This window comes from Pimephales promelas, chromosome 5, assembly GCF_988280905.1.
Source record: "Pimephales promelas chromosome 5, fPimPro1.hap1.1, whole genome shotgun sequence".
Lineage (NCBI taxonomy): Eukaryota > Metazoa > Chordata > Actinopteri > Cypriniformes > Leuciscidae > Pimephales > Pimephales promelas.
The window spans coordinates 31,408,174-31,552,352 of record NC_142773.1 but is presented as its reverse complement, the minus strand read 5'-3'; the positions used below and the strand labels follow the sequence as shown (position 1 = coordinate 31,552,352).

The following is a 144,179-nucleotide window of genomic DNA, read 5'->3' as shown; positions in this document are numbered from 1 at the left end:
ATGTCATCTATTCTATATAACCCAGATGAATCTGTGCATGTAAACCATTTATAAATCATGCTTAGTATTATGATATAAGTGGATATTTTATGTTGGTTACTATTTCTGATCTTTAGCTCAATACATAATATACAAGTCTTGATACAAAATTACCCTCTACTTTTGGAGGGTTTTCGAACTTTTGGAAGTTTCAGCTTCTTTGCATCAGTATGTGACATTTAGCCAGATCCCTGATAATACTGCCTTATCTTTGCTGAAGGATTGCTGTACGTCTGGGCTTTTATTTATGCACAGTGATAAACACAAAATTAGCTTTACCCTAGTTTATTTTGAATGGCTTTTGAGTTCATTCACTTGGCATGGTGCAGTAGATTGTTTGCCACAGTTAATCAAGTGTCTTTGTCAGGCCTGAGGCCAAAGACTGTCTAATGAAAAGGGTTAATGAGTTGGAAGGTTCAGTCTGTTGATGCAAAAATCATATTAATGTGAAACAGGCTGTTTTACCATGAAGTATTATCTAGTTTGATTTACTTGTATACCCCTTTCACACAGAGAGACGATCCCATAAATTTGCCATATAATTGCTAGAGTGCCTTCCTCGGGATGGGGACCTATAACATTGCCGGGATCAGTCCAATGCCTGAAGGGGTGTGTTGTAGTGATGACACTGTCGCAGAGATAGTTCGTCAACTTAGTGGAACGGTACACAATGTGCTAGTTTATGATCGAAAAAAAAATGCACAAGCATGGTTTCTTGAGAAATCACAGATCATAAGCAAACTTGGATGCTATAGTAGAGATATTACTGGTCTGTACACACTACGCACCAGACTGTAAAAAAAGATGGACGACACCCTCTCTCCCATTGGTGAAAATAGAGGCCGCTTAAGTCCTAATATGGCGCTGACATCTTGCACAGATTTGGGACCTGATTCTGCGCAGTTGTGAACGTGGGACCCGAGTCTGCCCAGTAGTGAGGGTGAACGACCTCATTACCGCAGAATTGGGTACTACAAAGTTTACTGTGTTAAATAAACCGTTATGAACATGTAGAAATTAAAGATGAAGCTCCAATCTCTTCCGAAGAAAATCCAAAAAGAAGTCTGTTGATGCCTCAGTGACTACTTCGTTTAGAGAAGCTGCCGATCATGATGTCACATTCCTGTTTTTATGGCATCAAATAACTAAGACCAAACTTAAAAAAACAACAGATAAAACTTATTCCAATATGATAAAAATTACTAAAATATTTAAAAAAAAATTTAGTAGTGAAGAGGGCGGTGTTTATGACCTATACTGGGACCAACCTGGAGAGTTGTGGGCACACTTGGGAACGCACGCACAGATTCTGGCAGTGTGAATGAGCCGAAATCCAAACTAACACATTATCAGTGTATTTTCTGGAATCTCTGCTTGAAAGAAGGCTTTAGGTTTTTCATCAGTTTTTGGCAGTTTGGGGAAAATTCAATCGTAGTTGGTAGATTAGGCTACAAAACAAGGTGTTTAAACTGACATAGCGAAACTCAAATAATTCTGACATTAGTTTCCATCATTGCACTTTATCAATCTCGAATTTTAACATCTGGTCATGTGGTTACACTAAATAATTCATATTTTAATTAAAAAAATCTATTCATTTCCAAAGTTAACAAATAAATATGCATAATGAGGTCAGGTGACAATATAGCATGCTAGTTTTTGAAATGTATATTTTTTTTCTTCTGAACTTTTAGAAAATAAACTCTCAATAAACACTTCTTACACTCTTTTTATTTAGTCTAATAACATTGTCCAGCAGTGAACACACATGATGCATCACAGGAGAACTCTGCTGTTGTCAGTCATGAATATTTTCACCAGTCATTTCCACCATTTTCATCTCAAGCAGTACATTGTGTGTAATAAAATACTGCGGCGGAAATGACAGTGATGGAAATGACATTGTAAATTTCATATTTCATCTCCTGTGGTAAACAAGTGCACCAACTCTTTAAAAAAAACATACACAGGGAAAAGTTGTTGATTATGGTGTCAAAAAACTAATGGATAGTCATAAATTGTTTTAAAACTGGTATGAAATTTACTAAATAAATATAGAAAAGGTAGCCTACTTGTTTATGTCACTTTATTTGGATTATCATAATAATACGTTGTTGTCATAATGGCTTTTATAATGAAGATAAAAAGTTGCCAGGGTAAAATATTGACATAAGAGTCATTTAAAAAGTTTAAATTATGATGAAGGCATGGTATACTTATAGCCATCATATAACAACCACTAATGACTGAACTGTACTTTATTTGTTTTATATTTTGGTTTTAAATTTTATATTCTACATATGTATGTACTGTGATGCTTTATGTGGTGTATATGTAATGTATGTTATTTTATTTGTCTTCCTGCCCAGGGACAGCAGATGTAAACTAGCTATTAGCTAATTCTGGTGCAATTACTTTTAATTGTGCATTGTCCCTGTAAAAATAAACAATAAAATGAAAAAAAAATAATAACAAACAAAAGAGGAAATCTGAATATTAGTTTTAACAAAGTTCAATACTGAATCATTAAATTGGCCATAGTCGAAGAACCCCCATTTGCAGTAACTGTGCTCCTCCCGTCAGCCGGGTGTCTGCAGCAGATCTGTGAGATTACAAATAATATCACCTGACATCTTTAGTTTGCCAACACACTGCTCTGACACGTCTACAGTACAGATATGTAATTATCTTCTCTGCTGATGTTACCCTCAAAACAGACGTGAATGGTCCGTTGTGTTCAGTGAAAGCATGTGATTGAAGCTTTTTTTAATGTGCAGTAGTTCTGAGAGTAAGACAGCTACATGCTGAGTCTCTCCTCCCTCTCCTTCAGTCTCCATTTTGAGAGCGCCTGCAGCGAGGCGGCCATGACTGCTGCTGCAGTGACACCAACACAAAAGCACTCTGCCTGTCCCATTCAACTGCATGTGACCAGTGTGCAGACTCACTACTGGGGACGAAAGTGCTTTTGTTGTTGATAATATTGCTGTCTGTGAAGGATTTAATGGTATTGTCTTCTGGTGAAACACATTTGCTAGCCTCTAGTGAAGCTCCCAGTGGATCGGTCTCATCAGTTATTACTGCAGTTTCTCACACATTCAGCTGCTGGTGTGTATGTGTGCGTGTAACCTTAGAGAATGCGAAATGTCTTTCTCAGTCTTCAGGACCTTCTCTTTTTCACAGTTAATGTGCATGTCTCTGCTGAACAAACCCTCCAGAATAAAAGCAGGAAGTCAGAACAATGTCACATCTCAAACAAAGTCACAGCTGTATTTACACAACCCACATAATGTAGTGAAGTGATTTTACGTCAAGTCTTCCTTTGTTTGTCAGGTTTGATGTGCATTATGTATTTTATTAGTTGTACCAGGGTAGGGATGGGACGGTATGAAAATTTCATATCACGATTATTATAGTGTCCAAAATAATCGTGATTATCAATATTATCACGGTTTTGTTAAAAATTTATGAAAGTGCTCAAAAAGAACTGCTCACACTGAAAACATTTCAACAAGTTTTATAATTGAAAATCAACAAACAACAAATAAAACAAGCCTCTCTATGCAGTTTTTTTAAGCAAGATTCTATTCTATGGCATTTGCTTCTTTATAATGCCCGTCGTCAATAGCAAAACACATTATTACACAGCGCACATCCATATCACAACGGACGTGCGCTCTTTCATTCAAATACAACTTGCCGTCTTGCGTCTCCGGTTTTTGATTGTATTGCAAAAATGAAATCAGAGTTGATTTATTGTTTACAGAGTTTGATAATATTGGTGTGATATATCTTGTCTGGACGATTGTTTTACAAAATGAATTCATAAACAGGTAAGATTTAAAACATTAGCTAATCTCATTATCAATTCAATATGTCCCCGTAATTATGTGGTAAAAATAAAATCGGTTTAATACGTGATGCATCTATACTTTACTATCCCTTAAAATATCACTCTTAATAATAGTCTTGTTTGAAGTTGGCTCAAAGCCACTTGCTACGAACTTTTCTTCGCGGAAGCTTGACGTCTACTTCAAGTGAGTGACATAAAATGTTTCAACTCAAAACAACATTTCGTGCCCAATTGTTTCCCAGACGTAGTTTTGGTATTGAGGTCAAAGTTAACTTGCCTTGCGTTCGGGTGATGATCACACAAGACGACTCGGCAGATTTGAAGTGTTTCTATTGCAGTGACTTTTTGTTCGGCAGACAGGGTGACCATCCTCGATCAAGTTTCCCTCAGGACTTTTGTAAAACCCAAAATATGACCACACCTCAGATTTGGTCCTCTTAAAAGGCTGAAAAATCTCCTGAGCACGGTCACTACCTTCCGCCATTCCTTCTCGAATAGTAATTAAAAAAATATTGTGTGCTGCGCGCCTGCATCAGGATTTAGGGAGTTATTAAAATCGCGATAATCAAACACGGTTTTAATGATAATTACATTTTAAACGATAATACTAACCGTCAGTACATTTTATCACGGTTTATAGTGAAACCGGTTATCGTCCCATCCCTATACCAGGGTTTGGTATATGGATGGTATCACCAAAGGATATCAAGATCATATCATATTATTATTATTTAGGCTTAAATGGCAAAACCATGCTGGCCATACCACAGGTAAATCCATGCTGGATAATCACTACCACAGTCGAATTGTATTATGGTTAAGTAGCCTAAACACACGTAAAAACTATACACGTGCACACACTATAAAAAATGCCATAATTTTATAATTTGGTAACTAATGTGCATATTATATTTAATTACCCACCTAATTAATTAAATGTAATATAAACAGGCCTTACTTTATTCTTAGTATCAGTGGTTAGAAGATAATGGAAATGTTTTTTTGTGATCCAGGGGTTTTCAAACTTTTTAGAGTCAGGGACTAGCCTGATCATTTGTACAGAGAGTCTGGCCACTCTCCATTGACAAACGTTAACTTCCTTAAAGGCGGGTTCTCTGTTGAAATTTAAAACTATTGGATCTGCCGAGAGTCACTCTAGATCTGCCAATCGCTAACGTTTGTCCCTGAGTGACATGTCTACAACTCAAACTAGTGCAGCTCAACCTCATCCTTCTTAGCCACTCCCTCTGTTCGCTGATTGGACCGGTAAAAAATTGACTGGAGAAAACCCAAGAATATACGGCAAACACAGACGTAGTACTGAAGGAAAATGAAAATTGAGTGGAAGTACGTGGGAGGGCAGAACCAGGCTAGTCAGAGACCCCTTACAGGGTTTACATTTTTTTCCAAGGACCCCCATATAATTATAACAATGATTAAACCCAATGTTACTGTGGGTGAGAGAGAGTAATGAACATATGCTTGATTTATTGGTGCAGTCCCTATAATAAATGTACTTAATAATAGGCTACAGCTCAATTTTATTATTTACTATATTTTCCAGGAAATAAGTTTCATCGCTGGATGTCACATTATATTATTAGATTAAAAAATAATGTAAAATACTGGAAGGCCTAAATAAAACGAAAACGTTAACAAACTATAAACACTGTAAACATGTATTTTACTTCTCCTCACTCTAAATCCTTTAAACCTAATGGATTTTAGACCTTTTAAAAGACTAACAAACGTATTTAAGGTGAAACGTACTCGGTTACTAACGTAACCTCGGTTCTCTCTAGAAGACGGAACGAGTACTGCGTAATATCTTGCACTAGAACTTCACTCCGGATCCAGCGATGCGTGAGCTTTGCTGAAGAGATGGAAAATCAGATTATATCAGCCCATCAAGCTATATTTATAGGCCCAGGCCACGCCCACCTTGGCAGGAAATGACGTTCAATCAAAATGAATCATGGGTCTTGTAATTTTCATAAAAAAAAAAAGGTGATAAAATATTGTGTATATTTTATTAAGAAAATTGTGGTTATGTGTGGTATAGAAAATATTGAGAACATTTCACTAATAAAACCAAGAGATATGTTTCCCTAATTTTTGTAAGGAAACATAGCCCTACACAATTTTGAGGCTTGAATTGAGGAACCGATTAAACTGATAAAATTAAGGAAAAAGGGCTACCGATTTATTTTAAGAGAATTAGCTCAGTTTAATTTAGAGACACCATTGTTAGTTTTCAGCATGCTCTGCACAGGGCTGGTAATGGAGAGGAAATATTGAAATTAAGTGTTATTTTATATGTTTTTGAGTAAAGGGAAACATCTGTTAATGTTTAATGTTCAGTTATGTTTGACATTTGAAAGAGTTTCTATTCTGTTGAAGTTTTGATTGTTACCATTGTGCAGAAGAGTAGGGCTTATAGTAAAGTTGTGAATAACTGCATGTATCGATTTTCTGTACATGTTTCTTTGTTCGTAGTGCAGTAACAAGTTTAGTCATGTGCTGTGTTAGTGGTATACAGTCTTTTAATAATGCAATATAATACATTTAAACAGCAGTGTACCAATCACTGTGTAAAATTAAAATAATGATTGCTGAGATATTTCTAAACACACTGAGCATGTTTTCTGCCTGTAAGTTTTTCCTCCTGCTGCTCTATAGTATTGTTTAGCAGACAGTCATAAAGGAAGTTTATAGCAAGCCCAGCGTTCAGGGTTAATCCTCTAGACTTCTCATCAGTGAAGTAAGATCCCTTATGATTAAGGGCTTCTCACGTCCCCTGGGTCAGTCATCTGCTGTTTTAAGCACCTTATCTCATTACTGTGCAGTATTGTGTCTGTGACTGTGAGTTTTAGATGTTACACAGAATTGCTGCTACAGACAGTGGTCCTTCATAGTTCCATAGTGCAGTTAAATACTTAAAAATGTATGAATGTCATTGGACATTATTATTAGACTTGCAACCAAGTGGCTTATGCAAACACATGATGCTAGACCTTTTCTCAGCAACTACACTCTAAAAAATACTGGGTTGTTTTAACCCTACTTTGGGTCAAATATGGACCAACCCAGCCATTGGTTTACATTTTTAACCCAACATTTGGGTATGTGCGTTAAAACAACCCAGCATTTTTTAGTGTAATTACCTTTTGAGCAAATTACATTTCATTATTATCAAATTGTTCAAATGTAATATCTATCCATCCATGAAATTTTGTGTTGAGCCAAGAAGTCACATGTTTTGGAAAAATGTGTTTATACTACATTTCATTACTATATAACTATTAAATATAAAAAAATAACACAAAAATCTGTTTCTAAAAAAATAAATGAATGCATTTTTTCAATGGTGGCCATTTTGGAACTGGCCCCCGACTGAGCTTGGGTTCTCCCAAGGTTTTTCTTTCTCCATTGGGTGATCTGATGGAGTTTTAGGACACCGTCGGGTCACTTGATGGAGTTTTTCGGTTCCTTGCCACTGTTGCCTTTGGCTTGCTCAGTTGGGGATATTCAAATTAAATGACTCATCATTGATCAGTTGTCTTGATTGATACTGTGAAGCAGATTTGATACAATCTGTATTGCGAAAAGCGCTATATAAATATATTTGACTTGACTTGACTTGGCATTGTATGAAGATATTATATGATTGTCTGTAATACAGTTAATATGTCTGGATTGGTTTTGTCTAGTAATATCTCAGACTGACACATTGAGCATGGTTATATAATAGTTAAGTGTACCATATTTGTTATTTGAAATAAAAATATCATTCACTGAAATAAAATTGAGAAACAAATATAATAATATCTCAATACTAAAATAACACTGATATTGAGCAAGCAGGGTTTTTCAACTCTAGCTGGTTCCTATTTTTGTCCATAGCTTTTCTGTTTCTGTCTGTCTGTGTGTGCTTAAGATTGCAATTCTTAAAAAGTCTTTCTGCTCAGCCATCATCCCCTCACCTGACATTCCTCTCCCGCAGGTGAAAGGCCTCTTTGTAGCGTACGTCTCAGAGCCGGTCGTGACGGTGGCTTGTCTCGACAAAGCCCTTTTGTTAACATTGACTGCACTCGGCTGGTTATGTGCAGACTAAGGCTTTTACTTAATCATGTTCCCTATGTTCTGTATGCAATGGGCTCTTTCGGCCAAGACGGGGTCTTGGAATATGTGTGATTTAAGGAGAGCAGATGGAATTACAGATTGTGGTGAACAACTCAACAGTGAACTCAAGCTGCTGCCTTACACAGATCTGGTTTCATTATTGTGTTTTGTCATGTACTGTAGTTCTCTACCTCTGTAAGGCAGAAAGTCTAGTCTAGGCAAACGCATCATCAGTTTGGACGGAAATACTAGTGCTTTTTGCAACTGCACCTTTTACGTGTATAACCTCAAAATCATGCACTGTCATTATTTTGTTTTTGTCCTTCTGCAGGACAGATGGGAATTTTAGTAATCATGAAAATGAGTGTAATTTCTGTGCCACTAACAAACAACAGTGCAAATAATCTGTTTTAGTATAATTTTTTGAAATGCCTACATTAGCGTACATTTAGTTTTTATTATTATGTCTGGTAATGGTGGATCAACAAGAGTCTTTCACGTAGTTTAAGTTGATGAGGACAACTAAAAAGCCTTAATGTGTGATTGTACAGCTTTGAAGAAATCCTCATTTCTCTTCAGAGACATCTGTTTCTGTAACCTAGAATGTCATTTCACCCTCTTATTCTGCCCTGTGTCACATTAAGAGGCGATCAGTTTAGCCTGTACACCAGTCTCCCATCAGCCTCCATTGATTTACTCTTAATAGGGTTTCTGCCCTTGGCCGAATGGAGGGAGAGTCATAGAGCTAATGCCTTCATATTTTGAACGTGGCTGTGATGTCTAGATTTCATAGTGCCCTGCTAAAGCATTTGTTCTTTCATGAAAAATTAATGTTTATTAAAGTTACCATGAAACCCCATTTTACTGTGATGTAAAAGTTTAGCAGTATACCACATTTTTCAAAAATGAAAATATAAAACGGTGTCATCAAAGTCTGAAAAGGGTCCATATTAATCCAGATGTTTTTTGGGGCACAACTCTGCTGATGTGGGCTTCATCCCAATATGTTTTTTAAGAGCTGATGTTTTTATTCCAGTGCATTCTGGCTAGTACATCTGACAAGTACAGCTTCTTGATCGTTTAACAGCTGTCTGATACTGCACAAAAAAGCTGCTCAATAAATCAAGCAATACATGAATAGGTAAATATATGTCTTTTTCTTTTCTAACTGTATAATGTAAACATGTGCAGGTCTCTATATATAGATTTTGTGCTTTTCTAATATGATACAACATTTTATTGTTATTTATTTATTTTATTATAATAATTTAAGTAATTTTTTACAAATTAAGTAATAATTTTGAACATTTTCAAAATTATTTTGTTAATGTCCCAATTTTTCTTTAATTGCATCAGGATTGAAACTGCCTCTGGGCTATTTTGGGCATCCAAGACTATTTGAATAGGGAAATCCTTAAATCTCAAAAACTGCTTGCAGAACTCACAATAGAATAACATATTTAAATTAGCAACAAAATCTGACATGAAGCACCCTATAAATGTAACTTGTGTTCAAATGACTACTAGGGTGTGAAGACTGCGAGTCCTGAATATGGAAAAAATCGGTTCGTGGCCGTTGAGAATCGATTTTAAATCGACCACATTTTAGAAAACGATTAATCAAAAAATAGATTTTTTTGCCCAGCCCTATTTCTTTGTATCTGAAGTCTTTGGTATCACACACAGGATGCACGTGGTGCGATGTTCCAACACAGTCTCATGAAGATGCGTATCTATACCACGACTGTCATTTCTCGTGGCATTTATAAAAATGGTTTTTGCGTGCATATGCTACGCACTAAAAAAAACCCTTGGGTAGGTTTCAGGGGGAGGGGGGTGGGGAGTTTGTGCGTATTACACGCCATAAAGTGCGTATCATGCATGTGAAAAACGCGTACCATATACACGCGAAAACTGTTTTTGCCGTATAAATGGCATGAGAAATGAGATCATGAGATCGGGCTCGATGTTCACATTTTAAGCCTTTATCGGCCGATTCCGACAATGTTCCGATAATCTTGTGCATTTCTACTTTTGATTTGCCTATAGTGACCTAGAAATTGTGCAGAATTATAAATGCCTCTTTTTCATTTTAGCTCTCAGATCCCAGATTTGTAATGTGGTTTCAGTGCTGTATAGTGTAACCACATTAACTAGTGTTTTGCTGTGGTCTTTTGAAACTGGCCAGTCTTCTCATGCAGTGCAGCCTTGATGTACAGCTGTATAATTTATACATTTCATGCATTCACTGTGAAAAGCCCTAGAACTCACGTCCTTGTGTGATCCACCTCTTCAAAGACTGTTGTAAGAGTGTTTGCTCGGAGTGACTGAATGAACTTCTCTCTCTGGGTGCATTACATTTAAGTTGACTAAGTGGATGTTATTTAATTAAAAAATGCCCCCTTGTATAATCTGAAAGTAATTCTTCCTGAATCTGTCGATATTTGTGAAAGAACACACAATGTCTCTCACATGTGTGTGTGTCGTTTGTGGCTGCTGGATTAATAGCTTCGTTGTGTGTGTGTGTGTGTGTGTGTGTGCACGTGCACACGCACATGTGTGAGAGGTTTAGTAGTAGTAGTTGCCAGCGATGTGAACGTGCTCCACGCATGCGCGTGTTGCTTTTACTGTAAAACACTTAACATGCATGACATGTATTCCAGAAGGCAGGCATTACCATGGCAACCCTTGTAGGTCATAAGCTGCAGGTTTGATGTGATTGGCTGAATGAAACAAGCGCACACGGGAGAGATCAGTCAGTGGCAAGGACTGTTTATCTACAGGATGTCCTTTTGGATCTACTCAACCAATCTTATTTCTTTTTTAAAACTATTTTATCTTGAGAAGCAATAAGAATTGTTCTGGCTTTCCGTATTAAAACATTCTCCAAGTTTCATATTTATTTTGAGAATTGGGATTGGCTTTGATGCGTCTGAACTTCAGTACTGGATGCTGTTTTAGTTTGTGTAAAGTCAGATAAGATCATCTTCCGATTTTTCATATGTGTTACTTGCAGTTTTCAACCTAATCACAATAGGTGTGGGTGCCCATGACCAATGTTATATCACGGTATGACGAGTCATTTATTTCACAGTAACAGTATATGACAATATCACAGTTTGTTTGATTATTTATTTAATTTATTTATGATACTCCAGGTACTTTCTTTTTATGTATATGCTGTAATGATGAGTAATGATGCTAAAAATTCAGCTTTGCCATTACATAGGAATAAATGACATTTTAAAACAAATAAAAAACAGTTGAATTGTAATAATATTTTACAATATTACTAGGGTTTGCTGTATTGGTGATCAAATAACTATAGCCTTGTGTGAACTTCTTTCAAAAAACAAAAAACAAAAAAAAAAACACGTTTTATTAATATATTATGCATTACCAGCAGACTCTGTTGCAGGGCCTTTGACACTGCATGCTTGTTTTCTTTTTGCATGCAGCCCAGAAGGACAACTCGATAGAAACTTAGACTTCACATTTAATATTTTACAACTTGGGTAAAATAGGATTTCTTTTGTGCTGTAGATTTAGCAGTGGTGGTCTCGAGAACAATGAAAAAACTGTAATTATTGAGTTACAACTAAAAGACTGTTAAGCTAGTATTGTAAAATGAATAGTGTGTCAGACGCCATACATTTGAACAATTAATGCAGCAAGTATGAATGACGTTGATTTATTGGCAACTGTAAACAACCTTGTGCAATGTGCTTAACAAACACCCCTCATTCATAAATGTGTACCTGTTGACACATTTCTACTGTCACATGGCAGCACACATTTACACCCACTAAAATGCTTTTTATATCACAGTATAAAAATGGAAAATTAGTGTCTTGTAGCATTTTGCTGAATACAATTGAATAAAAGAAGTCATGAACAATGTCTCTTCTTGATGAAAAACGTGTCTTTTGTAATTCAGTGGATAAATCTGACATGATCGCAGCATGCAACATTTATTCAGTCACATTATTCATTTTACATCTTGGTCTGTTGAATGACTATAAGACATCACTGCAAATAATGAATCCTTGCGGAGTAAGACAATGTCACATAATGTTACATTTTACAGTGGCCCATATCTGCCACATACATATAAATTCCACTTCATTATGTCACAATAAGGAGAGATAGTAGGCTATGTCATTAAAACAATATATGTTCTCGTAATAATGCAATGCTATATCGTTATAATGATATATTATATAATTTTAAAAACTACGTGACGTGACAATGCGGGAAATAGTCACATGCGGCTTCAATTGCGTAATCGAGTTTCTGCCTGCATTACTGTCAATGGATAGTTGCCAATTTTGAAAAGTAAACTAATTTGGTTGAACTTGACAAAAAACATTAGTATTTCTACACAATACCCTACCATGTGTGTAATCTTCCATTTTTATAGTGCAACGTGTACGAGGCGATTGCCGGCACTGCCGGTGTTGAGTCATAAGATAAATGAGGATCATTCTGCACACTGCCAGAAGAATAATTGGAATACACTCTTATAGTTTATGATTATAGTTATGATTTTAGTATGATTCATCTTCAATCTGTGTACAATATAATGCTATCCAATCATTGCTCTCAAAGCCTGAGGTTTTAAATCGTTTAAGATGATCAACCCAGTTATTTTTGAATAATCGACTCTGGCCGTGCTTCTTTATTCGAAACACTTCAAGTGTTTCATTTTAACACTTGATTATTGTATCAGAAAGTACCATTATTTTTGTTTAATTTGTACTTATAATAATTGTGTTTTTTGACTTGAAATATCTTTTAAGGTCTAATGTAATTATGTCTCAATTTAACTGTACAAAATCCTAACGCGTTGTCTAAACACAAACCATTTATGTTAAGTAAAAAATTCTTACATCCACAGGGTGGCATGTACTCTGCCTCAAACTGCCATTTTTCTCGAATTTAATTTGATTGTGTTAAATCTGCTTAAATGTATGTACAATTTAAGTTTACTTAACCCATTTGTGTTGGATTTGGTTTAATAATTCCAATGTAACTGATTTGTGTTCCATTAACTGAAACTGGGTGGTGCTTGACTGATTTGTGCAGCCCGTTCTCATCCTTTAGCGTCACATAGAACGCTATATGACAAAACGGCGCTGTGCTACGCACATGTCACCCTTTATCTTTAATATAACACGCGAACCCGAGGCGTCATAAATCCTTCAGCGTAATATGAGACTACCCTACCCCACACCTAAACCCACCCATCACAGTGTTATATTAACGATAACGGGTGCCATGTGCGTAGTATAGCGCCGTTTTGTCAACATATTTAATGATGCACAGATATCATTGATAAACCCTTTTCATTTTATGGAGTCAGATGAAACGAGTTAATACATAAGATTAAATGTGTTGCATTTAATTAAAAAACACTTTGCTTGGAAAAGACGGAACGCGCTTGAAACCTTCACCACGAATCGAATTCCTCAATTTGGGTCGATTTCGTGGCCCTTTTTACATATAGCGCCGTTTTGTCATATAGCGCAACGTTCTATATGACGCTAAAGGATGAGAATGCTTTGGATTTGTGTTGAATTAACTGAAACTGGACGGTGCTTTTAGTTCATATATAATTGTTGGGTCTGGTAACAGTTATAAATGGGCTGTTAATTTATCTCCAAAAGAATATAGATAACTTGTGAATAAGTATAAAGGCTTCATTCCACATTCATGCTGTTTAAGCATGGCTTAATGCAAAGTACTCTAGTTTCACTTTATTTTAACATTCATATATTTTTGGCTGTTACAGGGTTGAGCTGCATGGAAGTGTGAATAATGTTGGACACAAAAACATTATTGCATAATGTATTTATATTTATTTATTTATTTATATGATATTACATTATATTATATATTTATTTATATAATATACCGGTAATGTAATATCATTATATACATTATTTTTATACATTGAAAGTGGACTAAGGCTATGAAGAGGATCAAAATCAATCATTATTTGAAATGTTATCTATTTATTTATTTATTTTTTTTTAGTTTATTTCAGAATAAAATATTTAAAATATTCTCTATATTTTCCCTGTAAAATATTGGTTTCATGTGAATTAATGTAGGTGTATGTTTTAATGCTGATGCTTTCAGTTTTCAGTTGTCTAAATGTGTACGCATTATTTTGATGGCTTGAGCTGAACTCTGGCAGTGATAAAAAGTGATAAATTTTAAGTGCTGCTTGACTTCACAGCTGGATGGTTCCTGTTAATGAAACAAGTGTGCGGCTCGGAAAGAGACGATATTGAAATAGCTTGTGGAAATTTAGCATCTTGAAAAAACAGCATCTGTGAACAGCGAACATGTTCCCAACTCTTAAAATCAGACCGCTAGGAATGCATTGGTGTTAGTGGTTATTACATAATGTCGTTATATTTAATATTTGTCATTACGGTTGGTGCTTAAACATGCTGCTTAATGTGTCCACTGCTAGTTTTGCACTGGTTTTCAAATCATTGTCCTTCAAAACCATCTGAAAGGAGAAAATGATAAGAAGAGGAAGACGATTTTATTTAAATCTTGATGTATTATAGCTCTAATTACTGCTTTGTTATGCCGTCTGCATAACATCTTTGTCAGACTTTTTTAAACAGATCCAATTTCTAGAGACGTTCTCAGGTTGTGCAGATTTATTGGAGACCAGCCCAGCCCGAAACAGTTGTTTCACTCAAACACACTGTTTTACTGCTCGACGTGTCTTCAGAGGCTTGTTTTGGGCGAGTGCATTTGTTACAGGCCATTATGGATTAAATTGCAGCCGATGGTCAATAATATTGTCTCGGCTCAGCTTGGCAGCCGTCCTGGGTTGGCAGCCGGTGACTGATTAGCAAACAGTAACACGCTGCAAAACTCTGACATAGTTTATTTGCATCCCTTTGAGAATGTTGCACAATTTCTGCTCTGCCCTCAAACCACCAGTGTAATTTAATAATAATCTGTGTGAGTTATAAGCAATTATGATGTGCCCTGGCAAGACTTACTTAACGGTTCAAATGCTTACAGATCAAAAATAGCTCTGAAGAGAGATTCACCAACTTCACTACAAAAAAAAAAAAAAAAAAGAAGAAAATTCTTGAAAAGGATATTGTCTGGTTTTCCACTAAAAATGTGAGACATTTTTAAAACAACAGAAGTGCTTAATTAACTAGTTTGTAGAGAATATTTCTTACATTTATTTTTCTTTCTCCATTGCCAGCAGGGTAAAGGCTCGATCACAGGTCCATTGTCTGTTGTCAAAAGTACAGCAATCCAAGTAGCTCTCTGTTGTCTGTCAAATTTATGTGACCAGCTTCGGAAATCTGTGTGGGAACTATTTTACACTCACGCCTCGCATGAAAATGAAATAACTGGATTTGTCCCTCAAAAATTCACCAAACAATAGTAAATGTGACAGCATCTTAAGCAAAATCAACTTAAATTTAGAATATTTTCTCTGGAATTATATTTTAAGTTAATTGATCTTGTTTAAGGACTTTTTTTGTCAATATTTTATTTTATAGTTTTTTCCTTTATCTTTCAAATATTAAATTTGAAAATGTATTATGTTAAGTCAGTATGAGGAACACGTCTGAATTTGTAACTTACTTAGCGAAATATTAGCAAACCATAGTATATCACACATCTTTATTTAGAGCAGTTTGCTTCGATTCAAACGAGCCAAATAACGTGTATTGTGTGTGTATATCTTGAGAAAATCATCATGGATTATCATGATATGCTGTGTAGCTAAATCATTTTAAACTTCAACCAATGGAAACTGGATCTTGGGAATGGTGTTGGGACGATGTGTCAAGACCAAGCGGCAATCTTCCGGTCTCTCTCCTGAATCCAACACGGAAGTGGCTGGCCGCTGGAGACCGACTGGCCGCTAGAGACAGGCTCCAAAAAAGAGTCAATCTTAAATACTCCCTATGTTAATATGCCCAACTTTACAGCAGAAAAAAAAACCATGTTTAACAGCCTGGTACAAAAAGTGGTTTTGGGCTAATTTTGTCCTTCATGACAACTGTGAAGGGGGTGAACTGTTTTATAGCTCCTTTTTTAACTTTATAAATCCATTAAAATTATATTAAGCCTTAAAGTTCTGCATAATTAAGGGCGTGGCCATTTGAGTGACAGATGGATTGTCGCTGCTGTCTCTACTAGCCGTTTGTCTACTGTCTGTTTGTCGTCATGTCACCTCAGCTTATCCCACCTCTGCCCATTTTTGATTATCCGGACCTGACACACTTTGAAGTGCCCACTTTAATCTTCAAAAGTGCTATTCAGAAACCTATGGGTGATGTCACATGATGTCTCAAACTTAATCTTATGACCTGTCATATATACTTTGTAATAGTCATCATGTCAAGCATTAGCCTGGTTAAAACCAGACCATTCTCAGTTGTAACTGTTATGGTCTGGCAAAGCATCATAGACAAATCATTTCCAGAGGGGCGTCACCAACGGACGTCACGGGTAGACCTAAAACCAATCAGATCGATGAAGGAGATGGCGTATTGCAGAGTGGCGGCCGGCGGAGACACATCTCCGAGTGTTGTTCTTTGCTCGGTTTTTAACAAAAATGAAACGTTCAAATCGCTTAAAACAGACGCGATAGCTGATTCGAATGAGTGATGTTCGACGGCGGCATCCATCTTTGTAATCTAGGCTACAAAATCTGCTTCAAAATCCCAGCGCTGTCGTCATCGTGTAAAGCCCGCCCCAACGTTTCTGATTGGTGCTGTGATTTCGGCGGATTGGAAATGGGCTTGAATGAGCTCTTGCCAGACTAACTTTCAGAGCAAATCTAAATTTGCTGGAAGTTGTCTGGGTTTTCCCAGGCTAGTCAAGCATGGATAACAACAAAATAAATAAATAAATTGCATCCCTGTTTTCTGGTGTTTTATCAGTAGTGTTGTAACATAATAACCTCCAAACATGATCTATACTTTATGATGCCTTGTTTTTTTGTTACTAAAACTGAGCCATTACTTTTACTGATGCCACTCATTAAAAGAGTTTGCCAATCATTTAAAATACATTTAGGGTATAAAAGTGGCAGCCAACAGAGGGTCACTTTATGTCCACTTCTTTATAAAGCTTGAATGACCAGGATCGGTATTGCCGATCATTATGAAAAGAAATAGGTAGTCGGTATTTTCGGTTTGTTTTTGGTTAATTTAGTGTCCGTATATTTGACCAACTTATCAGTCTGTTTCATCGAAGCCTGCAGCTCAAGTTTACCACTCTTCTAAACTATCGGGGTAGAAGGTTGAGATTTTTTTTAAATGTATGTATTTCATGGTTTATTAGGTTGAGGGTGGAAGGGAAGGGTTGCTCTGAAGGTCTGTGAGAGCTGTGAAACAAAGGTGATTATATCAGAGAAGACAGATCTTGTAAAAAAAAAAAAAAAGCACTATTTTTCCACACAGTAGTGCTCATTAATCATATCTCCACAGCACTGGAGAATAAGAGAGAGAGAAAGAGAAACTGTAGAAGCAAACGACATTACCTGCTTTTTTAGAAGAATCTTCACGCTTTATGCCAAAAAAGGCATTAGCTAATTCTCAAAAACCCTTTAAAATATTCTTCCACTGAAACACATTACAGTGAATAAATAAGCACACAATGCTCAATGACTTTTGAAAAATGAAAAAAAAAGGCATTGTTGATGTACAGTATATTTAGAGATTCAGATTTCCGTCTGTTAATCACTATATATTTATGTCATATATTAATTTTGTCCATAACTGTTACTCATTTGTGTTCTCTGCTTCTCTTGCTCTGTTGTTCTATTTTCTGTTGTTTTGGCAATAGGAAGCAATTTTGTTATGCCAATAAAACACTTGCGCGAAGGAGAGAATGAAGGTCGGTCACGACTGCATTAGCTGTTTCAATTCTTTTCCAATGAGGAACGGATGAAGGTTGTCTGTTTACACCCACGTTATTAATGTTTTCATACTGTAACTTTTTGCTAGTTATTTATATATACAGTATATATATATATATATATGTTTGAATTCAGTAACACCTAATAAAATACAGAGACTCACTGAATCACATCCAGAAACAACACTGATAAGGTCCTAACACCTTTATTTAGACTTTGACTTAGACATCCCTCTGCACAGTGGACTCAAAGCAAAACCACAATCTGGAAAATAGCTGATCTGGCTGGTGCATTGCTCCTTTCTTTGTTTCTTTTGGATTAACTAAATTAGTTTTTAAAATATTTTTTAGGGAGTAGTGTTGGCCATTTTGGTAAATATGTCTCGAGTACAGATAGATCATCCTAGTTACTGAGTACATACATTTATAATCCCACAACAATTATGCGTAATCCAACAACATATAAACATTATTCGGGTGTTTAAATTGTAAATTTTTGCCCAGTTGCCCAGTTTTTCTCTGGAATTAAAGGCCTTTATTGGTTGTTTTGGCATTTTATTTAATGTGGACATCTTCCATCATGCCTCGTTTTTTTTCTGCGCTTTTTAAGATTTTAAGATGGCATTAAAAAAGTCTAAGATAGAGCTGCACGATTAATAATTGAAAGGTCGCAATTTCGAATCAGACAATCTAAATGTCAGCGATTTGGCTATGTCTATTAAACCTTTGATCACAGCTAACATTTTGATCAGTGTTGGCTGCTACTGAGCCAGAGAGACAGATTGTCACATTTTATTTCATTTTATTATTTTATCGCCGGCCTTCCCTACAGGCGAAGGTGCTTTCAGTATGTTAAGGGCCTGATGGTGCACTGTGCACAATCACATTCACATTATATTATATAGACTCTAAGGGTATGTTTGACTAAAACTTCTGTGTACAGATGACAACAGATGACAGTTTTCTGTGTACAGATGACAACAATGTCAAAATGATCCCTGTTCATACTGATCTGTGAAAACGACTAGAAACACTATATTGTGCATGGCCAGGCCAGTAGATGGTGATGTCACTTGGTAAAAAAAGACTATGTGGCTATAGAACTTATGTAGCCCCGCCCCTTTTCAGCGTTGTGCTCGTTGTCTTTTGTCTTCCGGTCTGTATTTTTACAGCGATCTTGCCTATTTATTAATGAACTCCACATTTTAAAATCTTTCCGGTCTACTGACATTTTGTTAAAGTCCCCGTGAACCGGAAGTTGCAAACGATTTTTCTCCACTGCTGTGACGTATTTCCAAGTGAAACGGAATATTGAACAGAGGGCAGGGGGTTACTCTAGCGCTCCTCCTCTCCATCTCTCGCTCATAGCAAACTAACGGTTTGAGGGGAGTGGTTAAGCGTTTCCCCACCCAAGCTGTGAAACCTACGTCATCAGAAAAAGAAACCATTCCAGACCGAAAGTAACTTTTCAGATTTTGATTAAAGATTACTAAGGTAAAACATTTTTTTAATATATATTTACTTGCACGGATTAATTGTTCACCACAAGACTAGTAATATGCGCTAACAAAGTAAATAGGTTCAATTTTGATTTCACTGGGACTTTAAGACATCTGCTTTAAACATTACAATCCTCATGATAACTTTACATTAAGTAAATCCACTTCAAAAGCTAATTACTCCTGGACAGCAATGCCATTGAGATGTACAGAGTGACCGCAAAAACGGAAGTTCAAAGACAATATTCTAAAGATGGCGGCGCCCTAGTTTCTCTGGTGGATAGACTGATGTAATAGACATGGGCATGACATCACTGTTTTCACAAATTTGTGTTTTGTAGTTTATATAGAGACAATAACGGTATTGTTTGAAAAAAATTGCACTTTGAAACCCGTTTTCAAATCTTTACATTTCCATCCTCTAAAACGCCATTGACAGGTAAATAGGGCTGTCAAACGATTAATCGCGATTAATCGCATCCAAAATAAAAGTTTGTGTTTACATAATATATGTGGGTGCGCTGTGTATAATTATATATATATATATATATATATATATATATAATATATATATATATATATTTAATTAATATTTTCATGTATATAGATTTATATATAATTTATATTATATATAAATATTTTATATATAAATAATATTTTTTTTCTTAAATATACATGCATGTGTGTGTATTTATATATACACAAAATAACTATACACAGTGCACCCACATATATTATGGAAAAAGACAAACTTTTATTTCGGATGCGATTAATCGTTTGACAGCCCTACATATAAATAAACAGCCAAAATGCATAAAAGGTTTTATATTTTTAGTCAAAAACAGTGTCATGTAGGTTAAACAGTCTCTAAAACAGAGGATTTTAACCAGGAGCCCGGGCTTACTATGGGGTCTTCCAAGAAGGGCTGCTGTCGTTCTTAAAACTATATACATTTAGTTCTATTAACACAATCTTAATTTAAATGCTAACAAAAAAACCCCACTAAAAATAAAAGCTGTATATTTTTGAGTTTGATTACTTTAATTTCCTCAGACAAGCTATTGTCTGTTTAACCATCTCTGAAAAATAACTAATGAAATGAAAACAAGAACATTAAAACTGTAGCATTTTTAGACATGAATTATTACTGTCCCTTTAAATTACAATATGCAATATACGTTCACCTTTATGGTGGCATGTGTTCTTCTGCAATATCTATAAAACCCATTACTAGATTGGCCTAGAATTGAATGAATACTGTGAAATATGTTACATAACAGGAATTATTAAGAATATTGGAATTCAAAAGTTAACTACAGGGTTTAAAAAACAGTGGCATTTTCACCTCAGTCCCTGATTATTTTCAGACACGTGTGTTGTAGTTGTCTCAGTGTTGCGGTGGTGTCAGTGAGTTGTAATGTGCCTGTGTGGTGTTTGAGCAGTGGGGGAGGGGAGGTCATATTTAGAGCGCTCCCATGTGTTCAGGACGCCACTGAGGACGACGTTACAGGGTCAAATATCAACCAGATAGTTTTCCTACACTCTTTTACCTACATCTATACTGCTTATTTCTTGCTAAAGCTCACTTTATGGATAGCTTTGCCTCTCTACACAAGAGTTTTTGTCCTTGTGTCCTGACAGTTACTCTCAGTTTAACTTCACTGCAGACTCGCACCTGTAAAACTGAGTTCTCAAGGACAACTACAGCGTACAGCCATCTAGTGGCAGTCAAAAGAGGATAATATTCACCTCATCTTTACACCACTTTACACTCACATCCCCATCCGGTAGTGCATGTTTCAATATGGTTTGTTTAAAGACATATCAAATAACGCTGGTCGGGATGAATAACTTGATTTATGCAATTTCACTTTCTTTTCAATTGTGACTTTTTTTCACCTTAGAGTACATATTTCTCTGGAAATCATTGGCACGGCCTGGTTTTCCTTTTGCATCACCGTGAGAGTTTACTGCATTAAAGGGGGAGAGATATGGCAAACTAAAGAGAGTATAATGGTGTGAATCAAACTCGTGTGCATTTCCTCATCTGAGCATTAGTGAAGAACATTTTAATGAAAACTTTCTTAGCCTGCCCCCTACTGTTGCCCAAGAAGTGCTTTATATCCTCTGGAGTTCAGCACTTTGTTAGTGAGAGAAAACTCAGTCTAAAAGCGTGTTTATGATCAGTACTGTTTCTTAGAGCCAACTGAACATTAATCAAAATTTTTATAAGTGTGGAAATTTTCCAAAAACACATTTTGTTATGCCAACAAAGAATCATTAAAGGTCAAGTACTTTATGGTTCATACTGCCCCTAGTGGTGATAGATAACTTTAGTCAGAACAACATCCACATTCTCACAAAAATGTAATCTTTTACTATTTAACTGATGTTTTAAATGAAATGCTTATCATTTTGCCCCTGTGTTATTTTAACAATCAGACAGACCTTTCTAGTCTTCTGTTCCTTTTGTGAGGCGAAAGCTTCATGCTAAATGTATCGGTTTAATTCACTTTTGGCCAGTCAGTGACCAATTCATTTAATATGTAACCATTTAAAAAATATCAAACTGTTTTAGTAGAAAATTTTGGCAAATTTTTGAAAAATTTTAGTAGAAAAGAGAATTATCTGAACTTGACAAAATAGATCACCTAGATATTTTGTCTCAATTTTATTTAATATGGATGTTATTATTATTTTTTTTATTTATTTATTAATTTAAGACAGAATACATGTGTGTGGATCTGTATTGCTCTTCCCTGTGACTATGTAGATTGACACCTCTGCTAATGATGTGCTGCTGCAGTTCATAAAATGACCAGTTGGTGTCGCTGTTTAGCCTTAATTTACTTCATGTCCATATTTCAACGTTTCAAAAGTTCTGCAAGGTTACAAACCCTGAACAATGTTTCAAGTTCATGTCTTTGACATCAATACAAAAAAGTGTTTAAGTAGCGTTAATCACAGTATTTTAGTTTTATGGAATATAAATCAATGACTCATTTTTAAATGGGACATATTTGCTTTGTATAAAGTCATGAATTATGGAATCTAGATCTTGTTGGTGAAATGATATTTTATAAATAAAGAGCATGTTTTTCTAGTGCCTAAAGACCTGCTTTAACAAACAAATGTTTGAGTCTTTTTTTTCTTCTGTCCCCTGCAGGCTCAGAGTTGCAGTGTTAATACTGTCATCAGGACCTAAAGCACACTGAAAGAGCTCATCTCAGCAGAGCACTACACACACGACTTGTAACACACCAGACCTGCCCCTCCATCATCATGATTACCTCAGAACTGCCAATGCTACAGTAAGTCCCCACTTCATTTACACTCATACTCTGTTCACTTCAGCTACAACTAAATTATATGTGCAACTACAATGTCATAATTTCTCTTACTCAAATGTGATTATAGTACATTTCTGAAAGATTTAGCCTAAAACATTGTGTCTGACCAGTGATAATAAATTGTGAAATGCCGTCTAAAACTGTATAAACAATATAATGAAATGATCACAGTAAAATATATTTGTTCTGTTTATTTTATGTGATTCAGTGAATATTTTATGCCTGACTTATCTTTACAAAGTATAATGGCCCAATTTTATAGAGAGGGTTTAGATTAAGACAGAATTAAGCCTTAGTTTAGTTAGGGCATTTAAGTAGCTTTTATAAACGTGCCTTATAAAAAACAACAATGGCACTGACATATTTTATGACATGACAATGCAATTTGCTTTCAGATAAAACTGCTCAAACATGCATTCTACTCTAGTCTGGGGGTATGAGAGCTAAATGAAAGTATAACTGGGTAACTTTTGAACTTGGCACCTCTAAAGACTCAAATTATGTAATTTCATCTTCATTAAGTGGTCTACAGGGACAGTTTGTTATGTAAATGAGTGGTGTGACAGGATCAAAACTCACAGACTAAAATGTATTATCTGGTTTTAATTCAAAATAATCACAACTGATCTTTTTGAATTGATTTCAATTTATATATATATACACATACATTTTAAATATAAATTTGCTGAATGTCTGTACTGACATGTAAAAATGCATTTATACTCTAATATAAAATATACCGCCATGAAGGGGTATTTAGAATTTATTTATATTGAAATAAATATTAAATTAATTATTAGAATTAAGCTAGCAAAACACTTAATAGCAGAATTTTGTGTTTAATTTACTTCATCAGATGGATAAGAACTATTTAATTTTATGACTCAGATGTTCAGAGTTCATGGTGTGTTTTTCTCACAGGGACTCCGGTGAGTCGGGACAGGACACAGTTAGTCTCAGTATGAGCATGAGTGAGCTGGACGACCTTGGAGATGGAAAGACCAAGAAGAAGAGAGGAAGGCCTGCCAGACCACCTGTATGCCTCACACAAAAGCTGTTTTCGTGACTTACCACAGAAATATGAATATATTTAGCATTTTATGCAACTTAGCATTTTTTATTCCCTCTGACTCCAGGCTCCCAACAAGAAGCCTCGGAAGTCACCATCAGAAAAGGGCTTAATGGGAGCCCCTCGGGGGCGGAAGGCCAATGGAATGGCTCCGCAGAATGGAGAGGGGGATCCTGTTACTCTGTTTGAAGTGGTCAAACAGGGAAAGAGCGCTATGCAGGTAGTAAAACTCAAATATAGAATAATTAAGAGAAAACTGATCAACATGCAAATGAGCTTAAACTGGTTTTAGGTGTCTCATGTATAATGAGTTATAATTACATTTCACCACACAATGAATTCAAATTACGTTTATTAAATATCCCATCTGGGTTTGATTTAAAAAATAAATTATGCACGATAAATGCCATTTTTTTCCTGAGTAAAGCGTACTCGATTAAAATATAGATTTGATCGGTTTTAGTCAGTTTATGGAAATTACACAGAACAGAATGAATTATACTGTCAAATTATATACATTTGTTTACAGTGTTAAGTAAAGACATTTGTAATGTTACAAGATTTATTTTTAAAATAAATGCTGTTCTTTTTGTATTTTCTATTCATCCAAAAACAAATGTATTATAGTTTCCACAAAATATTAAGCAGCACAACCATTTTAAAAATTCGTAATAATAATAAATGTTTTTATTACCAAATCAGCATATTAGAATGATTTATGAAGGATCATGTGACACTAAATACTGAAGTAAGAAATTTATTCACAGGAATAAATTACATTTTATAGTATATTTTCAATAGAAAACAGCTATTTAAAATTGTAATTATTTAAATGTGCATAAAACCTTTGAACAGTAGTGTATAATTAATTGCATACATTAATTAAGCTTAGCAAATTCATTTAACATCTATAACTATAAACTATTATGGTGTGTAATTTTTCACTGTTAAAGGAAGAGTGAAATGTATAGCTGGTCTCCAAATGTTTGAGATCAGGAGCAGATGCTGGATATGTAACAGCTGAAGGTGTGAGTTATTACAACCTCCATGTCAGACTCAGTTAAGCCAGATTGTTCTGCTAAATAAGCAAGTGTTTAGAAGCTCGTCCGCTGTGTTTATCTAAACAGTAACACAGCTGTCTCTAAATCTTTCAGTCAGTCGTTGATGACTGGATCGAGTCGTACAAGCAGGACAGAGATATAGCACTTTTGGACCTCATCAACTTCTTCATCCAGTGCTCTGGTTGTAAAGGTAACTTATGTTGTATTATGTTATATAATAATGATATATTATTCATTCATAATAGTGATTACTGATCATCCTTCATTTCAGGCACTGTCAGAATCGAAATGTTTCGCAACATGCAGAATGCTGAAATCATCCGCAAAATGACAGAAGAGTTTGACGAGGTACCCTTTCTGCTGGATTCACAAAAGTTAGTGTTGTCGAACGACCTTTGAACTCCAGTCTGAGTAGGTAATTGTTTGTGTTTTAATGCAGGACAGTGGCGATTACCCTTTGACCATTTCTGGCCCTTTGTGGAAGAAGTTTCGCTACAACTTCTGTGAGTTCATCTGCGTCCTGATCCGTCAGTGCCAGTACAGCATCATCTACGACGAGTACATGATGGACACGGTCATTTCTTTGCTCACGGGTCTGTCAGACTCACAGGTCCGAGCCTTCAGACACACAAGCACTCTAGCAGGTAAACCCACATTTATGTAATTAGAAGCTATTATAAATCTGTTTTCAACAAAATTCGGCCAAAATAAAAGTTCTATGATTTAAGAAACTATGAACAAGGAAATGAAGACAACCATGAATATTAGTATTTTACAAATTTATTGTTGCTCTGAAGGATAGATGATATTATTATTGTTATTATTATTATTAAATACTTTTTTTTATTTTAGTTCAACAGTATTAATACTATAGCTATATATTTCTTAATTGGTTTAATTTTTGTAAGATAATGAAATAAAAATATTTTAAGAATAATAAAGGTTAAATAGGTCTAGTTATATTTAATGTGTTCCAAAAAAAACAACAGTGTGAAAATGGCCAACTGAAGTAGAGAGAAATATTTTAAAACTCTGTTAAAAAAAATGAGTTTGCGTACCTGTCCTCAGCCATGAAGCTCATGACAGCTCTGGTGAACGTGGCTCTGAACCTGAGCATTAACCAGGACAACACACAGAGACAGTACGAAGCTGAACGCAACAAAATGGCGGGAAAGAGAGCCACCGAGAAGCTTGAACTCCTACTCCATAAGAGGAAAGAGGTATTACACCTTAAGCTCTCCTGTCTTTTCATTTATAAAACCTTATTATTATTTTTTTGTAGACTGTTAAGATTATAACCAGGTCCACATGAAATCCAACGCACAAAAAGATCTTCCACAGAATTGAAATACCTGGCTGTCACCAGATTTTCCCTCAAAATGAAGACAGAAAATGTGAAAAGTCAGATAGTGTCAATATACGGTCACTGCTGAGCATTTACTCACATGAACACAATTTTTCACCAGCTTCAAGAAAACCAAGACGAAATTGAAAACATGATGAACTCGATCTTCAAGGGAATCTTTGTTCATCGCTATAGGTGATCAAAGTTGTATCTTCTCACAATAACAGCATTCATGTAGCTGTGAGTGTCTGATCTCTTCTTCTGTGTGACTGACAGAGATGCAATTGCTGAAATCAGAGCGATTTGTATAGAGGAGATCGGTGTGTGGATGAAAATGTACAGTGATGCCTTCCTGAACGACAGCTACCTGAAGTACGTGGGCTGGACGTTACACGACCGGGTACGCCATATCCGAATACACCGAGAGCAGCAATTTTGCCCCTGTAATTCTTCATTTTCCGTGTATTAACATCAGCATTCTCCATTTCAAGCAAGGTGAAGTACGTTTGAAGTGTTTGAAAGCCTTACAAAACCTCTACACAAACCGTGAACTGTTCCCAAAACTCGAGCTCTTCACAAACCGCTTCAAGGTAAGAACGCAGTTCAGGAGAGGTATTTCAATACTCTGAATGTCTTTATGACGATACAATCTCTTCACAGGATCGTATCGTGTCCATGACGCTGGATAAAGAGTATGATGTGGCTGTGGAAGCCATTAAACTGGTCACACTTATACTTCAGTGAGTGAAGCACAAGATGATATCAAATGCTGAACATGACTCCATTCTGGATGCTTTCCTCCATCCAATGTTCTTCATTTGTTCAGGGGTAGCGAGGACGCGCTGTCTAATGAAGACTGTGAGAATGTCTATCATCTGGTGTACTCCGCTCACAGGCCTGTGGCTGTGGCTGCTGGGGATTTTCTACATCGAAAGTGAGCCAGCTTGCATACTTTCTCTGTTAAATAATTTAGTTAATAGTTTTAAATTTAATTTTTATGTATTTTATTTTCAAAGTAATTTGAATGAGTCCTCTTTCAATGCTACGTCATGTGTAGGTTGTTCAGCAGACATGATCCTCAGGCAGAGGAGGCTCTGGCTAAACGCAGGGGCAGGAGCAGCCCAAACGGAAACCTCATTCGCATGCTAGTGCTCTTCTTTCTGGAGAGTGAGGTAAGGCCGCACCTGATGATTAGCTGCTTATGATGAATTACGATAGGTTAACACAATATTTGTCTCCTGAGGTTTCACTAGAATCCAGCTAGTTTAGTTTATATTGGTCAGAAACTGTTGTGTTTGTGTCAGAGCTCACATGGTGTACGTGTGTTTTGTGTTTTCAGCTGCATGAACATGCTGCCTATCTAGTGGACAGTTTGTGGGATAGCTCTCAGGAGCTGTTGAAGGACTGGGAGTGCATGACCGAACTTCTGCTGGAGGAGCCAGTGCAGGGCGAGGAGGGTACGGTCACCCTGAGAGGGGTTTCACTGCCGCACATAATAGATCATAGTAGATTGCAAGCATAGTAGAGAGTGGGGCTAGTTGTCATAAAAGGCTTCATCCAAAAAATCTTTGTGTTTATGTTGGTTTTGAAGACAGTTCAAAACTTGTCATTATTTGTTTTATTTTACATAATTGGTTCACTGTTTAAATTTAAACAACCTATAAATTATAGGCTTTACAGATAATGACACGTTTCATTGTGACGACTTAAACTATGTAGTGTGAAAACATGCTACGCTACATGTTTCACGAACTGTATCTTTTTTTAAGTAGACAGAAAATGTTCTCTGCTTGGTAGCCTTTTTTAAAAAATAATTTACTTTTATTCAGTAGTTATGTATTCAATTGAACTTTCTATTCATAATAGAATCCTTAAAAAAGTGTCAAAAAAATTATAGCAGCACAAATGTTTTTGACATTGATAATAATAGAAGGATTTCTGAAGGATCATGTGACACTGATGACTGAAGCTGGAAATTCAGCTTGGCCATCACAATATTTTGAAATAGAATATAAAAAGTTATTTTAAATTGTAGTAATATTTTACAATATTACTGTATTTTATCTTTGGTGAGCAATGAGCATAAGAGACTTCTTTTAAAATATTAAAACATTTTACAGATCCTAATTATTTGAACGGTAGTGTATGCTGATGCAAAATATTACTTTCAAAAATAAACTCACTCACCCTGAGAAATATTCACTGGTGTTTAAAGTGTCAATCATCCATATTATCTCTCCTATTTCTGAGCCATTTTTCGTGTCTGTGTAAAATGCACATATCTAACCATATATTCTCTTAAATGGCCAAAGATGTGCATGTGCACCATAAGCACGGCTCTATCTCTCTGATTCTCTGTTTGTCTTCAGTGTTGTCAGACAGGCAGGAGGGTTCTCTGATCGAGCTGACTGTCTGTACTATTCGCCAGGCTGCTGAGGCCCATCCTCCGGTCGGGAGAGGGACTGGGAAAAGGGTAAGACCTTTATCTCACAAGCATTTTATTATAAAACCATTTTTGCCATCAGTGTTTAGTTTAGTCTGTCTTGTTGTACAGGTCTTGACTGCGAAGGAAAGGAAGATGCAGATTGATGACAGAAACAAATTAACGGAGCACTTCATCATGGCTTTTCCCATGTTACTCTCAAAAGTAGGATGAATAGTCTTCTGTTTTCATGCTCTCATAAATCATAAATGGCTCATTCGTATGCTGAGAAACACGTTTCCCACTTACAGTACCAGACGGATGCAGAGAAAGTAGCCAACCTCCTACAGATCCCGCAATATTTTGACTTGGATGTGTACAGTGCTGGGAGAATGGAGAAGGTAAGCAGTTTCTCCAGCTGGATCTCAATGAACGCTGGTATTTAATTTCCCGTTAGCGAATTCTACAAAATATTAATAATCAAGAATAATTAGTTTTAATTACGAATATTTGGATCAGTTAATATAATTAACTTAATGTAGTAAAATTAATATTACAATCAACCCACCTGTTCGTCCCGTGAACACTCAGCGTCAATTGTTTATTAATTCCAGGGGAAGAGAAATGTCTTTCTTACTTACAGTACTAAGAGCCTTTAGTTCAAATATAAATCGTTAAGTAAACTTAGTTGCAAGCAGAGAATCAGAAGCAAATACGTATTGTGCGCAAGTTTTATTAACTAAATCACAAACATAACTAATCTAAACATATGCATACATGGGTAAAATGGCGAATGAAAGAATGGAAACGGAAGCAGGAAATGGAACTATGGGAAAGATCCATTTAACAATGAAAAGAATCAAGCTTATCATTTTCAGAGCATATCATTAAATTGATACTTGCATGGCATTTGCAGTGGAAACAATTCTTGAAGTTCTTGGAAAAGGATGTTGATGGCTCCGACTGAAGTAACATTGAAGTTGCAATCATTTTCTACTCCGTTGAATGAAGAAGATATGATGAACTTGCCTGGTTAGTTTGACTCTGTTCTGGTTCAAAGTTCTCTCTCTTTCCATGAGCACATGGCTGTGCACATGCAGCTTGTGACCTGCCGGTCCTGGGCCGGAGAAGGCAACCAAGGAGTGAAGAATTCGGAAGTGTTGATGGTTGCCCATTCAGTAATGGCAAAGTTACAGTTTTCCTCTGAGTTGGATTGAAGAAATTACAGTCTGACACTTTTGGGAAAGTGAAAGCATATATGCTTTCAGGCTGGGGTCCCCACAGCAGACTGGGGTCCCCACAGACATCAACCAGCAGTCGAGAAGCAGGAAACAAGATGGAAGGGCTTGTGGAGGTGCAATTTAAAGACTGAGAAAGGTCCCAGTCTCTCATAGCTGGCTTGACCAATAAGAAAGTTGGAGTTTCCAAGGGGGAGAATATGATTCATGGATATTTTGATTCAAGCATGCTCATTTGTATGTGCAGCTGGATTGGTTGCTGATTGAACACTATAAAAGATTCTCATAATACTAATATGTTGGTTTCATCGACATACAGTATGTACACAGTCATTTCGATCTTCAAAGTACCAATTTATAGACACCAAGGATGGTGTAGGTGAGGTTACAATGACCGTTGGTTGTATAATAATACAGTATCAGTATCAAATACTTAATATACATAAAATACAAGACAGTAAATCGTTCAAAAAAAGTAAATCTTTCATCAATAAATGAATGCCGGGAAGTCTGTTTTAAAGGCTTTTTCTGTCTTCTCCATCGTCTCTGTCTTGAACTTGTGACCACATTTTTAACAACAATAAAACCAACTTATCTGATCGTAGTCATGGTAACTAAGATCCTTCTTGCCCTTGTTGGGGAATGGGACCACAGATCACAGAGTGAGCTCCAAACATAACTTGCCAACTATAACAAACAATTGTCTGATTTATCTCAGTCGTTACAGCTGATAGACTGACTTTGAATGTTCCAGCACTTGGACGCATTGCTCAAGCAGATCAAGTTTGTGGTGGAGAAGCACACGGACACGGAGGTGCTGGAGGCCTGCAGTAAGACCTACAGCATCCTGTGCAGTGAGGAGTACACCATCATGAACCGCGTTGACATCGCCCACAGTCAGCTCATCGATGAACTAACCGACCGCTTCAACCACTCGGTGGAGGAGCTGCTGCAGGCGGTGAGGGCTCTGTGGAGGTGATGGACAGATTTAGAGAGATTGTTAAAGTATTAATTCAATTACAAAAGTTAATCAGAAAAATGACACATCTGACATTATTTAATCAGCCTCATGTCATTCAAATTGCATCTCTTTTTCATACAACAGTGGTTCATAGTGTAATGATGACAGCGTTAAAGTGCAAAAATGTGTCATAAATAATATGATAGCTTTGTGTGAGGAACGGACTGAATTTCTTCCATTATTCACTGCAACCAAATGAGTAATTCAGGGAGTTACTGGTTATGATCCAGTTCACAAATTTGTTCAACTCGAATTTCAACATGTATGGCTACAGAAAACTTGGCAACAGATTTTTTAATGTTTATTTGTGCCGTTTTTGGTGGTTAAAGGATTAGTTCACCCAAAAATGACATTTCGAATTACTTACCCTCATGTCATTCCAAACCCGCACAAAAAGTATTCTTGTTGCTTCGTAACTTCAAGGTTGAACCACTGTAGTCACAAGGACTATTTTAACAATGTCTTTATTATCTTTCTGGGCTTTGAAAGTGGTAATAACGGTGCAGTGCAGTCTATGGGGGGTCCGAAAGCTCTCGGATATCATCAAAAATATCTTAGTTTGTGTTCAGGAGATGATCAAAGGTTTTACGGGTTTGGAGTGACATGAGGGTGAGTAATTAATGAACTAACACTTTAACGGCACAGTTTTGGTGTTTGTTTTAAAAAGAAATTTAAAAACTTTTTTAAAAACTGAGGCTGTTTTTTTAGCTGAAGTAGATTTGGTGAATGAACGTGTATGATTGTGAGTTTTTGTGTCAGGGTCGCTGATCGAACATTTCTGAATGTCTGCCTCTTTTACAGGGGGAAGAGGCGGATGACGACGACATCTACAACGTTCTCTCCACTCTTAAGAGACTCACAGCCTTTCACAAGTACGCTGCTGTATTGTTGAATTACTGTGCAAAAGAAAGTTACTTCTGTCCACTTGGAGTCATTGAGTGCTAATGAACAATGTGTCCTTCTCATCTCTCCATCAGTGCTCATGACTTGACCAGATGGGATTTGTTTGGGAACTGCTACAGGTTGCTAAGGACGGGAATAGAGCAGGGCTCTATGCCAGAGCAGGTGCGTCTGTTGCAGATATGAGATGGAGGAATCTCATAAAGCCTGTCAAGAACATGTTACATTTCAACACAGTTAATTGCATTGTGACATTAGTTTCATAACAGTTCTCAGTTTACTGTAATAAAAAAAGCAGCATTAATTTATTTGATTAAGTATTTATACATTGTGTTTAGTATTTATACATTGTGGAAGTTACAAAGTAATTTATAAAACAATCTTAAAAATGTATGCTTTTATTAGAGTATGGAGAACTGCACATTAAATATTGACTTATTTCATAAGATAGATCTATTTATCTATCTATCTATCATCCATTTTCTGTTTTTTTCCCATTGATATTAGATTTTTTTACTCTCTCAGTGAGATTCACCCAGTTATTGAAGATTTACAGGTGACTAATGCAGATTTCATGTAAATCACGTTGTGTCCTAAAGTGTGTTTAATTGTGTGGTTTGTAGATAGCAGTGCAGGCTCTTCAGTGTTCTCATTACTCTATGCTGTGGCAGTTGGTGAAAATCACAGAGGGATCTCCATCCAAGGTCTGTGAGGCATATATTTAATGCCTTATTATTTAGCAGGTGGTTTTAAATACAAACTGGTTATTGCAACTTTCAACCAAAAGACAATTCATCTGTTTGATTTCAGGATGATCTTCTAGCATTACGGCGAGTTGTTAAATCTTTTCTAGCTGTGTGCCAGCAGTGTTTATCAAATGTTAACACACCGGTTAAAGAGCAGGTAAGCTAAAGACCCTCATCCTTTCATTCAGGACCGATGTGCCTGTGCAAGAGTCATTCACCTTCCCATTTCTTCCTTCCAGGCGTTCATGCTGTTATGCGACCTACTGATGATCTTCAGTCACCAGCTCACCACAGGGTCCAGAGAGGGTCTGCAACCTCTGGTCTTCAATCCAGACAGCACCCTACAGAACGAGCTGCTCAACTTCGTCCTAGACAATGTGTTTATTGACCAGGATGATGAGAATCAGAGCATAGGTGAGCCTACAGACAGTATTAATGATGTGGTGAATGAGATCCAGTGAATGAGATGGATGTATCCAATATGATATCCGTCAGATACTGTGCAGATGTAAGAGACTTTTCAATAATGTTTTGACGTCTAGCTGATGTGTTTTCATGTTTTTTACATAGAGGGTGATGAGGAGGATGAAGCTAACAAGATTGAGGCCTTACACAAGAGGAGGAACCTTCTAGCTGCCTTCAGCAAGCTCATCATTTATGATATAGTAGACATGCCAGCTGCTGCAGATATCTTCAAACACTACATGAAGGTAAGACAGCCAGTCATCACCTTACCTGACGTGTCCACTGGAGTGGAAGAAATCTTGTTGGGTTGTCTTTTATACATATACTTTTGTCCAACCACAATGAAAGCATTCACAATTTTAATTCAACTTATTGTACTGATTGTCTAGTGTTAAGTTGAACATCTATTAACATCTGTTCTGTTAACCCCAATCCCCCCACGCTGCTCACCTCCTGTAGAAAAGGAAGTGAAAGTGCCTGCTGTTCTCTGCTCCAGCGAACAGATATATTACTTAAACTGTTACGCCAACATACATTCTGCTTTTACTACTTGTAAACTACTTGCAGTACTACAACGATTATGGAGACATCATCAAGGAGACTCTAAGTAAGACCAGACAGACGGACAAAATACTGTGTGCCAAGACACTCATCCTGAGCTTACAGCAGGTGAGATGACAGCCTCCATTTTGAGGGATGTTCTGGCATAAGATGAACATGATATTCACATTATCATTTTAATCAAATTATAATTGTAATAATCCTGTTGTTATTTCTGTTCTTCAGCTCTTCAATGAGCTGATCCAGGATCAGGGGCCTAACTTAGACAGGACCTCATCTCATGTGAGCGGCATTAAGGAATTGGCTCGTCGCTTTGCCCTCACCTTTGGATTGGACCAGATCAAAACCAGAGAAGCTGTGGCCACACTGCATAAGTAACTTCTGTTTCATGTTTGAATTATTACTCATCAAATACCAAATGAATCATACTTCTCACAAATATTTTTGCTGTATTCAGAGATGGGATTGAGTTCGCCTTTAAGTATCAGAATCCTAAAGGATCGGAGTATCCCCCTCCGAATCTGGCCTTCCTTGAGGTTCTCTGTGAATTTTCCTCCAAACTACTTCGCCAAGACAAGAAAACAGTGTAAGTTGGTCTAAAGAGCACTTTGTTTAATGTTTTCTTTTTATTCTTATATGCTTGAGCGCTGCCTTGTTTTAGTAATAGAGACTGACTGTGCATAAGAACAATTTGTAAAAATTTGTAAAATCAGTAAAATTTGTTTTCATTGGATGGAACCTTGGAGAACCTGAATAGAAACATTTGTATGATAATGTATTAAAAAAAGAAAAACTTAGAATTGTCTGTTTAAAATTTTAAGTAATAAAATTATTATTTTAATTATATGTCAGGGTTTTTTGTGTTCTCTCTTTGCCTGTACAGGCACTCATTAATTTTATAAATAATAAAAGAGAAATTTGTGTGTATTTTTGACTGCACTACAGTATATGATCATGCTACCATTCATTCAAGTGCTATTGAACCATTCAAGTGTTTTGTAATCGATTGACAGCACTAAAATATACAGTATATACTAGAACAAGACTGAACAAAACTTTTTTTTATTAATGCTTTTATTAACCTTAACCTAGCTTTATTAATTTCAACATTTACTAATACATTATTAAAATCAATGGTTGTATTTGTTAACATTAGTTAATGCACCGTGAACTAACATGAACAAACAATAAACAGCTGTATTTTTATTAACTAACATTAAGAAAGATTAATAAATACTCTAACAAATGTATTGCTCATTGTTAATTCATGCTAGTTAATACATTAACTAATGTTAACTAATAAACCTTATTATAAAGTGTTACAGATAATAGTTTTTTAAATTATATGAATATATTATTTATGTTGGTGCCATTGTGTTTTTCCTTTGACTATACAGGCACTCGTATCTTGAAAAGTTCATGACAGAGCAGATGATGGAGAGACGGGAGGACATCTGGCTGCCGCTTATCTCCTACAGGAACTCTCTGTTGACGGGCGGAGATGAAGATCGCATGTCCATCACCAGCGGCAGCAGCAGCAGCAAAGCCGGATCCATACGAAGCAAGAAGGGCCGTGTGCCCCTGCACAAGAAACGCATCGAGGGTGAGGATGCCAGTAGATGTAATCATACTAATATAAGAAGGGAGAACAGTGGGTTGGTTCAGTTGACTAAGATGCCTAAAAGTAAGCAGTCATGGGCTGTTTTGTGTGTGTTGCCGTGGTTCTGCAGAGGAGAGTGTGGAGGGCTCTTGGATGATGAGGAATGACACCCTACAGACCCCTGGAGCCCTGCAGACACCCCAGCTCACATCCACCGTGCTCCGAGAGAACCCTCGGCAAGCTGCTGAGATCCTCCCTGACCAGGATTCTGAGCCCGGGTCTGAATCCGACTATATTCATAAGTGAGTGACCAATCTTATAATCCATTTCATTTCAAAACCATGAGCACCATTTTGGCCATGCTGTGAATTTAATGTTGTTATTTAACTTTTATTTAGATTTTTTTTTTAGTTTGAAGAGTTTTACATTTTAGTGCAAGTTAATGTTTGTTATGTGCCTTTTTATTAATATTTCTATTTAGCTTTATTTTTATTCAAGGTTTAGTCATTTTAGTACTCTAAGTTAGCTGCCAAAGCAATGTTTCTCATTTTTGTTTGTTTTCCTTTAATATTAATATTTTATTTCAATTAATAGTTTTAGTTTACAGTAACAACACTGGTTGATTTATGTCAACTAGTATGTGCACAGTATTATGTTGGTTCCTCTCGATTAGTCCTCAGATGCAGATGTCCTGGCTTGGCCAGCAGAAGATGGAGGAGGTCAACAGGAAGGAACGCACAGCCATGAACTACATGAAGGCCCGTAGCGGAGGAGTACGACAGACTGTGTACGTGATGAAACGTGTGTGGGGTGTAAAAAAAGGAGGAACGTGCTGTAGTAAATGCTACTTTGATTTCTCGACTCTAGACGTGGTCTCATGGAGGACGACGCAGAGCCCATCTTTGAGGACGTCATGATGTCGTCTCGAGGACAGCTGGAAGACATGAGTGAGGAATTTGAGGACACCATGGTCATTGATCTGGTAAGGTTCACACCACTATGACACACACAGACTGTCCTGAGGAACATTTTTAAGTCCGCTTCACACTTCTAAGAGCCCTCCAAAAATTAGGCACCGGTAAATCTACTATATCATGAGAAAGTAGCTATTTGTATTTTGCTTACAAATGACCGTCGGTGGATAAAGACACTCTTTCCACCATAATGGTGTAGTTACAACATTGCCCAGCACTTATAGATGATACTACTAAGTGTTTCAGAATATCTAAAATATTCTTAATCACATTATCTTAAATCCTGTGTAGCCTCCATCCAGGAACAGGCGGGAGAGAGCCGAGCTGAGACCGGACTTCTTTGACTCGGCAGCCATGATTGAGGACGAGTCGGTGAGAATCGCTATTCGCTAAAGCTTTCAAATCATTATATACATGTATTATTATTCAAGATAAAACTAAACCATTATGACTTAATGTGATTATCAAATCGCAAAGGCTTTAATTCAATTAAATAAATATATATGATGCATGTTTCAGCATGGCACAGAACGTTTCCCATGATCCGATGTTTTCTATGCTTATTATATTTTTCCACACTTATTATATTTTACAGCAAAATATTATAATGGTATATTCATTTTAGTATTATTTAGTAATAATAATATTTATTAGAATTATAATATAGTCATACTGATATAATCACACAATGCAGCCCCACAGACAATCACAATTTATCTCAGGAAAAAGCACAATGAAAATGATTATATATTTTTTCTCAGGGTTTCACGATGCCCATGTTCTGAGATGCCACAACAACTGGAAAAAAGAGCTTCTGAATTGATTAAAGCAAGGGCTGAAGAGATGTTCACAAAGGAGCAGAAGCTCTGTTTTTGATAAGGTTGAGGAATTCTGGAGCAAACTCTCCACAAACCCTCTTTTATCAGATGCCACAGAGAAGCTTTTATTCATCCACAGATTATTTTAGTCCAGTCCAATCAGGTCACATATGGTGAATTGTTCTGTCAAACAGGTTCTTCATCAGCTCATCTGAATCGCACTGGATGGGATTAACATCATGGTACAGATCAATCATGTAAGAATGTACGGTCCCATATTCAAGATGTACATATTTGTGTTTATCCATCCTACTATGTAGATGCCCTGTACAGTTAGATTATGAAGTGGCTTTTAATATCAGGTCAACGAACAGATTGTTCCATCAAAAAAAAAAAAAGTTTTAAACATTGGTCAATCTTCAATCAGTCTAATTTACATATAAATAAATAACACTTAACAGTCATAATTATGCTAAATGACAAAGGAAGGTAAGAAAAGAGTGTTAAAAATGCAGTAAATATTGTCAGAGCCAAAACATCTCCGTGTGACACAGTTGTCCTGAAGGGGGCGTTACATGTTGTGTATTTTGGCTTTCAGAAACATTTGAATGGTCAGTATTTTCTTTCTAGTAGATTTAGGTGAGGTTTATTTGTGTGAAATATCTATACGGCAGGGTTTTCATCAGTTACTCTTGTCCGGATCAAACAGAAGATGCTGCTGTGCCGTGTGTTGAGCGAGGCCCGTTCAACTATTGCCTCCGTCTAAGTGCTCTATGGTCCTGTGCTCTCATAAAGTGAAAAGTTATTCTGACAAGAACACGAGTTTCCCATGATCGTCATTACTCCCCACCCTGAGCCCCGGTTAGTTTTGCTAGTGTGCGTGTAAATTGTACATTTTCAATATAAAATGGTTTTCTTTTGTACAACTTAGAAATGATGTACCACTTTCCCTTTTAATGGAAAACCGTTCTAAAACTTTTCTTCAGTGAACTTATGGAAAACTCACTTTTTCAGAAAATAAATATGTAATCATGAACCGTGGGAGTGTTTTATTGACCTTGAGAATGTTTAAATAACGACATAATGCATAAGAGTGGGAATAAGGCACATGGAACCATGTGTAAAAACATGATACTCTCTCCAGTCTACCACAGTTGTGAAATGCTATAAAATTAGTGTTGAGAAGAAGTTTATAAAGGTATGTTAGCATGTTTCTTCCAGGGGTTGGTCTGTTTCTTGCTGGCGAGCACCTCCAGATCTCTACAGATCCTCTTGCGTGTGGTTGAGGGCTGAATGATATCATCCACGAAGCCTGTGAAACACATTCAATGTTATACACGCGTAGCTGCAGAACCAAGCACATCTGTATTGCAGTCAGTGTAAGGTAAGAGCTGTGATGACAAGCCTCACTGCCACTGAAGATGAATGTATATTGTGTCTGTTTATATATATGACATATATAGATGTCCTGTGCACCTCTGACAGCAGCGGGGAAGGGATTGGCAAACTTCTCCACATATTCAGCTTCAGCCTCGGCCTGATTCTCCTTTCCTCTGAAGATGATCTGAACTGCACCCTTAAAAATGAAATGTAAGTATAGGGTTTCAGATGATATGATTTGTCCAGTTATTGCAAATCTTTAAAGAATTCAATTGTCAAATTTGGAGCCGAAGAAATACCTAAATTTATACTGACTGATTGATTTGTGTCATTTCATGACCAAAATCACTTTCAAATTTGTCTTATATTAAAACAAATGGTGTACACTGCATCAGGAATAAGGTTATTTTGTGGAAAAATTAACATCTTATACTCACCAAGGTGGCATTTCTCAAAAATATTTGATCAAAAACGCAGTAAAAACAAATGCTGAGAAAATTTACAATTTAAAACAACAGTTTTCTGTTGTAATATATTTCAAAAATATAATTTGGTCAAAACTGAATTTGTCAGTGTTACATGATCCTTCAGAAATTATTTTATATGCTGATTTGTTGCACAAAAACCATTTCTTATCAATTTCAAAAAACATTTTTGTGGATTTTTATGAATAGAAATGTTAATATTTCACAATTACTGTTTTATGATCAAATAAATGCAGTTGAGCATAAGATCATTTTTAAAAGCGTATAAAATCTGTATTGATGAAAATATTGATGAGATATCAATACCACTGATCATGTCAATTAATTATGATTTTTCAATTCATTTGAAATAGAAATATGTTGTAACATAGATATCTTTCCTTTCATTCTTTTTTTATCAGCATCCTGATAAAAAATGCTGATAATGCATCCTTAATCTTTATTAAAAAAATTATTACTGGCCCAAAACTATATATATACACTGTATATATATATGGCTAATTCATTATAGAAATATCAATGAGCATCATTGTTGCTTTGGAGTCACTAATGGACACCCAGCAGAAATATTTATAGTTTGTTAGTTTGTACTTTAAACAGTCAACATGTGATATGATCTGTACTATCCAAACTCCGAGTCAGCAGCACCTGTTACTCAACTCACAGCCTGAGCCTCTGGCTTAGAAATGAAAAGAGTAGAAGGGACAAGCAACTTATCACTGAAAAGAGCCAAGCATAGTGATCATTGCCGCTGTAAGTGTATATCTGGGCTGACGCTCTCTGGATGCTCTCATGTCCATCTGATACTCCTCTGAACTGGTTACCGGATAAAGAATTTCGTAAAACTGGCTTCTAACACAAATATATTTATTTGGGGCTAATTATATATATATATATATATATAGCCCACAAAATATTTAGCCATCCTGAGATTTAAATGCAGCTGGTAGGTTTGGCTTTAAGCTCATAAATGCCCTAGAAAGCCCCATAATTCACCCACAATGCATATTTATTATGCAAGTGCATTGGCCATATAACTTGTTTCAGCTCATTAGTCTTCAGTTTTACCTTTGCACCCATCACTGCGACCTCAGCGGATGGCCAGGCATAGTTGACGTCTCCTCTCAAATGTTTGGAACTCATCACATCATAAGCACCTCCATATGCCTGAAGACAGGACACATAGGATTCAGCAGACAAGCTAGTTAGAACCGTACACATGCACACTCATCATTCTGCCTCCTACCTTCCTAGTGATGACAGTGATTTTTGGAACTGTGGCCTCGGCAAAAGCATACAACAGTTTGGCTCCGTGTCTGATGATGCCTCCGTACTCTTGAGCTGTGCCTGTGGAAACACAGAACATTTCTGTCAGTATTCTATTTAAAAATTCTATTTAAAATGATTTTGAAAAAACCCCAGCAAAGTTAAGGTTAGGATAATAAAATGTCTCCAGACACCTGGCAGGAATCCAGGCACATCCACAAATGTGATGATGGGAATGTTGAAGGCGTCACAGAAACGAACAAAGCGGGCCGCTTTAACAGATGAATTTATGTCCAAACAGCCTAAAATACACAAGAAAAAAGGGACATAACAAAAAATGTGAAATCTATGTTTACATAATATGCAAGAATATTTTACATGTAATAACCGCTACTGTTCAGAAGTTTTTGAAGAAATCTCTAATGCTCACTAAGGCTGCATTTATTTGATTGAAAATGTAGTAAAACAGTAATATTGTGAAAAATTATTACAACTTCAATATAACTGCTTTCTCTTGTAATATAATTTTAAATGTAATTTATTCCTGTAATGGCAAAGCTGAATTTTAAGCATCATTACTCCAGTCTTCAGTGTCACATGATCCTTCAGAAATCATTCTAATATGCTGATTTGCTGCTCAAATTTGTTGAAAACAATTGTGCTACTTCATATTTTTGTGGAAACCATGGTCATTTTTTCAGGATTCTTTGTAAGTCTTTACTTTTGATCAATTTAAAGCTGCAGTCCGTAGTTTTTTTCTCTTTGTCGCCATCTCTGTTCGAAATCTGCATTTGCAGTCATTCGCGGAATTATCAACTTTACCGCTTTGAATCGAGTTAAGGCAAGCAGATAGTTTTGAACACTGGCTGGTTATGTACTTACTCAAACATTTATTTTGGATAATTTTTAACCCAAAAGTTACGGACTGAAGCTTTAATGTGTGAATAAAAGTATAAAATAAAATAATAACCCACCAGATGCCACTTTTGGCTGGTTTCCCACTATGCCTACAGTCCGACCATTCATCCTGGCAAATCCCACCACAATATTTTTGGCGTAGTTGGGCATAATCTCAAAGAATTCTCTCTCATCTACTATCTGTAAGAGTGAAATGACAATCATAAGCACTACCTGATGAGCTTTTGCATGACTTTTTGAATTGTTTGTTAACTAAAGATGTACATACACCATGAACGATGTCCAGCATGTCATAAGCTTTTGTGGTTTCAAAAGGAACAACAGTGTCCAAACCAGGAACCAGCCGGTCGCTGAAGAAAACAAATTGACATGATAGCAGCAGACTGGCCCAGCTGGTCAAGAGAAGTTGACTGATAAAGAAAGAAAAGAAAAAGTACGGTTCCTCACCGAGGATCATGGCACTCAATGACTGGAGCTGGATCTTTGTTGCTTAGTGGGAGAAAGTTGAAAAAGTCTCTCAAGTTCAGAAGGGCATCAATGTCATTCTCAAAGGCCCGATGAGCAACACCTGAAAGAAAGCAAAAAGCTCTTCATATTACAAGAAAGCAAAGATAATCTTCAGTCAGACGCACAGGTTAAATCGATCGACCTACCCGACACAGCGGTATGGGTTTTTGCTCCACCCAGCTCTTCCTGGGTAACATCCTCGTTTGTTACAGATTTCACCACATCTGGGCCTGTGATAAAAAGGTAGGAGGTGTCCTGCAAACACAGTTTCAAGTTTTTCATGACAAATTGGTGTACCAGCAGGGACCTGATTCTAAAATTAAAATATACACAAGAAATCTGAATTCAAATGTAATATGCATTTACACTCAAAAATGTACTTTTCTTACCTTTACCATGAAGGTAAAGTCTGTCAGAGCAGGCGAGTACACGGCACCACCTGCACACGGGCCCATGATGAGAGAGATCTGAGGAACTACACCTGAGGCCATCACATTCCGCTGAAGAACAAATACCATTGTGCAGTAAGTCCTGGAATATATGTCCGCTACCAGCGTTTGGGCTCAGTATGATTTTTAATTAATACTTTTATTCAGCAAGGATGCATTAAACTGATCAAAAGTAGCAGGAAATACATTTATGGTAAAAAAAAAAATCTATTTTAAATAAACACTTTAAATTGAACTTTCTATTCATCAAAAAAACCTGAAAAACTAAAATATTACGCAGCTGTTTTTGACATTGATAATAATAAGAAATGTTTCTTGAGCAGTAAAATCAGCATATTAGAACGATTTCTGAAGGATCATGTGACACTGAAGATAGGAAACTGGAAAAAAGACCAAAACTTTAAAGTACAAAATTTCGAGCTTTTTTCGAGGAAAGTGCTTTAAGGTTCAGTTAGTGATATAAATATATAATCAACAAAAAACTAAAATCTGCTTGTTCAAGAAGAGCGGGAAGTGCTACGCGTCGGTATCATTCAAATGGTTGTAAAGTGAAAAAAAAATGTTGGCAACAGTCCGTCTTACAATGTCTAAAATACATATATATGGCTGTTTTAATGTAGTTTTGATCAAATAAATGCAGCCTAGGTGAGCATAAGGGAACATTAAAAAAATAAAAATATGATCAAGCCCAAACTTTTGAATGTAGTGTATGTATCCAAAATTTTCCCCCAAGTTTACCAAGAATATGTCAGCATATCCTGCAAGGGACTCAACGCCTTCCTGAATGCGGGCTCCACCCGAGTCATTGAGACCGATTACTGGGGCTCCAACCATCATAGCTTGGTCCATGATCTAGGAATTAAATTGCAGTGATTTTACTGTTTGACAGAATTTTGCCTATGCATTTTTTTAAGTCAGATCCAAACCTGACCAGTCTCACCTTGCAGATCTTCTGAGCATGAGCTCCTGATAAACTACCTCCGAACACGGTGAAGTCCTGTGGACAAAGGAGCATTTCACTTATGACAAGAGAATGGAGATAGCCGGTATTCAAATAAAACATTTTAATGTTACAAACCTATGGTCAAAAGCTAGTATCATACCTGGCTGAAAACATAGACCAGTCTTCCATTGATTCTTCCCTGTCCGGTCACTACACTGTCTCCTGGGTACTGAAAACAAAGACAGGGTGAGGCAAATCATTAGTGTCCCTCGTCTACAAGTGTTAAAATAACAATGGGTGATGCTAACATTTACTGTGCTGTTATAGACCTCAAATCGTAACTAAAATTTCAGTATTATTTTCTTACGTCATGAAAATTGAGCTGTCACCAAATCTCTTCTCCTTACTCTATTATAATTATTAGAAATGCATTAACACCTTAACCCCACTTTGTCCAAGTCTACTCAGTGCAAGGCCCTCCTATCTCAGCAGATGTTGACATTGAGCGCTGTTTTTATTTTATAACTTATGACATGGAAAAATAGGAATATTTCTGCATTCATTGTAGTTTCTTTGACCTGCGAGGTGGCGGTGACATACCTTATTATGATCTGCCTCCATGCCGAAGTCAGAACAGCGATGCTCCACAAACATGTCATACTCCACGAACGAGTCCTGGTCCAGCAAGAGCTTCACTCTCTCTCTCGCTGTCAGTTTACCCTGCGCACAGGCATTACGCAGTTCTTCTCGGATTGTTGTGCTTTCACTTAACTTTATGTCAACTATGAAACTTTTCATAACTTACCCTTTTGTGCTGTGCAGCTATCCTCATCTGCCCTCCTCCTATTAGCGCTGCATTTCGCTTCTTCTCAATTCTCTCCTGCACAGACATATGACTGACAGAATAACATCTTGCATTTTGCAGTACTTTCGATTGGACGAATGCCCCAGCGACTGCGCCGTACGGAATCTGACCTACACTTTTAAAAGAACATTTTAGGCGATGTAATAGTCCCAGACTACTTCGAATTAACGTGTAGGTCGCCATCACTGCTACTGAGGACACAGAAGCTATCGGAAACCCCTATCGGTGTATTCAGCCAATCAGCAACAACCGCTTACTTTTCAGAGCCAATTACTGCTCGGTTAGCTAGGAGGGCGTGAGTGAATGAGCCAATCACTGCAGAGCCCTACGTTTTTAGACGAACATGATAGATGTAGTCAATATTAACGTCAACAATGATAAACTACAGTTCCCAACTGCTACCCAGTTGTTTTGAGAATGGCTTTTTGAACGTTAGACCAAGGAAAAATAAAAGCAAAATTCTGCTGTAAAACCATTAAAACCTTTGAAGAATTCCTCATTAAATACTACTGTTGAAGAAGATGTAAATCTGTTACATAAGATGTTAAAGAACAAATAAAGGAAATATACAACGTTTAATTATTGCTTTGCTCTACCTCCAGTTTCTTGTTTTTTTAGTGCTTTCTTTGTGATGTATTTATCTACTGCAATCTTTGTTCAATATATATATATATATATATATATATAATAAAAACAGAGCCTCGTAGTAGCGTGTGATTTATACAGTCTCACACTAGGGGGCAGTACTGACTGGAGGTCGTGTTTAATTCCAAGCGCTCTTTTACTCTTGTTTGGTATTGTTCCTCTCAGTCAGGAGGATGCAAAAGTTAACAGAGGAATAATAAGCAACTGGCTATAACACGGGCTAATGTATGGGAATATCTTGCAAAGTAGGGAATTCAGTTGAATATTATATAAACAAATTGCATTCGTTAGTGAGAGAAAAGCTCTCTTATTCACCAACCCGAAGAAAAGTGCAGCCAGTATTAGCTAGCTAGCGAACTAGCAAGCAAGCAAGCGAAGTGTGTGGTTTGTTCAGTTAAACTGTTAATAACCGCTTGGGTTGATCATTTCAAAGGATTATACTTTTTGTGCAACGGATTTTCTTCTTCTTTTTTCTATTTGTTATTTGTGGACGGATTATTCGCTGAGCTCGTGTCGCCGACTGTACACCTCTGGCCTGTTGTGCTTCTCTCTGAAATGCTGTTTATCGCCCAGTCCTTCATCTCTGTGTACTTTATCACTAACGTGCAGCGCCATTCATATTGAGGAAAAGTTAATCCGGATCTGACACTAATGGAAGGCAGACTATAGTCTGTGTAGACTTCGTTTACAGCATCTGGAGGATCATCGAAACACCGACATGTTAACAAGCAGACGACTCAAAGCCGCTCATCTGCTTGCGAGTCATGTCAAATTACACTCTTTGTTTGAGCCGTTGGGTCAAGCCTGGTTGATTGTGTTCTCCCCGTTATTCTGCTTCGGGAGTCAGTTTATCAGTCGCTCTCAGTAGTTGATCAGCCCGTTCCTCTTGTCCTGCTATTGACTGAAGTCGCTGAGATGAACCCGGTAAACGCCACCTCGCTGTACGTATCGGCGTGTCGCTCTCTTCTGCAGTGCGACCCGAAGGATTCGGAGTCATACGAAGGGCTGTTCAACGTCCTGCCTTTCTTTAGAGACTCCCTATCCTGTCTGGTGTGTGGTGAGTAACTTTCATTTAAAACTAAGCAAAAAAGCATGTTTTGAATGGGCAGCGAAGTAATGTTAGCCGTTAATAAGTTCAGAAAATACAGCACAGCCTCGAGTTTGTTATTGATTTTATTGTTATTGGATACTGCTTAATAAAAGTGTTTCAAACACGTTATGTTATTAAGGGCAAAATGAGTCTTGTTCTTGTATAGTCCGTGCCATAATCATAGATGTATATGGGCACAACAACGTTGTTACGCAATAAAAAGAGATCTTCTGTGGGTTCTGCGCAGTGATATGATGGAAAGCTGAATTCAGGGCTCTTCTGTTTCAGGGCTTTCACTGCAGAGCCATGGGTGGAGCGTGAAGTCCAGCTCCCCCTCTCTGGGTGTAATTTGGGATTAATGGGTGGTGCTAGAAGGTCAAACCACACCCTAACCCTACCCATAACTATCCCTCCACCCATTAGATCCACAGAGGTGGGGCTGGACTTGGTCAGGCTCCACCTATGACGTCAAGAGTGGGGCGCTGGACGTCATTTGGCTCTGCAGTGAGCACAACTTAGACTTCTTGGTTTATTATTTAAATGTCCCTTTTATTTATTTAACTCTAAAAAGTTATTTTAAGGAGTTATTGTAGGTCATGAATCAAACCAACCTGTGACAAAATGAATCACATTACAAACTTTGATTTAAAGCAAAAAAGTTTCAAGACTGTATATTTAACTTCTTTAATGAAGGAAAAAAATGTATATATCCCATGAATCACTGTGAATAATATAATCAAATTAAAAACAATGCAGAATAATTTAAAATAATAATTAGAATAATTTGTTATAATTATAAACCTTTCGTTTTCCTCTTTGAATCTATGAAAACAATTAATAAGAGCATGTGCAAAGTAAAATTGCTCCTGTAAAACACAGAAGATATAATTTCTTAATGATCTCCATGTGGCCTATACTGTGTATATAGAGTATATCTCCATTGTTTTTAAATCAATTATATCATTCACAGTGATTCATGGAATTATTTATAATATATATATATATATATAATATTCCATGAATCACTGTGAATTATATATATTTATTTTTATTATATATTATTATTTATATATATATATATATATATATATATATATATATATATATATATATATATATATATATATAAAAAAAATATTAGAGAGGGAGAGAGATTTTTATGAATTTTGCAAAAGATACATACAAATATTTACAAGTAGTTAACAAGTAGTTTCGGAGCATAGAGAGACTGACTGCCATGTCATTCATGGTGTTCATTGGTGTTGGATTGTGCTAAAGCGTCCTTTTGAAACAATTTACTTGTTTTGATTCCCTGATTGTTGGAGATTTCGATGCAGAATCATCATGGGCGATGTCGTTTTTCACAATGACTTCCAGTCATTAAATAAAATCCTTAAAATGTATGTTTGAAATAATGCAGTCTAATGATTTTAACTAGAGCATTTACCATCGATTAACAAATTTATAGCTCCCAGGTCTGTCTTTAATGCTTTATAAGTTGGGTGGCTGTGGCTCAGTGGTTCATGTAGGTTGTCTACAAATTGTCTACATTGGTTTAATCCCCTGTTCCACCTGGCCAAATGTCGAGGTGTCCATGAGCAAGAAACCCCAGCTGCTCCCGACGAGCTGGATGGCTGACACCGCCGTCGGTGAATGAATGAATGAGTGAGTGAATGGGTGAATGTGTGGCAAAAATGTAAAGCGCTTTGGTGGCCATTGGGTCTGTGAAAGGCAAGCACTATATAAATGCAGTCCATAAGTTATCATTAAAAGTCAATTTCCCTGTGTAGAAAATGAATGGGATTTTTACTTGCATAACCCATCCCACTCTATAGAACGTAATATTGCATAATGTTATTATGTATTGCTTAATTATTTTTTTTAATTAATCTATTGATTCTTTTCATCTAGGAAATTTGCTTCAGGAGCCGCTTGCTCCAAAAGACTCTTCCTGCCAGCACTGTGTTTGCAAGGCTTGCAAAGGCAAGAAAATGCTATTGAAGCCATCCTGCAGCTGGTGTAAAGACTATGAGCAATTTGAGGAGAATAAACAGCTCCAGATTCTGATCGACTGCTACAGGAGTCTCTGCGAGTGTGTCTCGGTGTGCGTCATGACAGAGCAGAGTGCCTTGGGGGTCAAAGGTTACACTGAGGTCAAGAAGATGCTGGAAGAGGTGTTGGGGGTGAAGCAGGAACAAGAAGAGTTTAGTTCCGTCAAAGACGCTGCATATGTTCCTCATCTCAAAATTGAGACAGACTCAGAAAACTCTGCTGACATCAAACCCTCTGAGCAGATCCCAGCTGAGCTAGAGGCCCCCGAGCCAGTCAGTGCAGACAAACCTCTGAGATCTAACTCAGAACTACTCATGAATTCTGTCACTGTTAACGCTGTAAAGTGCAAAGTTAGTCAAGACGAAAGCGCTGAATCCGTGCACCTCAGTGCGGAGAACATAAGGATCCTCGAGGACCTTGAATCTGACATTGCGAGCAAGGGGGTGTCTTGTGAACTGACTGAATCAGTAGCAGAGCTATGTCAGCACTCACAAACCAGCGACGCCCTTACGCCAGGACAGCCTCAGACGTGCCTCGCCGCAGCCCACAGAAAAGTGCGCCTGAGCCGAAAGCGCTCTCGCTCTGAGAGTGACCGTGAGATGCTCCAACCTTTGCCCATCACCAGCCTCATCCAGGGGCCATCGGTAGCGGCCACAGCTCCGTCGAAAACAGCATCTGAACTGAAAGCACCCTCCCCGCCGGTTGTCGTGGTCACTAATGGATGCGTTTTGAAGGTCAACAAGGCCGTGCTGGATTCAACTAAAAATATCCAGATAAACACAGACCTGGCTAATAAGAAGGTTCAGGTCAAGTCTAAAGTGGCCGTCCCGAAAGCGAAGGGCAAGCCGAAGGACAGACTGCTCTCGGCTAGCGTGTTGCCAGGCCAGCCTCCCAAAGTCGTATACAAAAAGACGCAAGAGAAAAAAGGCTGCAAGTGTGGACGAGCCACCCAGAATCCAAGTGTTCTTACCTGCAGGGGTCAAAGGTGCCCCTGCTACTCCAACCGTAAGGCCTGTTTGGACTGCATCTGCAGGGGCTGCCAGAACTCGTACATGGCCAACGGGGAGAAGAAGCTGGAGGCTTTTGCCGTGCCTGAAAAAGCCCTGGAGCAGACCAGGCTCACTCTCGGCATCAACCTCACCAGTATTTCGGTCAGAAACACTGGCACGAACGCTGCTGGGGTCCTCAGCCTGTCCGCGGGCTCGCCCATGGCCTCTTTTCTCACGTCCAGCGCCGATGAGGACCAGAGTTTTGAAGATGCTCTCGAGATGCATTTTGACTGTTGATAGCTGTCCTGCTACTGATATCTCTCACATAGTGGTTGATTCGAAACAGAAGTTGTTTGCCAAAACTCTTGTCCTGTGGTTTTTCATGTTCAACATCAACCACACACACACACTGCTGTAATAGAAAGTTACTGTGAAGCTGAGCTTTATGGCATATTTTGTTTTTATTTTGAAGGACCTGTATGCTTCTGCATGACTGTTGTAGTCACAATGAACTAAGGATCTGATAAACATCTGCTTTTTTTTTTTCTTTAAATGTTCGATGACCCAAACCTTAAAATGAATTCCACAGGTATTTGTGATACATTTGTCTGCTAACACGTGTGGCTCATTATAAACTCTCCCAAAGCTATTCAATGATTAACATTTGTTTACATTCTGTGGTGACTTTTTTTTTTCAAATATATTTATAAATATGAATATACTGCATCTAAACATTCATTGAAGGTAAAATTATACACCGCTATCTGTAATGTAAAATAATTTACTTATGGTGGAAAATGTAGCACTTAGTCCCAATAGTGTTAATGGATTTAGACACCAGTTCCTGTGTCATTTTGACTCTCATTTATAGGACCTTCAGGATATTGAATTATTTAATTTTTTTTGTTCTGTAGATGGTTCCTTATTTTTTTTAACAGGATGTAGTAGTGCTACGTCACTTTTTATTCGTCATGTTCGAGCTTTGAAAGAAAGATGTTGAAATTCCACGTTTGCCAGCGGTTTTATAAAGATGATGAAGCACAAATATGTCGTGACAGAAATGTTCCTCCAATTTTGAGAGTTGCTGATTCATTTTATGCTCACTATTGTTCATTGTTAGTTAAGACAGAGCTGGCTGTGTCATCAGTAAAATATCTACAAAGATTACTGAAACAAGTGAATGCAAGAGTGTTCAGTGTGTTAACCTGAGAATGTATTAATGGCAGTGATATTTTAAAAGCAATATGAGAATCAAAATGAGAGACAACCATCTTATAACCCCTTTCCGCACTCGAAGGCATCATATTTGTTTTGATGCAATCTGTAAACGAGTATTTCAAAATGTTCTGTTGTTTTAAATGTATGCCTGAGCACCTTTTAGCACCCATTGATGCCTCTTTACTCTGTTCCTGATTAGCTGTGTTTGTCTTGCAGTTGTGTTGTGATTCCTGTTTTAGGGACCAAAACTAGAAGTATGTGTTGAGAAAGGTCAGTGAACACATCTTTACTGTTACACTGCACCGTTTCATGTCTTATATAATGAAGCAGGGTAGGCAGTGCTTCATCTGTATCCTTAAATATGCTTGAAAACACTATCAGTAGGGCTTTGACCAAATATTGAAAATCTTCTTAGTTAAGTCTTGGATCTTAGTTGGATATTGTGTTGTATTTTCAAACCTTATAGTTTGGTAGCGTCGTTTTATTCCTCCCTTTTGCTTTTCAATGGTCATTACTTGAACTCTCAGATTTTAGTTTCTTGATTTTTTTTTTTTTTTTTTGAATTACTGGAGAACCTCTTATTTTTGCTGGTTTATTCACTGCCACAATGAAATAATGAAAATTGCAGAAAGCAACAAAAATAAATTATAGTTTTTTATTTCTTGTTTTTCAAAACGGTGTGTTGTGTCATGTGTTTTGCAAGTTTTGTCTAATGCAGCACAAATTATTTTCTATTTTGTTTACGCCTAGTTTTGATGTATGTCACCATCTCAGCCGCTAGAGGGCAACATTGTTACTATATATTAATAGCGTTCCAGTTTAAAGCTGCAGTCAGCCTTTTGGGGGTTTAAAATGATCCAAAATACATATTTGAGAAAATACATAACCAGCCAGTGTTCAAAACTATCTGCTTGCCTTTAAACGATAAGCTTGTAATAATGTTTTTAATACCAGACAGTGGTACTAGTGGATTTCCGCGTCTTTTATAGGCTATTTCATTATGTCGCATCTGTACATAAAGGAGTCTCGGCTAGTAAAAGCTATATTGAGTCATTACGTCACATCTGTACGCATAAAGAAGCGGAGTCTCAATAACGTGACAATATTTATAAATATTCCATAATGTGCTTTTATTTTATTGCAGCTTCAATACAATGTTCATACTTTTATTCACTCAATGTTTCACAGTAAAAATTTAACTCATTTAATTGCAGGTCTTTGGAGTGAAAGTCTAGCACAGATGTTATGAAATGTATGCTGATAATATGGCCTGTTTGGGGAGTGCAGTAGGTGGTAGTAAAGACGAAATGTAAGTATAATTTGAATACTTAAATATTCTGTGCACCTGATATTAATCATGTCAGTATGTATAGATATATCCAAGAGAAATTCCTTTGCCATTTGGTTCTTAGTACATTAGTTTTAAAAAAATGCTTAAATGTGTTAGTCGTTATTTGAAAGACGGTATCAGTTTCTTGATTTACAATATAAATCATCAGTCATGCTGCAAAATAATGCATCACAATCTGGAAATCTCTAATAATAGACGCATTTTAGATGTATGTCGTCTTACATGTCAGCTACTTACAAATGTTCGTCAAGCCAAGAAATATAATTGCGCACTGCCCTTATTCCCACAGAGAAGTGTAAGGGCCAGAAAGCAAAGCTCACACAGCCATGGAAACCATCTTCGTAATGGTCATTAGTGACAGAGACCCCTGCCAGCTCCAGTCTGCGGGCATACATCATCCCATCATCCCTCAAAACATCATGCTCACCGGTAAGAATGTAAGCACGTGGCACCATACGCAAAACCTCGTCGCTCGCCAGTAAGGGAGCAGCTCTGGAATCCAATAAGGCTGGTACATCCTTTAAGATACTAGGAGAGCCAGTCAGCGGAAAAACAGGCTTATAATGTTTTATCACTCGTTTGGGGAGGAGATTAGTCCAGTTCAGCTTTGTACGATGTAAGGACAGCATGCTTTGGTCTTGGGCGGTGTGTTTGTTCATCATAATGGAGTGCACGATGTCAGGGTCGGCGTCTAAGTACTCCAACCAAAAACGGGCCATTAGCCTGCGATAGAGGATTGGAACATTGTGGTTTTGCTGATAGGAAGCTGTGTTGAAGTCTAGCGCCTGGAGCACTGGGTAAATCAAGACCTGCAGTTTGAATTTCACAGAAGTACTGTTGTCTATTCCAATCTAGTGAGAGAAAACAAAAATAATTAGTTTTTATGTCATTCTTATGAAAAAAAAATATCTTGATCACGATCTGAATGAATCCGTTCTTTTGAGTCGGATCTTTTCAATAAATCTCTTGACTGAGTTGCCAAATGTTCTTTACTCAGTGAAGAGATTTATTTCACTAATCCGATTCTCAATGATCCGGTAACAGTAGTTATTAAAACATTAGATTTTTTCTTTTTTTAAATGAATTTTATGAGAAACAAAAATTGCAAAGCAGTCGTATGGCTTTGCACATCATGAAATAAAGCTCACAAGCATTATGGACAGTTATGATACAGTTATGATGCCTGTGTTTTTGTCAATTTACTCATCCAAGATGTCCATGTCTTTCTTTTTTCAGTCGAAAAGAAATTAAGGTTTTTGATGAAAATATTCCAGCATTTTCTCCATATAATGGACTTGCACTGGGAACCAAACGGTTCAAGATCCAAATGAGAGTTCCAATGCAAACTGCAAACTGTTCAAAGGGCTTTAAACGATTCCAAATGATGAATAAGGGTCTTATCTAGCGAAACGATCGCTCATTTCAAACATAAATAACAAAGTTTAAGTTTTATAAGCTCAAATGCTCGCCTTGCTCTGTTCTGTGATTTACGTTCGTGACTCTCCTGTTCGAACTCGTTCATCAAAATGAATGAATCTTTTTCTCGAGTCATTTGGTTCATTCAACGAACAAAATGAACAAATTGACTCAGAAAAAGATTCGTTCATTTTGATGAACGAGTTCGAACAGGAGAGTCACACAGAACAGAGCAAGGCGAGGCGTTTCGCTTGATAAGATCCTTATTCATCGCCTGGAATCGTTTAAAGCCCTTTGAACAGTTTGCAGTTTGCACTGAAACTGTCTTTTGGACCTTGAACCGTTTGGTTCCCACTGAAGTCCATTATATGAAGAACAATTCATCAAAAACCTTAATTTCTTTTCGACTGAAGAAAGAAAGACATGGATATCTTGGGGTGACATGGGGGTAAGTAAATTATCAGCAAAAGTTTTTTTTTTTAAAGTGAACTACTCCTTTAAAGCTCCAGTCCCCATTCATTCGATCAGAACAATTATTTACATTTCCTCCATACTTGTTTGGAACAACTTGAGGGTGAGTAAATAATGACAGAATTTTCATGTCTGTATAAACTATCCCTTTAACAGACAATATTACCTGAAATGAGGGCAATAAAAATGGAAGTGTACCCGCTGAGCCACTGCAGTGGCCAGGTTCCCTCCAGCACTGTCTCCACACACTGCCACTCTCTCAGGATCGACCGAGTACTTCGCCAGCACTTCAGGCTTCAGGAAGTGTTTAGCGGCCTGCACACACTCCTCATACTGCACTGGGAAGTGCACATCAGGAGCCATGCGATAACTGCACAAAATGAACACTCAGTGTGGCTGATCAGAACCGTAGATGATTGATCTCTTCCTATGAATGCGAGTATACTCACTCCACTGTCACAACCACTGCGTCCAGATCAGCCGCCATCTGTCTGCAGAGACTGTCATATGACCCCAACTCTGATGGCAGATATAAGCAGTCACATGAAAACACAACTCAAAATAGGACAGAGGGATTCCTGCTTCCTGATTTATCATGAAAAGTGTATAATGGTTTGGACATACTTGGAGCACCCAAGACCCATCCACCTCCGTGAATGAACATAACTGCTCTCCTCAGCTTTTCTTCCCGCCCAGGAGGGTGGTATACACGCACATGTACCCCATCAAACAGGATATCTTCAGCCTGGATCTCTTGGTTTGTGATCGGCACCAAACTCTCGAAATTGACTATGGCGGAGTTGATGACGTGGACACTATGGCTCAAGCCTAGTGAGTGAGCAACATCTCCCTACAAAACAACAAGGTCAGAAAACAATTAACTGAACTGACCGTTCCCCTCATTGTGGTTTTGAAATGCAGTCTGCATGATATTTTTGGTGCATTGAAAAAGAGAGAAAAGTTCATGAAGACAGAGAACATTTCATTCTGCTCTAGGGTATTATACAGTTTTGCCAAGTTGGTCAAAGTTCATCAGAACAGGCAAATCAAGGTCACGTCTCTTCAAAAACAAATGGTCCTTTATTAATATCAAATAGCCCACTGGATGTTGTCTAAGTTTTATGCTAATTATTTTGTATCGTGCAGTATGTTGTACTAAATATACTAAAAGCAAAAATCCTTAGAGGAATATGCTCTGCTTAAATGTAATGGCAAAGCAGGTGTACACTTTTATTGTTCTTTTGTTTCTGTTAAAAAGTCTTTTATCAAACTATTTTAGTTGAGAATGGAATATAGACATCTTTCCAGCCAATCAAAATCATTTCCTTAATTCACTTGGCAGACTGGTTAAATTGTGATACTTACCATACTCACAACTCCTCGAAATATGGCATCCAACACCATCAGTTTCCATTGTTCTGGGATTTCCTTGGGCAATGGGATGTAGATGTAATAGGCAGCAGCAACTGCTAGTAACAAGGTAAAACCGCAAAGCAACTTCATCATGAAGTGATGTCTCTCTGCCCTTCTCTTTGGAGCTATCAGGGGGTTAGACAATGTAACATTGAGCAATTCTACAAAGATTTTTTTGATGCTACTGTTACTTCCTGTGAATAATCCTAGAGCATTCTGGGAACTGTAGTTTTTATTCTTCAAAACATAATTATTGCATACTGTGCTTACAAAGTCAAGTCACATTTATTTATATAGCGCTTTTTACAAAATTTCAATGGGAACCAAACCTCAAGGTCCAAATGAGAGTTTCAGTGCAGCTTTAAACGACACCAGACGATGAATAAGGGTCTTACTTAGGACCCTTCGAGTCATGACTCAAAAAAAGATTTGTTCATTTTGATGAACGAGTTTGAACAGGAGAGTCACGAACGTGCATCACAGAACAGAGCAAGGCGAGCATTTGTGCTTTTTTTTTTTTAAATGACCGATCATTTCGTTAGATAAGACCCTTGTTCATCGTCTGGTGTCGTTTAAAGCCCTTTGAAGCTGCGCTGAAACTCTCATTTGGACCTTGAACCGTTTGGTTCTCATTGCAGTCCATTATATGGAGAAAATCCTGGAATGTTTTCATCAAAAACCTTAATTTCTTTTCGATTGAAGAAAGAAAGACATGGATATCTTGTATGGCATGGGGGTGAGTAAATTATCAGCAAAAGTTTTTTTAAAAGTGAAATACTCCTTTAAGTAAGTTCAATGATGTTTCACTTTTGTTGTGAAAAAGTTATCATTTATAGCTGTTCTGGAGAAAACTGTGATGTCATTGTCCAGCAGTTCAGTTCTCATAAAATGGCGTCAATGCAGGCATATAACAATATTATTGTTAAATATTAAATCAAATTGTATTAAATTAATTGTAATGTCCCCAACCAAGCAAGCCAAAAGCCAATGGCAACAAAGGTGGAAAAAGGCGACTATTTAGGGTAGTGACAAAGTCCCTGTTTCACAGACGGGGTTTAGATAAAGCTAGGATTAGGCTTTAGTTAAATTTTTAATTGGCCTTTTATAAATGTGCATTAGGGGGAAAAAAAAAGGTGTGTATCATGAGACAAAACAGTGAATTATTTTAAGATATGTCAGTGCAAGTTGCTTTCAGTTAAACCAGCTCAGACATGCATTTTAGTCTGGGTCTATATCAAGCCATGCCTGTGAAAGCGGGGGTATGCATTTATAATACCTTGTTTAATGCGTATTCATTTTCACTAAGGAGTTAATTTAAATATATTTTTGATGAGGTCTTTTGAGGGAAGAATTTAGGCAAAAATCTATAGCATTTTCATGTTTTTAATACAAATTTTATTTTTAAGATCAGCAATCCAGTTAAAACTATATATATATATATATATATATATATATATATATATATAATTTTAACTGGATTGCTGATCTTAAAAATAAAATTTGTATTAAAAACATGAAAAACTGCTGAAGTAAAAGAGTAAAACTACTGCCACTGAACATTATCAGCTTAAACATTTATATATATATATATATATATATATATAAATGTTTAAGCTGATAATGTTCAGTGGCAGTAGTTTTACTCTTTTACTTCAGCAGTCATGTCAAATATCCTCCACTAGGGGACATTATTGTTATGAGAAAATATTCGAACTGTATGACTACTTACATGTGATGTACATAACATACTGTATGACTACTACTTATGTGATGATGATAAAGTTTGGTTATAATATTTAGAAGATAATAAATAGATTATTTAGACATAATAAATAAATACATAAATAAAAATATAAAAATCAGATTAAAATGTGTGTGGGTGTATAAATATAGCACTTTAATCTATAATCAAGTCAATTCATTTTGATTGTTTTACATAATTTTGTGAATATTTTATAGAGAATTAACCAATGTAAAAGCATCATTGTTTATTATTTACCATGTCTTACCATGGTAAATAAATATCTTTATTGACAGCACAACGTTGATGCTTAGTTAAAAGTATCGTGTCCTGGAAAAGTGCTCTCACAAATGTATAGTATGTTGCATTTCATTACTGTTGACGAAATGGGTTGTGTCACAAAAATTACATATTTAGCATATACCAAGTGAGTAAGGTCTGTGTTGAGTGGAAAACCAGACAGGTTCTAATGGTAGGTTTGACGTTTACCATAATCTCTCCTCACCACAGTCTCAGCATGTAGTGCATGTGCAGAGCTTTTCTGTCGAAACCATCCCTAGCCATTCAGGATTTTTGTTACTTCTGTGCAGTGATTACTGTAATTGGAAAAAGACTGCGGCTAGCTCAGCGAGGACTGCCAATTCAGAGGGGGAAAGCAGCGAGGGTTTCTGTCATACATTTGGCTCTTTGGTCTTCAGAAATGTTGTTTCTGCATTACCTATCATTCCTCCTCTCTTATTATAAGACAATTGAGGCTAGCAACTGTTTGCTTTTGCTGAATGACTTTGGAAATATGATTCTGAAGACGTCAAGGATGGAGTGACGTTGAACCGAATAAGCTGTTGGTTACCAAATTCGGTAAAACTAAACCAGAAAAAGTGCAGACAAACAGCACTGCTATAGCTAACTCTGAGATCATTTAGACCAGGTTTCTTTGGGATAGCTAGCATATGGCTAGCACTGAGAGTACTGTTAGCTTGTGGCAGTAAATCAGAGAGAAATGAAACATTGCTAAATGAAACCATCTGTTGTGTGAAAATAATTATAATGAGACCAAAATTTTTATGACTACAGGATTATAGGAGGTTTTTAAAGCATAAAAAGCAGAATGATGCTAAACATGTGCTCACTGGGTTTCAGTGGTCTCCATGCCATGCTATCAAAACAAACATGCCATCTTTCTTTAACAGAGACATTTCATTTCTAAAACATGATGCTTAGTCAGAAAATTAGTTTGGTTTAACACTCAAAAGATCAGCTGGCTGCACTTATGTTGCCATTTACGATTATGAAAATGGGAATTTTAAATCGTCAAAGAAAACTGTTCTTACCTCTAACCTCTCAAACACAAAATGTCATGTGGAAATTTCTTGTTGTTTGAGGTCGTTTCAATGCTCATCTTTGTTTTTGAGATGACATTTAAGTTGTCCTCCACAAATGATCATGGGAGTCACTTCTCTGAAAGTGTGGAAACATACCTTTGTGACTATGATGTTTAACTTGCTTGAAAAACCGGGTTATAGCTTAATGTGGTCAGGCTGGTTTTTGAACATGGAAACTGGTTATGGGTCCCTCCCAGTTTAGCCAAAGTGGTCTACCACCACCTTTAACAAGGTTGAGCTTGTTTAGACCTGGTTATACTAGCTAATGATCATAAATAACAAGCTAGAAACCACACTGTGCAGTCGTTATCTTAAGAACTACCTGACCCAACCCTAAAAAGTTGTTTTGGTGTAACCTTAATTATTCAGTCATGTTCAGATCACATTCAAATCTATTTTAAACTTGGGAAAAAAGAGAAAAGTGTAGAGTTTTGTTTAAAACAGAAACACTTATGTAAAATGAGTAATAAATATTTCAGATTTATAATGCCATTATAAAAGAGATAGGTCACCCAAAAAGGGAAATTGTGTCATCATGTTGTTCCAAACCTGTATGAATTTCTCTCTTCTGCTGAACACAATATATATGAAGAGTTCAGATGCAAAAGCCTCTAAATGCCATTTGAAATTTTCTTCTAAAATGATCATTTTTATCAAGCTTGTATATTTAAGTTCAGTAATTTCACTTAAATGGCAATGAAGATTACCTATTATTTGTCATTTAAGTGAAATTACTGAACTTAAATACAAGCTTGATAAAAATGGTCATTTTAGAAGAAAATTTCAAATGGCATTTAGAGGCTTTTGCATCTGAACTCTTCATATATATTTTTTTTTTTGAAGAAGAAGAAGAAGAAGAATTTGGTTACCCCAAATTCCATATGTATACTTTTTTCACAGGTGAAGAGGAACATGCTGAAATTTGTTTAGACCCTTCTCTTATCGGGTGTTATCTCATTGTTTAGACATACTCTATGTGAGTCATGGGACTTTTTTTTAACCAAATCTCCACTGGTGTGGAGTATTATAGAGCTTGGGTCGAGGCTCCTCTTACCAGAGGTAAATGTTGGATGTCTGGAGGCTTCATTTCCCATTCATACCATTTCTGTCCTGTCCTTGGGCAGGGGTGGTGAAAGGTATAAAGCAAGGGGACCACAGTGACCTTTTCAGGCTGTTCTTTGGCTTCAAAATTTGCTCAGTGTTGACAGGTTGACTGATAGATTCAGATTTTGAGAGGTTAATGTCAGGATCACATAAACTGAAATGAGACATGACATCTTGATACACAGACATCTTACAATGAAACTTGCAATGAATTTAATTTTTTAAATTACTGATATAAGAGTAAAATTAATGAATAATTTTCCACAAATTACGTAAATCACATTTAAAGGTTTGAAAATCCTCTCTAATATCTTAAAAGCTTGGCAACATGGTTTTCATGAATATAAACCTAGGCTATATGTGTTTTGCTGTAGGTGGGATGCCACTTTAATGCAACAGTGCGGCTCAACAGCCTTAGTCAAACGCAGTGTCATGTTGCCAAACGGGTTGGCGCATATGGTTGGGTTGCGGAGAGATTGTGAGAAGATCTTAGCAGCAGGAGGGATGTAGAGGTCAGTAAGCTGGGCTGAGTTGAGAGGGGGACAGAGGGGCCTCTTGAGGTGTCGTCGGCTAGTCGACGAAACACTGAGGACGGAAGGTGCCCATGAAGAACCCTAGAGATGTCCCCTACTCGGCTCAATCCAGACGGTTGTCGTGCTGATCCACTGGGGAGACCACACTGTAGTTGCAGCCGTCGCGTGTGCTGACGCGCCAAGTACACTGCATCCGTTAACGCCGGACAGAAGGAGAGTAACACCACAATATGGAAAAAAGCGTAAATGGATGGAGAAGCATAGTTTAGTGTAAAGCTACGTCTTAGTTTGTGCTTATCTTGGCGAAAGCCGAGTACAAATCAGCATGGAGTTTAACATCTACTCTTGTGTATTAAAAAAGGTTGTTACACCCTTTATGGGAGCAACAGCTACACCCTGTACAACATTAGTAGAAGAAACAACTGTAAAAAGACTCACACTTGCTTTATAAGCTTTGATAATGGATACTGGCAAATCCATGGAAGACAAATCCAGGGAAACACCCATGAGAAGAGATGTGAGACAGCTAGAGAAAAAAAAAAAGAAGCTCTGAATAATTCCCTTCATGGTGTTACTTGGATCAGTAACACTCGGCCCTCTGAGCAGCTTGTGAAAAAAAAAACCAGGAGGCTTATTTCTCCATATGGGGCTTCTTTTATACAATCTAAACGAGAGATTCGTTTTACTCACAATGACATCATCTCTCATCATGTTCCACTGGGCTGGAGTTGCACTGCTGGCCCCAGTCAGCACAGAAACATCAGCCAACCTTCATTTACTGCTGCTCCATCTGAGAGAAGAGAGAGGACAGATGAAGTCAGAGAAAGTCCTTAGAAGTCAAAAGACTCTTTTGTCCAGGGCCCTTACTCTGCTAATCCAAAGCAGAGCGATTTTAATTAGTTTTTGAGATTAAAGTCCTTTGATACCCCTATCAGCTGCTTTGACAAAGTCACCAAGCTCTCGAGTCCCAAGAGGAATGAATATCTGAGCTCTGCACAGAGGACTATTTCTTAAGGCCCCACCACTGTATAAAGGAATAGTTGACCCCCAAAATTAAAATTCTGTCATCATTTACTCACTTCATGTTATTGCAAACATTAATTTTTTTTCCTCTGAAAAATTCCAAAGGAGACGTTGGACTGCTTTTCTTGCTCTAAAAGTTCACCAAAAGTATCATGATAAAAGCTAGTCCATATTTCCAAGTCATAAAATAATCACTGAAGACTTGGCTGAAGATACTAAAAAGAAAAATCTTGTTTACAGGGTCACCATTCCCTGTCATTGAATGAAAACAAGCAGGTTGGACAATCGGCTATATTATCTTCTTTTGTGTTCCACATAAGAAAGTCTTACCAGACACAACAATGGAAAGTAAATGATGACAGATTTTTTTCGTTGGCTAAAACTTTATTGTGTCATTTATTTTAGGAGCGTGAACACATTTAACAGCAGCACTGTGTTGATATCCATAACGGCAGTTTTCTTGTCACACATGCAGACAGCTAGTTTCCATAGCACCAGGATTCTAGTAATAATGTGCGGAAATGAAGGGATCATTGACTATTTGACTGGAAATGAATTAGAACTGTAAATTAATTCTGAAAATGAATTCTTAAAATACCACATTCGGTCACGGTTATGGATATTTAGCTCATTAAGAATGTACAAAATGTACCTGCAACCTTCATGTAGCAGCTTTAATTACAATTTCTAAAGATATAAATGAAGGAACAGAGCTCGGAGGTTCAGCTCAGAGAAATCCGAGCATGACACTGTCTTGAAAAATCGAAAAACATGTAGAAATAACCCTCAGGCGTCACAACCAAGCCACGCTAACCTGCACCTGTCTTCCGATTCATGTCATGACGAACTTGTACAAACAGGCACCAGAGACTTGATGTATCCCATTCCCGACTCTTAACAAAAAGCCTTAAATATAAAAAAATGCAAAGTTTTGCATTACATATGTTTTACATATATTATGTTTTGCACGCACCTACACACGTCTGTCATGGTGAAATAAAAGGAGAGTTCACGTTAAGATGAAAATTCATCACTCACCCTCATTTGGAAGCCAATTTCCGCCATATATATAGAAATGATTTGGTAAATCAAAATTATGACAGTAATGAGCTCCACACAGGACTCCTTTCTTTTTGGACCCCAAATCTGATCATATTTATGACAAATTATGAGATAAAAAGTCCAAGTAAATCATAATTATTACAATTATGAGATACAAAATAAATCATCATGACAAAAAAGCCATAATTATGACATCAAAATCAACATTAGACCCCTCTGACTTTCACTCTATGGACAAAAAACAGACATTTAAAAAAATATGTTCTGTTTCACAAAGTCATACTGGTTTGGGATGACAGAATCTTTGACTAATTATCTTTTTTATCACTCCAGTCAGCTAAACGACTTTCCTCACATCATTGTGGACTTTATTTTTGTTCTGTTTCACAATTTCATCTGAAAGTTCTGCAACTTTTTTTGCAGAAGACATTCTTTCTTCTTATGTAATACCATGGAAACATATTACACATTACAGAAGCTTTCCTGTGCACATCTGCTTTTAATTTTACCAGAGAAGGTGTTTCACCATCCCTACTACTTCCACAGTAGGCAGAGAACACACACACACACGATTTGCTTTTGTTTTTCGTCTCCGGCAAATATATTCCTGTCTCCGAAATCAACACGAGAAGAGTTACAACTTGCAGCTGTCGTCAAAATGTCTTACATATGCACACGCATGTATAGGCTACTGGTTGTAGTGTTTACATTAATTGCAGTATCCATTTTTCATTTATTTGAAGTTAAGGGGACTTGTATTATGTGTAAGTTAGCAAGCCAGGTTGTTAAAGCATAACATTTCTGTTTTAAAAGTCTGATTTGTCAAAGTCAGGGAGGGTTAAGTGACACGAGATAAGGAGGGTACACAATGCCCTCCCTTGCACTTGGGCCAGTGCCAGGCAGTGCCAGAGTTGTGCACAAAGGATTGTTTCATGGAAGTGAAGGTATACGCTTATACAGTCATCCATATCAGATTCCTGCAAATTCCACACTGACACTCCCCTCGGCAAGCTGCCCTTATTCCGCTCCAGATCTACATGTAATCAAAAGCCTGATGGAAGAAGATACAGTGTACTACAGAGAAGATATTTTACTTCAAAGCTGTTTTTGATGTCCTCTTGTTAAACATGACATATTGATGAAACGCTCCATCCAAAAACGAACTATATGGGGTTAGACATTTCACGAACGGCACTGATTTGCATTAGAATGATTCGCTATTAGAAACATCTTGACAGTTGTGTTGTGTATAAATGAACGGCTGTCGCAGGTTCTGACAGGATTGGAGCAGTTCTTTCTCTGCTATTGTTGTCATCTCCAAAGCGGGATCAGAGCGATAGAGTCGAGATGTGAGAGTGATATCAGAGGGAGAGGACAGTGATAGTGGAAGCTGATGGTAATGATAGTGTGGGCTGATGAAAATCAGACAGAGATTGTTGGAGAAATGGACCACCAGCCGGGAGCAGTCATGGTTTGTTCCCCACTGTTGATGCTTCAAAGGTACTGGGATCCCTTAAAGGTGTAGCGGAGGATTTTCTTTTTCCGGGTGGGTAGTCTATACTATTGGTCCACCTAAGTATCAATCATTCTGGTGATATGTTTACGTAAGGCCGTCGTAGGCTACGTGCTCATCCCTATGTAGTTTTCACTTTCAGGTGTATTATGTCGGAGTTGCGGTTTCAGCCATTCCTTTGAAAATGGCTGAGGGTCGAAAGAGAAAAAATGTATACGAAGTGTATGATAAGAAGAGAAAGGCCACAGAATATAGAAACAAGACCAGAGAGATTTTGGGTTAAATTAATATCATATGCTGGCGTGCGCTAAAAGCACAGGTTGGGCTTCTCACTGATGCCGCAGTCGCGAAGATTCTACTAGACAGGTAAAGTTTGTCATGCTATTTGGAGAAATCAATTTAAAATCACTAGTAAAAGTTAATGCAAGCTACTTAGCAATGCTAGCCCTGGCACAAGTCATGCCGCATAGACACGGTAAACATCTCAATTTGTCTAAAGTAGCCTTTTGACCAAATGATAAATGGTATCACCCTGAAATATTCTAAAACCTTGTGTGTTCATGTGTTCATATTCTAAAACCTTGTGTGTTTATTATTACACAAATGCAACAAGCTACTTCTCCATTACATATGCAACTATGTATAAAAATAACGTATTATTAACAATGAGACATATTAGGTTAAGGACCAACGTAATAGCACTGCTTATATGTTGCCATGTAACGTAATTGCGATTTGCAAAATAGTTTCCTCAGATCGTATTTCGTGTGATACAGGGTTGTACATACCATGTCTTGAGTCCTCGGTCACTCAATCGATCAGTATAATAAGTAAATAAAACACGGAAGGGCATTTGACATGTTGTCTTTTTTATGAATGTTTTTGAGTTAGTTTATAATTTGCAACATAATTGTGTAAGGCATAATAGACGTTCCCTCTCGGGAAGAAGAGTGTTGTGTTTGTCCATGTGCATTTTTTTTAAAAATTGGAGAGGGCGGGTCTTCTCTAAAATTCGGAAAGATCCTCCGCTATACCTTTAAGACATCTCATTTCCAGTTTGCCCCTAGAATCATAATAGCAGCAGTAGCCTTCGCTTTGAACCTCCTGTGAGACATACGTGACAATAATTCCATTGTACCAAGGCCTCGCTCTGGAGGGGAGAGGAGTGATGCAAGGAGAGGGAAGAGTGTAGTCATATGCTGTGTTTTGTAGGCAGAATGGTGACGCTGGTGGTGGCTGAGGACTGAACAGGCAGTCTGCACAGTATTTATGGGTGCTGGAGCAAGAAGGAGCCTGGCTCTGAGCCTCACACATATCACTGCAGACATTCATCAACAGCCGAGAAAACGTCGCACCCTTCCTTCAGCTGACAACCGTTAGCACTGCTAGATTTCACTGTCTCGCTTTCCCTTTTATTGCTTCTGCTCTTTCTTAGGCCATGGTCATTCTCTCTTGTTTGCTTTATATCTCACTTTCTTTAGGGTTTCCTGCATGTTTTTAATGGCATGTTTAAAAGACTGTTAATATTATCGATTTGACTGCACTGACGGTATTGGATGAGAACAAAACTTGAACTAGATTGAGCTAGATGAGGACACTCTTCATAGCTGATTTAACTTTGTTTCATAAGTTTGCACCATCAACACTGGAATTGAATTCAAATGAATCAACACTGAACTGACAATTGCTGAATAACAACACTTTTGTCGAATAGAACAGAATAGAAATCATTTCATAACGGATGAACTTTACACATTGAACGAAATCGAAATCATTTCATAACGGATGAACTTTCCACATTGAACGAAATCGAAATCATTTCATAACGGATGAACTTTACACATTGAACGAAATCGGATCAACACGGAACTTGTGTTTTGCTGCTTTAGGCATAATTTGATTTTGTCACACATGGTGAAGTTTGCAACAATCTGTTTTGTTTAAAGCGATATATAAATAAAGGTCACTTGACTTTATTGACTTTAAATATACAGTATGCACAGTCCAAAGGGTACCTCAAATGAAGCTTCACTGGAAGTTTATCAGTCATTGCATACAAGTTGACAAAACTAAATGCAAAAAATAAAAGATTTGATAAATCTTAAGGTTCTTCATTTTTGTCCTTATTTTTTTTTACACACAGTGTATGTATACGTTCGTAAATTAGCTACAAAAGTTAAAAGCCCACTGAAGTACCTTGAAATAAGCAGCTCCTCTCCGTTTTTTTTTTTGAAATAGCCAATAGCCAATAGTTTATTTTATAGCTTGGCTATGTGACATTCAACATAGAAAATAGTAATTGTGTGAACATGTGATCGATTTCAGCAGCAGCTTCAGTATCTATTTATTATGTAGGGGGCGGGACGCTTCAGATTCTAGAGAGCATTTGATTGGTCAGAAAATCTGATGAGAAGTTAAAGTGCATGATGTCATCAAAATTGTTGTTTTGAACGTTGGAAGTGAAAGACTGTAAGTTTTGAACATATATCTTACTGTATATCCACTAAATGTGACTTTTATCATTGTTTTTTTCGAGCACTAACTTATAGGCACCTTTAAGGCTAGGCTATAACGTTTTAATTTCATTGGGACTTAAGTTTAAGGCCCATTCACATCAAGAACAAATAATAACAACTATAACTACTAGTTTAGCGTCCACAAACTAAACTTTGTGGAGCGATACTAGAAAGCTAAAGGCTTCTGTGTTTTCTGAAATTCTTGCCATCACTGTTTACTCAGAGAACACTTTCTGTGTATTGGTATTTCCATGCTTTATTCTATGTCTCGTGGGATTTATTTACTTTGCAGCTCATTTAACATCTCACAGAAATACAGGGAGATGTGATTCATCAGTTGTAAATGATTCCTTTGAGGTTTGTTGGCTGAAGTATTGTCTGAGTTGCCAGCCCTTCTCTATAGCAGCAGCCCAAAACCATGAGATTTATGAGTTTGCACTCTAGTCTATAGCTCGGTCGCAGTGCACTTTATTTCAAATAAGTGTTTTAAAGACTTTTTAATGTCTGTCTGTGGTCAGAACTGAACAGAATAGCAGCCCGAGGCCATTTTAGGTAAACCAAAAGGAGTCATGCCGGAATGTCACATAACCCACTTCCTGAAACAAGGCTCCTTTTCAGTTCATTTGTAAAAAGAGAAAATACTTCATAAGCGTACGCAGAAAAGCATCAGTCAAACCAGGCAAAGGTGTGAAACTGACTGAGTGTAGACAGCAAGTGTTGATATGTGCTTCAGTTTTTGATGCTATTTGAACATATAATTATAAGACCCTTATATTTTGAGATATGATTGTTATTTTCAGTTCACGATTCTGTATATAGTTCTCAAAATGTCAGAGCAATTACGTATTACATAAATGTCATTTTGAAAAGGTCAAATAATGAAAATTGTAGTCACAGAAAGAATGTCTGTGCTCAGCTAAAGGGCCTTTCGCACCAAAACTGGAACTGCATCAGCATGACAGAGCGAACACATCACCCTGTGCCATTTCGCGTCCAGCTGCTTTGGTGCCATTAGTCTCGACAGTAGCGCATTCTATTTCAGCTGCATGTTAACACTTCGGATCATCAGCTTTTTATACTTGGGATTTGCAGATAGTTCTGAAGCATGTTGTGCAAGTATAGGATACCGTCCACCTTATGACTGCGACCCTTCAATGAGGCCAGACTTTCCAGTGTACACTTCATTACACTGATACTGCCATGACAGTTTGGGGGGAAAAAATGCTTGAATTAATGTCAACTTTTTATTAATGATATTCAAAGCCAGACTGTGGTAATGCAAGAGGGAGCTGCTGAAATTCAAACACTGGTACTTCACTCAACAGCAGTTTTCATATGGAAAAAATGTTGTGTGTCTCTTAATTTTTGGTTTGTCTACCAGGGCTCAATGTGGCTGTGGCTTTTAGGGCCACCAAGGCATTGGATCAAGAGTCTTTGATTAGGACTGTAGTTTCTGGACTCAGCAGCTGGAAATACAGGCTGCTGTCATTCTTCAGACAACTAAAGCAGACACTTAATAAGTTATTCTGTATCCAGCAGGCTTAAGTCACTGTTATTCTTGGCTCAGACAGAATGAGGTGTACTATATTTGATGCCGCAATGCCGTATTTACAAATTCAAACTCATTTTTTTAATTTCACTGAACTCAAAATTTTAAGGCACAGTAAAAATATATTGTTGGTTTAACTTAAAAAATGAAGTAGCCTGGTTGCCTTAAAATTTTAAGTTGATTGAACTGGAAAAAGTGAGTTAAATACAATGAAGGAGATTGATTTAATAATCAGAAACTCAAAATAATAAGTTATCTCAACTAAATAAATTATTTAAGTTGATTTGACAAAAGAAAAAATGTTGTGATAACAAATCTTGAAAATATTTTTTTACAGTGTACTTTTACTTTAAATTAAACCAACATCAATCCATCCATCCATCTATCCATCCATCTCATACCTTCATTAAGATATTACCTAGCAGAGAGTCTTCAAGATTTTCACTGGGTCTAATTAAATCTACTGTATGGGCATGGGGTGAATGCCACATGTAACGCTGTCATTCTGAGTGTGAAGTTTGCTCTGGAGAGTTTGGGAACACTTACAGTAAACACTAATTATAACATGCTTTCTGACACAACTATAAACCTAGTCTAAACAAGCAGCCTTTTCTCTTGGCATCTCCCTGCCCAGCCATTCCACTACACAAGCTCAGCTTATCTTCTTTGGTTGTTTTCAGTCATTGATTACACTCGATAGACTGGAACAAGCATAACAGCTGCCTTAATTGTGCTTCTTTAGGGCATGAATTTAAAATCATCCCTCACCTGACTACAAGTGACCAGAGAAGTTCTGTTTTACACCATTGACTAGGAGCGTAAGAGTGTAACCACAAATCTGTGCTCATTAACAGGCCTTGAGAAGAAAGCTCATGTTCATTAGAGTCCTTCTGTGTGGATCGCATCAGATTTTACTCATATAGCTTTGAGGCAGAGCAGCAGGGTCATCTTTCATGGCTGGGGTCCAGCTCTCTGATGTGGAGGCCTTCATGCCTCAGTGCTGACCCCTGACATGGGAACACAATGAGTACTGTGTTTCGGTTGCCAGTAGGCAACAGCAGCCCAGTGCCTGACTTTGACCATCTACCATAGTGAACAATGAAGAACGGGCAGCGCACCAGATTCTTGACATTTAGTCCTCTTCCTGAGTGAAAGAGCTCTTTACTTCCTTTCCGTCTCAGCAGCTGACTTCTCTGTCTTTCTCCACTCTATTTCCCACCGGCCCCTCTGGGATTTAATTGAATCCTGATGGTGGTTTTGCTCCTCTCTGTGGCCCGGCCAATTCTGATATATATTCCCCTCCCTTTGTTGTTGTCCCGTTCCAGCTGTAGGCTGACAGTAGACGTAGAGCACAGACAGCTGTGACTTAAGTCAGCTGTGGGGCCAGAGTAATTCAGTGAGCAGATCTAGGACAGAAGGACAGTCCCAGGAAAACAAATCGTCAATGGGAAAGTGGACATACATTTGTATAGAGGACAAATAAAGGGGTAGGGGGTGTAGATCCTGTCATGATCCCGGTGCTGTGTCTTGTGTTTGTTAAGGACTTTTATGTTGAAGTGTATTCTCAGTTCCTATCGTTTCTGTGTTCACTTCCTGTGTTTTACCTTGTACCTTGTTTGTTGCCCTCATTAGTTCCCATGACATCAATTCACCAACACCTGTCCCTTGTCAGCCCCTTGTTAACCTATTTATTTTAACCTCTGTGCTTCAGTTGTTGTTTATCGGCCGTTGTTCCTTTATGCGTGTTTCAAGTTGTTTCAATTCGTGGATTACTCTTGTCACTGGGATGGATTATGTTTGTGGGGTTTTTTTAACTAAACTTGTGCTCGCATTTGAATTCTCAATCCGTCTCATCCACGTTACAGCGTCCATTCATGCTATTTCAGTTAAAATTGTTGGCAGAATGAACTCCTAACTTCACCTGAGGAATCCAATGCAATAAAAAAAAGGTGCTTTTCTGGTATGGAAATTGCTTCTGTTTGTGTTATTCCAGCCCGTTCTCATCCCGAGGCATCCAATGCACTTGGCACCCTTTAGCTTCAATATGAGACGCAGATATATATGGGCCAGAAAGCGCCTCCTAGTGGTCTAATCCTAAACCTAACCCAGAAGTAAACCTACCATAACCGAACAAAGCTCTGTGCGTGTTATAGTGACGCTAAAGGGTGCTATGTGCGTTGGATTTAGATGAAATTTCAAAATTGTCACTATATGACGCCCTAGAACGCGCACATTTAGATTAAAGCACCTGCTAAAAAAGCAAATGCAATGCAAAATGTCTTATTAGTGTTGTTCGAATGGGGTTCTCAGAGTCAAAAGGCTCTAGGATTCTCATGTCCCCTGCTGCAAATGTTGATTTTGGGTGAGGGGCTGACCTTGTGGCTCTGCTTTCATACTGAGAGGAAACCTTTTCCAATAAGCTCAGCTTTTCTTTAAGCATTCTGTTATTTCATTTGCTTGCCATATGGATTCAAGGGAAATCAATGACTTGTTTTTGCAGTCTGATATATATTTCAAACATTCTAAATGTATCTGATTTATTTCAGAGGAACGCCAAGTATGATTTGTATGAATGCAATTTAATTATTGAAAGTCTGTCTTGGGGAATATTTTCAGAATATATAATGTACTATATCAAATCTTGATGAAACATTGATTTGGACATATTGTTGGCACAGCACAGTGTAAGCAATCAAATCCAGGAGTGTGCATTGGACTCAATTCTTAAATGGCTAAACATTGTGTCTGTTGTTTGACATATAGCAGGAAACCTAATGCAGTTTGGTTGGGTTTCAAAAAGCTACAATACCTTTTAGGAATTTGTTTGCTGGTTATATATAGAAAGAGCCAGGAAAATATACTTATGAATCAGTAACTATATTGCGTTTAGAAATGGCTTTCCTCCAGAATAGACTGTGCAACGTAATCTATTTGGGAGGTGGACAGTACTGTTTAACAAGCCTTGAAATATAGCATAAAGCAACAATTATGCACATTACTGGCTAAAGATTGTGCTAATCCTGTTTACACCAAAAATGGCCTTGCCCCACAATGAAGAGGGAATGAATACACAACACGTATGTTTTTTATCCTTTCGTCATAAAACATTTTTTAGATGTATTTCCCAAATTACACTTCAAAATGCATTTTCTCCTATTGATTCTTTTCTAAGTTGTATCTGACAGCATTTGACTCAAAGACTTTAGAAAGCTTGGGACTTTAAAAGCTAATCTCTTTGCAGTGACCTGTTTTTGGGATGTATCTTTGTTCATCTGAGTGTTTCCGAAATAGACACTCTGGATTCCTGCCACAATCATCCCTTAAGACAAATGAGTCCCTGTCTGGCGGTCTCTGAGGGTCATGACTTTGCCACATTTACTAGTCTATGACGTGTAGTGAAGCTGTATGGAGAAGCTCTTGCTTGGAGGTAGCTTTTAGGTTAGTGTCTGCCCTGGGGTGTGAAATTCGGCTGGTAGTGACTATATGTGACAGTTGAAGACTGAGAAAGGTAGAGGTGCTGAGAGATGAGGGGTCTCTACCGTCATCAAGACCATGGACCATAGAATTTCAGGCATGACTGGGACCAAAACCCCCCCCCCCATGCTCTCGTCTATTCACAAATGTCTTCTCCGGTAACTAATGCCTGAAGGCTAAGCAGACTCAGCTGAACCTAACAGGCCCATTAGCTTTAAATAGACCTGCTCACCTTGTCAGGTGCCAGAATACTGAATGTTCTTTGTCATCTGTCTGGAGAGACGAGAAAAGACAGCCAGGGGACACAGTCACAGAGATAAGTGCATAAGTGTGTATTCCTCATTAGTAAAGTGGTTTAATCTTCTATGTTTCATTAAAACGTCACAGCTAAGCAGCTAAACTGAGTTTAGATCCTCTTCAATAGATTGAATTAATACTTTATGGGAAAACGGCAAGCGATCAAAGAGTTTGTGATGAATTACAGGCAAACCCTATAATATCTTTCACATGCAGAATGATTGGTGAGTCATGCAGTGAGCCAATAAATAAATTGATTAAAACTATTTCCAACGGACATCCACCTCCATCTCTGTCACTATAGTCAGACAAGAAATAGGCTAAGTTACACTGACATAACCTAGGCTATAGGCCTATATTGGTATAGCTAAGCACATATCTGTGAAGCAGCCTAGTTTATTTTATTCTGTCATGTTCTTTCTTTAAAATATTATAAATCTATTCTATTCTATCAATCATTCTATCGTTCTGTCTGTATAGCGTCCTATCTAACCAGTTTATGGTAACGTTAATCGTTTATAGTGTCACTCACTGTCACCGTTTATATATTCCCGCCCCAGTGTGTCTGTGAGGAACTGCCCTGTCCGCGCGCGCTGTAGCTCTGCTCATTCTGCACTGGCTGCTGTCAGCACGCAGAGTCTGAACGGCAAGGCGGAACGCTGTTACTCCACCAAACCGTGTGTTGACACGCTAGTCATGAAACTATCTCTTTGGATATCGGACTGTCCTAAAACCCCAGATGACAAGCCTTAACCCGGAGCAAAACGGTAGGTGTTTGTTGATAAATCGAGTGCTTACCGCTTCCGATACTTATCCTGTGCATTTTAGTTGAAGTTAGGCTACAATGCGTGGTTGTCAAATAAAATGTCTCCGTGACTTCAAGGGAAAGACTGAAGTTCAAAAAGACTTTATTATCCAGGTTGGGCGTTGAGGAAAGTCACGGTATAGGTTGTTTTTGACATGATATTGCATGTGCTTTGAGTTTAATACATGTGTTGTGATCGTGTAGTGATTTTACCGCATCGGCTGTGTATCAAACTCACGCGCGCTGTAAACTGACTGCGGTACACGCCTGCATGTTTGTATTCAACAGACACATTAAATTAGTTCATTGCAGGTTCACTTTAGTCTTATGTTATGTCTGCCACTTTCACTTAACCAATGTGTTAATAATTTACCAGAAAGAGCGAATGTTTCTCCTCCTTGTTGCATTTCTTAGAGTTAGAAGATGAATATTGCATTCATTTCTTCCCCCACGCTACATAACATGAACACAATTGAACTCATAAATTGAATACAATTCATAGTTTGCTGTTGCTAGGTGGGTAAGCTTTTGTTTTTCCTTACAGACTGTTCAGACTTAATGGAGTTTGGCTGAGGTGCTGTTTAACTCATTCTTGAGCAGTAGGAACTGGCACAGACAGTGCTTATGTCCTGTGCATCTTGGAAAGATCAGATCTCTGTCATGCTGTCTTTATAAATATCCCGGTGGGGTCTCTCTGCTGTGGGTGTAATTGGGCATCCCGCCTGCACTAAATGCATGCCTGTCCTGCTCGAGTGCAACCTTGAGCTGTGCTCTGTTCTTTGTCACTAGCGCTGATAACTTGACAGATACTGAGAGACGGCTGGGCAGCCTCAGGATCGTTTCCTCTCTAATTAGCCCAAAATAGCTCTGGATCACACAGCTATGTGCTCCCTTGCATTAATCACTTCCTAAGTGCGGGAATTGATCGTCCTGGGTCAATCACAGCCTGTTGTCCTAACACAATATTTTTTTTCCTCACTCACAAGACTGAGCTATTCAGCGGCACAATATGCAGAAAATATGCTTTCTTACTGACATCCCGAGAGTGAAGTCATTTTGGCACCTGATTCGATTCCTCAGTCTCCACACATACAGCCGCTCCGAGACTGCACGGGCCTGGTTGGCTGCCAATGAGCCACTGCGATGGCCATTGGTGAGGTTTTGGTCAGCTGTGGTTTGCTGCTCTTCCCATTGTACCCCATCCCGGCTCTGTTCGCTGTTGACCAAAGCTCATTAAACTCCACATGAAGGCCACAGCTGAACCACTGACCCCTACAATGAGGCTTTTTTGGGCACCGCCTGCAGTACATGTGTGTGGTCTTGCGTCTTGCACAGAGGTCTGTCCTCAGGCTCACAAGGCTGCTCGTATCGAAAAATACAATTCTGCAATTCTGCATGTATGCACTGCAAAAGACCATAAGCAATATATATATATAGGTCATAGATATGTTAGTCAGTGGTCTTTTGCAGTGAACGCATGCAGAATTGCACGCACTCACAAAGGCTTGAACATAGCAATTTTCAAAGCATGCAATTATGTTGCTTGCATAGTCAATCCACTTCCTCTCATTTTTGTTTTTAGTAAAGCAAAGCCTCGTAATTTTTAGAAACATTTACAGGGCCATACAGTCTATTTTTACTCCCATTTATGCACTTTAAGAGCTCAAATTAGATAACATTTTTAAGTAGAGGGAGGTCAGGACTGTTAGATCTATTAAGGCCTTTTTGTATGTCAACAGCTTTGGTCACAGTGTGCCATGCAAGTAAACAGTTACTGAAGGATAGCTCAACTATACACTTGCATGCTGTAAATGTAAATGATTGTCCCATCATGTAGGACATGAAATGACAGATGGACTTGAGTAACTTGGAGGGCCACACCTAGAAGATCTTCAGGACGAACAGACAGCACTGACTATCTCATGAACCCCTCAAACTTAACAGCTTTTGTCTGCCATAGTCTGTTCGCTCTTACCATATAAAGAGAGAATCAAAGAAACAACAGTGAACAAAATAATTGGACGGGGATTGCACGTTTGTTTTTGATGGTCGGTAGATCAACTTTTTAATTTTTGCTTCTCCAAACGATAGCAATATTTGCATGAGATAATATTTAGATGCATTGTTTGAGTTGTTTTTCCAGTGTTAACAGGTGACATGTATTGCTCATTCATTATTTTTTCCAAACTCTCTATTAAACCACCACATACCCGCTCCATTCTGAGCATGACATCTATAATGACATGTTAGGATTACAACACAGCTTGTGTTTATAAACCAAGCTGGCTTGGTAAGCAGCAGTGAAAGACACCGTGTCAGGTTTGTCCCTTCTGTGAGCTTCTCTCAGCATAAACCCCTCATTGAATGTGCATTGTCTATGCTGATTAAAATGGATCACCTCTGGAAGGTTAATGTCGATACTGGCCACAATCTCAAGTGCTGCATTAAGAGAACCCTCAGGCAAGTCAACTCTCTATCAAGACTCTACATTTGCCCCCATCACGTGGTTACTTCCATTCAGAACGCAAGATTTTCCATGCCACAGCCATTAGACATATTATTCAGAAAACAAGTGTTCCTTGGGGGGACAGCTTCCCAAGAAGGCTCCTGATTCTGAATATAGTTCAATTTAGATGCAAAAAAAGCTCTAGCTGTGTGAGGCCCTGCTCCTTTTGCTGTTATTTCCATACAGCACAGACAAAACACTGTTGTCTGTGCCCTGAATAAAACTAGCGACTCAAACTCGCTGCTATTGGAGATCTGAGGTTTGTGGAATAAGATGTGACAGCTTTCTGGTGATGCCCGGTGGAATTGTGAGGTTATGATCAAAATGTTTCAGAAACCATAACAACAGATCTTAGAAAAGCTCTAACATTTATTGCAGTTTCTGTTGAGATCTGGCAATTTGTAGTGTGGAATGTAGGTAGAATGAATGTGGCAGATGGGGATTTGGGAAATGTATTCCCTGGTGTAAAAGGAGTGTTTCAGAGGGTCAAGGTCCTTTTCCCACAGTTCTTTATAGACTTGTGTCTTTTCACAGATGCATGAAGTGGCGCCATGCAGAAGAGAGAAAAATGCTGGTTAAGTTTGTGTACTGGTTGGTCAGAGGGCAGTGTGTTTAGACTGGATTTTTTCCATCATTTCAGCCTCTGCAAGGGAGGCTGAAAGGCCTGCTTGAGAAAATGCACAGTTCACCATGATCCTCAATCAATCATGTATTACACACATTGTGTGATTCCAACTCCTGATAGTAACCACAGAATACAGAGTTTTTTTTGGGGGGGGGGAGTAGGGGCTGCACTCTTGCAATGGTATTAGTCTCAAGCTGTGTTACAACAATATGATCTATTAATTATTTATGGCCCTTTTTTATTTAGAATGTAATCACTTAAGATTTTTGGCACACAAAGATTCCTCAGCTGCTTTTGCAGGATGTGGAAACTCCCTCTCATAACTCGTATCAGACCTTATCTATTCAATCAAAAGTGGTTTGGAAAGTGTGAGTGCAGAGTTTCACTGGAAGCATTCAAATTGCAGGTTAGGGAAAAATCTCAAAACTGCTCTCTGCAACTTATTTTAAAACTCCGTCATTGCCATAGTAACTGCCTATCTGTTCTAACACAGCGAACATCTATAAGCGGAGAGCGGTTTTCCTGTGAATCAGATGATCCTTTTGAGGTAATTCAGGATGCTCATGAGGCGTGAAGAACCTGAAATGCAAAAGCACGTGCCTCAGGTTTAAATACAGCTAATAAGGAGGTGAGTCTGTCATACTGAGAGAAGGCTTTCCTGAACTTTAATAGATATAATCTGAGTTGGTGAATGATTGACATCTATTTGGTGCTGCAGAATTTTACGACTAATGACTGTCTATCTAGATTACTAGCTTGATTACTGTTATGTACAAATCAGTACAAGACTAAGCTCCTTTCTCTTGGGAACATTTTGGCTGGTTTAGTAAGTTGCTGGTATATTTAATAATTTTAGCCCCCCTGTAAAACCAAGGCATAATGGAAGCACACCTGATGCTGATGCTGTGCCAAAAGCAGGCCTCCTAAAATAACTTTTGAACAAATTTTAAGGCAGCATTGCATGTATCTTTCATTAAAGGGATACTCCACTTTTTTGGAAATGGGCTCATTTTACAACTCCCCCAGAATTAAACAGTTGAGTTTTACCGTTTTTGAATCCATTCAGCTGATTTTCTGATATTTAGAAGAATATCAGTAACCAGACAGTTTCTGGTCTCATTGACTTCCATAGTATATTTTTTTCCTACTATGGAAGTCAATGAGACCAGAAACTGTCTGTTTACTGATATTCTTCTAAATATCAGATAATTGGCCGAATGGATTCGAAAACGGTAAAACTCAACTGTTTAACTTTGGGGGAGTTGTAAAATGAGTCTATTTCCAAAAAAAAGTGGAGTATCCCTTTAAGATCACTGAAGCAAGCTGAGCAAAAAATAAATCTAAGGCTGCGTAAAGTATATGGCATACTTTCATATTATATAGCAGGCGAAAAACAGAACAGCATGTGCACAGTATTTATATAAACAGGATGACGGGGTTTTTCTCACATCAAATTCAAAATACGTTTTTACGGATGTACTGGATGGATAATATTCGGTGGTGTGATGAACATCGCAATGCTGCGTTTGCTTACCCTGCCGTCGTGTTTTTCATGCCGCTTGGATGAAAATATATGGAGTAGAGACTGTGCTGTGAGTTGTGTTGACAGACTTTTGTGTTGACAGTGATTTAAAGAAGAAAAAACGTAGAATAATGTCATTGATTTCTTTTGTGAAGTTGTATGTCTTTGATCAGAGTGGTAAAATGCGATTAATGCCTGGTTCAGATTACACGATTTTTTTGTCTGTTACGATAGTCACTGTGTCAGATTAAGCGATTTTGACTCCTAAAATCTTTGACTCCTAAAAAACATGTCAGACTACATGTTGCTTCCTGACCAGTCATCGCATGTCGCCTTTAACGGCGCGCGTGATGCAGGGCTGTCAAACGATTAATCGCGATTAATCGCATCCAAAATAAAAGTTTGTGTTTACATAATATATGTGGGTGCACTGTGTATAATTATTTTGTATATATACAAAAAAACACTCATGCATGTATATTTAAGAAAAAATATTATTTATAGATAAAATATTTATATTTATATATAATATAAATTATATATAAATCTATATACAGTATATACATGAAAATATTTCTGAAATATATACAAGCATGTGTGTGTATTTATATATATAAAATAATTATACACAGTGCACCCACATATATTATGTAAACACAGACTTTTATTTTGGATGCGATTAATCGCGATTAATAGTTTGACAGCCCTAGCGTGATGTCATCGAGAAAGCGAAACTAGTAGCGAGTGACTTCCGGAAACGAAAGTAAACAAACAATGGATGAAGTGGTGAGTGTTGTATTGGCTCTCCTGTGTTCAGAAAAAAAGGACAATGGACACGTTTCTGGATTGCTCGAAGAGGACAGTATGGACTCTCAATCCTCCAAAGAGAACTTGAGGTAAAATATTGTTTTCTTATATATTTTTACTTTTAGTTTTAACGTTAGCGCCATCATCTCTCTTACGTTTCGCCATTTTTGAAAGTTGTGTACGGAAAAGCTTCTGTGCTCCTATTGGTCAACCTCATACATGTGACGGAACCGTCGTGGATGACCGTTATAAAAATTAAACATGCTAGTGTTTTTGTCTTGATGTCACGATTTCAGTATCGAGACAGGTTTGGAGGGTTATGATTTTTTAGTAGTATTACTTCACACCATGAGTGTATATTAGCACTTTAGTTTTTTGTTTCTGGCTTCTGATAGAGTTTTGGACCCTGAAACCCTGAAATTTGTGTGACATACAGAGTTGCTGCCCATTAAGTGTTTTCTAAAGTGGTCACTTTTGAGGTTCCATCTCTGAAAGGATATTGGTCGAAAGCAGCACAGTAGATTTTGGAATGGAACTATTATGCATCTTTGCTCAGAAATCTCAACCACAATAAATGATTATGACATAATGAATCAGGATTTGTCTTATCTCAGATTTACTCGATGGCCAATCAGACAGTGGAGATCACTGTTTTGTCAGTGTAGTTTCTGGGCTGTATTATCCCTCATGCTGCAATCAGGTTGCAAAGTGCAAGGCCATGCCACTAACCCGTGTTTGACGCAAATGACAAAATGGTAAATGGACAGCATTTATAGAGCGCTTTCACAGAATCAATGGCCACCAAAGTGCTTTACATTTTCCCTCATATTCACCCATTCATACATCGATGGCGGTGTCAGCAACTAACTCGTCTTACAGACATACTTTGACTTTACAAAGTTCGGAAACTGGTACGTTACACAAACAGCCACATAAGTGTAAACAACACCTGAATAATGTTATTATAAGCCACATAAATAATGCATTAACTCGCATTCGACGAAGTGATAACTGCACACACGCACAGGCATTTTCCCATTCGGCTCCTCCCGATTGCAGACATAGGTTTGCAAGGCATTTTTCCTGGTGTTTTTCTGTCAATTTTTCTTGTATTTTTCCCCTTTATGAACAACAACTTTTGGCACACGATAAAAATTCCTCGTGGTTTGATCGATTTGAGCAACCATAAAAGACGCAAAACATAGGCATTTTCAGTGTGTTAGTGCTTCCTAAATATAGAAAATCACTTCCTGCCCTCCATCTGCATTTCGCGCCATGGCAACGCAGTGGCGTGACTTCACGTGAAAACAAGCTATTGAACAACCTGCATGAACCACTGAGCCACTGTCGCCCCAGAGTTTCTGAGTTTCAAATTTGTATTCCTTTCAATGACTTTCACAGGAATCGTCATCGTCATCCTAGTTCTAAAACAATACCAAACAAGGGCTTGTGGCGTGTTTACAGGGTTCCCAGCGACAGGTCTTTCTCATAAACGCTACATTATGCACATTTCTGGAGCGGAGCCTATTGCCTGAGCTCCCTCACAGTTCACAGCGGGATGTGTTTCCTCGGGGCAGCTCTGGTGTCAACGCAGGCCTGTAGCGTGTGGAATGCAGCGGGATGAGTAAATGTCCATATGCCGAGCGGCCAATCACTGTCCGCCACTCTAACACTGCACTCTTGTGTGTGCTCCACTCAGCCATGGAGGCAAAGACATTCTTCCAGTGCCAGGAGCGCTGCCAAGAGTTCCACAGGAAAATTAGAAAGGAAGGAGGGCAAAATGGAAAGAGAACAAGAACAAAGCTATTGTGTGGCTTTAGTTACATGCCTCTCTTATTGCTCGACTTGAATGGCAGAGAACCTTATAGTTTTTTATTCATAAGGCTGTGTTAAATGTTTTATGGAAGGCGTTGCCTCTAACAGTGGGAATCATTCTCCTCTGGCACAATCTTGTTGTGGTTCGGATGCTAATTTGGGATTTTTGAACTTTACAATGACTTTGATAGAGTGCTAATAAATGTTGTTTTTTTTCTTCTTTTTATTTTATGGAAAAACCTGCTTTGGGGTGGATCCATGTAAACAGCAAGCATGTGGAATAGTAATAACAGAGGGTTGCTGTCCCATTTCCTTGTTTATTTTCTTAATGGTCGCAACCACAATAAAACACAATGACCGGTTGATACTGATCTTTTTAGCACATGGGTGAGATTGCAGGGTTAATATAGTTAACTAAAACATTTTATTTACTTGAAATAAATGTACTAAAACTAAAACTTATTTTATTTCACAGCTTATTTGATATTTGACTCGTATTCATTTAGTCAACATATTAAAATAACTAAAACTGAAAAAAAAAACAGCATTAAAAAAACATTGTTAGTAATACAATGGTACTAAAATATAAATAACAAGGAGATTGCTTGCTCATTCTGCAGAATATGATCTTTTCTATCACCTCGTTGACCACAATACTTTTGGAAGCAAATTTTATGATTTCTCAAATCCTATTGGATTTAATTTCTGTACATCCCCACAGTGTCATTGGCCCACCTGGAAAGAGGGGAAGACATGTGAAAGTGTTGTTGTTTAGAGCCTTCCAGCAGCTGTGGAATGGACATGGGTCGTAACAGTCCCCCCTCCTCATCATGTCAGTGGGAAAGTGCTCTCCATGAATTCGTTTGCTCGTTCTCCACCCTAATGGCTCCATCGCTCTGTGGGGGGAAACAGAGATCATAAATCAGATTTATCCCTAGGGGAAAGTGAGAGGACGGAAACCAGCATGAAAATGTTCATCACGTTCCATGAATGTGGGCCGTGTCGGCTGCTGATGTTCTTTATGAACGCTACCACCACCCTCAGACACTGATGGGTCTGATACCATGATGGATTCTAGTCAGTTGTGGTTTATGGATTGCTAAATAAGTATGTTAGCTCTCAGACTAAGGCCATTCTGAGGTGGTCTGTGGGCGTTGAGATGGAGCTCAGGGTGGCTGTTATCTGTTCTTGCTTTCAGGCTGGTACGCACAATTCCAGTGCATGTACAAGCAGTAATAACGCCCCTGTGGACTATAGGACAGTGACAGGTAAAATGAGAAAAATAATAAATGCTTGTAGCCTTGCTTTGCTTGCTCAAGTCTCAGAAGCTGGAATGTTATGGAAAAGTAATAATCAGGTTAAAAACATTACAAATGTCTTTGCAATTGGAATTGTGAATGTTAATTAGGCTGCTGGAAAGACTTTATGCTTAAGAAATCAGCCATACCTAGAGGACTGCCTTCGAATGCTGATTTGTTTCCTGTGAAAGTCAATGCTGTGTTTTCTTGAAATGTAAATTCAAAATACTAACTCATTACTGTGAGACGATTGAGTGGAAAGCTGACGTTTGTTTGTCTGCAGGCAATAAACTTTGCGCTTTGGCTTCTTTTTTTGGAAAGATCTTCATGATTGTTTCTTGGAAAACGCCCTGATTATGGGTGGGTTCCTGGGTAAGGAACACTGTAACAAAGCAAAGGTTGCAACATGTCGACATGACTGTAATCTCAATGCCTGGCTGCTGATGAGGGGAAAGTACTATGTTGTTAAACATGCCTGATTTCATATAAGGCTGTGTTACTGTTAACGTTACCTTATGTCTTGCACTAGGGGTGTGCGATATGACGATTTTTAATCGTGGACGATTAAAATGTCTCCACGATCTGCTTTTGAAGAAATATCGTAGTATCGTCTTACAGTGCATTCTATCAGTTCAGTTCTGGCGCCCCGTCTCAACTGTACAACGCGACGTAGCCTACACACCACACGTGAATGAATAGGTATGGGACACTGCAATTCACAAAAGTTCATTATTTGCATAAGCCTTGCCGGTTAAACATTTAATTCACGCGCTGATGCGCTGTTCTAACGTGCGCTTTCCTGACCGCATAACCCCCGACGCTCACAGGCACTAGCAGCCTGTCAACAGCGCCAGAACACTGGACTAAGTTATCTTTCGAGTCTTATTATGCTAATACTGTTAAATACACAAAATGTTTACAAAAACAGGCTGTGTCTAAAGTGAAAGCAAACATTTGAGAGAATATCTGGTGTAAAATGCGTCCATATTAAACGCGTCGCGTGCTGGTCTAAAAGCGACAGGAATAAATAGTACTGCCGCATGTCCTTAAAGGGATAGTTCACAAAAAAAAAAAAAAAAAAAAAATCTGTCATTATTTACTTACTCTAATGTTGTTCCAAACCTGTATTCATTTCTTTCTTGTGCTGAACACAAAAGACGATTTTTTTTAATGTGGGTAACCAAACAGTTGCTGGTCCCCATTAACTTCCAGGAGAGAACAGGGGGACCAGCAACTGTTCGGTTACCTACATTATTCAAAATAACTTTTATTTTCAACAGAAGAAAGAAACTAATTCATTTTTGAGGGAACTATCCCTTTAGTAAAAGAAAAAAAAACACAAGGAGAAAATCACTCACTGACTGAGAACTTTAATAGTAGCTTTAATAAGAATCAATGTATTCAGTGAAGTCTATTTTAATTTCATATTTGTTTAATTTAATTACTTTCTTCAATGTTACTGCTAAATACACCTAGTGCATCTGAAAAAATAATGCACTATTTATTTAATTTGAATATTAATTTGTGTAATGTTTATCTTGTCTTATTTTTTTAATAACAAAGAAAATAATGACAAAGATTTTTATCTTCGCCACTGGCCTAAATGTGTGGCTTTCTTTTTTCTTTTGTTACCTAAGGCTTTGTTTTTAACATAGGGACATTAGTTTGGCTGTAATGAACAGCCACTTGCAAAATATTAAAACCAACTTGAAAAAGAATCGTGATAAAAAATCGTGATCGTGATTTTCCTAAAAAAATCGTGATATGATATTTTTTCCATATCGCCCACCCCTATCTTGCACTATCAAATCCTAAGGCTTTTGTGCAAATGATTCAGAATGTGCATTTTTCAAAAGACCTTTGGGCTACATGTGGCCAAACCTGATTAGTATTTAGCTGCTTGTGTTCTTATTTTCACCCTATTTATTCTGGTGCATTACTAAAACACAATGGCACACTTCCTTCAGGCTGAGTTTAAGTAGTTTCCATGACTACAATTGCTCTTGCAGCTGGATGGGCAAAACGAGCAGAGAGCATGGACAGTTATGTTCTTCCAAACACCCCTCCTTCACTCTTTCTCCACTCTCTCCCTAAAGGTCTTGTTTTGGCTCAATAGGGAGGGATTTTCAGGAGGCTGTAGTAAAGAGTAGAGAAAGTTTAATTGCACAGATGTTGCACCCCATCACAGGTGTGGCCTAACTGGAGCAGAATGGAGGAGCTGATGTGAAGAGATGAATAGATCGAAAACACATCTACGGGCATAGGGAGCTATTGGGAGCCAGGTAGAGATGTTGGGAGAAAAGATCTAAGTTGTGAGATTCCCAGGTTGAGCTTTGGTCGGAAAGCCTTTGGTAAATACATCAAGAAGCGACTGTCGCATTCATTTGACAAGGCAAGGTATGTATTCGCTCCACATTTCATCTTTAAAGAATCGTCATGAAACAACAGAGACGTTCTTTTTGGCTGAACATTTGAGGATGTGAGGAGTGGAGAAAGTAATGGAGAGCCTGTACTGGTTTGAAATGTGAAGCTTACATTTTTAATACGTGAAAAGATAAAGAGAAGTGTGTAAGACTGACCTATTGTATCATTTTAGTAGATAGTACACACTAGACATTTTAAAATGAGCATTTTTTTCATAATTTTCCTTTCTTGTTCTAAACCCTTTAGTTTCTTATGAGGGACACAAAAGGAGATATTTTGATCTATAATAGTTTGAAAAACCTCTGAATCTGCTCTGAATCTCTTCTTTTTTAAAAGAAAAAAAAAATCTCAGAATTGCTTTTAATTAAATTCTTACATTAAATTAATAAAGTTTTTTTTCTCCAGGCCTGACAAATATGGAAAAGAGTAAAATCTTAAAGTCATACCGGTACATTTCTGCTCTTGTTCTGTTTGTAAACTACAAGATATAATCAAGTATGTTAATTCAAAAGATTGAAACCTCACATACAAATAAAAAACAGCCCAGGCCAGTAATCTCTCTAAAATGAAAAACATCTTATCTTGAAATGTCATGGGGAAAAATCATTGCAACCTCTCAGGTGCATTGGTGAAAAAAGGGGGTAAAACACTTTGCAGTCTCCAAAAACAACAAATTTGCAATATAAAAATATAGTCAATATGACTCATTCTGTTTTTGATGCTGCAAAACCCAATGGGCTTATTTCACCTCAGAGATCTAAATATGAAGTTTGTTATTGATTCACACCCAGTCTTTAAAATACACACCGATACAGTCAGTCCTCATATGGTTCCTCCCTGGGTGGGTCACTAAATGGCTGTAAATAGTAATTGTTGTTTTGTAACCATTCTTTCAGGACGTTAAAGGAACTTTCCTGTAAGTGCTTGTTTTGAAGGGTGTAAAAAGGATTGGGACTCATGATCCATTTTTTTAATTATTGAACATGGCAGGTCTCTAAATGTTATGATGACCTGTGTGTGAGTCAAGCTTGACATGGGCAAAATAACCTCTGGATTTGCTTCAGCATTTGCTTTTCTTCCTTGTTTTGACATGTTTCCCCCCCGCTAGTGTTACTGTTAGCTATAATATCACATGTATCTGCCAAACTAGGTCCTATCACACAGTGTTTAAAATGGGAAAGTATTATATTTGCATCTTTACCTTGAGGTCAGGTCAGCACTGAGCTCATCTGAAAGTTTCCAAAAATACAGACCTGAAATAGCCCTAACCTCTCTGAGGTTACAAGTTCAGTAACTGCTCATATAGATTGTTTATCAGAAACGTTTAGTAAACATTTGGGTGAATCTTATGAAACCTATCAAAAATATGTCAGGATTATATTTCACCCTCAAATCAAAGAAATTACATTTTTTTTTAAAAGGCTTAAGCCTATTTTCAGAACTTAAAAATGGACCATTATTGTCATTATTTTCATGACAATTAAGCACATGTAAAACCATCAAATTTTCATGCCCTTAATGTGAAAAAAAAGCTAAATGTTAAAGTAATTATAATGCGATTCCTCATAATTTACAGCCATAAATTTAGACAGATTGTTAAATATATATATATTTTGTTTTTACTTAACTGGACATAATTGAGAAATTGTGGTGAAATTTGTTTAATTGTCAATAATTATATACAAATATTTTTGTTAAATGTCTAGGAAAAGATGTAGATCTGGTCAGTCGGTTAACAGAGATAAACAAACCACAACCAAAGGACCAAAGGCCAAGAAAAATAATCCTTCACATTTCTGGCATTTATGGCCCTGACAAGAAAAATAAATCATGGTCCACAGAAGTTTGCACTCACTCAATCACCCCTTTTGTGGCACTGATTCAGGGGGTGAGCTGTGGCCTTTGGGGTTTCTACATACATATGTGATTGAAACTTACTCACATTGAAAGTTGCTAAGTTTGGGAAGTCAGTGTACGCAAACAGCTAAATATATCAGTGTGGCATTATAAGCAAGTGCTTATGTCACTCAGTTGAGTTCTGGAGAATGGAGTGAGTTCTTCCAAACGCCACTGATTACTTTTTTAAAAAACTATTTATATAAACACATCCACCCAGTGTGGGTGAGCAGAAAGAATGAATCAGCATATGTGATTTCATGTGACATGTGTCATAATGACGTAATGATTATTTTGTGAAGTGATTTATCCCTCAGTGTTACAGTGAGTGAGGTCACGTCAAAACCGCAGTTGAACTAATACAACATTGCTCAACATTTACGACTCCTCGGCCAATAGCATCTGAAATTGATTTTTAATTACATGGCCATTCGGAATCCCATTATTTGCTGAGTTAGAAAGGATGGCAGTGCTTTCTGGGCTTAGTAGGTCTCTTTTCCAGTGATTACATTGCAAACTGGTTTCGGCAATTCACTTAAGACTTTGATGCAATAGAGTGGTTTGTGCTCTGGCTTTTCATGGTGTCATGTAGCACTGCTCTCTGGGTTGAATTAGCCATTTTCAAGGGAAAAGTAGTCTTCACACGCTTTTAAGTGTAACATTTAATTATTCTCTTAAAATGGACCAGACAGTCAGGGGAGGGAAAAGTGGTGCACAGTATGTCTGTCTTTTTAAAAAAGCCTTTTTTAAATCGTGTGAAAATGTCAATGGTAGGTTAAACATTAAAAACACTTGTTGAACTTATTCAGTTTTGTGCTCTTTATTCCACAGGTAGGAGTATGAATCATCTCTGGACTACAAGAGCTGTGCTGAAGCTGGATTCAAAATAAAACAGGTAATGAATCCAGGAGCAGGTAGCTAAAACTAAACCCATTTGATTGTTGACAGATGGTGCTTGTTTGTTTTCCTGCCTAATATAACTCAGAAGTGTGTGGTACTTTTTTTATTTTCTTTATTTTACTAGAGTTCTGCAAACGTAATGCCTGGAGAAAGTGTAGCTATTACCTCTGCACCACTGAGCCCCAAAGGCACTGTACCAACCACCTGTGTGTCTGCTCGGACCGAGTATTTGTCTTTTTTTCTGTTTTATAAGTTGATAATTGTAACATTTCTGACAGGGGGCTTTTTACATGCCATTGAGTAAAATGAAATGGAAGCAATGATACAGCCTGTTGCTCTCACTCCAGGAAGCGTATTCCAGTCAGTTGAAAAGAGAAACTCTCCGAAGACGTTGAGTTGAAGCCATAACCTGTAAATCAAGGCGGCTTTGTAGAAACCTCTGCGTGGTCCATTTTAATGTAGACCATTGCTCAGAAACATACATGAGTCACACTTACTGCGGTGGTATAGCAACCTCACAATCTGGCTTCAGTCTCACGGGACATTCTTAAGGAGTGAGGTAAGACTGACCCAGGAAACCTCCCAGTATTTTATTCTTTGAATTTCTCTCTATGGGAAAATACTGTCACCATTCGCTTTTAGTGCTGTTCCCTTTTAAAAAAAAGATCCAGAGAAAAGTACTAAATAATATTCAGAGTAATGATATAGATGGATAGATGTATATAGATAAACGTGGGTATGAGATGGATGAACAGACAGACTGACAGATGGATGGAGTTAGAGATCGGATTTATAGACTGACTGTGTTGTCTTTTTGTAATGAACAGGAAAGACCTCAGGTTTGCTGACATGTTTTATTATTTATATATTTAAGATGTGTGATTCAAAGTAGAAATGTCTTTCCTCAGCATTTTTTGCATGAGTCAGTTGATGTGTGGAATCTTCATTATGTGGTCAGCAAGTATTTAAGCCAAGGGATCATCTTACTGACTGTCTTATCCTGCAATAACAGGCAGATTCTGCTTTAACTGATTTATAAATACATTTTTATTTTTTATGATTTGTCATCTGCCCTTGTCTATGTAAGTCTGTTCCTGCTTCAGAGTATATGAAAATACTATTGTGGCTCACAATGTGACTATTTTAAATATTAGCTCTTTACTATTACTGTTTTTTTTTCTCGGTGTAAGTCAAAAATGATCAATTATTCCCTGGTCAAATGATGGTCCCATCAAAAGATATTGAATGTCAGATAATGACCGAATTCATCCCTTTGCAAGCTAAGAAATGTCTTAATGGTATTTTATTGCAAAATGTAAACAATTTGTCTCAAATCATGACTAGCGGCTTTGATAAACCACATGGGGAGTTGTTTTCATCACACTGTAGTGCTTTCTTGTTGGGTAAGGGATAATTTTGTTGAAATATTGAGAATATGGATCATGTGAAAATAGTGCCAGCTGAAACACTTTCCTTTTAATGAAAGACTTTACCGATATTACATATTGTATTTACCCGTCAGAATCCGTGTTTTTTTTTTAACAAAAGTAAGTCCCATGGTCTCTGCTCTGTGTGATATATTGTGCAATCATGCATGATGGAAGTAAACCCAATGTAAGGATTGAGTTTGTGAAGCTTGAGTAAAAACACAAGCATGTGGTTGGAGACTGACGATGTCTGTCATTTGTGATTGAGTCGAGTTTGAGCAGCCCGCACTGTGCCTAAGGCACGTCTCCCTGTGGCCCCATGGGTTTTGTGGGATAGCAATGGTAGTATTTTCCCTGAAACATAGTTGGCGAACTATATTGTTTTTGCATTTAATGGTTTTATGTAACTATTGCATTAGCATTATTTTTGTTGCATTGAAAATGACACATGACACAAGCCCATTAATTTGTCTATTTAGATTTTTCCCACATTATTGCATTATGTTTTTAATTTATCAAGAGCATTCATGTAACTGAGGTGTTAAGGGGTGATTGGGGGCCGTCAGACTAATAAATCGCAGTCTACACAGAGTGTGCACGTCATTCTCTGCTTCATTTCCCCTCTTCCTAAATCAACCCCAGAACAAATATATTCTCGAACTCCAGATGCTGTTAGCCAGCCAAGTGCAGATTGACCCACTTCTCCAGATTTGACTGGTCCTCACTATTTTTGAGTCTTATTCATTGTTGGGAAACTACTAACTAAAAGTAGTGACATTTTTAGCTTGACTATATTTTTATAGTTGAATGACCTTAGTAGGGCTGCACGATGTCAAGTAGGGATTGTAGTTGTATTGATTGTTCGAATCGCACATGATTCTCTGGATTAATTACAACGTTTGACCATCATAGAGCTAAAGTTCATATATGTTTTAGGTCCTGTCAGTTTAAACATTCAAGTGATTTTAAACCATTCCAGCGCAAGAAGACGTAAAAGAAAACTCAATTTGTTTTAATGGGTAGATGGATCGATGAATAATATATAGATGGGATAACACACTGATCCGAAACCTGACAAAATTGTCTGTTGCAGTTGATTAGCAGCATCTGTCTGTGTAGTATGACATTTATTTGCTTTATTTGCTTTTAAAAAATTGCTTGAAATGGGTGGGATTGCAAATATAAAGCAGAAAGTACTTGAACATTATTCAAAGTTGCTTGCACATTTTACGTTGTAATGACACTAACTGTAGCTCTGCCAGGTCTTCATTTGACTTTGAGGTTTGAGCAGTGGCAGCTCTTGGATTTACTGAAAGCAAACCACACTTCTCTGTTACAAAGTGCACTTTAAAACCGAGCTGTCTTCTCCAAGAGTGGCTTGTGACGTTTGGGAAGTGGAGCCACCCTGTCTCTGTCAGACAGCTGAGGATGGATGGGTGAAGCCTGAGTGCTCTCTCCTTCATGGCATGACCTCGGTTCTCCAGACCTGATCTGAGGATCACATGCACCAAGACAAAACTAAGAATAGATTACAAACATTTCGCCTTTCATTAAGTAGTTTCATCAAGGGTGGAGCTAGTGGACCAAATTGGTGTGACATTGGTTAGTAAGTATCCCCAGTTTTTTCCTTTTCTCTGGTGGTTCATACTGAGACATCTGATTGGTAAAGTTGTTAAAATCTCTTCTAAAATTTAGAGGAAACAAATAGCTGAGCATAGTTTGTGATAATCTTGAGATCATGTCTGAAACTTTGAGACCACCGGAGTCTTTAGTTTAGGAGAAAAATCTGAACACGGTATGATGTTGTTGACATCTCTTCTAAAGTTTAGAGTACACCATTGTGAGAGATTTTGTTTCGGGAGATAAGTGTGAGGAGCAGGAGATTTAAGCAAAAGTCTCCATTTGATGTTAAAGTAACTTCATTTTTTGGTTAAATGAGAAGAAACATTTGAGATGTTAAAGAGATCTAATTTTTTATTTTTCTTTCCTCTGGACAGACCTGAGAAATAGTATATAACAGCCTTTTCAGATTTGGCTTCATAGTTAAAAAGTGGTTGTTCAACGAGCAGACAAGCTTGTAAAAAGAAGCTCCGCCCAATATCGTCAGCATTAGAGAACTGTTGGGCACACATTCCAGCAGTGTCGAGTTTCATAATAAAACATAACACCGACTCCACATCGCAGCACCTGTGTGAGAGTGCCGTGGCCCACATATGTTGCCATTTTTATATGATTATTTTCCTCACTTCATTAGGACCCTCAGCACACAGCAACCAAGGAGAACCCACCCAAGCCCATATTGAAAAAAAAATCATCCGTCTCACAGCACAACCTTACATTAACAAATTTTGTGTTTTATCACTGCTTCTGTTCAGTCTGATGATGAGGATGCAACTTTCTTTCAAAGGGCAAAAAATCTGATTAAATATACTATCTGTATATTTGAAAATGGCTAAATGGTTTAGATTTGTGGTTCTCAACGGAGGCGTTCAGAGAACAACGGGGGACGTTGGAAGCAAAATTTTCAGGTATTAATGGGGGGGAGGGGGCGTTCATGAATTTAAATATAATGTTATAAGTTTACATTTTTGTTCATTTACTTTTATTAATTTTAATCATTTAAGAATTTGTGTGAGCTGATAATAAGTGAGCTATTTAAAAAGTGTTAGGACTATTTATATGTTAAATTATGTTGTAAAACATATGCGCAGATGTTGTGTTCGCGTCTATGGTGCGGGTAGAAAACATTTGTCAGCAGCCTCGTCGCTCTGAGTCAGTGTTGTAGGTAGGCACTAAGCATGTTTTTTGTGTTCATTTCTAGCATTACGATTGAAAGCAGTCCAATAATGTCAAAATATGAAGTGCAATCAAGTTTGCGTGTGTATGCTGATTAAATGAGTGTTCTCACAGATACGTTTGTTGTTGTAACGATGAGGAGGCAAGGAGGAATCCAAATGCAGAAAACAGTTTTAATAATAATAATAAACAAACAAAAAGGGAAATCCACGGAAGACAAAGAAACTTCGAAACAGGAACTCAGAACACAACTCAGAAACAAGAACTCAAAACAACGCTACAGTGAAACATCGACCGACACCCAACAACTGAAACACAGGGGTTTAAATACACAGACAAACAAGCTAAACGAGGGAACAAGGGGGTGTGGTAAATCAGAAACACCTGGGGAAACTTATAAACAAGAAAAACTACAAAGGACTACAAAACATGGCACAGAAACAGGAAAAAACTAAAGTCCACACAAGACAAGGAAAACACAAGACAGGAATCGTGACAGTTGTGATTGGCGGAGTTTTGACGAGTTGTTGTAGTTTGACGACTAGAATCCAGCGCTGACTAGATCTCACGCAGTGGAGAAATGGAAAGTTGACAAGCCATTAAAAAGTATTGACTTAAGAAACACATATATTTTTCAATAAATCATGTTCCCAGTCACACTGAATTCTATTTATAAGGTAAAACTTTGTTTTAACATTTTTAGGCATTATCAATCCCAATGCCTAATGTTTATGATTAATCAGACTGTGGAGTATAGTTTAATTGTATTATCAAATTACAATTTTGTACTTATTTCATTTTATTTCATCATTTCAAACCACTGGTTTAGATGATGATATATTCTCATTAGGTGAAAGGAGCTTAACACAAGGACTTGACAGTAATGAGTCCTGTGATGAAGACATATGTCTCTCATAAAATCAGGGAAGTGCTTTCCAGGAATAGAACAGTTTATGGCGCCATCAGAATTAAAGTATCAGTGAATACTTGGGCACCCGAGATCTCTTCTGAGAACCCAAGAAGAAAATTATTATCAGACAGCTGCCTTCAACAGACATATGAGGTTTTTACTCTTTTCCAGTCCGATTGAGAGACTGTCACACAATTATGCCTGAATTAAAATGCGGATATTGTGATGGGTTTCTGAGTGCTCTTACAAGACACTTCACATATTGTCTGCTCACATCATAGTTGAATTTGAGTATAGGCCAGGGCTATTCAGTTGGCGGCCTGCGCCAGTTATCTCCCTCCCCCTTTTTCCTGGTGGTGTGGCTAAACTTGGTTAGATACGTGGCCTCAGTGGTGTCTGCAGCTTCACGGCTATACGCAATGTGTGCTCCGCCTGACCTGAGAAACGTTTTCCGTGCGAATATTTCAGCAGTTATTATGTGTGTTGTTCTAGTACTGAATACTATATTACAGTCATTTATATTGCATTAGATTTATAAGGTGGAAAGAAGAATATAATTCATTTTAGGTATGAAATTATGGCAGTTTCTTTGTGAAGGTGTTTGTAAAGTTTTTACCCGTGTTAAGGCGTTTAAAAAGAAGGGTAAAACATATCGATTCATAATATCATTTGACAGTGAGTAGCATGCATGGTTTTACCTGTGGTGACCCAGTCAGTCTCCCTGTCAGAATATTTTAATTTAAGCCTTTAATACTTATAAAATATTTCTAACCAATAGCTATGAGCTTGTATAATTCATATATTAGTTCAAATAAAAATAGTTGTACACAGCTGTAAATTATCAGGTTTATACTTTTGGGTATCACTTTCCAAGTAAATGCAATATGTTTTTTAAGTGTCTATAAATTCTATCCTGGATTGATTCCTGAACTTTTCACTCAAATTTTTTTACTAAATATGATTTGTAGTGGGGGAAATATAGATGTACTTCACTAGTGAAGTACTCATGATATTGTTAGTGCCATCCCGCTTACTATTTTAGCACACCCATTATCAGCACAGCCCTTCTTCTGTCACCCTTCCTGATTTGGTTTGCAGTGATAATTAGAGGTGCTAATGAAAGAAGTGTTTTAATCATAAGTGCTGCACATGGTAACCCCTCTATCTGTCATTATCTCATTAAATGGCCAACCTCACTGCACAGAATAGCAAAATGTATCCCATCCATAGCAGCTCTCTGCAAATACAGCTGTGGCTGTCAGATCACTGACGCTCAAATGGTTTATTCATTTTAGGGTGCACCATGGCCCTTAATGGTGCATCTTAGTACAGGACATCCTGTCTGGCATCGTTGTTTATACCGTATGTCTGGTCTGTTCCAGATGCAGACTGGACTAAAGACCCCACTTTCCCACATTTTAGAGACATTTTTCAACTGGATTTCTTTTGTTTACTTAATGCGAGTATGTGTTTTTGATAGATTAACAGAGATGCTGGGCCAATTTATGGCTGGTCTTGTCTTATGTCACCCCAGCTGTAGCGAAGCAGGGACTTTGGGGCCCCGTCTCAGGAGTCTGGAGCAAACACAGCTGTCTCGCACACCCTGCCTGGTCTTACACTCTCCCTGCAATCCGCTCATCTTAACCACAAGAGATGATTATCTGCTAATTACAGCTAGCAGCTTCTCAGTCATTGCAAAATAGGCAGATTAGATTAAGATGATTGCCATAAAGATGTTGTCCTCCTGAAAGTCTGCCTAAAGTATCATGATGTTTTGAGTTGCACCTGTGTTTTATTTATGAAAGTTTATGAATCATGAGCAGGGCTAATCGTATTGCTGAGGTTAGCAAAACAGACGCCTGTGGATCAGACACAAGACATATGAGAGAACCGTGTCTCATTTCTCACATTTGTAGCATCTGGGCTAAGCGTTTCTGGTTGGTGCAATAATATTTGGATTATGCAGTACGCCCATGACATATTCATCAGATGGCAGATGTAAGGAAATGACTAATGGTCTACAGAAGATGAATGGCTGTGAGACATAACATCTGTGGAAATGTACTAATTCGCTGTTTGCAGAGATCCTCCAAGGTCAGCAAGAGAAAATAAAGCAGATGTATGGGATGTCATGGCTGACCCATCAGTGTGTTTTAGAGCAGGTTCTTGCTGACTTCTATACCAGCCCCTCCTTCACATGGGCAAAATACTTGTGTGTTTTGCCCATAATGGATAGGAAACTTATTGCTCATAATCATACCTAGGGTTAGTGGCTTGTTTAGGAGAAGTGTTTGTGCCTAGTTGGCAATGAATGGGACCAGAGTACAACTGAGACATGACAGGTTTGGAACAACTTGAGGGCGAGTAAATGATGACAGAATTTTAATTTGCATGTTTTTCAATAAATCTTGAACTGTACTAAAAAATACATTACATATATGTTTTATTGTGGTAATAGCTGATCTATTATAAATACAGGGGTGTTTGTTAACTCTTTTTGCACATAACAATGGTGCTACAGAGGTTGAACGTTTTGTAGCGCAGGCCACACAATTGTAGCACAAGAATAAAGGGTCTGTTTACGTTACCATTACTGAAAACAACCACTAGAAGTGCAATCCATCACTAAAACAGGCACGTGACTGACAAAGGACATTCATGTTCCATTCATGGCACACACAATACAATTCAGACAAACATTTTCTATATTTTATAAATCTTATATGTCTCGTATATATCTTATATCTTCTTTATTTGCCAAAAATAGCAGGCCGCAGAAACATAGTTCACCCAGAAATTAAAAGTTTTTCAGTGTGGAATAATGACCGTCCAGCTTTTCCCAGAATTCCTTGGGCTGAGGTGATAATTGATCTCTAATAGCTCTCACAGTCACACACTTATGTTTCCATAAATAAACCAGTCTCTATGAGATTTTTTTAGAGCGTTGTCTCTGCACTTCCTGTAAATTTGCCCCTTTCCCTCAAGTTCTGGCGCGAAGGATGGATTTTATCGACATCACTCAAAACACCACTAATGGCCATTTAAGGACAGATCTTCTTTAATTGGATGCCATTTTCACCCTGCCTTTTATGCTCAGTAATCACTTATTTGATTTTTGAGCTAAGTATGCTTATAGGCTTTAGAGAGTGGCATCAATACTTTTACAAGTTGTTTAAAAAAGGCCTGTGTTGATTTTCTTGAAACCTGCAGCAGGGAGAGCGTGAAAGGCACTCTTCATGTTCAGAAATGTAAATCTGACAGTTCTCTAGATGAAGAGATGAAAGCCAACCATGTAGGCACCTGCTTCTCATGTGACCCTGTGAAACTAGTATCAGGGCCCTAATAGTGGATGGATGGAGACAGCCGGGATTAGTGGACCCTACACTACACATTTGCTCAAAAAGGATCATTTTGCTGGACAACATTTAGTGCACTGTATGTTGTATGATTTATTTTTTTCAAAATAAGTGGCTTGGTCAGGTTAGCCCCTGCTGGTACATGTTGATATATTTGTTTTAACAAACTCTGTGATTGTTCTGTTTTTGTGGTTCATTTAAGTAAGCGTGAACTCTGCCATTGGAACCCGAGTGCACCACAAACAAGCAGTCTGAGACCCACCTTTTCAGTTTTCAGGCTTCCAATTGAACTCTAGTGTGGTTTGACTTAAATACATCTAAAGTAACGACTGGACCAAAGAGATCTAAACAAACCAAAAACAGGACATAATGTCGCTTTCATCATAGGAGCTACGTTGCCCATTACAGTTTGGTACAGGCATCAGAACCGCCACCCTCTTGCAGCAGATCTTCATTTGTGTGTGTGACGGAGGAATTCCTGGACCGGTTTTGACTCCTTTATACATTTTTCAGCTCTTTGTGAGTTCTCAGCTGGTAAAATACCATCATATATACACGCATACAATGATGATATTTAACCTGCCACACATCATTGTTTTGGATGATCTGTTACATCGCAAAATATACACCATAAAAGCCTTTTTTTTGTGTGTCTATCATTAGTTTCGGTGTTAAAAACGAAATTTTTATTTAATTAAAAAAAATTGGTACAGACCAGAAGAATCAAGAGAACCCAACTACAAGTGTGAACACACCATGTTTTGGACAATGTAGTGCTGCAGCAATGAGTTCTGAAACCTGGAGCCGAGTTGTCGGAAGCTTAGTGATGGTGGCATTTAAATCATGTGACTGTGGCCTAGTTCATTTATAGTCTAACTTTTTACTTCTGCCGATTGTATTTAAGCTTCAAAAATCTTAAAAGTTGTGTTGATTTATGTTGTCTTGATGTTTGATGAACAAACTGTAAGAATCATAAACTGTTGTTGGTCACAGAGCTTATTTTCTGCAATAATCCAAATGTAGTGAAAAAATCCTATAGGCTTTTTGTCAAGGGAACCAGAGTTATGCAATTTTCCAGGTTGGCCTTTAAAATGACATCAACCCTGTGGCACCCTATTTTGTCCAGAACTATGACTGAACTGAACTATCTATGAGCAAAGATGCCAGTTGTGCACCAGCCGAGCAATTGCTGCTGCGATGAACGATAGTAATAGAGAGACAAATAGATCAAAATGTTCGGTCGACCGGTTAATTAGTTATAATTAGTTGAAGATGGGGTAGGATTGAATAAGCTTATGCTTCTTCCTACTCCTTTTCGGACATCTGTAAGTTAAAAATTGTTTGTTTGTTTGTTTTTTTCTACATGTTCGAAATAAAACTTTTCATTCATTAAGAGTATGGTAATAGGATGGCTCTCTCCAGTTATAGACCTCTTTGTTTTTGACCCATCTTTATTCATGTGGTGGAAGATAGATAACAAAAAATCAGGAAACAATGTTGTGAAAGTTCAATTCATTGAAGCATGAGCTCTAACTGACACATTACACATCGTGTTTCTTAAACTTTCGTAGCAACTTTAAGACTAAGTGAGGGCAGTATCTTATAGTCTTGGGAGTTTCAGGCTGTCTGAGGGGAGGCTCAGGTCATACGTAGGTTACAGAGAACGTCATGAGCTTCTGTCGCAGATCCAGCATCTACAGACTGTGCAGAGGAGGATGAGGAAGAGAAGATGAAGAGAAGAAAAGCTTACACAGTCTCAGCCATCGGTCTTTAATTTTGTCTCTCAAAGCTTATCTACACTGCACCAGTCTAAACCTCTGGTGAAACAACTGCAGAGGTAGAGATTTTCAGTTCATAGTAGAAGGACATCTCATGCAATGATAAATGTTTTGTGAGATGAAACATTTTCCAAAAAATATTGTATTCAAATATTTTAGCTCGTAACATTTTTTTATATTCGATTATTCATTTAAATGAACTTTAACAAGAGAGGCATTATTTTTTATTCACTAAGTTTTTGTCACCAATGTGTGTAAACAAACAAATGTACACAACAAAAGCTTTTTAAAGCAGACTGCCAATTATTAGGGGTGGGAGAATGAATAAACCTTCACACCCCAATAAACAGTATATATACACCGAATATACACCCCAATATACGAGTCTGCATCATGTTTATATTGTTTCACATGTTCATGTTGAGAAAAACAAGAATATTTACATGCTTGACAGTTGGCTGCAGAGAAAACATGCTCTGCTGACACAGATGTTGCTGGGACACAAAGGTAAAGGTGCACTATAGCATTTCTCAGCACTTTGTGTTTTCAGTCCTTAAACTGTCTCCCTCACTGGAACTTGAACGAAGCATATGTCTCAAAATCATTTTGCTATCCGATAAGTTATCTTCTCGGCTCACTCGGGGTCCAGCTGCGCTTACCTGCAGTCGTGAATGCAGTGACGGACAGCTGTCTTTCCTCACTGGTCAATAACGTTGGTGCGGTGTTTGGATTTCTTATGATTTCAGATTGTATTGGTGATATCATGAAAAGTCAATTTCACCTGACAATGTTTGCACACGGCATGTTTTTTAACAATTATTATTGATCGAATATTCAAGTAGTTGACTGCTCTGACTAGAACTAGTACACGAGAGAGTAAAGCCTGGTAATAACCCCAGTTTTCTTGTATAAACATAATGAGTAGCATGCCTAGGCAAAGTGTTGTGTCTAAGAGACACGTTTTCTGGAAAATGGGTAAGGTTTATAATGGCTAAAGTGGGCAGGTAATGAAGAGGTTGATGGTTGCACATTTGCTGCAGCTATGGAGCGAATCAGACAAAACTGTGAATTCAGACACAACCGTATCGATTGGAACCGAGACTAACTTTTCGTTTTTCCCGGAACCGTTCAAAAGTAAAAATTTCGATTCCTAGTTTCGATATTCACAGACAGTTGTGACAAAAGGAGTATTTTTACAGAAGGAGTATTTCCTTCAGAAAGGATTATTTCCTTCAGAAAGGCCGTTGGTTAGCAAGGTTAGCTAAACTTTTTTGACCCTGCCTCTTAAAAGAATCGGAATCGAGAATCGTTAGGAACCGTAATCGAAACAAGGAATCGGAATTGGAATCAGAAACTTTCAAATTCAAACGATACCCAACCCTAATAGTAAGTCAACAAAACTTTTGATTTATAGAATTCAGAATCCATAATGAGATTTTTTTTTGTGGATGTTTTTTTTATTTTATTTTATTGTTGACTCTGGTAGTTGACAACAAATCAGGAAATAATTAGTTTGTTGTTTTTTTGCCGAGCGCTATTTTGTTTACATCTGTATACAGCAATATGAGATATGCATTAATGTAAAGTGTGGTATTTCTGTCATCTCGTTAATTGTTGCTCCTCTCCGTTTCATAAAGTCTGGGAGAGACAGTCTTTAGGTCACTTTATTATTCTGGTGCAAGTAAGCACTGAGCTGTAACATCTGCTGATGTGAAAACAGTCTCTCATTGAAGAATAAAGTACCCCCGTTTCATTTACGGGACCAGTGACCTGAAAGAATATGTCATAGTGTTCATGTGAATGGACATATTTAGTTCATGCACTGTGCTCTCAACCAAAAGAATGACTTGAATAAAACTGGCTGATTCTCATTAGTTTGATGTGGCATAACAATTCTCCACTGGGTTATTTGAACACTGATTTATTTATTTATTTATTTATTTGAAAAGGGACAATGTACACTAATCAACATTCACAACAAATGTAAGTGCACCCGAGTTAGCCACAGGCTAGTTTTCATCGGCAGTCCCCTTGCCAGATGTTACTAGGCATCCTAAGATAATAAATAATAACAATGCAATACAGTTCAATATACAATAAACAAAAAGTAAAAAGAATAGACTGTTAAAATCACAAATAATCAAATAAACATGAGATATAAAATATAATTAGATGTTAATAAACGATACAATTATTGTTGATGAATTGGACCCGCGTCAATGTTGACAGTGTTGATTTTCAATAAGACATTTCTTAACATTAATCTTAAATGAGTAATAAGATGTAGACTCTCTAATTAGTGGGGGTATTGAGTTCCATTCATGCGAAGCAGTAAATGAAAAGACAGCCTGACTGAATGCTGTTTTTTTTAAGTGGGATTATACAGTCTCTCCTAGCTGCACCTCTTGTAACTCTGTTTGTATTTGATTTAAAATTGATAAGGCCAAATAAAGGAGGAGGAGCTAAGCAGTGCATGATCTTATAAACTAAGCAGACATTTCTGTATTTTATTAGGTTATCCCAACTAAGCAATTTATACTTCTGTAGGATATGGCAATGGTGATGATGTAAGTGCCATCTCATGAGCAAATCAAATTATGGCGAATTACATAAAAACTCTAGCACGTTACACAAATCAAAGTTGATAAATTGATGTAAATTATATGTATTGGATATTATATTTCTATTTTGAAAAATATAGAATCTGTTTAAACCCATATGTGCACATGGGACTTTGATGCTGATGTATTCTATTTCTATTTAGGTTCCCAATTTAGTGTAATTCTCACATTGGCACATCAGATCACAATAGTGCAATCAGAGTCTTCTGTATTTGGAAGTTGATGGTGCTGTTTAACCGTTCTGAGCTGTGTTTATTGTATCTGCGGCTTGTAACCTGACCTAGCTGAATGTTGGCGTCTTTGTTATTTTAGCAAAAACATTTGGATTGCTGAACAAAGTTGCTTTGAAGTGTCAGGCAGTCTTTCTGCACTGAAACAAAGTGAAGTAAGGCCTGTGTTGACACGACCCCAAAGAGAGTGATTATTTATTAAGGCTGTGCTTGGTGGAGAAATGGAAAGAAGCCTTCTCAGCCTTATAAGGCCCAGCTCTTCTAAAATGTCAGGAAGTGCTGGATAAGGAAAGGCATGACTCATTCTTTCTCGTTTTGAACATGCCAAAGAAAATGTACCTTTTTTGTTTTATATTGTTCTTAGCGGATGGAGTATTTAATGCTTCTTTAGCCTTTTGTCTGTTTTTATGTGGCTAATGAGCAGGTCCACAATAAATCCGTGTGTTTTTCATATCCCCTGCCCCTTCATTTTTTGAATATATTTTGGCCAATTTAATAGTGCTGTCTGTTAACAATAAGAGTACATAGGCCTATCACTTACTATACCCTTAAAGTGAGAACAATTAGGTACCTTCATTTTAAAAATGCTAACAGTATCATCAGAGGTCTTTCCTGTAGCATTAAAGGTACAATTTATTGAAAAGGTTCAGATCTGTTCTGTATGTGTACCATTGTGTACCTTTTTTGTTCCGAGAGTGTATAGTACTCTCAGCTCTGTTTAACACATTTTGTCTTTGCGGTGTCATCTCATTTGTGCGTTCTTTCCCTCTCATTAATCCCAATCATGTTGTGTGATTGTCTTTCCCCTTTGTGTTTTTCCATATCACACAGTTAGGTCCTTAAAACAGTGCAGGGCTGAATAGGCTGAGTTGGATTCGACCATGTTTGTCTCCAAATATATGCCTCTGGTTCACGTAATGAGTGGAAATATGAGTGATGAGTGAATCAGTATCAAAATATAGCCTGTGCATGCTTTCTTTAGGAGGCCTTACAACTGAAACCTGTGACATCATTCTAAAAAAAAGACTTGGTAAAAACACATGGAAAGTTCATTAAAAATTAAAAGAATTCTTAATGGACCTTTTGGAGCAGTTGGTCTTGGTCAAGTGGCTTTTAACTTGAACTGTCATCCTACTGCTTTTCTGTGTTTTTTGAAGCTAGATTAAAGAAATGGAGTCTGACTCAGACAGAGGGCAAAAAAGTACTTGACTGCCAGTTTGAAGAAATGTTGGTCCGGAGCAATTATTTCCAACCATGCCTCATATAATGCACCTCTGCGCCATGATGTTAAATGGACTGTCAGATTCAGACTGCATAGATGAATCAGGAAACTCTTGAATTGTTAAGTAAAGATCAGTACACCATTTGGGCCCAGAAAGGCATGTTGGTCTGGAATATGAAAGTTATGTGATCAAAAACTTACATTAAGCCTCTTTTCATTGGATGTGAAATATCCTTTTGCTCCTTTGCTTCCATTTTAATTTTTCACTCATGTCTCTCTCCTTTTTCTGTTACACTCTCACTCTCTCTATCTCTCTCACATCTATCTGCTAATCTCTTTTCAAGTGCAAACACACCAGTGTCGACCAGCATTGGCTTGACTGCTGCTGAGCTGACGTGCCTGTCACTGAGATATAGAGACGTCAGATGAGAATCAAACACTGCTGTCACCAAGATCAGGACTCAGTTTACTTTCATATCCACTATTGTTCAAAAGTTTGGGGTCAGAAAGAATTATTATTATTATTATTTTTAAAGAAACGAATACTTTTATTCCGCAAAGACACATTCAATTGATCAAAAGTGACTACATATTGGCTATATGATGTAAAGAAAGTTTTCTATTTCAAATAAATGCTGTTCTTTTGAACTTTCTATTCATCAAAGAATCCTGGTTTCCACAAAATATTAAGCAGCACGACATTTTGTTAATGAAAAGAAATGTTTCTTGAGCACGCCACCAAATCAGCATATTACAATGATCATGGATCATGTGACTGAAATGGCTGCTGAAAATGTAGCTTTACCATCACAGAATTCTTACATTTTAAGATTAATTTTTAAATGCAATAATATTTCACAATATTACTGTTTGGTTAAAAAAATGCAACCTTGCATTTGAGTATATGAGAGACTTCTTTCTTATAAATAACAATAATACTGCGCCATTCCCTTAGTTATAAAATGGAGAGTTTACCTTTGAGGTTATATTTCTCATTATGTTTCTGGTTATTATGTTTCTCCTATTCCCTAATTAGCTCTCAGTCTCATCATCGTTTATTCATTCATTAGATGTTGGGATTTCAGCAGATCAGTGCTGTAAACTGTGAAAAGTTCTCCAAGACAACTTCATGTGAAAACATCTCTATTTAAGCATCATTCTTATTTGTAGATAAGAAAGTGGACACAACTTCCTGTTTGTCTGAAAGACGAGGGCGAGCGAAAAATTACATCCTTATAGGCCTAACGTATAAAATATTTGTAGTAGACATATTTGTGGGGGTTGAGGTCCTTGCAAAAATATAGACTGAAATAGCATAATGATTGCAGACTAAAGTCTGCTGAAAAATAGTTTTAATAATATATCTTTTTATTTAGGCTGGCAGATGCCTGTTTTGTTTCATGACCTTTGGCTACTGCTAATTTTCAATATTATAATTTTAGTGCCTTTCTTGACACTTTTTGAACAGATTTATGGAGTAATGTACAACATTGATTGCACATGGAAATTCCATGGAGTTTGGCCTTCCTGAATTAATGAAACTTGAATCACGAACTCTCATTGATAATGTATTATCTCTGGTTTGGTCGGGCTACATAATTATGATCAATGAACACTCCGTGTCCTTTATGTAATAAAGAAAGTGGTTTTGTGAGACAGATATTTATGAGGCTCAATACTTATTGTTTCTCTTTTGCTAACCATGTGAAACCAGATGACGCATGTGGAAGAACTTTTTCCAAAGCTTGAGGTTTCAGAGAGTTTCATGGTTTTTATCCAGTGGGAAATAGACTTTTCTTTTATTCCTTGTTTTTCCTCCAGCTGAGGGTTTGTACCTGATAGTGGTTTTTAGGAGCTGTCATGTTGAAATGGGTCTCCTTTCAGCGTTCATCTCATCTTTGAAATGTTCTTTTAAATCGCTCTAGTAGTTGCAGGGAGAATAAATTGTGATGTCAGCCACAACATCTTCCTATGGCGGATAACTAACTAATGTGAAATTGGTCCTTAAAGGTTTAGTTCTCTCAAAAATGAAAATCATTTACTCATCTTTGTTTTATCCTTTTTTACCAATGCGCTCTATGTATGTGTGTTTATATGTTAATAAAAGCCTGAATTATCTCTGTTTATCATATAAAGTGATCGGATCCATTCACAAGACATGGATAAACCGCTTGATACATATGGATTCGATTTACGTTGCCTTTATGAACTTTTGTGATCTTTTAAGTTTTGGTTATCTTGACATTCAGTGGAGGGACAGAAACCTCTCAGGTGTCAATAAAAATATCTTAATTTATGTTTTGAAGATTAACCAAAGTCTCATTGATTTGGAATGACATGAGAGTGAGGAAATGTAATTTTGTGTTAAACTATCCCTTTAAGGATCCCTAAGTTAATCTTAAAGTTGAAATTTGAGAATTAAACTGGAAAGTGCAGGATGTACAAAATGACATGCGCTATACATGCAATGAAGTGGCCCTTCTTCTCACCAGGAGTTGAGTCACCGTGAAAAATTTTGAAATTCTCTGGACAGCTGGAGAACTAACACCTGCCCGCAATCGCTGCTTCTCACCCTCCAGCCTGTGGGAAAACCAGCAGCGCTCTTCCTTCAAACCCCTCTGTTGTAGGGTGCCTCATCGTCTGGTAAGGGGTGTGGTTGTGGTGACCGGCAGAAAGCACCTATGTGGTAAGAGTGTTAGTCAGCGTTCCCATGAGCTTGAGTGTTGCTCTGCGTTCCCGGACCGGACACTGATGTGTCTATCCTGGTTGACCGTGTCATCAGTATGCTGTTCTCCTGTGGCTGTCTATCATCTCTGCTGGATGGCCATACTACACTGTCACCAAAGTGGGTGAGGCACTGCGGTACTAGGAGCCAGGCTCGAGTTACTAATGTCGGGGCGCCAGTCTCTGTCAGGATCTTCTCTTTTACCCCCATCCAATTGTTTATTAAATATGTGCATAAACAGTGTGCCCAAATTGCATTTGGACACTTAAGCCGCACTTAAGAATGTCCAACGCTATCTCACGACAAATTCGTACGAGTGATTAAAAGGTGGCTAATTCGTACGAATTGTCTAAACCCACGTGATGGGTAGGTTTAGGGGCGGGGTCAGGAGTAGGTCATTCGCACAAATTCATACGAAATTGGCAACTCGTAAAATTTGGCAAAAATCGCATCGTCGTATGAATCCGTGCCAAGTAGAGCTTCAAATGAGAATGCAGCAATGAGCTAGTGTGTTAAATATCTCTAGATATTTCTCATCTCATGGAGCTTTGTAAGAGCTAACTATTGACTTCATTTACAGTCCACTCACGTAGTAAATGTGGAGATATATCAGAACTAGCTTTGACTTTATAAGCTCTGAAGGCTTTTTACATTAATAATGTGCTCACCAGGGCTCAGAGGTGAAGAATGTTTGATCCGCGGACTTGAATTATTCTGCTCCGGACTTTACTATCTGTCTAGCTCATGTCTGCATGGTAGCTGAGGGCATTCTGAGTATTTCTCTAAAATTGGGTCCTATCCAGGCAGAACAATTACATCAAGACTGTATTTAAAGCTAAAAGATATTTAGAATGATTGAAACATTACTACATTTTGTTGTTTTTGAAAGAAGTCTCTTATGCTCACTAAGGCTGCATTTATTTGATTAAAAATACAGTAAAAACAGTAATATTTTTGTAATATTACAATTTTAAATAACTGTTTTCTTATACATTTTAAAATGTCATTTATTCCTGTGATGGCAAAGCTGTATTTCCAGCATCATTACTCTTCCAGCATCATTAGTCTTCAAATCATTGTAATATGCTGATTTGCTGCTCAAGTAACATTTAGCAATGTAGAAAACATTTGTGCGGCTAAATATTTTTGTGGAATAGATTCTTTGATTAATTGAACGTTCAAAAGAACAGCATTTATTTGAATTGGAGATAAATGTAACATGTATAAGTTTTGATGTCATTTTTTTTTATCAATTTAATGTATCTATGCTGAATAAAAGTTTTACTTTAACCAAGGAGTTAATGTCCCAAATGTCCTGTCCTGGATTTTCTTATCAAGTCGTGACTGGATATGGCCCTGTAAGAGTTACAGAGCACTCTTTCCTCTGATGCCTTTTTCTTGTTATTGTGTCTTGCATTCACTGTACTGTCACTCATTTTTTTTTTTTGTTTGGTGCCTCTCTCCAATGTGTCTCCTCTCTGTTTGAAGTTTTGGTTCTTTTCCCCCAAGTACTGTGCTTGCCTTAAATGCACATTAAGTCACCAAATGTATCATGTAAATGTCTGCTTGGGCCAGTGGCTCTCTTCCAATTCTGTCTGGGATCCCTGTCAAAAGATTCAGCTCACCATTTCTAAATTCTGTTGGAGTGTCCAATGAGCTTGTGTGAAGAATGAGAGTAAGTGCAAAAGAGGAGGAAAGGAATACAATGAAAAGATGAACAAGCAATATGATAGATCTGCTGTTAATAATGAGGCTGGGGTCATCTGGGTCCCTTTACTTGTAAATTGAAAGTATGGATTATGTTAGTTTGCACAAAATGGATACGTATCTCCATCTCCTTTCCTTTGACTTTATTTCTACAATCAGTAGAAAGTAACGCACAGTAGATGCAGTCATTTCTGTTAGTGCAGCAGCTGTTGCACTGAATCATGATTATCAGTGCTGTGAGTTTTTTTCTCCCAGAGGCTTCTTTGTTTTAGCAAAGGGCCTTTGCTGATTAGCTGTTTTTTTGTCAGTAAGGCATTCATGCTGTGTGACATCTTCATACGAATGTGAATAGTTCGCTTCATTGTTCTGTCTGATAGACATGGTTTCAAAACAATAAACTCTAATTAAGATTTTGGTTTCCTCCTGCTGCAACAAAAATTTGGAGTAGAATCTATAATCTCTCTGTCTCTCTTTTGGGGTGTATTCATTCTCCCAAAGAGAGCTTTGGAAAACGTTTTGGAGGAAAAAATGGATTGTAGAATTAGGTCAATTGGTTTCTTTAGACTAATTGTAAGAAATGAAAAATAAGTGTGAGATTTTGTTATTATTAAGTGTGAGTTTTAATATTACCAAGTAGGAGGTACTCTTTGTATTTACACTACTTTTAATGATTTTTAAATAAAATTGGTAAAAGAATTAGCAATGATTCATAAGTATGTTCAATGATCAAAAGTGACCGTAAAGATATTAATATAATTAATATATTAAGCTGCACAACTATTTTCAACATTAATAACAACAAAAAATGCTTCTTGATCAGCAGGTCATCATATTAGAATGATTTCTGAAGGATCATGTGACACTGAAATAATGATGCTGAAAATTCAGCTTTTTCATCACAGGAATAAACTGCATTTTAAAATATATATTACATTAGAACATTTTTATTTAAACTGTATTAGCATTCGACAATATTACAGTTTTTTGTGTATTTGTATGTAAATGCAGCCTTTGTGAGGATAAAAGACTTCTTTCAAAATCATAAAAAATATATATTTTGACCCCAAATCTTTGTATGGTGTTTCTGTCATTCTATATAATATGTCTGTCATTCTATACTGTATATCCATAGGATCTATACACCTTTAAACGTCAAAATTTTAAACAAGGCTTCAAACCAGTATTCTAGTTTTGTTAAAAGTCAATTCCGCTATCCACATCATTCAAAATCTGCATCCCCTTACCTTGATTCAATTAAGGAAATTATTTTTATTTTAAAAGACATTCTCGACTCAATTCTAAATAACACCCAACCCTGGTTATTATTATTTTTTTTTATTTTTTTTTTTTTTGTCCAGGAACGTTTTCGTCCACCTTCACTTAAAATCAGAGGGAAATGGTACTGTAGGTTAATAAGCATGTCTGATAAGAACTGTACCCTAAAATCCAATTATTGATATGTTGTTCAAGGACAAACAAAGATCCAGGTATGATTTGATGTCCTACTTAAATCACAGTAAAGCTTCCTTGTGAATATGCTTTTGGCTTGCTTTTTATTGTTTTTTGTTTGTTGTGTTGTGTAGGCTAGTACATTCATGTGTGTGGTACTGTAGTTTAAAAAATAAAACCATGCAATTTGTATAATAGTCATCATGATAATGAAATTGATTCAGGCCTGGTTTCTCTTCTTAGATAATTGTATGCTGCACTCCCTTCCATTCCCACTCTCTTACTCTGAATATTAATGAACCATTTCATGTCAATTTTACAACATTTCGCTGAATTGTTACCTTCCGTTATTAAAACATCCGTATTTACCCTCCTTTTGTGACGCCGTTCTTCGCTTTCCCCCTTGCGGCTGTTAAGGGTTAAATGTGCATCCTGGTCACCGTGTGAAGGAGTTAGTAGCCAGTGAGCGTGTAATCCTTCCTTTATTAATGTTTTGTTGTCACTGGGGTCAGGTTCTCTCTTGCAGCGACAGCTTTTGAAAGTCATTACTCAAGCTGAGACAAACAAAGCTCGCGGCAGGCCTCCCTTTGGCAGCTTGTGCACAGTGACAAGACCGAGCCTGACCGCTAACAAGGGAGGGCTCACACAAACTCCCAATTTACCTTCCAAAGGGAAACTTTTTCGGTTTCAGGGATTCCTTAATGAGCTGTACTGTATATCAGTTCTTCATCCCTCAACTCTTAATTGGGCCAAGTATAAGCAGACCAGCACGTCGTGATTTATTGCTCTACCTGGCAAAAATAACAAGGAAATCTGTTTTCTTTTTGTGGATAGTAGTATGTTGGAGGTGTTATTTCTAGGAATCTTTTTTTAAAGCTGACAACAACAACGTATAGCCTAGAGTCTTGAAAAGCACTGTCAGATGTGACAGGACACGAGTGCGACTTCTCGGCGTGACTGGCTGCTAATTAAACATGGAACGAATGCGTGCCATTAAAGCACCGAGAGGAGAAGGATAATGAGGCTGCTGCATCCTCGTTCCTCCTGCTCCTGCCAGCAGAGCGAGTCTCAAAAATGTGGGTGGATGTTGTCTTGTTCTCCAAACAGTGTGTGTGTTTGCGTTTCATGCGCTGCGTTCTCCATGACAATGTCTGCGTGATAATTACAACATTAAGCTGAGATGAAGACAGTTGCCTGACAATTAAAACATAATTTTCTAGGAACATTCATCTCAATTTCTATACAACATTAGCCATCCCATACCAAATAACCAGGAAGGTCCTATGCTGTAAGAAGATTCCCATCAGACATATAATATGTTTGTATGGGCGTCCGCACTGACTGAATGATGTGAAGGTGTGAAGGTTTCTGCTGTAACCCCCACCGGCCTGGAAATAGAAACGGCTGGCAAATTACAGAGAGCAGGATCATGTGTTTATCAGCCTATTAAATTGTCATTAAAAAGCCGTCTCTTTGCTACGGTCCACACTCTTCCTGTCATATTGAGTTCAGTCCGACTTGACAACCAGCTACGTCAAAGCACTTTGAAAGCAGACTATGTTATTGAGAGGCTTGTTTGGGAACACTGAAGCTCAAGAGTGTTACCTTCTACGATAAACAACTTCAGTGTGTCTGTACTAAGCGTTGGCCATGGAAAATCAAGGGTGCCAATGCTTCTCTGGGGAAATATGTTTACATTAGTAATTTTGTGTTTTTGTGTGTTTTCATCTACTGGATATTGGGGTAATTTCATGCCTTTTTTTATAAAAGTGTTTTGTTTTGCCACAAAGTGTTCGTTCATATTTCAGATTTTACTTGTTCAAATCATCACATTAAAAATAACATGATAAAATTTAGAGGTTTGAAGTGATGGAAAAAGTGTGACGCACTTGAAACCCCTTGAAAAGTGCTTGAATTTCACTCTCAAAAGGCTATACAAACCTTGAGATGAATAATGTCAAAAAACAAAACAAAAAACCTGACACACTGCCATGGTTACAGTTAGTGTTACTACATTAAATCTATGGTGAATGTTGGAGATTTGTGTACTGAAACGCCTTCTATAACTTTGTTCATGGCAACTAGAAAAATGGGAAAATGGCCCTAGGGGAAATTTAGCTCTCAGGGAACCACCCTGGTGGCTACTTCCTATAACTAAGTTCCTAACTGGGCTACTCGTTGCGAAAGCCCCTAATGTTTTTCCTGGTTTCCACGTCAGCGCCGTTTGATCTGATGGTATCATAACTTTTGCGTAAACATACACGCCACTTTCAAGTCACGTGGCATGTTATCTATACGCATTTTGAGCTATCCGCGTGTACGCGTGTATGTCTACGCTGTTAAATGTCCGAGTGATTCCGCGTGTATGTACACGCCGTTAAATGTCCGAACGAAACGAAGCAAAATGTACATCTACTTCTGGGGAGCGATATTTTTTTTCCTAGGATAGTAGGGGAAGACTAATAAGTGCTATTAACCCCAGTGACGGGTCGGTTTAGGGACGGGGTTGGGGTAGGTCATATATTTATACAGTAATGTAACGTTAAGTCAACGGCGTTCACAAACACGCTAAAATTCGATTATGCGATTATGTAAATTTCGTGACTTCCAGAAGTAAATCCTGGCATCCTGAAGCTGGGTGACTGTTCATGCGCTGCGTTCTCCATAACAATGTCTGCATGATAATTACAACATTAAGCTGAGATGTTGCCTGACAATTAAAACATAATCCTCTAGGAACGTTCATCTCAATTTCTATACAACAATTCATACACTGTACTTCTTTGTATTTTTGTAAAAGGCAGTGACGGTCATTGTAATGTTCTCTTCTCACACCCAGCAACAGCTTTTTGAGTAACTGGCTGGGCAAGCAGGACCAGTCCATTGTAAACAGTGTGGGTTGTCCCTGTAAATCTCACTCTCTGAATGTTTTTTTTTCCGATATTGTGAGGAAATACAGAAGTGTAATGCATTTACGAGGCTATATTGCGGGCACAGATTATACTGCTTTAAATGTCATGCGTGGCCATAGTCAGAGTTTATATGAGGTGAGGTTGTGGTGGACATCCTGGAGACTCGTTCTCTGTTGTTACTCTGCTCACTGAGACACAGAGAATACAAGGCTTTAATGAGGCCTGCTGTGAGAGAAAGAAAAAATGGAAGAAAAACAAAAGGACCAGACGGAGTGAGAAAGAAATTCAATGAATAATAAAACGAATTGGAGAATAAAGGAGCGTATTGCTTTGGTCATGGAGAACAAATTTGGTTGAGACATGCTAATAATGAGCTCAAGTATATAAAAAATAATATAATGACTCATCTGTTAACATACAAGTGAGAGAGAGTAAGCAATAGAGACATGAAATTATTATTTATTCACGTCACTCCAAATCCATATGATGTCATTTTTCAATGGACGGAAGGCGAAGTTTTGAAAACTTTTATCTGTTAAAGGGATGGACTAAATGTTTGTGTAAAAAAGTACTTTAGTTAAGCTTGCAAGATTTTAGTAGCTCAAAGAAGCAGGAAGATTGTTGTTGGTTAGTGTTGGTCTCCAAAAAAAAAAAAAAAAAAAAAGCTGATGATTCAGTATTAAACCTATGCTATAAGAACTGTTCAATTATGGAATCTGTGTATTTGAAGAGCTCTGTCTTGACTAAACACACTTTATAGGGAAGAGAGGCAGAGCACAGTGTGTTGTCAAAGAAAGCTAATAGAGTGTCTGTGTACTTTCATCACAAGCTCTTTAACAGCTTCCAGTGATGTGGCCCCTTTGAAGATGGCTTAAGAACTAAATTTAATAACACAGGAGACCTAAAATGCCTGAAGCTTAGGTATTTTTTTATAACCACATACCAGCATTAGACATTACTGCACTACATTTCATTTTTTGGTTCGTATTTGTTTGATAGTTTGTGGTTTACTGCTGGCTGACTTATATGCATTTTGTAGTTTCCAACATTTCATGTGGATTAGCTGTACCAAAGAGAAGTTAAAAGGGTGACATGCTCATTAACTAATAAACTAATAAAGAGAGATGTTAAACAGATTAAGCAAGAACAATTAAACATGATCAGTGATCGCTTTTAACTACCATTAAAGATACTGCCCTAATTGTGCTGTCAAAACTGTACATCAATCTTTTTCTTTTGTGACCTCTTTAGTGACACAATTTGAATTTTCAGTGATACAATTTCAGTGATACAGTTTGTTGTTTTTACTGTTTTGTCTTACAAAATACTCTGGGCCAGATGTACTAACGCTTTTGCGCCCACTTCTGGTGTATTTGTTTCACAAAGTGTGCATAAAACCATGAAAGCACAGACTGCCTGTTGCGGGAACTGAAAATGGCAAAATACACTTTTCATGTCATGCATATTCATTCATGGGATGGTCAAGGGGAAAGTGGGAGTGTCACATAAAGAGATGGGTGGAGAAGCATAAACTGCGCCTAATTATGTATTCCGCATTATGTACAGAAAAAGCCTCTAAAAGCGCGCTTCTATTTTGTGCTGAAAATTCTCCGCCTCTTAAAAGTAGGTGTAACTTAGGAAGTGGTTTTCCTGGAAATTGCGCGTTTAAATACTCACAATTTCCATTATAGTGGGTGGGGACATGCACTGATTACCTGATGAACTGTTATTGCAGGTTTGGTAAATAACACGCACAATGCGATTTCACATCAAGTGCTTTCTGCATCTTGGCCATGGCGCTATTAACGCTATTAATGTTCGCAAATGTCCATACATCTGGCTCTCAGTTTCCGAAAAAAATATGTAGAGCATGGCTTTAGCAGTGCCAAGTTCATGGATTCGATTCCCAAGTAATGCATGAATTGAAAATATGTATAGCTTGAATTGAATGTAAGTCGCTGTGGATAAAAGTATCTGCCAAATGCATAAATGTAAATATAATTTTACATAATATAATAAAATATAATATACTTCACCCTGAAGCAGAAACAGCCTTCTAGCATTCTCCTTGTGTTCTCTGAAGAAGAACAACATGTATGTGGTTGAAGACTACTTGCATAGAGGCCGTTAGTTCAGTGTTGTTCATAGCTTATGCAGTCAGCCCATGACCTAGGGTCTCATAGACTTTATGCGTTTTGATTGATCTAAATAAGTGCCTTCTTTCTCCCCCTAACCCACTTCTGTCTTTATACTCACAGGTGGCTTTCACATTGGACTCTAAAACATCTGATTCAGGCCTGTAAAACAAGATAAAGAGAGAGCGAGGGGGTTCTGCTGAACATCTGCTGAACACATCAGCGGAAGGCTGTCACCAGGTGGGCTGAATGCTGTGGCTTTGGAGAGGAAGTCAGAGGACTTCTTCATGCCCACAGGCCTCGGCTTTTCACAGGGGGGATGATCTGGAGCACTGCACGCAGGCCTATCATTAGGCCATTGGGGCCCATGCTAAGGAATGGATAGTTTTGCCACTAAATATTTTAGTGCAACTTCCCTTTAACTATGGGGCACCGGTGAAGGATTGGTATGGAAATCCTTTTTTTCCTTGGAATCAGCTCAAGCAGAAGTTAAGGCTAAGCAAAGAACATTTTATTTGCTTTTTAGGATTGATGTACTTTGACATTTTTTTTTTTTAGAAATGTGTCTTTATAGCATTTATTTTTTTTAGTTGGCTAGTTTTTTATCATCACACAACAGACTTTAAGATTTATGAATAAACAAAGACCATGGCAGCTACCTATCGCATAGTCGTCAGTAGCATAAACTGTTACAACAGCGTTGTAATAGACCGTCGTGTCCAACACACTGTACACTACTGTAATGGACCCTGTGGTGCACTAAAACACGGACTGAACTGCACAGTGGCTCACCGCAGCACTTGTGCTGAAGTTCTTGATACCCCCATATCCAGAAACTGTTCTGACCAGCCCATCAATATTCTTGAGTCTAAAACATTGGAGAATGGCAACACCGTGTCTGGGGCCTTCTGTGACGAATACCACCAGGTCGTCCCCAGAGTCAAAAAAGGATCTGTCATCCAAAGCTCAGCAAGCCTCAAGGATATTACAGGGGAAGCCATTAACCTGGCCAGTGGGAAAATCAAGGAATTTTCATTTGAAAAGATCAAGTACTCCGCCAGTCATGTGACTTTCAGGAAGGGCCGTAAGGTTCGGCCAGACTCCTTCAGCAGGAGATCCACTGATCTAGACATAATCTATGGCCAGTTCACAGGCAATGATGAGAACTGTCCTCCATTTGGCCTGTTTCAGAAATCTGTACTCGAAGAGCAAAAGTTAAGTCGCAGCGCATCTCTGGAGCAGAACCTAAACAATGTAGCCACGCTCTACCTGAATAGCCTCACAGAGGAGAACCTAATTACCCGCATACTTGAGAAGACCAAGGCTGACAGCAGTGCATCGGGAGAAGACATTAAAGCCTGTCTGGACATTCTCCTCAAGTGCTCTGAAGATCTGAAGAAGTGCACAGACATCATCAAACAGTGCATCAAAAGAAAGTCAATGGGGGGAAGCAGCGAGGACTCTGGGAATCCTGAGGCCATTTATAAAAATGTGATGGCTCGTCTTTCCAACTATTTGAAGAGGCTTCCTCTTGAGCTGGAACAGGGGCAAACTGTGAGACAGGAGCACAGTGAGCTTGCCGAGCTAGTTAACAGTATACACGGGCTGCAACAAATCCCATTCTCCCCTATCTTTGGCAATGAGCAACCTCCGCGATACGAGGACGTTGTTCAGTCTCCTCCCCCCACAAAGGCTCGGACTAAACCCTCCCAGTCTGAACCTCCAGATAGCCCTAGGGATCTTGTATGCAACGTGAAAACCATTCAGAGCCTCCCTGGTTTGTCAGCACGTACACCTTCATCAACTAATGGGTTCCCACATGGCAGTTTAACTTCAACTTCCAGTAGTGGTTCAACACCTTTCAACTGCCACCACACGGTTTCAACCAGCCGACCGGACACATTCTCTTCCACAAACTCTCTTTTGTCTAGCAGTAGCGAAAGTCTCTGTAAGGATGCCATGGAGGCTCTGTATATCGAGGAGGAGGATTCAGATGTGGGAAGGATGCCTGACAGGGCAGTTAAAGGGGATGGGAAGCACAGCTGTAGTCTTTCAGAGCCCAGACCTTACTCCAAAAGAACCACTGGCTACTCTGAGCTTAGTGGTGGTGTTTCAGATAAACTCCATGAGCTCAGCAGAAACGGAACTGTGTTCAAGCCTAAAAACGACTCAACTGTCAACCAGATGTACTTGCCAAAAAGCACAGATTCCAGACTGTTCTCAAGGTCAAACTCACACACTAATAAAGGGGGAGCTGATGACATTGATAAACTTTTGATGGACCTGGAGTGTCTTTCCCAGAATATGCAAAAGGAGCCTCCACTACCCCCTAAACTTAAAAACTGTGCCCAGCAGACAGGTTCCCCCCAGCATTTAATTGGTAACTCAGTGGCTAAAGATCTACCAGTGGTGTGTTTGTCTAGACCCTCGGTGGTCAAGCCACCCGAGCCAGGGGTTGAGGCCGCTGAAGAGGATGATGGAGCTCTGCTCCTCAGGATTCTTGAGAGCATTGAGAGCTTTGCTCAGGAGCTGGTGGAGAGTGGAGCTGGGAGAGGAACTCAGTCTAAGGAAAGAGAGGTCATGCGTCTTCTCCAGGACACGCTGGCCAGCACTAAAGCAGAGGTGGCTCCACTCCCACTTCCTGTGCCTTCGTCTGAGACTGCACTTACACCTCCACCTACACCAACACCCTCAAGTGCACCTGCTGCCATACAAACACCTGTTTCCACTGTGAGGGACACCGGCTCAACTCTTCTCATTCAACAGACGCCTGAAGTCATCAGGGTGAGTTCAGCTAAACTAGGTCTAAGGTTTTCGTAAGTTGATAAACCTGTAGCTCTTGCCGAAACTATGCAGTGTGCCATTTAAAAAAAATAAAAGTGGCAAAGTGTTAACAATTGGAAGAAATAACAGTTTTTATGTACTATTGATGTTGCCTGCTTGAGCATCAATGGGTGTTTGCAGCCGATTTTGCATGATTTTGTGCATGAGTTTTTCCATTGTCCTTAGTGGCAAAGCTGGATTTCAACATCATTGAGATACTTTGGGGATGAAGTCAAATGCAGAGCATAGGACTTTCAGTAAGCAACTTCAAGGCAAACCAGAGACTCATACATACATATAACACTATTACAAACGATACAAAGGATGCAAAACATAATATTATAATATTAAGAACCAAAGACATGTATAGTTATACAGGATAATTTTAGTAAATTCAGTTATTTTGTCTTGTAGAAGATATAAAAATATATTTCAGATTCTCCAGGGAGTATATTATTAATAACCAGCGACTTGTATATTATATACCAGCGTATTAGATACAGACAGAATGGAGGTGGAAAATCCATTTTACCATTAGCTGAAGCACAAAATTATAGCCTTCATAAACAGTAACCATTAAATCAAAGTTCCTCTTTGAAATACTGTGGCATGTGCATGAACTGGGAAAAAGGCTTTCTTTAGGGGAAGTGAAATTTATCATCAATATCATCATTTTTGTACAAGTCCGTATTTGGCACTGCTAATTAAACTTTTGGTTTAATTCCAAATTAGTCAGTTGATTATGTTTTTTTATTCTATTTTACTTGATGATTTTCATTTAAAACCACTGTAATTATCCCATGTTGATTTTTGTTAAAAGTATCTTATAGCCTTAACATCTTACCCATGAGAAATATAGCGGGTTGCATAAAAGCTTGTTGCAGTTAACGGTGGGGTCAGTATCATGTGTCTTTCGGAGCTGGCTGTCACCTTTAGTCTGTTTTATCTGCACATCCATCATGTTGGGGAGAAGAAAGCACAGTTTGTTATACTCTTGTTCAGGGTTCTTGGGTGAGACTCTGGCATGTACTGGACGTACTTGTTTATATGTCAATTGTTATCACAATTTTGAAATGTGTAAAAAGTTCTGAAAGCTGCATAGATGGGGACAACAACTGTCAGTTCTCCCCCCAAAAAACTAAAGCCGCGTTTCCACCGCAATTACCAGGAACTATTTGTACTTTTTTTCCCCCAGACCGCTTGCTTACTGCGTTTACACCGCGTACTAAAGTACCGGCCCGAGGCGGGAAGTAGCCTATGTTAAACTGCGTGCGACTGCTCTTCCTAGCCTGCGCGTTTGTTTTGAGTTTTGTATGGAGGAGATTCAAAGCGTATTCAGAAAGCTCGTAATGCTAGATATAAAAGTAGACATTTTTTATCAGCGGACATTGACCGTGACATAGATGGGACGAACGCGCGTCATCGGGCAGAAAGAATAGCATGGTAACTAAGAACCAATCAGCATTGTTCAGCGCACAAGTCCCACCCCGAAAGTTCCTGAACTCTGAAAAAGTACCACCTCGCCAGCAGGAACTTTCTGGGGGGAAAATTTTTACCCGGAACTTCATTTAGACCCTGGTAGCTGCGGTGTAAACACACCGAGTACCACCCCAAAGTTCCTAGTTCCTGGGGAAAGTTCCTGCGGTGGAAAAGCGGCTTAAGTCATCATCTAGTGCAAGTCTCTAGAAATGTGTTTTAGTGTTTCATGACCCATTTATTACTAACTCTCAGCTCTCTGAAGTGTTGTCAAGCTGTTTATGTCCTGTGTCAGTCGTCCAAGCACATTTAACCCTCGCTCTTTATGTGTCCTGTCTTCTACCTCTCTCCCACCCTTTTTATCTTTTCTCTCACTGTTAAATCCTCTCTTGTTTATTTTCCTGGCTTTGTAAACCAATACCAGCTCAGGTTCTATCTCGGGCCTGCTATTTATGACGTTGCCATGACATCTGTCAAGAGTGGAACCCCCTTAATAATGGGGCTCCTCCTCCAAATCTATTTCTGTACTTGCTCAGCACATAACTAAGAACCCTTAAGGTTGGATGAGTCGCATACTTGTGCATGAACACACACGTACACAACCCTAAAAATGCCCTGATGGCTGAATATTTAGGTTTTGCAGGCATGTCAGATAAATTAGCACATTTATGCTTCCCCAAGATCCCAAATACTAGAGGTTTGATCTCGAACAAGGTTGAATTAGTTCACGTTTAAAGTGTGCAAGTCATCCTTTGAACGTTAGCTTCATTTTTAAAGATAAGAGTGTGAGATGTTTAGTTAGAAAGTTGTTTTCATAAAATGCTCGTCCCCTAGTAACTGTCTCTCATTGGTCCAATGTTATTTTGGGATTGAGTTGTGATGCTGTAGCCATGCAGTTGGTGTGGAGGACACACAGTCCTTTTTTCGAGAGCGCTGGTAGTTCATAGCAAGAGCAGGCAGCAGGGCTTTTGGCACAGACACTGTTAATGGTGTTGATTTGCCTAGGGCACTTCTCCGCCTTGTCATCCACAGACAAAGGTGTCAGGAAGTCTAAATCAGCTTTCTCCCCGCCTACTATTTCATTCCGCTAAGAGACTGGCTGTCGCCAGAAGGAAAACGGACCCAGTGTTGCTGTGGGGGTCACGGCTAAGTTTGGGAATAGCTTTCTGCTCACCCGATCACCTCTCTGGCACCCGAAGGAGCAATAAAAATAAGAGCGCTACGCCAGGAGCCCTGCCCACTGCCCCATTTAAACACAAAGCTGCCAATCACGGAGATCAACAAGGCTGCGGAAACATTAGACCCATGTGTTCTCCCTCTGAGCAGTTGTGTCATACCTGTTTGCTGTTTATGATGGGAATCTAGGGTCTTGTTTTGAACACGGTGCACCTGCAGTGCTTTTCTCGTTTCATCTCATTTAGTTCCTGCATGTATCATCACGAACACAAAAAGCACTGAATGGATCAAGATGTGGCCCATTTGTCATCTGTCAGCATCTCAGCATCTAGGGAACCAGCTCCAGATTTAACAGTTGCTGTTGTGCATTGCTACAGGACCTGAGTGTGGTCTTTTTGTTTGTGTCTTTTTTCCGTCTAATGGCTCATTGCTAGACCAAACAACAGGTGAGGCTGAAAGTGGACGCTCTGTGGGTTTGGGCCTCCTTGCCCCTGTCTCAGAGCTGACAGGGTAATCTGTTGATCCGGATGCTGGGGCTAGTAGTTCTCTCTTGAGATTGTTTATTTACTGCTTCCCTGTGTTTCTTGGTTTCACATGTGCATCATGGTGAAACCTATGAACTAAATACTTCATGCAGTATTGTGAAGATAATTAAAATGAGTTTTCAATGGCTTATGAAATGAGTCGTGGAAATGACTTTTGTTGTGTTTAGCGGACATCAGCGTTTCAGAATTATGCAAATCAGGAAAAAAGTATGATTTATATATTGTTTTGTCTCTGTTTCTTTACATTTAGATTAATCTCTAAGGTAAAATAGAGTATATTTCACTATTTTATAATTTAATGTATATTATACTGATCTTAAAATTAAAGTGAATTTCTTCCTGTTAAACATTTTTCATTCTATACATTATAATGTTGTGCTTCTTACTTGTTGCATTTGAAATGGTTGGTTTTTAGTTTGTAGTGTGATCAGTATCAGGCATGGTTGTGTGACAATAACAATGAATGAATTGAAATATTCACTGTGCAGTGCTATTACTGCACAATTAGTTTAACCTAATTGAATATGGTTTGTACAGGTTTTGAAAAAGTGGTGCAACGGTTTAGAGATTTTGAGGCCTGCATGTAAAACCTTCCTTCTGTAAGCCTAGAGACAACTCTCTCCATGTTGGACTGGAGACCTTCCCCTGTTGGTTTGACTGCATGGTGCAGACAAGGCAATATGTCCTTCACTGCACCTGTCAGGAAGTGCTGTTAATCTCCATGGTGACAGGGAACACCCTGCTTGGCAATAAGAGTGTTACAGTCAATATAAATCAGAAGGATCTCTTCCAGGGGCTCAGGCCAACTAGTCATGCTTAGAGCCACAGACACACCACATTGGGTCACCACTGGCCAGGCCGTCCGCATTTGAGAGTGAGTCGACATGACACCACTTTTTATATCAAGTGAAGAGAAACTACAGAGTGCCCTCGTGTTTTACTGGAGTTTAGAATGTGTGTGAGTAATGTTAATCCAGGCATCAGAGAAACTTTGTTCTGATGCATTTATTCATTTATTTATATACTGTTGTTGTATTTATTACTACATTAGCTTTTGTTTTTTATATTTTCAGTAATTTTGTGCTTTTGTCATTGATTTTATTTTAGTTTTAGTCATTTTAGTGTTCTGGCTTTTCAGTAATTCTAAATATACTATAATTATGCATTATATTATGTTATTTCCAACCATGCCATGGACACAGTCATACAAACTCTATTTCTTGGTGTACTGTAATCAAAAATAACATGTTGCTGGAGTAGGATGATATTTCAATATTTTGCATCATTAAAAACCATATTAAAGGGTTAGTTCACCCAAAAATGAAAATTAAGTCATTAATTACTCACCCCCATGCTGTACCAACCCCGTAAGACCTTCGTTCATCTTCGGAACACAAATAAAGATATTTTTGATTGAATCTGAGGGCTGGATCACTCTTCCATAGACAGCCTGAGGGACTGGCTCTTGACGGCCCATAAAGTCATTAAAGAAAAGGTTTAAATATTCCATGTGCCTACAGTGGCTCAACTATAACTTTATCAAGCGACGAGACTACTTTTTGTGCGAAAAAAAACGTAAATAACGACTTTATTCGACTTTCCATTACTTCCTTATGGGCGCATGCGCGAGAACTGAGACGAGACCGTTCTTCTTCGACTATTTTTACCGGCTGCTCACCGCTTAGGAGTTTTACCGCCCCCTACCGTATAAGATGACGTACTGCTTGTAAACAGAACGTTTTGCGCCTCCGGCTATATCAGTACGTCATCTTATACGGTAGGGGGCGGTAAAACTCCTAAGCGGTGAGCAGCCGGTAACAAAAAGTAGTCGAAGAAGAACGGTCTCGTCTCAGTTCTCGCGCATGCGCCCATAAGGAAGTAATGGAAAGTCGAATAAAGTCGTTATTTACGGGTTTTTTTCGCACAAAAAGTAGTCTCGTCGCTTGATAAAGTTATAGTTGAGCCACTGTAGGCACATGGAATATTTAAACCTTTTCTTTTAATGACTTTCTGGGCCGTCAAGAGGCAGTCCCTCAGGCTGTCTATGGAAGAGTGATCCAGCCCTCAGATTCAATCAAAAATATCTTTATTTGTGTTCCGAAGATGAACGAAGGTCTTACGGGGTTGGTACAGCACGGGGGTGAGTAATTAATGACTTAATTTTCATTTTTGGGTGAACTAACCCTTTAAGTCAACCTCATTCAAACTAACATCTGCAGATAGCTGAGACTATGAATTATCCTAAACAAGGTTAAAATGACGAAAAAGTATGTTAATCGAGAGAATGAGCAAACCACTGCAATTAGCTCACCTGCATTGAACAACAGGAGACTCAGAGAAACAAGCAACAGGTCGATGAGAGAGTGAACAAAGGGGAAACAGCAGTATGTTAATGATAATGGCAAGATTTGAATTTTTCACACAGTTTACCTGTTTGTAAACCTGGCAGTCAAATACATTTTCAAAGTACATTTTGGTCTTTGACAGTCAGAAGCACTCAAGTTTTGATCACAAGTTTTTTTGCTCACTCCCTCAAGGACTGAATAAAAAAACTGAATGAGGGTCCCTGTACGCCTTTTGTGTCCACCTTCTTATTTGCTCAAATTGTTTGGATAGGGTCAGCAGGGAATTACATCACCGACATGGCTGCCCTGCACTGAGAGGAAATGAACTCACAGCTGAGGTTTGAGCCAAGAAACCCCTTTATGTGCAACATCCTCCTGTGAATCACTGCCTGTTGCTATTTGCAAAGAATTTCCAATACAAAAAAAGTAATGGAAGAGGCTAGAGCTCTGGTACGAATCAACACACAAGTACATGGCAACAAGACAACAGCCTCCTCAAAATAACAGTTTGGATCAGTCTTAGAACTGATAGAGAACCCCAAGTGATGTGAACTTTTTCCCAGGGTTTAGGATGTCTGAAGTGCTAATATGTACTTAAGCCCCCCATTTGTGTTGGGGGTTGCTTAAGTCCTTGAGCTGGCATGGGGATTTGACAGAAGAAAAACAGGAGCTCTGTGTATCTTCCTGTAGCATGACCATCCGCACTGAACAGTGGCTTCCTATTTTTCAACTATGAAGCTGTTGCTCGCTCATACTCTCTCAATCTATTTATTTTCTAATGGTTAGTTGAAGAGTCTGATGGGATGGATTTGAGTTAACCAGATTTCTTGTGAGATGACCAAGTTTTATGTGATTTTTACAGCTATTTGTCAGAGTGATAGTTTTGTAAGAACTTTTACTGGAAGAAAACAGTTCAGTGTGGTTTTGTGAGTGTTTGCATCAGTAATATCAAGACACTAGTGGTTCCTTAGGTGTTTGTTGAAATGTGTTGTTGTGTTCATTTCATTGAGATTGCTTTTGTCAAAATTTTTAATTGAATCTTAAGACATCTTGAACAGCTCTTCTGTGAATCTACCAAACTAAGCCCTCCAGAGTAATTTATAGTTCTAACTGCACCCTGAAATGTCTCTCGAAATTGCATGGTGCATTGTTGTGAACTTGTTCAGGGAATATTTCAGACAAATACACTATTTTTAATTCAGAATATGGATTTTTATAAATGCTACAAAAATATTTGTGAGGCATTCTTGTCATCAAATCATTGCTTAGGAAAACTAAACTTAATTAACTTAATTAATTCAAAAATATGTAATATAAAATATGTATATGCAAAAGAAAGTTAAAGTTTGGGGTTATTTTATTTTTTTTATTGAAAAATTAATACTTTTATTTAGCATGGACACATTAAATTGATCAAACACACACACAAACATTCCCCCATGTAATCTGCCTTATGAACAGTTAAATGTTCTCCCCGTGTGAAATGATAAATATGAGCAATACCACTTATATTTATTTGACAATTCCATTCCCTGTGAATTCTATTCTACTCTGCTGTATATAGCACACCTGTACATACAAATGTCTATTTATTTATTTATATATGATATATTCCTTGTGTATGCAATATACATACTTGGTAATAAAGTTCTCTCTGACATACACACACACACACACACACACATACACATATGCTGTATATAGTTACATACTTTATATGCCTTTATTGTTCTGGCAGAATGTCAAGGTGGGTGTCCAGTAGTCAGGCAATGCTCTTCACTTTAACATGCTGTCTGGAAGTTGTTTTCCAAGAGCATTATCCTGTGAACTGTGTGAAAGACAAAAATCTCATTTATAATGGAGTTTCGAAACCTTCCAGACTACTCATGTGCCTTGCATTTGAGTAATCAAGAGCAATGTCACTTTTAATGCCTGAAGCAGCACAAGTACTTATTAAGAGACAATGAATACTGGCTTGCTGAATTGAAAAATGCAGTTGTCATTGAACAGTGTTAATGGCTGATTGTATCAGCTCGCTGAGAGGGGGCAGCGTTTTAATGGATTCTCATCTCATCATAATGAACCTTGTCTTGTCATAGCCACGTCACATTAGATGTTGCAATACATAAAATCGGTGGTGAACAACAAGCTATATTTATTTGAAATTTGTCTGTGTATCTTTAGAACAATTAAAATAATGATCTTCTACAGTTTGTGCTATAGAGATCTCCAAATCACGACATCCGAAACGTTGACGGCTACCAAAAAAAAAAAAAAAATGCAATATGTTTTAATTGGAGGAAAGCCTTTGATTTTGGCAGCGGTTTGTCTCTGTGATTAGTGTTTTGTCACAGTTTCAGCGGGATCCATGTCACTGAGTTCTGACGTTGGTGGGTATTTTTGCAGCTGGTGCTGCTGGTGGGAGTGAGTAGAGGGGAAGAAAAGAGCACAAGACAAAAGGGGAATGGAAAGTAATGTCTCAGTAAGCTCTGCAACTAGATAATCTGACCAGAGAGTGCTTGCAATGAGGTGGCAACAACAGACACAAGGACCTATGTTTCCATGCTTTTAATCCTCATATAATGACCAGCCATGACCTGAAGAGTATGAGTGAAATATTCATTTACTCTGACTCCGCTTTGGAAATTGTGTGTGTGTCCATGGCCTCCAGTACTATTTTACAGTAAATCTGAGTCATTGACTGTATGGTCTAGGCATTATAAGTCCACTTAAATAGACTGTTCTTAGGTGAGACCATTCTGGTGTTTATGTATTTTTATTCAAGAATCAAAGTCTGCCATCTAGTGCTTTAGAGAGAGTTCGCAACTTGAACGTAGCTTGTACACAGCATGTCATGAATGGAAAAAGACAAATGTTCGCCTGCTTGCATCACAAGGTGTTTTTCCAACAAGTCGCATTTGTTGCGGTTACTCACTCCTGACTGTATTTTCCACTTGTAATCCAATGTAATCCATGGAATTTGGGAGGTGTTGGCCAATGAAAGCTTTATCCTTGTCAGAGACTCCATCTCACTAGTAGACTCACTCTTTAAAGGCTATATTGCCCTAACTAGACTGTATCCCCTGTGTAGAGATGTGACAATGCACTTTATGTTGGAACTCCCTAATCCTTTATCCACATAAAATGAGGTGCGTGAAGTTCCTGAATTGTTTTATAGGAGTTGGCAAATACAGCGAAATGATAAATGGTCAGGGTGCACGGGCGGATGAGACATTTTGGAATCCCAGGGTTCGTGACCTTGTGTCTCCTGGGTGGTAAATGGCATAGCTTAAAATGGTTTTAACAAGTCTAACAACTGCTTTAAATGTGGCGCTAATGACTATGACTGTATGGGGGTGAGAGAGATGCATCATATTTCAAAGCCTCTGTGTTCAATCCAGGTATTATGCTTGACATTCACATGGTTTGATTGATATAGGAATATATTGGTTGAACTGTTGTCACTTTAGTTGTTCTCTGTATCAACCTGTATGAATGTTCCGGTGAAATTTTCTCAAATTTTGTAAATGACTGAACTTTAGCACTCAGATACATATAAGCTCATACCCCCATCTGCTGGTGAGGACTATAAGTGCAGCAGGCCTCGGCTCATAGCAGTTCTCATGTACAGTACCTCACTTTTCTCTACGACATCATACATGTACAGTATAGGTCAAAGGAGGATGCTAACGTGGCAGATGTGATATGTCCGGGATAGCTACAGAACATATTTCAATGGTCGAGTTCGTGCAATGAAAATACAGGAATTCTGACATAGTTAAGATATAAAATGTTTTTCTTGACAACAGTACAGTTTGTGGTGGATCATGCTGCAGTTCATCAATGCACACTATTTTTGATTAATAATTACATTACTTTCACAGTAATTCCACAGTAGGGCTTTTCTGTTATCTAATAGCACTCTTGGAAATTTCCTCTGTAATAACTACAATATCATACTATATTTCTACAGTGTATGTGTGTACTATGAAGGTACCCAGCATGCAGTGCAGCATGAATAGATTATGCTGTGTAGTTTCTTGATTTTTGTTGGTTTTATCTGTTCCCCTGAACATTTATTATTATTATTATTATTATTATTATTTGTTGATTGTCACCATTGTTGTGTTTTGTATGTTGAATTGGTGTCTTTGCATCATTAGACGATAGAACAAAAAATATGATGTCTCAACTTTCAAAGATATCTCAGCTGCTGCTTTACTATTTTGAAATATCTATCAACAAACAATTATGAATTTATAATAAGATATTGGTAAATTTTTATCCTGAAATAACCCTAATAATTGTATAGTTTGACTTAAAATAAGCCAATTAGCTTATCTTATTGCTATTGTTTGAACAGATGTTTTTTGTCCTACATCAGACATTTAAATATGAATATACAAATCCAAATCCAAAGGTCCAAACCCCATGCAAATTGAACACTAATCACCATTATGTCACCATATTAATTTCGTACAGTCTAGAACCTTCAGGCTGCTCTGACCTGCCCTGAAATAGATGGCAGCCAAGTGGTAAACAACAGCATGTGGAGAATACATTGAGCAAGAGCCACAAACACAGGGCCACCACAAATCAATTGCAACAATACTGCATGTTCGTCACCTCAGTCAATTACCAAGAATTCATCTAAGCTCTGAGTTTCCAAGTATGTTCCTAACAACATCTGCATTGTTTACTACTTTCCAAACAACTGTTTTTGATAATGTATCCATATAAATTAAGTGATGGACTATTATAATGAGTAATAATTGATGCAATGAAATGAACATTAAGAGGCCACTACTGAAAATGCTTCTAATTTGTATTAAACAAATCACAAGACTCAAAATCATGTACTGGAAGGGTTTTTGAATTAGGGATTCTTTGAAGCTCATTACATTTTTTTAGTTGCAAAATAGGAAAAAGCTGATTTGCCAAACTCCAAACGTACCCAACAACTAGATTGATTTTTGTTGCTGATCTAGTACTGTAAGTATTAGATCAAAATAAAAATAGAAAATACAAATATATGTAGTAATTTACCTAACAACGCCTTCATTATGAAACAAGTAAATGCGTTTTGCTTTTCACGTATAACGATGACCATCCTAAAGAATAATATAAAATACACTGAGTACGAGAGCCGGTATTAATGATAAATTCATTGTAGAAAGGCATGATATAAAGGATCAAGTTTTTGTTAATAGTTAAGTGTGCATGCATGCACAATTTTAATTCAGGCCTTTTAAATTTGAAAAAAAAAAAAAAAAATCCCAACTTTTACTTTTACTAAGTTAGTTAAATTAACATTAAAAGTTTTTTTTTTTTAAATAGACTAATGACTAATGTAAGTGTAATAAAGTAAGTGTAATAAATCCATTTGATATTTAATAAGTTAATAATTTAAGATTCTATTTCAAATGCATTTATTTTTTTATGTCAATTTATTTTGTAAAAAAAAACAAAAAAACAATAAAAATACTACATGCAATATTTATGTACTAATGGTTATTTTTTCTTTTTACAATACATTTTTATTTTTTCCAGGTTTTAAAAAAAACATTTTATATTGATATACAGTATTAAAATATAAATGTAATTATTTGTTGCAGTTTATGTATTTGATAGTGACAAAATATTTAAAGTACTCCTTGTCATTCCACTTCCACAACCTGAGGGGTTTATTTAACATGTCCTGTCTGGTACTGAGTGTGTAAAAACCCAAAGTTGTGTCACTCTAAATGAAGTTCAATTAGAACATTCTGGCTTCTATTCTGTCCCATCCTCCATGAGCCCAGCCTTTGTGAACTGTCATTTTAATGGCACTTCTTTCAGTGCTCCCACTGTGTGGCTTTTCATAGAGGAAATCCAGCTTGGAATAGAATAGGCCCTCATAAAATCCACTTCCTCAATTCAACTCTCTGCCGAGTGTGTGTGAGGAAATAAGGCCCCTTTCATGCCCCTACATTCCTAAGAGGGACTCAGAAGTCCAGGTAAAGGGTTATCGCTATGGTGATGGCATTTGGCACTTCTATTTTCAAGCGCTCAGATTCAAACAGTGTGTGTGTGTGTGGTGGGGGTATGGTATTTGTATATGTTTCTAAAGTCTGCCCAGTGCCTGCTGCAGAAATAAACTGCAAATTAGAAGCTTTATCTTTTGGGATCGTTTTACACACATGGCAGTCGCTCCTGCGTCAGAGGGAGCGAGGGGAGGTGGGGGTGAGGACGAGATGGGCTGTCCAGCCCTGGTGCTCTCTTTTTGCACTGCAGTGGAGAGAGATAGACGGCCTCTGCCATCTGCCCCCAGTCACTCCAACTGTTTGGGTTCAACATGATATAACAGAGTTATATGTGTAGAGACAGGCTTATGTGCTGTGAACACCAGTTTGCTTTAATACTGTGTGAAAGGCTAAAAGGATGGTGTTGATATTAACAGGATGCTTGTGTTATTATTATATAACTCAGAATAGATCAGGATACTTTATACTGTAGTTATTTTAATAAATCTGATTAAAGAACTTAGAAATGCATTATTTAATACCTAATGCATGACATAGTGGCCTCACAACCAATCAATGTGTTTCGTAACTCTCTATGAACAGGCCTCACCTGAAGTTCAGAATCATAAAGTGCAGTCAGTGCCTGTCTATACGAACTTGCAGCATCTTGTATTTGGGTTTCGTCAGATTTTCCTAGCATCTTGTTTTAATTTTATTATACTTTCATATATTTTTATATTTTATTAATGTTTAGTGCTAATTCAGTGCTATTAATAAAAAAAAGTCTTTTTATTTATTTATTTTTTTATCTACGCCCCAAAATGCATACACATCAGTATATATGAACAAATCCATGACGCAATAGAGGTGATAAGTGATATAGAATTACAAAATGCAATATTGACTTTCATAATTAAACTAACATAATGGTTTTGTATTATCTTCATCTGGGGCATTTGGGATTTTTTTTTCTCAGCAAATGAATTAGATTTAGATTCTACAATTAGATTTAATTGTTAAATTGATTAATTAATCAACATAAGCATTTAATTTGATACATTTTTTATCAGTTGGCAGGACCTTATAGCGATGCATTGTACGGTGCTATGATCCTAACATTTGCTAGACAGTGTTCTGGTGTTTAATGTTGACATAACATAAAATGCAATAGTCTTTTCATCCCTGTTGTGAAGTATATTGAAGTAAAAAAGCTGCTCGAACTAGGAAAAAAAAATTATTTTGTCCATCGGGAATTGATTGGATGGTTTTGATTTGCTGTTGCTTTGATGTCATGTGAGTGACAGGTTGTCCCGCCCTCGCGCCAGTAAACCTGTCATCAGAGAAGAGAAGAGATGTTTCATGAGGGAGGGGAAAACATATTGAATAAAAGATTATGAGAACGCATTTGAAAAAAAAGAAAAGAAATATGTGCATGGATAAATAATTTATTAACACTGCAATATTCCATTAAAAATAAGAATTGACTATTTTGGTTCCATGGTGACTTTAAAGATAACATGCTGGTTATTTACTTTTATTTATCCATCTATTGCTTTATCTGTCAGTCTTTATCCATCTATCCATCTCTGAAATGCAGGCACATTTGTCCTGCCCTCTTCTTACTGTTGTCTCGTCTCCTCACTTTCTGTAAGGATCTATATAACCGTGCACCTCCTTGGAGCCCCATCCTCCTCCAGTCTCAGAGTTCTGTGCTGCACTTGCTGTGCCATAAATCAAAGCACTAAGCATAGCTTTGAAAGCTGAAATTAATCTCTGAATAACTGCTTTCAGGCCTCTATGTAATTTTTCTAATCATTTGGAGCAAAGAGCTCCTTGTGATTGGACCAAGGTACCAATCACTGTCACACAGCCAATGCCAAAAGCACATTGTGACGTTATAATGTTAGTGGGGTGCAGGGGTAGAGGGGTTACCGCGCTTCAGCTGGCAATGGCATCCCAACACTGCGCAACTGAGACCTGCTGAAAATTGATGGAATGAAAACATTATTATTCCCTCAAATGCGACAAATTTAGCTGGATTCTCCGCTTATTCGACTAAATGTGCCTTCAATAAGACCGATACACTGAGCATTTCCAAATCCTAGAAAGCCAGTGCACGTGTAGTGGAAATAAATCTTCTAAAGGTTAAGAAGATCATTTTGATAGGTCATGGCAGTGGACGGGTGACACCACTCCAATAGCTTTGGAATCCCACAGAACTGATTTGGTGTTAATTGAAGACTCAGCGTGGTGCTGGAGTGTCTGGGATGATGGGAAGGAGACAGGTGTGATGATCCTGTCAGTGCAAGAACATACTCAGCACCTGCAGAGCCATCGAGAGGCCCGGGCACTGTTACAGCACGTCCTAGAACAAGCTGGCTGGCATAAGCAGGCAGACAGGTGTGACTCTGAAGTTGAAGCGGAGGGCCGTGGAAGTATTAACCCCTTGCTGATAGGATTTCCCAGCATTGCACAGCTCTGACTGTCTCAGCGAATCCACTCATATGCTAGCACTGACAAGCCCATATCTCCTTTAGCACCCAGAAACGGTTTCATAATCCAAATATAGGCCATGACCTGTGGTAAATATTTACCTGCTATATGCTGTTCTATTTTGTTTATATTATTATATTATTGTATAATTTACTTATTTTGTTTATATTTAAGTAAATTATGCTTAATCATAATTGCAGCCTTATTACCTGTAGTCGGGGAAAGACCAACTAAACTAAAGTTGAATGTTCCTCAGGTAATATTATTCCAGCTTTTTGGATAGTATGAGTTCCATGCACAGGTTAATATAATAATTAGTTACGCCAACAGTGGAGGGGGAACCACACTTAAGGTCATTAAAATGTAACCCTGGATCCAGAGCGAGCGCCGCTGGTTCCACAGGCACCCACCCAAGGTGACACTCTTGCATTTATATTGTTCTGCAGCTGAGGACAGAAAAGTCCTGGTCGGCCCTAGTGTTTATAGGAATTCTGCCATGATTTGTCAGCCATTGTGAATCGTAATCAATAAACGTAATCGGTAACACTTTATTTGAAGGGGTGTGCATAAGACTGACATGACACCGTCATAAACATGACATAACACCTGTCATGAACATGAAGGGGTCTTTATGAATGTTTATGACTGTTGTCATTAAGTGTCATTCGGTAAATTATGACACTTTTAATGCAAAGTTGACATTGTTTAAATTGTCTTTGTTATGACAACTTGACATTAACAAACACAAAAAATGTCTTGATTATGACAACTTGACATTAACCAAGAAATCCTAACCTGTCAACCTGACATCTTTATAACTAGTCCATCGTGTTCCACTTTACTTGAGGTAAAGGGACATATTACTGTTAAAGCATTTGGCAGTGTAATAACCCTTAATGCCATCTTTATAACTAGTACAATGTGTTCCACTTTACTTGAGGACAAGTAAAATATTCATGACAGAGTTATGGTGTCATGATGGCCAAAGCCAAAACCAACCACATATGACAGGGTAATGTAATGTTAACGCAAAGCTAAATAACTTCTTTAAGTTTGATAATTAGACCTGTTGATTTCTTGGTTAATGTCAAGTTGTCATAACAAATACATTTCTGTCTGTATTAATGTCAAGTTGTCATAACAAAGACATTTCTTTCTTGGTTAATGTCAAGTTGTCATAACAAAGACATTTTAAACAATGTCAACTTTGCATTAGAAGTGTCATAATTTACCGAATGACACTTAATTACAACAGTCATAAACATTCATAAAGACTCCTTCATGTTCATGACAGGTGTTATGTCATGTTTATGACAGTGCCATGTCATTCTTATGCACACCCCTTCAAATAAAGTGTTACCATGTAGGCAAATAAATTACTCGAACCCATAAGATTCCTAATCCAATGTGTGCTTGACCCCTCATGTAAGTCACATAGTGAGTTTGTCCTGTTATGTAGAACATCTGCTGGAAAACTTCTGTCATTTATGACACTTTTTGGTAACACTTTATTTTACAGCGTCCTTGTTACAGTACATAAGATCAGGGACGGACTGTGACTTAAGACGGCCCTGGACTTTGACTAGGCCCGCTCCAAAGCAATCGCGCGCAAAACTCGACAACAATAACGCCTGCCGCCTGGCATACTCATGATACCACACCCTCCAAATTATAGCTAACTGTATATATTATACAATCTATTCCATGCTGTCTTAAAATGAATTTATTACTTGATAATCTTAATTAATTTATGCAGTAATTAATCTTAGAAATAAATGAAATAAATTAGCTAATCACAGAACAAACATGCAGCAAAATGAAGAGATAATAATGACAATAGGTCTTTAATCCAGAGAATATTGTTTTGTAACACAATGCTGAGATTGGAAAATGACTCGAGTGGGATCTGAATTTGGGTCGTCCGCACAAAAGCACCATCATGCAATGTGTTGGCACACGTGAGCCGTCCACCAAGCCTTGTCCCTGCCTGAACTTCATTTAAAAAAAAACAAAAGTCTAGCTCCAGCCCCGTCCGTGGTGCAGCCTTAATAGTGGTTAAGGGCTCATAGTGCTCCCGTGGGGATGCAGGTTCTGTGTCATTTTGCCGTAGTAGATCCCAAGTGTGCTAGAATACAGTGTGAGTCAGAAGCATGCTAACTATAAACTGGTTCTGAGGTTACTTGTTTCATGGAAAATAACTTCATTAATGTTCTATATACAGCAGGTTTGTTTTTCAGGCTAAGAATTGACCAACACAAGAATAAGTATTTCATTACATGCATTTGGAACTGTGCATGCATCTCTTCTCTTCCTCCAATGGCTAATGGTGTTAGCAGCAGGCAGGCCTCTTTATGTCTCTCTGCCCACAGAGGAATCTTGATGCGTTTGATATTCTCCTAACAGCTGCCGGTGACAGAACGGGGAATGCTGGGATTGCTATGTACAGCTGAAATGTCAGGAGGCCTCCTGTACAGAGGGTGTTATTTATAAGGCTTAAAGGAAAGCGGAGAAGATCTTCTGGGTGTTAGAGCTTAGTTACGCAAAGAAATCAGCTCCGTTACCTCTGCTTTTTTTTTTTTCTTCTTAAAAAGTTGGTTGGTTTATTTGTGCAGATAAAATGTAAACATGGCACTGATTAACACAGCTGTCTGTCAGTATAACCCACACACCACCATCTGTAAATTTCTGGAAAGATAGCTGTTGGATCATTTGTAAACACAGACACTAGGTGTCACTATACTGATTTAGTTCTCTGTTTTGTAATTCACACAGGTAGATGGGATGGTAGACTAGCAGTTAAAATGTTTACACAACCATGGACTTGATCCCAGGCAATGTGGGAAGTAATGAGTGTGATGTTGTTTCTCGTGATCATTGTCCTTAAAGTAGACCTTTGTTTATTGTGGATAGTAATAATAATAACAATAATACATCGTGTAAATTAATATTAATAATTGATAATAATATAAAATATTTTTTCCTGGATCAAGAAAATGCTCTCGTAACAAAGAATCAGTGTCAAGGACTGACTTCTGGTATCCTCTCTACTCATAAAGCTATGTTATCCTGCTTTTGTTAAATCTACTCCTGAGGAAGTTATATGAACTAATGAATCTTTTTCTATGACAACTCGAGTGACCAGGTTCATAGAATGGAACAGTCAAGGGTTGGGTCAAATTGTCAATGGGTAACTGTATGAAGAATTTGACCCAGGTCAGTTTATGGAATTCAGGGCCTCTACAAACTTCTAAGGGGGCCTAAAGATGATTTATACCGTATATAAGCTTTAAAATGAAAAAAAAAAAAAACTTGATTTGTTGTTGTTGTTGTTGTTTTAGCTTTTGATTGTTGTGATTCACTTCCTCATGTAGTAAGTCACATAGTGAGTTTGTCCTGTTATGTAGAACATCTGCTGGAAAACTTCTGTCATTTATGACACTTTTTGGTAACACTTTATTTTACAGCGTCCTTGTTACAGTACATAAGATCAGGGACGGTCTGTGACTTAAAGACGGCCCTGGACTTTGACTAGGCCCGGTCCAAAGCAATCGTGAAAACAATAGTCCGAAAAAAAAGTCAAAACAATATTTTTAAAAATCCTTATTTCTCCATATCCAGTAAATCACGAACAGGTGGAATCATGGATTCATGGGAACAGGAGTCATGGGGCCTTTGAATGTTCTCGTAGTGCACCACTTGGGGTTAGTCTTCCTTAAATATTAAAGTTCATTTGTCGGTTAGTTTGAAACTTTCTAGAGCAGAGAGGAAGCTTTGTGCACTCCAGATAGTAGTGTTGTTATGCTTTGGGTGCAGTGCCCTAAAACGCTGCCTTATTACTTTACTCCCAAAGTGCACCCCATGAACTCTCGGGAGCCGTTTATCACAGGGGCCTGGCCCTCCAAGCTATCTCCCCTCTCGCTCTGCCTTCCTCTACACGTAAACAAAGTCTTGATCGAGCAATTTGAACTTCATCGGTGCTCTAGCTAACTTTAGCGTTTCTGTTTGGGGGTGGGAGGGGGCTTCCATTCCCATAATACAACTTGCTCACCCCTACGGACATTTGACACAGTTGATCCCCCCTCCCCTCTGCATCGGTGCGTTCAGCCCCCTGCTCATCAGGACAGAACAGGCTAAGAGAGAGAGAGAGAGAGGGGACTGGTCCGGTAGGCAGAACCCAAAGCGGCTCATGTTTCGCAGGGCTGGGAACCCGTTGGCTATGGACTTGAGTTGAGATTTTGTGTTTTGTAGTTTCGAAAGGCAATCAGGAGGCTGGCGGCCTGGCCTCTTTGGTACAATGCTCCTGGATTCCAGCTGTTACAGTAGCAGGCACGATTCTAGGAATTGTTCCAGGCGCCAAGACGCATCCACCTTACATCCCTGGACAAAGCCTGGCAAATGAGTGATTTGAAGTGAGTGGAACAAGAGCGTACGAGTGACACTGGCTCGAACGGAGTTCTCTGCAAGTTCCTGAACGGAAGCTGATCCTCCTGAGGACCTACCGTTGGAGTAGCTTGTCCAATTCCCTTATTTGGAGGATTTTTCCTCATTTCTCACTCTTTGAATCTTTTGACATTGCCAATATGATGATCAAGGAGGCCTCGTTAAGGGAGGATCCCGACTTGCGGGGCGAACTGGCCTTTTTGGCCCGAGGCTGTGACTTTGTCCTTCCGTCACGGTTCAAGAAAAGGCTCAAGTCTTTCCAGCAAGCCCAGGTCAGTAGCCAAACTCTGTAGTTCAGTAAAGAATGCCATAGCTAACTCTCACATGCCAGACAAGACAAACTATTTACAGGCAGATACCAACATGTTTATTTATAGGATAATGTAAGGGGGTGAGGCAGGACAGGAATACAGTGTCCAAGTGTTGCGTACAGGAGCTTCAAGGAGGGGGGAGGGATCGGATGGTGCGGGCCTGGTTTGAGCCACAGCTGTTCTCTTTAATACGTCCATTTGGTCCTGTCCTGCTTGCGGTAGATTTCTTCAAAATTCAGTCGCACTTCAACAGCTGTTTTTCTGTTTGAGTAACGTTTAGAAATAAGCGGCCCGAGGTGCGCCCTATGACTCTAGGGTTTTACCCGTAGACCAGAATAAGAATAGTATGTCAAGACTATGTATAGAATGTGCTGGACATTTCCACAGCTTGTTATTAGAAGTTTAACCTTGGTCTGACCAGAATGAAGTAAACTGACATCAGCTGTTAGTGTCAGGCCTGTGAATTAGACTGAAAGCATGCAGTGTTTTGGAGCTCCATGCAACATGTCCCAAGAGTTGAGCCCAAATCACTTGACTTCACCAATTATATCAATGAGGAAAAAAAATGCAGGTGGAAATAAAAGTAAACAAACTCCCTTGAAATGAAGCATTTGGCTTGTTTGGTGAAGATGAGGAGATTAGGTGGAAAATTTCAGTCTTATTTTTTGCTGAGGAGTTCCTGTCATCACATCGGCAGGAAGGTTGATGAGGCCCGAAGTTGATTGATCAGTGTGAAAATGCAGAACGAGAGCCATCATCCTCGCACAGCAAGTACCAGAAGAAGGTTTTTCATAAAGATCAATTAAGTTCCCATCTTTAATGTCACAGAATACTTTTAAAGGCATTGTTTACTTGTTCATTTGATACCGCATATTACTATAAATACTTCTGTAGAGATTGGATATGATGCTGAAGTAGATGCTTATGAGAAGATGTGCACTAAATATACAAAATATGTGCTTCCTTGATGTCTTCTCAATATTGGTTGAAGCTCCTGAAGTTTTCTTGGTATATTTATATTAAACAACCACTGTTAACACCATCTACTGTTTGCTTCATGCACATCTTCAGCTAAACTTTGTTTTTAGCTTGCCTTCTTAGATCTGTTTTATTCAGCTGAATTTCTTTGAGGTCTTGTGAAGCGAATGTAGAACTTGGCCTAAATGGCTGTCACACCCATGGAGATCCTTATTCTTTCTTTTATTGTTTCTCTCTCTGTGTCTCAATAGATCCAGCCTGAGAAGAAACCTGGAACACCTCCTCCATCTCTTGCACCTGCACCCTCCTCGCCAACCCCACGGTCACCCAGTCCTCCGCCAGCCAAAGTGGTGGCCACGCCCCCACCCTCCTCCATAAACATTCCACGCTTCTACTTCCCCAAAGGCCTTCCAAACTGTGCAGCCAACTATGACGAGGCCATTGCCAAAATTGAGGCAGCCTTCACAGAGTTCGAGGAGGAGAAAGCTGACATTTATGAAATGGGGAAGATAGCAAAGGTGCATGTGAAATGAGAACTGTTTTGCCTGAAATGAGATTCATAGTCTCTGAACCATTCTCAATAGCCTTAGATTGACAGCTTTGAACATGCAAGCTGACACTTGTTTTTCGAAGTCTTTGCCAGCAGATCTGCTTGCCAAATTGTATTGCCACAGCATTATGATGGATGCCGTCTCATAACAACATTATATTTTATTTTCTCACATTTTGAATAATATTTGAAAAAAAAAAGCATATAATGAAGAAATATAAACAAAATAATCCATCCTGACATTTACACTCTGAGAATCAGATACTAGGACCCTTAAAGAGGATAAATCTTATAATTTACATACATATTTTTTTGTTTTTACATAATTTAAGTACTATCGAGATTTAATAAAAAGGTGTTATCGGCTTACATTATGCAAATTATATATTAATTCATATTAATTAATTCATTAATGTTATAATTCATTGTCAATTGTAATTTAAAATGCAACAAAAGTAATTCACGCATTGCATTTCACAGGCATGCGGATGTCCCCTCTATTGGAAATCACCAATGTTCATTTGCGCTGGTGGAGAGAGAACAGGTTTTGTTTCTGTTCACTCATTCATTGCGACATTTAGAAAGTAAGCGTCAGCACACACATCCCATCTTTATACAGCTTGTGTGGCGTTGGATTGAGACTTTCTGCCTTTAATCGTCTTTACAGGTTATTGCACAGCTGCTACGATGATGCATCCAAGTTTGTTTACTTGCTGGCCAAACCAGGCTGCAATTACCTGGAACAAGAAGATTTCATCCCTCTATTACAGGTTGGAACATTGCTCTTTGTAATTCATTCATTCATTTTTTACAGTGCATATAGCTGTGAAAAATAAACCTTTTGGTACCACCTGTATTTGTGCATCAGTGATTACTAAAAGTAGATATGGACATATTATAATCAATAAAAGAAGTCTTAGGTAAAGGTGAAATAAAAAATATGCAACCAATAGAGGATCTAAATGGTGCAGAAATGAAATGGTGAAGAATCATGTTTTTGTTTTGTTTTTTGATTAGGACATTGTGGACACTCATCCAGGCCTGACATTTTTGAAAGATGCTCCTGAATTCCATTCCCGGTACATCACAACAGTAAGCATATTTATGAAGGGCTCAATCACACAGGCACAAGTTTTTCATGGGGATAAGATTATAGGAATTGTCTTTGGAACATGTTGCTAAATTCTAAATATTTTTTGCATCGTTTCACAACTTTTTGAGTGTCAGCATCTGTCAACTGGAACATGACTTTGCTTTGTCCATGGCTAATCATTAATTTGGCACATGGAATCTCTGTATGTAGCTTTGCTCCAGTGTTTCAGTTCTGAGTTTGAAAGCCTTGTTAGCTTATTTAGGTTTTTACAGTAAATCCGATCCTGAGCTGGTGAAGCGTTGAAACAGTGAAACATGGAGTGCGCCTGTCTGTCTGTCTGTCTTTCTGTTTGTGGGACAGCTGCAACACGTGCTGCGAAGGGAGATGGAGGGGGTGGGTAGGGCAATGGCGTCAAAGTGGCTTGACATCACGGAAACACGGATGCCACCAAAGGTCTTGCACAACCCCATATTTAGACACTTCCTTGCACTGGTGCACTGGCTGACGCACCCCGATACCAATTTCTCCTACGAGGACTACCAGAAAATGTTAATCCACACTGATGTCACTGTTTCTCTTGGAGCCTGAAGCATGGGGCCTTTGTCACCACAGTGCTAGATATAACCCAGTATGTCTCCATACGACCAGTCGCTAGACATCTCTACCTACAGGCCCAAAGAACTTCTGGATGGAATGTTCAGTAATATTTTAATACAAATGGAAAATTCTGTCATCATGTACTCCAAACCTGTATGACTTGAGATTTCAGAGCTGTGATGGATGAAAGGTGTAGAATCCAACAGTTGTATAAGCTTGATTAAGATGGTTTCAATGTGCACTTGGGCTGTTAGAGTATCAGATTTCCACTACACAATTATCGTGGCCAAAATAGTCACATTAGCGATATTATTGCGATATCTATTGAAATTGTCAATAAATTAATCAATAATGCTATCACTCTTTAATAAATACAGTGTCCCGCGCTATCGTCATGTCATTAGTGACTCACCCTCATATCGTCCCAAGCCCGTAAGACCTCCGTTCATCTTCGGAACACAGTTTAAGATATTTTAGATTTAGTCCGAGTGCTTTCTGTCCCTCCATTGAAAATGTATGTACGGTATACTGTCCTTGTCCAGAAACTAAATAAAGACATCATCAAAGTAGTCCATGTGACATCAGTGGGTTAGTTAGAATGTTTTGAAGCATCGAAAATACCTTTTGGTCCAAAAATAACAAAAACATTTAGGATTTACTAAACGGGGCAAATTGGCGTGAGAGCGCATTTCCAAAAAAGTGCAGATGGGAGTGGAAAGTTCTGTGTGATCTATAGACGACGCACACATTAAAGAACACGGACCCAGCTGGATCATTTCCATAATGACCAACGCAGTCTACCAAGAGCAACGCAAATTAGCGTCTAGTTTATGACGCCCTTTTTGGGGCGTTTAATAATGGCACAAATACCAGTGAATTGACTTGCGCAAATCTTAGGAAATCACCTTGCATTATTCATTTAAATGTTGGGCCTGAAAGGAAAATTTCTACAAATGCATATTGAATAAGGTCTGCAAAGAATAACACTGTCCACGCCTCTTCAGCGTAAATTTTTCACTGCTTGTCTTTAGTAAATCCTGACAATTGTTTTGCCAGAAGAGTTAGTGAATCTGGCCCCTAGGCTTTATGTATTTAGGTTTCATGATTATTAAGATATACAACATGTAGAGAACATCTTAAAGTAACCGCTTCAAAGACTCTTTTTGGACTATGTCCAAAGTAGTAAATTCGTTTATTATCGATTGTTCCAAGATGGAGTGTTTTGGAGATTAAGCAAACACTTTAGTCTAGGTCTTTTAAACTTTTCTTTAGAACTTTTTGACATCCTTAACTCCATGATGTCCTTTCTCTACTCTCCAGGTGATTCAGAGAATATTTTATACGGTCAATCGCTCCTGGACAGGCAAGATCAACATGACAGAGCTCAGAAGAAGCAACTTCCTCCAGGTAAACACTGTTAAATGCCACCATAACTCGAATTCAATTTTCCAAACTCGAAGGGACGTTTTCATCAGAAGCCACTCTTGCTGTCCCACTAGACACTCGCCCTGCTGGAAGAAGAGGATGACATCAATCAAATTACAGATTATTTCTCCTATGAGCACTTCTATGTCATTTACTGTAAATTCTGGGAGCTGGACACTGACCATGACCTCTTCATTGACCCCAAGGACCTGGCCAGGTACAATGACCATGGTAAGTACACAGTGAACTTGTTTTTGCACTAGATGAGTGCCGTTTGTTAGCTTTTATCACTATTTAAAAGGTGAATTTACCCAAAAAATGAAAGTTATTTCATTTTCATTTTATTTTTCATTTATTTCATGATAAGTCTGTTATCATTTACTAATTTATGGGTAAACTATCCCTTACATGAACTTGTGAGTCTCATTCAGATTCCAAACAGACTTGTGGACTGTGTTGTATTGAGAAACGGCTTTTGATGTGTCTCCACTCTGTCCTTCTTTGCAAAGCATCATCGAGCAGAATCATTGAGAGGCTGTTCTCAGGATCTGTTACAAGGTATAGGACCTGCTGGGGAGAAATAAAGTAGTGGGTAGCATACATGTGGCTTATGATACAAGTTTGTTCTGTCTTCTAGGGGAAACTCAGTGCAGAGAGAAGGAAGAATGAGCTACGCTGAGTTTGTTTGGTTCCTCATTTCAGAAGAGGACAAAAAGAACCCCACGAGGTAACGACCGATGAGATATCACAAAGATTGCAAATTCTAGAGAAAACGTGTTGTAATAGTTTTTGGTATTTTACATAAACAGTAAAAATTAGAAATGTTGCCTGAAATAAGTACATTTGAGTTGAAGTTCTAACATTATTAAACTGAAATAACTATAAATTAAAGCTATAAATAATTATAAAAAATAAAACCATAACCAACGCAAATTCTAACAGTGAATAAATATGATAATAAATAATTTTAAAATGTTTGTTTTTAAAAAAGTTGTTATGATTGATTGATAAATTAACTAGGCCCATATAAATTAAGCATCCAGTCTATCTTTTCTGGAACATAAATAGAGGTTGATGGCCTAAAAGGTATTTAGACATTTAAGCTTAAGTTATGACAAAAATATCAAGCAAAAATGCAATTTTCAAAGACAGGTTGTACAAACACTGTGTGAAGTGTAAAAATGCCTAAAAGTGGCCTTTTTAGAGCCTTCTAAAATAACGATAACTCTCTCTCTCTCTCTCTGTTCAGTATAGAGTACTGGTTCCGCTGCATGGATATGGATGGAGATGGTATTCTATCCATGTTTGAACTGGAGTTTTTCTATGAGGAGCAGTGTGAACGCATGGAGGGGATGGGCATTGAACCACTGCCCTTCCAGGATCTCCTGTGCCAGATGTTGGACTTAGTAAAACCAGAATGCCCAGGTAACAGACCCTCTCAAAATCATAGCTCCATCTCACCCATATTATAATCAGTCAAAAGAGGACGAACATGAGGCTACCACTTAAGTAGAAATAGCACAAATAGTCTTAGTGTGTAGTATACATGCTTTAATTCCATGTTCTGTTCTGTCTGCCAAATGTAAAAATGCCAATGTTGTAATACCTTGAATGCACAGGAATTTTGCCTGTCCAATGAATAAATGTATAGTGTATGTAATGTAAACAATTGGTGATGTCTCTTGGCAGGTAAAATTACTCTTCGAGATTTGAAGCGCTGCAGGATGGCACATATATTCTACGACACATTTTTCAATCTGGAGAAGTACCTGGATCATGAGCAGAGAGATCCCTTTGCAGTGCAGAAGGTAAGAGTTTAATGGGTTGCATTTACAGTATATCCAGATCCACCGTGCTGAAAGTTATCTATGTTAGTACTCTGAGCATTCTGTAAGTGTTTGCGTGTGTGTGTGTGCGTATCAGGATTTGGATAGTGACGGTCCAGAACCCTCAGACTGGGACAAGTATGCTTCCGAAGAGTATGAGATTCTTGTGGCAGAGGAGACAGCCAATGAACAGCTACGGGAGGGGTGAGTCAATGCGCTCTGTCATGTAATGAATTCGCTACAGAGTTCATTACATCGCATAGAGATGAGATACCAACTATATGTATTTGAACTTCATATAGCAGAGGTGTATGAAGGTTAACTGGTGCATGCTTGCTTTTGCAGATCTTTCGACGACGATTACGAGTCCGATGAGCTCACGGTCTCCTCAGACATTGGAAGTAAAATGGATAAGCTGGTCATATCTGATTTAACGGCATAAGTTGCCGTTTTTGTGTACACACCATGACGTTGAATGGATAACCACCACGCCATATTTTCCCTGACGTGTCAAAAAGGGAAAAAACGTTTTTCTACATTTCATTAAGGACATTTGTGTGTGTGTGTGTGCATGTGTGCAATAGAACCACATCTAAAACCAAAAGGCTTCAGACTCCCACAAAAAGGCTTTATGTGCAATATGTCTTAACATGTAAATGTAAACTCAATGTTTTTCACTCTCATACTGATAACTACACCCACTCCCAAACTACACTGCCGGCTGGTTCCATCCACCCTTCACAAAGACTTTGATGTGAAAAAAAGGACTATTTAGTAACTTAAGAATGAGTTTAGAATGTGCTTTAATGTGAGTGAAAATATATGTAATGCTGCCATATATTTTTAAAGGGTGTGGAGGGAAATACTGCAGAGACTTTATACTTGTGTGGCCCGTACTTCACGGAAACTAGTCCTCTCAGATTAAACCAGACGTCTAAGTCATGAGATCAGCACATATCTTGTGCTATGCTGTGTTGCACATTATGTTTAAGGGACGTGGCAACGGTGCAAACGTGTTGCTCCCAGTGGTCACTGATGGTATTGCATGTTGTTGCTTAAAGAAAAGACTTCTGTTTGAACTTAATTACAGACACAAAACCTCCTTTTACATATTTCCAGACGAACTGACCAGGACAATCTTAGACTTGAAAGTGCTTTTTGGAAATGTCCTTTCTCAGCTATATGATGTTTTTATCTGGGGTTATCTGAAATGGTCACATCTTTTTCAAGAAATGTAAACGTGAAATAAATATATATATATATAAATTCATCATACTTTTCATCCTCAGTGTACAGAGACATTTGTCCTATAATGTATGTGTTTAATTTCACCTGCAATCATGTAAAGAGAGCTGTAACATACTATTTATTTGGCGTGGACATTAACTCGCAGTCCGTTTGACCCCTGACCCCTTGGTTGACCACTCAATCAAGTCACCAAAATTCAGTGCTATTAACTAGAGTCCACATTTAAAGTCAATCATATAATGTGTAATGAATTGGAATTGCAAAAATAACCATCTCAAACAGGTAGGCCCCTCCCCAAACGCTTGCCATTGGGTTGAAAGCGCCACAGAGCCACAATGTTTACAGGGAAATCAACCTACGCTATCTTACAGTTCTCTGCACATTAATGGAGGGATTGGAGAAATTATTTTATTATCCAAAATGACAGACTTCAGCTTTACTGCTAGATCAGTGTTTTACAAATGTCTCTCTGTGTGCTTGATGGCCAAACCTCCCTCCTCCACTCGATCACACTCTTTGGTTTATGTAATTAGTGTAATATATTTATATATGTGAAGTGGTTTTGTTTGTTTGTTTGTTTTTGTTTGGCCAGCCATTTTATGGTTTACCAATAGCTTTTCCTTGTACTGTAGTCTAGCTCTTTTTTTGACCTAGGACATTTATTTTATATAGCCACTGTAAATGTCTTTGTATTTTATTTTTGCCATGTGATTGACTCTGCCACTGAGTGGTAGGGGACATTTAAATTATGATATATCTCTAACTGCCAGTGTTATATAATGTGCATTAAGCTGAGTGGACAGGGGCTTTATGAAGGAATTCAATATGAAATTGCTGACAGGTGACAATCAACTGGACATTTCTGCGATTTAATGACATGCAAGTAGCACTTAGAAGAAGAAAAAACAGAGCAATACAACTGCTGTAGTGTTACACTTTTATCAGGACTATTAGACATTAAAACACAAAGCTGAAGGTAAACTTGACTAATGCCACAATACTGGTTCATCATTTGTATCTCTAGCACATTGAGCGCTATGCAAATCTGATCTTCTGGACAGCTATTGGCAGCTACAGAAGCTGTAAACAACAAAACTTGTTAGTGTGCAACTTTTTTTCTTCTTTTTATCTTTTTTGAGTTTTATATCTTTCCACGTGTTCTTTTTTCTTTTGGATCTGATATGCATTGCTTGTAGACGGTGAAAGACAGGACTTTAGTAGCTTGATCTCTTAAGTGCTCTGATGAGATGGCTCTGGTGTTCGCATGAATTTTCTTTTTTCTTTTGGAAAATTATGAAAATAAATAAAAATGTTAATTCATGCAATGCCTACAGGCTTTTCATTCATGACAGGAGGTGCATGTGCCAAACCTGGTCTTACTTAAAGGGATAGTTCACCCCCCACCCCAGTGAAGAAACCCCTTTTCCTATCTGTTATCAAATATAGTGGGTTCTAGCCATTTATCGTATCATGCACTTTTTATGTACATCACAGCTGCTTTGTGTTTTGGTACGTGTTGCCTATAAACCCATCAGGAATTGGGATCCTGGATCCATATGTTAGAAATATAACCCAATTTATACACAAAGTACATTTCTTACACATTTTCATGAAATTGGCCAGTCAGACAATTCAATTTTTCAGCTGCACTTTAGAAATCCATTGGAAATGGACAAATTCCCTTGCAAGATTAACATCTTCCCCTAAAAACAAAACAAAACAACTTTTAGGAAAAAGTACTATAATCTCCTTCGGCTGTGGGCATTAAAAGAGTAATAATGTTGTGTCTTTTTGAACATAAACCTTCTGGCAAATTCTTTTCATCTGATGTATTGGAGTCTCTGAGGAAAAAATTAAGTTGCATTTCAGAATGATTCAAGCAGTAAACTCCTGTAAATCCAGGCCATCTCTGTTTTTCGCTGTGTGCAGTTCATTTTTTTCCGCTATTTTGGTCTCCAGAGAGGAATCTCACTAAAGAATGTCTTTGGTATTCATTCCATCTAAAACGCTTTTCCAGGTGTCCATATAGGAAAAAAGTACATGTTTGTCCTGTTTATGACAAACTGCATTGGGAAATACCGTACGTTATCTGATCAATACAGCCAAACACTTGTGTCTGTCTCTTTCTGTTTGTGTCGTGAATTATCATCACTTTCCATCCGCCTCTTTTCTGGCAGACATGAGGAGACTGCATTACCCTGGTGTAAATGCAGAGTAGAAACACATGTTCTAGCTGTTGATGGGAATGTTTTCAGTTGATTCAATAGAAAATGCTAAAGGATTCCATACCGGCCAACCCGATCTCATGAGAAAACGAAGACCGATTTGTAGAAAAAAAAAAAAAATGAAGGTGAGTTGTGCTCCACGCCCTTGAAAGTGCTTTCATGTCAGAATCAGTGTACAGCCAGCTCTTCCTGTTCCAGACTGACACCTCTGACACTAGGCAACTTCAATAGAAGGGAACACCCTATCCTGTATCAAGCTGTCACAGAACACCTGGACACTGCACTGACATTATCCACATTTTCACCACACTATTATTTTATTCAATAAAACATTCTTTGTGCACTTAAACCTCATTATCTGCTTCTGTCATGAAGATGATTGATTATTCAGGCTCAAAGCAATGCATTTATGTGGTAAAACCTAACTAATCTCATCTGTGAGATAGGTTGAGATTAAAAAAACAGTCACCATGAAATCAAAACTGACCATTTTTATTTTGTCATTTATTTCGTTCACAGTTTTTTTTTTTTTTAAATGTGACCCTCTTTTTTGTGCCCTCTTTATTTTTAATCAAAATAACGTCGCGAGGGCGGGACAACCTGTCAACTTTTGTTCTTGTTCGAGAAGCGTTCCATTCGAAATTTCGATAAACGCTTATAGCCTAGGCTACTACTTCTGTTTCATGACGCATAGCCTACAAAAAAAACATAAAATCCAAGACATACAGTAGCTCACATAAAAAGACCCATCTCCACAGCGGCTGAATAGAAAAAAATCGCCTAATTAATATAGGATATATTTTTTTACAACAGAAATCTATCAACACGGAACTTACTGGCCAATGACACTATTTTTTTCTAGATCTGCTGAACAGCCGAAACAAACTTTGTTGCATCATTTTATTGTTATCACTGTAAAGCTGGTTTGAAACAATCTGTAGGCTATTGTAAAAAAAAAAAAAAAACCCCGCTTCATTATATTGGTAGAGTAGCAGCTTGAATGCCCTACCTTAAACTGTCCTGCTGGTGGCAGCAGACACATATACCGTGTGAGTTACCTGCCAACGTCGGCGAAGTGAAAAATGTAGGACAAGGGGCATTGAGTTTGTTCAGCTGTGCTCTTCTGATTTTGAGATTTAAAAAGTATTTTCAGCTACATAATTATGCCATGAGTCATGGGCATGCAGTAGACTTAAAATAGTTTGGATACATGACAGTTTAATGATCCATCGAATTTTCTAAATTTGTCTTGTGATGACAGGCCTGCAAAACGACACAAACACAGGATGGTGCAGCAAACAGTGACCCACAATATAATAACATTCAGAGAACTGCAATTGAACTTATACACATCTCAGGGGGTCAAACAGTAATATTTAAAGTCTCAACAACTGGAAAACATTTTGATCAATAAAACTTTTTAAAATAAGGTTCCATTAGTTAACCTTAGTTAATGACATTTAACATCTATAAACATAGAGCATTAAATTGTTTTTGGTGTTGTTATTGTTAGCTCATAAAAATAACTGTCTCAGGTCCATTAAATAATATAAACTGACACATCTTTTGATTTTAATAATGCATTAAAAAAACACTTTACAATTTTTCATTGTTAAATCTTCCTAATTGTAATGTGTTGCATATAAGAAACAGCGATAAAAAACAACTATACCTTACTCAGTGTTTACTTAGGATTACTTTTTAATATTTAAAATACTTTTTACGAATTACAAGAAAAAATTCAGTAATGATCACATAGACACACACAAAAGAATTAGCCTATATTGTATTATTTGACAACAAAACATGTAAGTGTTTCTTTAGCCTATGTTTTTATAAAAAATCTAATCAGTAATTTTATTAAGTATCCATGAACACAAAAAATACTGGGACTATTAGTGAGCTATAGTTTGCTAAGTAGTTTTTTTTGTTTGTTTTGTTCAAAAGTAGTAATCTTTTACAATGACATTAATTTGAGCAATGAGTTGCAAAGTTATTGTCCAGGTGTCTCCTTGAAAGTTATTTATCCTATCACTGTTTTATTTTTTATCACACATTTTTCTCTTTTGTCAAATCAGCTTAGATGATTTGTGTGATTCAGATAACATAA

The 144,179-nt window shown here is 37.9% G+C and overlaps 5 protein-coding genes across 9 annotated transcripts in view; 3 read left to right on the top strand and 2 right to left on the bottom strand.

The window, feature by feature from the left end:
- The window catches only part of stag1a (STAG1 cohesin complex component a), a 40,680-nt gene extending 2,646 nt beyond the window's left edge, over nucleotides 1–38,034 (top strand). Inside the window, exons 2-34 of one of the 2 annotated variants that reach the window (XM_039676379.2) lie at nucleotides 22,595–22,739; nucleotides 23,700–23,814; nucleotides 23,915–24,067; nucleotides 25,002–25,098; nucleotides 25,180–25,256; nucleotides 25,348–25,552; nucleotides 25,977–26,128; nucleotides 26,375–26,448; nucleotides 26,530–26,653; nucleotides 26,745–26,843; nucleotides 26,914–26,993; nucleotides 27,080–27,187; nucleotides 27,311–27,425; nucleotides 27,593–27,710; nucleotides 28,623–28,726; nucleotides 28,808–28,900; nucleotides 28,987–29,076; nucleotides 30,668–30,871; nucleotides 31,736–31,806; nucleotides 31,912–31,999; nucleotides 32,458–32,538; nucleotides 32,645–32,737; nucleotides 32,820–32,994; nucleotides 33,151–33,290; nucleotides 33,613–33,714; nucleotides 33,832–33,980; nucleotides 34,064–34,192; nucleotides 35,004–35,209; nucleotides 35,337–35,508; nucleotides 35,880–35,993; nucleotides 36,074–36,188; nucleotides 36,472–36,552; nucleotides 36,942–38,034. In XM_039676379.2, coding sequence (XP_039532313.1) covers nucleotides 22,711–22,739; nucleotides 23,700–23,814; nucleotides 23,915–24,067; nucleotides 25,002–25,098; nucleotides 25,180–25,256; nucleotides 25,348–25,552; nucleotides 25,977–26,128; nucleotides 26,375–26,448; nucleotides 26,530–26,653; nucleotides 26,745–26,843; nucleotides 26,914–26,993; nucleotides 27,080–27,187; nucleotides 27,311–27,425; nucleotides 27,593–27,710; nucleotides 28,623–28,726; nucleotides 28,808–28,900; nucleotides 28,987–29,076; nucleotides 30,668–30,871; nucleotides 31,736–31,806; nucleotides 31,912–31,999; nucleotides 32,458–32,538; nucleotides 32,645–32,737; nucleotides 32,820–32,994; nucleotides 33,151–33,290; nucleotides 33,613–33,714; nucleotides 33,832–33,980; nucleotides 34,064–34,192; nucleotides 35,004–35,209; nucleotides 35,337–35,508; nucleotides 35,880–35,993; nucleotides 36,074–36,188; nucleotides 36,472–36,552; nucleotides 36,942–36,965 — 3,777 coding nt within the window. In that variant the 5' untranslated portion in view covers nucleotides 22,595–22,710 and the 3' untranslated portion in view covers nucleotides 36,966–38,034. Of the gene's footprint in view, nucleotides 1–22,594; nucleotides 22,740–23,699; nucleotides 23,815–23,914; nucleotides 24,068–25,001; nucleotides 25,099–25,179; nucleotides 25,257–25,347; nucleotides 25,553–25,976; nucleotides 26,129–26,374; nucleotides 26,449–26,529; nucleotides 26,654–26,744; nucleotides 26,844–26,913; nucleotides 26,994–27,079; nucleotides 27,188–27,310; nucleotides 27,426–27,592; nucleotides 27,711–28,622; nucleotides 28,727–28,807; nucleotides 28,901–28,986; nucleotides 29,077–30,667; nucleotides 30,872–31,735; nucleotides 31,807–31,911; nucleotides 32,000–32,457; nucleotides 32,539–32,644; nucleotides 32,738–32,819; nucleotides 32,995–33,150; nucleotides 33,291–33,612; nucleotides 33,715–33,831; nucleotides 33,981–34,063; nucleotides 34,193–35,003; nucleotides 35,210–35,298; nucleotides 35,509–35,879; nucleotides 35,994–36,073; nucleotides 36,189–36,471; nucleotides 36,553–36,941 lie in introns of those variants that run through there. The other variant, XM_089131296.1, reaches the window with a different exon arrangement.
- On the bottom strand, nucleotides 38,033–44,025 carry pccb (propionyl-CoA carboxylase subunit beta). Its single transcript, XM_039676380.2, has 15 exons — nucleotides 43,752–44,025; nucleotides 43,547–43,666; nucleotides 43,107–43,175; nucleotides 42,944–43,000; nucleotides 42,742–42,855; nucleotides 41,944–42,054; nucleotides 41,701–41,809; nucleotides 41,495–41,615; nucleotides 41,316–41,397; nucleotides 41,104–41,227; nucleotides 40,324–40,431; nucleotides 40,110–40,210; nucleotides 39,932–40,030; nucleotides 38,475–38,574; nucleotides 38,033–38,310 (listed from the first exon to the last, which is right to left on the bottom strand). The coding sequence occupies exons 1-15, from the start codon at nucleotides 43,992–43,994 to the stop codon at nucleotides 38,189–38,191; spliced, it is 1,680 nt and encodes a 559-aa protein (XP_039532314.1). The 5' UTR covers nucleotides 43,995–44,025; the 3' UTR covers nucleotides 38,033–38,188.
- Nucleotides 44,026–44,575: 550 nt separating this feature from the next.
- On the top strand, nucleotides 44,576–49,527 carry msl2a (MSL complex subunit 2a). The gene is made up of 2 exons (XM_039677493.2): nucleotides 44,576–45,513; nucleotides 47,458–49,527. The coding sequence occupies exons 1-2, from the start codon at nucleotides 45,372–45,374 to the stop codon at nucleotides 48,882–48,884; spliced, it is 1,569 nt and encodes a 522-aa protein (XP_039533427.2). The 5' UTR covers nucleotides 44,576–45,371; the 3' UTR covers nucleotides 48,885–49,527.
- Nucleotides 49,528–49,824: 297 nt separating this feature from the next.
- nceh1a (neutral cholesterol ester hydrolase 1a) lies at nucleotides 49,825–57,784 on the bottom strand. 3 transcript variants are annotated; one of them, XM_089131294.1, is made up of 6 exons: nucleotides 57,676–57,784; nucleotides 54,409–54,581; nucleotides 53,668–53,893; nucleotides 53,493–53,562; nucleotides 53,242–53,413; nucleotides 49,825–52,007 (listed from the first exon to the last, which is right to left on the bottom strand). In XM_089131294.1, exons 2-6 carry the CDS (start codon nucleotides 54,547–54,549, stop codon nucleotides 51,390–51,392), a joined length of 1,227 nt encoding a protein of 408 aa, XP_088987420.1. In that variant the 5' UTR covers nucleotides 54,550–54,581; nucleotides 57,676–57,784; the 3' UTR covers nucleotides 49,825–51,389. The 3 variants fall into 3 exon arrangements, with proteins under 3 accessions (XP_088987420.1, XP_088987419.1, XP_088987421.1); XM_089131293.1 differs by having other exon boundaries at nucleotides 57,529–57,754; XM_089131295.1 differs by having other exon boundaries at nucleotides 54,409–54,512; nucleotides 57,529–57,754.
- Nucleotides 57,785–71,245: 13,461 nt separating this feature from the next.
- Nucleotides 71,246–141,165, top strand: ppp2r3a (protein phosphatase 2, regulatory subunit B'', alpha). Of its 2 annotated transcripts, XM_089131292.1 has the most exons (15): nucleotides 71,246–71,421; nucleotides 85,184–85,243; nucleotides 110,640–113,300; nucleotides 133,357–133,623; nucleotides 134,136–134,239; nucleotides 134,323–134,425; nucleotides 134,673–134,747; nucleotides 136,666–136,752; nucleotides 136,845–137,001; nucleotides 137,280–137,328; nucleotides 137,408–137,497; nucleotides 138,020–138,195; nucleotides 138,460–138,578; nucleotides 138,694–138,800; nucleotides 138,942–141,165. In XM_089131292.1, exons 3-15 carry the CDS (start codon nucleotides 111,165–111,167, stop codon nucleotides 139,036–139,038), a joined length of 3,567 nt encoding a protein of 1,188 aa, XP_088987418.1. In that variant the 5' UTR covers nucleotides 71,246–71,421; nucleotides 85,184–85,243; nucleotides 110,640–111,164; the 3' UTR covers nucleotides 139,039–141,165. The 2 variants fall into 2 exon arrangements, with proteins under 2 accessions (XP_088987418.1, XP_039532710.2); XM_039676776.2 differs by lacking the exon at nucleotides 85,184–85,243 and having other exon boundaries at nucleotides 71,246–71,417.
- The last annotated feature ends 3,014 nt before the right edge of the window (nucleotides 141,166–144,179 follow it).

Coding starts and splice junctions, on each gene's coding strand:
- pccb (XM_039676380.2), bottom strand. CDS start 43,994: ATGGCGACCTACACGTTAATTCGAAGTAGTCTGGGACTATTACATCGC. Junction 42,055..42,741: donor GATATGCTGACATATTCTTG/GTAAACTTGGGG, acceptor TTTGTTCTTCAG/CGGAATGTGATGGCCTCAGG. Junction 40,031..40,109: donor TCACTGTCATCACTAGGAAG/GTAGGAGGCAGA, acceptor TCCTGTCTTCAG/GCATATGGAGGTGCTTATGA.
- msl2a (XM_039677493.2), top strand. CDS start 45,372: ATGAACCCGGTAAACGCCACCTCGCTGTACGTATCGGCGTGTCGCTCT. Junction 45,514..47,457: donor CCTATCCTGTCTGGTGTGTG/GTGAGTAACTTT, acceptor CTTTTCATCTAG/GAAATTTGCTTCAGGAGCCG.
- nceh1a (XM_089131294.1), bottom strand. CDS start 54,549: ATGATGAAGTTGCTTTGCGGTTTTACCTTGTTACTAGCAGTTGCTGCT. Junction 53,894..54,408: donor TTCGAGGAGTTGTGAGTATG/GTAAGTATCACA, acceptor GTTGTTTTGTAG/GGAGATGTTGCTCACTCACT. Junction 53,414..53,492: donor GCAGTGGTTGTGACAGTGGA/GTGAGTATACTC, acceptor CATTTTGTGCAG/TTATCGCATGGCTCCTGATG.
- ppp2r3a (XM_039676776.2), top strand. CDS start 111,165: ATGGCAGCTACCTATCGCATAGTCGTCAGTAGCATAAACTGTTACAAC. Junction 134,748..136,665: donor ATTCCCGGTACATCACAACA/GTAAGCATATTT, acceptor TCTACTCTCCAG/GTGATTCAGAGAATATTTTA. Junction 138,579..138,693: donor ATCCCTTTGCAGTGCAGAAG/GTAAGAGTTTAA, acceptor TGTGCGTATCAG/GATTTGGATAGTGACGGTCC.